The sequence below is a fragment of the Schistocerca americana genome, chromosome X (genome assembly GCF_021461395.2).
Source record: "Schistocerca americana isolate TAMUIC-IGC-003095 chromosome X, iqSchAmer2.1, whole genome shotgun sequence".
Taxonomy (NCBI): domain Eukaryota; kingdom Metazoa; phylum Arthropoda; class Insecta; order Orthoptera; family Acrididae; genus Schistocerca; species Schistocerca americana.
The window spans coordinates 224,803,818-224,947,996 of record NC_060130.1 but is presented as its reverse complement, the minus strand read 5'-3'; positions in this window follow the sequence as shown (position 1 = coordinate 224,947,996).

Here is a 144,179-nt window from a genome sequence, read left to right as displayed (position 1 = left end):
GTACATGAAGCTTTTGGAAGATGATTTCATCCCCATTATACAAAGTGATCCTGACTTCAACAAGATGTGGTTCATTCACGACGAAGCTCGAACCCATCGAAGCAGGAGAGTGTTTGGTGTCCTAGAGGAGCACTTTGGGGACCGCATTCTGGCTACTTGGTACCCAGAGCCCAGTGGCATGGGTCTCGATCGCCGCCATATTCTCCGGATTTAAACATATGCGACTCCTTTTTGTGGGGCTATATTGAAACCAAGGCGTACAACAATAATCCCAAAACCATTGCTGAGCTGAAAACAGCCATTCAGGAGATCATCGATAACATCGATGTTCCGACACTTCAGCGGATCATGCAGAATTTCACTATTCGTCTGCGATACATCATCGCCAATGATGGCACGTATATAGAACATCTCATGACCTAAATCTGAATATCTGTAGTGATGTTTTCATGTTGAGTAACGTGTGTGCACGCTGTAGTTTCGAACTAATTTATGTTTTTTTTTTCATATAGTTTAATAATTGTCACCCTGTATGTAGGATGTGTGGAACACGTATGTCTTGATAACAGACCGGAGGCCATGTGAGTAAGAGACGTTATTTTAAACGTTTCCCTCTTTGGAGCATGCTTCCTGAAATTGTATTCCATTAAAATGATTATTTTCCTAGTGCTTTCTGCTCATTCTGGGCCTTTTAATTCGCAGTTTTAGAGTACTCTACACAGAGCAAACTTTTTAACGAAGTTGTTAACGTTTCATGAAGCTGTGAAGACAACGTGTGCGTTCTTGGCACGTTATACGCAGCGATGACGATTTGTGATAAGATAAAATTGTGTCCCGGTCCGAAACAAAAATTCAACTTGTGATAAATGTTCCCTAATGCGGCGATAAATGTTCCCTAATGCGGCGTCTCCGAGGAGAGTCATTTCACTTTTGTTAACAATTTTTTCAGATTAGTTTATCTCCTCACTGCTTCCAGTGTTTGAAATTCACAGTTACAGATAATATTCCTTTTCTTGTGCATTAAACGCCACTTTGTTTTAATATTCAGCCATAGTGGATACAGATAGATATGTCACGTGTAGACCACATTTCCTTCTCTGTGATCTAATGCTGTCTTTCACATCTATAGCGTTGTTAGACGTGAAAATTAGTGAAAGGTCCCCAATACTTTGCTAGTGTCATGTGAACTGTAGTCATTTTAATGGAGATTCTAACAGTAAAATAGCGCGTTTAGACAAAATACCAGTACTGATAACATCTCGAATCGATACAAAATATACAGCTACAGCGGTTCACTGATGCAGAAACCCGACACATTTGTGTATGGTAATGAAAAAAACATCATAAGATTGAAAGGGAACCATGTCTTCAAAATTTAATAATTCATCCTAAATAAATACTATTTGCAAGTTTTTTTACTGCCGTTTATTCGGCAAGATCGTCTAAATACACATCTCACTATTATTTGTGTGGCAACAACAGTCAACAACAGCGGAAAACAGACTCTATAGTATCATAAGGAAACGATGGGTAGTGATAATGTTTGCCTAGTCCCATAACAAAATAAGTGAACTGGAAGTGCCAGATTATGAAGTGTTAGTGGAACTGAGATCGCACGTGCCATGAACATCTTCGTGCAGTTTGTATAATCTGTATCAACTCTGAAGAATACTCAAATGATAATCTCTGAACGCAATGTGAACTTTTATATTAGCACTACCCGAGTACCTGGTGTTTCCCGGGTACGGCTTTATTCCAGACTTCTGTTAGTAAATCTCCTCATTCCCTCTCTCTCTCTGCCCTTCTGGTCCTCTCCCCACTGTCCATACTCTCCTCCACCTCCCCTAAGTCTCTTCTTCACATCTTCTAAGTTCATCTCCTCCACCCCCTCTCTTTGTCCATCTCCTCCTGCTCCCACTCTCTGTCGATCTCCTCCTTTCCTCTCTCTCTATCCACATCCTACTCCCCCTCTCTTCCCCCCACTCACTGTCCATCTCCTCCTCCCTCACATCTCTGTCCCCCTCCTACTCTTTTCTATCTCTGTCTACTTCCTCCTCTCCCTTCCCTCTGACAATTGTTCAGTTCTTTCTCCGCCGTGTCTCTGTCTATTACCTCTCTTTCCTTACTCTGTCCATCTGCTCCTTCCCCTCTATCCATCTGCTCTTCCCCCATCTAAATCCATCTCCTCCTCAGTCCTCTCTCTGTCCATCTCCTCCTCCAACCTCTATCTGTCCATCTCCTGTTCCCTCCTTTCTTTGTCTGCACCTCCCCTCCCTCTCCGTCCATCCCCTCCTCCCCAGTCTCTCTCCACGTTATCCTCCACCCCAATAGGAAGTTGCTGGTTCTTTTCCCCACAGTATTTCCTTCAGATAGTAAGTAATTTGTGGACAATGTTTGGATTAAATCTATCCAGGGATTAACTAGAAACTTTTTACTCGTGGCTCTGCCCACGTACGCACATGTCGCATACATTGCGCATATATTTAACGTATTTCACACATATTTATACACTTATTTCACCTGTACTACGGCTAATTTCGTCCTGTAGTATAGTTTACATGCAGCGGAATGTTAATGACTTCGTATCTCCTTAACTTGTGTCGTACAACGATGGAATTTTGTAGTTACAACCAGTGGTATATGCAAATACTGTCTGCAAAAGGTGTTGCGAACAGACTTAGAAGTAAAGAAGTAATAAATAAAAGATCATGAATGATGTGGAAGTTTTGACGCATCTAATTGTTTATGAAGTCATATCTCCTGACATATGTGTCGTACAATGGTTTATTTTTGCAAGAACATTTAGTATTATGTGAGAATTCTCTCTGAAAAATCTGTTGCAAATAAATTTAGTAGTAAAGTAGCAATAAATTAAAAGGTCTGATGCGGGAGTATCGTTGGATGAACAGCGAAAATATAGTAAGCGATACACTTTTTTCCTCTCATTATTTTGTGGGTGGATGTCAGCGAGGAGGAAAAATCTCGCAAAGTTTTGAAATTTTATGCAGATTTAGTTGCGTTCTCGAATACTGGATGAAAATATTCTGGCTATTGGCGTGTCGTGAGATAAGCTTCATTTTAGCCTCCTACCCCTTTGAGAGGTAGTTAGTCCTTACCACCACAATGGTTCTTTCCGGACACTGAGTGATATGTGTACCACGTTTGGTTAATGTCGATCCACATGTTTAGGAGGAGATGTCGAATATACATACATAAATCTACTTTTATAATATGCATGGATCTGATGAGAGCCGATCTGTAGCAAGCGCTTGTTGTGCTGCTGCATTTACCATCAGTCTTCCGTATGACTATTACCGGAAAACGCTGAAGCATATAACGAAACACTTGCAACACTGAAGAATGTGCAAAGGATTTTTGAATGGTGGTACAGTTAAACAGGACGTGGGTAACAGTATGGCCTGTTGCAGATCATAAGCATCGTATAAGCAAATGGTTATGTCGAATACGAAGCAAAATTTGGAAAACAGATATGGATACCAGATCTGTTAATAACTTGTATAAATTAGAAAGCCGCTCTTTTCATAGATTAAGCAAATATACAGTGACGGTCTTTGATCAACACTGAAATCTATGTACAAAAGATGGGTCACTTTACATGATACATAAAATAATGGTGTCATAGTCGGTCTGACTTGTTACCGAACGGGAGGAGGGGTTTAGTATCTAGTATGCTTATGTATGACCACAGAATGCATGGGTATCCCGACACATGTGGACACATTACTCAAACCCTCCCACACCATCCATGTTCCATTTCCAATCGGGATGCCAAAGAATGTGAAATATTTATTATATGTAATCGCGACCTTGGAAAAATAAATTCGTCCAAAGGGAATGCAGCAGACTGTATTTGTAATGAGGCCTTACCAACATTTAGGAGCATTAAGTGAACACAGCAGAGCCACAGACAACTGATAACCCGATGGCCGAACAGAACCAAGACATAAATAACAGAGTTTGAATCACAAAACATCGAAGCTCAGCTGCGGTAAAAACGAACTCTCGTGGCAAAGCATATAACTGGCCGTCACAACCAAGGAGCCTCCCATGAGACATGTTGTATTGGCAGAAGAGCCAACACCGTCTTACGAGTGGAGGCCGAAATGCACGCGTTTTAGCTCACGCAGGCTGGTGTGAGGAGGGAAGGACTATGCTGACGTGAGGACTGGAACATGACAAGGTATTAGAATTCAGAAAGCGGACGTAATTAGTTTGATACTTAACTTTAATTCATTAATGATGAACGTCGCTCTTGACGGTACATGATTCACAATATTATCTGTTCAGAATACCTTCATAGTAACTGAATATGGCGCTTTACTAGGTCGAAGCAAATGACGTAGCTCAAGGCTATGCTAAACTGTCGTCTCTGCAAATGAGAGCGTATGTACACAGTGAACCATCGCTAGCAAAGTCGGCTGTACAACTGGGGCGAGTGCTAGGGAGTCTAGACTAGACCTGCCGTGTGGCGGCGCTCGGTCTGCAATCACTGATAGTGGCGACACGCGGGTCCGACGTATACTATCGGACCGCGGCCGATTTAAAGGCTACCACATAGCAAGTGTGGTGTCTCGCGGTGACACCACAAGACATGCCATGCATCCAGCAGCTTGCTAGTCCCGAGAGCTACACAAAGCACTTCAGCATCATACATAATGGTTTATGGGCGTGCCTGTATCATATATGACATAGTAGCGTTGTTTTAATGTGCCAATGGAACGAGTCGTAAAGCAGACGGCTAGCTTGAAGACAATGTGTAAAGATGCAGTTAAACTTTTTGAGAAAGGTGAGGGAAAAAGTAGCTAAGAGACATTAAGCAGAAGGCTATGTAGTCGAGTCTACAACTAATGAGTCGTATGAAAAGAAAAAAAAAAAGAAATCCTCTGTCAAGGAGGTTGAACATACGAAAAACTTGAACTTTGCAACCAAAACTGTCTCAATAACAACCCAGAGTGTTGGGAACATGTATTTGTAATTGAAAGTAAATGAAATGTTTCTTAACAGATGCTAAAGCTCGTGTATGGTTAAGTGCCAATTAAGGACTACGTAAGAAAATATCTCACATTACAGTAATGCACACCAGAGAAAATGTTAGTCTCCCCCTCGAAAGAACACACTGGTATTTCTGGAGCTCCGCAAATGGTTTAGGAATACCAGTGATGTGTATGTTCCACTCAGTTGTAGTGAATCAAGTCAGTAAGATGGGTTGACGAGGTGTCGTGACGCAATGTCATAAACGAGCTATCTTGAAACTTCCTGGCAGATTGAAACTGTGTGCCGGACCGAGACGCGAACTCGGCTATCTTGTTGGAACATACCTACGACCACATCGTGAATTCAGCTGCCCGATTTGTTAGTGTATCAATCCAGACTGTCCAGCTTCTCTACTACGAGTGGTGTTCCACGTGCAGCGATGTAACGAAAACAGTGATCGTAACAAGATTCTAACTGACAGAGACCGGAGACGTGTGTCACGTCTTGTCAGTGACATTCGGTTTCAAATCCGGCAGAAGCTGCTGGTATCAGTGAATGGAGACTCATCTCAACCAATTTCCAAAAGAGTATTGAGAAAGGATATACATACAATGGACATTTTGCGCTGATCGTCATAAAAAGAACAGCACCCAGAAGGATCTGACCAGTCCACTGCAAACTAGATGCCTATGTTGCATAGCATCTGCCGCTGCCATAACTTAAATCTGCGCGGTCGACCGCGCACGTGGGTAGCGTGGTTTAGGGCAGCATGCGGTAGCAAAAATGGTTCAAATGGCTCTGAGCACTATGGGACTTAACTTTTGAGGTCATCAGTCCCCTAGACCTTACAAGGAAACCTCCCCATCGCACCCCCCTCAGATTTAGTTGTAAGTTGGCACAGATCAATCGAGAAAACAGGAAGAAGTTGTGTGGAACTATGAAAAAAATAAGCAAAATATACAAACTGAGTAGTCCATGCGCAAGATAGGCAACATCAACGATAATGTGAGCCCAGCAGCGTCGTGGTCCCGTGGTTAGCGTGAGCAGCTGCGGAACAAGAGTTCCTTGGTTCAAGTCTTCCCTCGAGTGAAAAGTTAAATTTTTATTTTCAGACAATTTTAGTGTGGGAGCAGACGTGATTACAATTCCTCTCTTGTGCAACCGTTAGATGTGTTTGGTTTTCGGCAAGTGAAATACTTTGTGAAAAGATTCTATGATTTTGCGAAGCTGCACAGGTACACAGAGCAGTATTGTTTACGTGATCGTGTGTCAATTATCAAAGTTCAGACACTCACACATAATCAACTTCACTCTACAAAATTCCAGGACATGTTCAGGTTTGCTTGGATTTGACGGTCTACACACAGAAAATTTGAAAACGTTAAAAACATATGTTTTGACAGAGCACACGGACAACTGTGCGACTGCGAAACTGTTGCATTCATTTGTTGCAGTTTATGTGACAAACTCTTATGTTTTCATCACTTTTTTGAGAGTGATTATCACATCCACAAGAAAACCTAAATCAGGCTAGGTAGAAGAATCTTTTTACCCATTCGCCAAGTGCACAAGTTAGGTGGGTCGACAACATATTCCTGTCATGTGTCGCACATGCCGTCACCAGTGTCGTATAGAATATATCAGACGTGTTTTTCTGTGGAGGAATCGGTTGACCTATGACCTTGCGATCAAATGTTTTCGGTTCCCATTGGAGAGGCACGTCCTTTCGTCTACTAATCGCACGGCTTTGCGGTGCGGTCGCAAAACAGACACTAAACTTATTACAGTGAACAGAGACGTCAGTGAACGAACGGACAGATCATAACTTTGAGAAAACAAAGAATGTAAACTTCTCACGCGAGGGAAGACTTGAACCAAGGAACTCTCGTTCCGCAGCTGCTCACGCTAACCACGGGACCACGGCGCTCCTGCGCTCACATTATCCTTGATGTTGCATATCTTGCACATGGACTACTCAGTTTGTATATTTTGCTTATTTTTTTCATAGTTCCACACTGTTATATTGCTAGAGAATGCCGAAATGCACGCTATAAGCTCACGCAGGATGGCGTGAGGTCTGAAACAGGATACGTAATGAATGCTATAAAGAAAAGTACGTAGCTTCTGGAATACTTAACTTTAATCCATCATTTGTATACATCGTTCTTGATGAGACATGCTTCATACGATAACTATAAATTGCTATGGCGCCTTGCTAGGTCGTAGCCATTGACTTAGCTGAAGGCTTTTCTAACTATCTTCTCTGCAAATAAACGAGGCTTCGTCGGTGTTGCATCGCTAGCTAAGTCGTCCGTACAACTGGGGCGAGTGCTAGTAAGTCTCTCGAGACCTGCCGTGTGGTGGCGCTCGGTCTGCAATCACTGACAGTGGCGACTCGCGGGTCCGACATGTACTAAGGACCGCGACCGATTTAAAGCTACCACCTAGCAAGTGTGGTGTCTGGCGGTGACACCACACACACAACTTCTTCCTGTTTTCTCGACTGATCTGTGTTCAGTTTTTCAAAGCCTATCCACTGTGCCAACTTATAACTAAATCTGAGGGGGGTGCAACGGGGAGGTTCCTTTGTTAGAACTACTTAAACCTAACTATCCTGAGGACACCACACACATCCATGCCCGAGGCAGGATTCGAACCTGCGACCGTAGCGGTCGCGCGGTTCCAGACTGTAGCGCCTAGAACCGCTCGGCCACTCCGGCCGGCCGTGCGGTACCCATCGGTTGATGTAAGAGGACCACAAACGGCCGTCCCGATCAGCACCACGGCCGGTAGACTCACTAGAGCATCACCTGAATATTCGCTATGCATCGATTAGACATTCGACAACAGGCTGCCCAGCTAGAAGTGTTCGTGAAGGACTGCATCGCGTGACTGCGGTAGGCTGGCTGGTCCTATCGTCGTATTAGTTGCCACAAGGGTCGTATGGACACCAACATTGCACATTCAAGTCAGAAGTGGTTACGTGAAGTTTTATTGGTGTGTTTCGTACCGTTACTTGGAGTCACTAACTCAGGTTATCTTGAACATAAGTCAGTATGGTTATTACAACATTATTGGTGATCAAAATTGCCTTTTATTCTACATCTTCATACTGATTTTGTTGTGGACGCACTCATCTTCTTAGATGACAGGAGCCGCGTTCATAGGGTTACACGCTAACGTTCCTGGTTCGACGAACTCTCAGGCACACTGTTGTAATCCGACTATCCTGTTAAGTCGCGCCGGCCGCGGTGGCCGTGCGGTTCTAGGCGCTCCAGTCCGGAGCCGCGCTGCTGCTACGGTCGCAGGTTCGAATCCTGCCTCGGGCATGGGTGTGTGTGATGTCCTTAGGTTAGTTAGGTTTAAGTAGTTCTACGTTCTAGGGGACTGATGACCACAGCAGTTGAGTCCCATAGTGCTCAGAGCCATTTTGTTAAGTCGCCCGGTTTTAATCTCACAGAAAATATCTTGTAATGTTTGGAGCAGCGGGTTAAACGTAGCAGTCAACGTGGCCGTAAATTGGTAACTCTACGATATTTAATTATCAATGAATGGAGCCAGCTGGATATCGCACACCTAAAGAAATTTGTGGACTCTCTTCCTCGCCGAAAGAAGGATATTATCCAGGCCTAATAGTAAAATTATTAGTGGAAATATGCAGGAACCTTTGAAACAAGCAATATATTTAATACTAAATGGTGATGGAAAAGTTCGTTAATATTTCAAAATTCACGGTGTAATGTAGGTAGAGAGGTAAAATTTGACACACGTGCCTGAATTGAAATGAGGCATTACTGAAACGTGAAACGAGTGTACAAGCCTGCCAGCAGATGGCGCTGGACAGCAATACGTCTGTGACGCCACATGAGAATAGTGGGAGGGAGGCAGATAAACAAGCAACCGCGACATGTTGACTTTCCCAGGAATGGCACTGTTATTGAAGCTTTTCTATCGGAATGATACTGCAGATTTCAGATCCTATCACCATAAGAAAGGTATTTGATGTGTTGGCAAATGTGCCAACACCTTGTAGATAGAGGAGGGCGAAATGCACGCTATCTAACGCAGACGGGCGTGAATTCTGGAATAGGATAAATAGTGAATGGTAGCAAGAAAAGTACGTTGCTTTGGGAATACTTAACTTTTATATAGTCCTTTGGTTTGCAACGTTCTTGATGAGACATTTCATACGATAACTATCAAACTATGTAAGGCTAATGGCGCCTTGCTAGGTCGTAGCCATGGACTTAGCTGAAGGCTATTCTAACTGTTTCTCGGCAAATGAGAGAAAGCTTCGTCAGTGTAGTCGCTAGCAAAGTCGTCGTACAACTGGGGCGAGTGCTATATCGTATCTCGAGACCTGCCTTGTGGTGGCGCTCGGTCTGCGATCACACAGTGGCGACACGCGGGTCCGACATGTACTAAATGGACCGCGGCCGATTTAAGCTACCACCTAGCAAGTGTGGTGTCTGGCGGTGACACCACAGTATTCGAGTGAGTAAAGGTTTCGCGATAAGTGGGGGACCAGATACCAGTGATACTACTGCCCGGACTGTTCAGCAAGAAATGGAGGATTTAGCGGAGTCATCTCCGCATGGTGAAGTTTACGTTCGTGAAGTTGCTCATTACATCGACTTTCCACGCACTGCTGCTTGGAGAGCACTAAGACGTACCCTCCAATGCTATTGGTACAAAATCCAATGTCGTCACGAACTGTTAGCCATCGATTTTGTGACTTGGAGACTATTTGCGACATGGGCGCTTCAAAAAATGAGGAAAGATGACAATTCGTTGTCTAACGTGCAGTGGACCGACGAAGCCCATTTTACACTCCGAGAGCCCATCAACACACACAGCTGCAGAATTTGGATCACCTAAAATCATCTAACTGTCGTGGAAACACCGCTGTATGACGAGAAAGTCTTATGGTGTGGATTTACCACATCAATCGTGGTCGGAGCCTCAATATGTTACAGAATGCATCATCCCTAGCCTGGCTGATAAACACTTGCTGGAAGGCACGAGTTTTATGCAGGATGGCGCTTCATCCTCTTTTGCAACATGTCTGAAAAATCTCTAGAGCGTATCATTTGGTGAGGATCGCGTTCTGAGATGCCACTTCCGTCAAACTTCGCCTCCCCAGTCGCCAGACGTCAATGCGTACGATTATTGGTTGTCGGGTTACCTAAGTCGCAAGTCTACTGCGATAGTGCGACCTAAGTAGGGATGCTAAAAGACAATATCGTACGGTAATTTCTCACCAAAACTGATGATATGCTGTACAACGCTATTCACAACATTGTCCCTCGACTATAGGTATTTTCGATCAGTGGCGTCCGACATACTGCGTATTTGTTACAGAGAACGTCGTCTTTGCTTAAAAATCAGTTGTTACGCTAATTGTTGCTTTTGTATCATATGAAGCGCGATCTGTTGGTCATTTTGAGCACCTTTTTCGGTTTCAATAAATCCCCACGCCATTTCAAGCACGTGTGTCAATTTTTGTTTGTCTACCTACACTTTTCCGTGATGTACTGAATTTTCAAATGTTAAAGGACTCTGTGTCGTCCTATATAATATACAATGCTTGAAGAATAATTTTTATTGATATAAGTCTACATCTTGATTTTGACACAGAAAAGTTATTTATCGTGAGAGAGGGCGAAGTACGTTTTCTTTATTTAGATTTTTTAAAAATGTCTTTACTATATAATTATTGTTAGTGGTTGATATAAGTAGAGGAATAGCACAAGTAAACTCGTATAAATGTGATGGTTTTCTTATAAGTATGCAGGTAACATTACAAACATATTGTCATACCAGTGGATAAATATTAAACTGTGACAGTGTACTTATTTTACATCCGATGACGAACTTGATTAGAAAGAGCGTTTCGTAGAAGTCACGCTTCTACTTCGTGGGGGAAGGTGGAACATCCAATCAGGCGTTGTACTATGGCTAGACGTCTTCAGCACGGTAGGAAATTTTATTGCGGCAGGCGTCGTTTAGCTGGTGAGCGTCAGAAGGAGGCACATTCTTTGTGGCTGTAAGTGCACATTGAGAGTGATTTCCTTATTACGGCGGGAAGGCTGGAGGGAGCGCTGAATGGGCCCCGCAGATAAGCAGCGCATTAACTCGCGCGCTGCGGCCTGTCGTAAATCATAGGCCGTGCCCACGCGCATCGACAGCTCACTCATGACGGCAAACAAACACTTTGTGACTGTGCTACTATTTGAGCGGCGCTTGACTGAACAACTATTTATGTCGAACATAGCATGCTGTTTTCCCAGTGACGTGTACAAAACTAATTTTTTAGTGTCAGTCATAAATGCCAAGAAAGGGACCTTGGTCTGTGACGTATTTCATCAAAGAGATACGCTAGTGACCTCAAATTTCGGAGAACAAAAGCATCTAGCTTCTGTGTTACTCTCGGGTTCCCGGATTCGATTCCCGGAGGGGTCAGGGATTTTCTCTGCCTCGTGATGACTGGGTGTTGTGTGATGTCCTTAGGTTAGTTAGGTTTAAGTAGTTCGAAGTTCTAGGGGACTGATGACCATAGATGTTAAGTCCCACAGCGCTCAGAGCCATTTCTTTCTGTGTTACTAGCGTATCAGACTAACCATCTTCTCACCTTATTGTTTATCCCAATCGTCTACGTACATTCATTCTTTATCTTCACTTTTACGAACGTTGGAAGGGCTATAGTGGATCACACATATATGTGTCTTGTTGAGAATCTCTGCCTAGTATTTTACGTCCTCAAAGGGATAATTACGTATTGTCCGACTGATACATGTATCTCTCCACCTTTTATCAGTGCAGCTATGGAACGTGCGAATGTAGAAAAAGCTCTGGAGACTGAAGTTCCCAAGGGATCGGCGTTGCTCTTACAACGGGATTCGTATCTCTTTCCAGACATTTGGGCTTTCTATGGTTTCTCAAAATCGTTTGAGGCAAAATGCAGGAGGGTGATCTCGAAAGGACATTGTACAATATTTGAAGAAAGAACTTCTTTCTTAGATTACCTCTTATATCCAACAGTAGCTTTGTTGCCAAATGCATTTGCCATTTCATTGGTTTTGTAAAAGTTCTTTAATTATTCCACATTCTTTTCTTCATTATATACATATTTTAGATTCTATATTAATATATTGTGCCCTCATTGCAATGGTGCATTCAGCATAACGTAACTTTTAGAATAATTACCTCACATACTCCTCACTTATCTTCATATAATTTGGTATTATGCGTTAACTAGCGTCTTTCACTTTGTGATTACATCATAAAAAAAATTCTGGTTGTATCAATGCGTGACGTTCCGGAAGTAGTTCTCGTAAAGAAGGATAATTATGATCCCAGATAACATCTAATCTTGACGTCACTACTCTCGCCTCACGGGCAATTGTGTTTTATATATCCAAGGTCAGGATGTAGCTTGTCACGTGTCAAGATGAGGACCCATTCGATCGCCAACGCCTGTCGGGCACGAGTGTGACTAGAAAACGGCTGGAAAATGAAGGTCTCCTATCCACTGTGCCAGTTCCGGCCCCAAAGTCAAGGTCATATTCCCCCATTAATCAAGGGCAATAGCATGATCTGAAATTACGGGAAGACAAGGCACCCCCTCGCCCCTCCTATTTACCCCCCCCCCTTCTCACTTTAGACTAATTTTACATCATAGTGTAGGTATTAGTCCACCCATCTCTCTTAATATTATTCATTTATTAATGTCTTCTATGTGATTTCACTTATGATTTTCTTTTTTCTCATCAGCGCTACGCTCCCTGATGATTTGGATCGGAAATCAGCACTAGCAGATAGGTTTGACAAGGACGCAACCGGCATATGCAGCCAAGCAGCAGCTGGAGCTCAGAGATTGGAGGTCGAAAGAGCCATCGAAGATTCCTCAGTCCAACAAGCTGCTGTAAAGTGGTTCCAGAATACTGCTCTTGATGAACACTTAACAGTGTAACCGCTAGTAGATCGGACCGAGTGATGGCCATGGGAGATTGGAAGAAATCTCCATGTGCAGATAACACAGCTGTTCTGAGATGGTTCCAGTTCTCTTGGGAATGGGTCAACAACATCTCGGCTAAGTCTGATTTTGCCCATAAGGAGTCTACTTCAAAACATTCTTCAACGGTTACCTGCCTGTCGGCAACTTTACCACTAGAACGTGCTTTTCGACGCACCGTGGTCAATTTAGACGGATACGTTTTGGACAACGTGACACTGTCAGTGTTTGGGAAAGGCTTGAACTTCGCGCCTACGCTTACAACTTTGTCTTTAACTGATTTTATTAGTGTTGCTGAAGAAGCTGCTAGACATCTTTCCAGGGACGCTGCAGAAGAAACCAGACGTGAAATCTAGCACGCACTTACGAGAGCTCCACATCAGAAGAGTAACATTTCTTCGATGGAAAGGGCCGCTCTATGCAATCTACGAGATAATCCTCACACAGTGGACCTTCTAGAGGATAAGGGAATTGCACTTCCCCGGATGTTAGTGCTGTTGACATGGAACAAAGCAGAAAACCTGTCTAGCATGTGGCCATAAGGGATTTAATCTGCTGGACCAAGACTGCAAAGAACACAGTTTAGTATACATGGCAAATAACAGTTTGACAGATTGTCATATTGCCTATCAAGATTTAGCTGATGAAACCAAGCAAATACGTCGAAAAAGTTACATAGGCATAGCTCAATATATCACAATTGATAAAGGAATTTTTGCCAAACTTAAATTTGGTGCTGAGCTATATTTATGAGAAGTTATGAATGCAGCTCGTCATATACTAAAGAAGCAGAAAAAACTCTGGAATGAGTAGAAGTTCCATCTGATCAGCGGTGTCAGCAGTAAAAAGTGTTCTGAAGAGGAAACGAGTAAGAGGTAGATGGGTTAAAATGCCTAGGTTTCTACCAATACCTAAGACGTCCGGCACAGTTATCCCATCCCCAATTCCTGCACTAGCGGGACTGTCAGCTACCGTATCGTTAGCTAGAGGGGCAGCAGCGATAGCCTGAACAATGAAGAATGACGAAGTGCAGAAGAGCTGCTTCATTGGACAAAGGTATAATAGGATGAACGAAGCAGTTACTATTAGGAAAACCACACATGAAAGAACTTGGACAGTTCATTAAAAACTGCTAGTTATACCAATGGACAGACTGCTTACGAAAACAGATCTGCTTAAATAATCATCATCATCATCATCATCATTTAAGACTGATTATGCCTTTCAGCGTTCAGTCTGGAGCATAGCCCCCCTTATACAGTTCCTCCATGATCCCTTATTCAGTGCTAACATTGGTGCCTCTTCTGATGTTAAACCTATAATTTCAAAATCATTCTTAACCGAATCCAGGTACCTTCTCCTCGGTCTGCCCCGACTCCTCCTACCCTCTACTGCTGAATCCATGAGTCTCTTGGGTAACCTTGCTTCTCCCATGCGTGTAACATGACCCCACCATCTAAGCCTGTTCGCCCTGACTGCTACGTCTATAGTGTTCATTCCCAGTTTTTCTTTGATTTCCTCATTGTGGACACCCTCCTGCCATTGTTCCCATCTACTAGTACCTGCAATCATCCTAGCTACTTTCATATCCGTAACCTCAACCTTGTTGATAAGGTAACCTGAATCAACCCAGCTTTCGCTCCCGTACAACAAAGTTGGTCGAAAAATTGAACGGTGCACAGATAACTTAGTCTTGGTACTGGCTTCCTTCTTGCAGAAGAGAGTAGATCGTAGCTGAGCGCTCACTGCATTAGCTTTGCTACACCTCGCTTCCAGTTCTTTCACTATGTTGCCATCCTGTGAGAATATGCATCCTAAGTACTTGAAACCGTCCACCTATTCTAATTTTGTTCCTCCTATTTGGCACTCAATCCGTTTATATTTCTTTCCCACTGACATTACTTTCGTTTTGGAGATGCTAATCTTCATACCATAGTCCTTACATTTCTGATCTAGCTCTGAAATATTACTTTGCAAACTTTCAATCGAATCTGCCATCACAACTAAGTCATCCGCATATGCAAGACTGCTTATTTTGTGTTCACATATCTTAATCTCACCCAGCCAGTCTATTGTTTTCAACATATGATCCATAAATAATATGAACAACAGTGGAGACAGGTTGCAGCCTTGTCTTACCCCTGAAACTACTCTGAACAATGAACTCAATTTACCGTCAACTCTAACTGCTGACTGACTATCCATGTAAAGACCTTTAATTGCTTGCAAAAGTTTGCCTCCTATTCCATAATCTTGTAGAACAGACAATAACTTCCTCCTAGGAACCCGGTCATATGCCTTTTCTAGATCTATAAAGCATAGATACAATTCCCTGTTCCACTCATAACACTTCTCCATTATTTGCTGTAAGCTAAAGATCTGGTCCTGACAACCTCTAAGAGGCCTAAACCCACACTGATTTTCATCCAATTGGTCCTCAACTAATACTCGCACTTTCCTTTCAACAATACCTGAGAAGATTTTACCCACAACGCTGATTAAAGAGATACCTCTGTAGTTGTTACAATCTTTTCTGTTTCCATGTTTAAAGATTGGTGTGATTACTGCTTTTGTCCAGTCTGATGGAACCTGTCCCGACTCCCAGGCCATTTCAATTATCCTGTGTAGCCATTTAAGACCTGACATTCCACTGTATTTGATGAGTTCCGACTTAATTTCATCCACCCCAGCCGCTTTATTGTACTGCAATCTACTGACCATTTTTTCCACTTCCTCAAATGTGATCCTATTTCCATCATCATTCCTATCCCATTCTACCTCGAAATCTGAAACATTACTGATCGCATTTTCACCTACATTGAGCAACTCTTCAAAATATTCCCTCCATCTGCCAAAGGCATCCACAGGATTCACCAGCAGTTTTCCTGACCTGTCCAAAATACTTGTCATTTCCTTCTTACCTCCCTTTCGAAGACTGCTAATTACACTTCAGAATGGTTTTACAGCAGCTTGACCCATAGTTTCCAACCTGTTTCCAAAGTCTTCCCACGATTTCTTCTTGGATGCTGTTTGGCTTTGTTTCTTTCTTCAACGTAACTTTCTCTGTCTACCTGGGTTCTGGTATGTAGCCATTTTTGATACGCCTTCTTTTTCCTTTTACAGGCTGCCTTGACTGTATCATTCCACCAAGCTGTTTGCTTCATCCTACTTTTACACACAACTGTTCCAAGACATTCTTTAGCCACTTCTAGTACTGTGTCCCTGTACCTTGTCCATTCCTTTTCCAATGACTGTAATTGACTACATTCAACTAACTGGTACCTTTCTGAGATCGCTGTTATGTACTTGTGCCTGATTTCCTTATCCTGAAGTTTCTCCACTCTTATCCTCCTACATATGGCCCTGACCTCCTGCACTTTCGGCCTCACAATCCCAATTTCACTGCAGATTAAATAATGATCAGTGTCATCAAAGAATCCCCTGAATACACGTGTGTCCCTCACAGCCTTCCTGAATTCCTGATCTGTTATTATATAGTCAATGACAGATCTGGTTCCCCTGCCTTTCCAAGTATACCGGTGAATGTTCTTATGTTTAAAAAAGGAGTTTGTGATTACTAAGCCCATACTGGCACAGAAATCCAAGAGTTGTTTCCCGTTCCTGTTGGCCTCCATATCCTCTCCAAATTTACCCATAACCTTTTCATACCCTTCTGTTCGATTTCCAATCCTGGCGTTAAAATCACCCATGAGCAGAACACTGTCCTTGTCCTTTACTCTAACAACTACATCACTGAGTGCCTCATAAAAACTATCCATCTTATCTTGATCTGCCCCTTCACAATGCGAATATACTGACACATTCCTAATTTTCTTGCTAGACACTGTCAAATCTATCCACATCAGTCGTTCGTTTACATACCTTATTGCAACTACGCTGGGTTCCATTTCTTTCCTGATGTAAAGCCCTACACCCCATTGTGCTATTCCTGCTTTGACTCCTGACAGGTAGACCCTGTATTCTCCCACTTCCTCTTCTTTCTCACCCCTTAACCGAATGTCACTAACAGCTAAAACGTCCAGCCCCATCTTACTTGCAGCCTCTGCCAGCTCTACCTTCTTCCCAGAGTAGTCCCCATTGATATTAATAGCTCCCCATCTCATTACCATTTGTTTGCCAAGTCGTATCTTAGGAGTCCCTGGTTTGTCAGTTAGAGGTGGGACTCCGTCACCTCCAAAGGTCCGAGGTATTTTGCTCTGATTGTTGCCAGCATCATATTTAAAGTACCAGGGAAGCAGGTTGCTAGCCTTACTTGCCCCGAGTCCCATTGGGTTTTACCCCTAACGGCTGAGGGACTAACCGGTGGATTTGGTAGTCTTTGCCGTATGAGCACAAAGGTGACCACGACTCAGAATATGTCCGAGATGCCCAGCCTTATTCCAAAGTAACTGGTATCCCGACTGTCGGGACCACTTACTTGGCCACTCATACGTTGCCCGTGGTTCATGAACTAGGACATGACTACAGGAACCCACACCATCTGCTTCAATCAGTCAAAAAATTTAACAGCCCAAGATTTCATGGAGTTATTATGAGGAATACGATGCCGCAGACGATGTGGCACCCTAAATAATGTGGGATTGTAAATTCAGATCTTGCACGAGGATTTGGGAGCAAATGTTATAAAAAGTGGAGTCAGGTATATTGCTGTGACCCATACATGATTTGAAAATCTGAAGAATGTGTGATTGTAAATTTAGATTTTGCGGGAGGATGTGGAATTCAAATGTTAAAATAAATAGAATTACGTACTTATATTACTTTGACTTTTTCATGAATTTATGTCTGCCTGTACAACTGTTCTGCTACTTCACCAACAACCATGTTTTCTATGATTTTTGGCGCTGCCAAGACTGCCATACAAACCTTTGCAGCCATTTTTGCTCCTAAAGACTACATAAAAATGAGCAGCATGCACACCACTGCATCAGTTGAGCTTTATATGTGATAACATACATTCTAACTTTAAAAGAATGATCATCTGTTCTAGGTGTGAGCTATTTTCAACCAGTAGATCTAAGCAAGCGGGAACGGAGTATTTCAACGACTGGATTGGAGACATTCAACAGCATTATTTCTATCACTGAGGAAAGCAAATGAATACATCTAGGAAGTGATACAGTAGTGGGAATACCTCCTGGCTCATATAAAACGGACGATTTACATGAATTTATAAAATGACCCCTAAAAGGGTTTGCGTTACAAGCAAATGTTAGTACTTTTAGAATGGAAATAAAAAACGACAAAGCAGACAACAGACTTTCCCAGGAAGGTGCAATAGGACCACTATTAGGTTTCTGAAGGAGTCAATATCTGGAGATGAATTATGACATAATCTACAAATTCGCTGATTCAGTGGATGTACTATCGCTTAGCATGATTGATGTCGAGTGTAATATTGAAACAAATTTGTATCTCGCCAACAGAATAATTCGCACAATCAATAGGCTGCTGACGATAATGGAACCAAGATATAGACTCCTTGTGGTGCCGTCAAACCCATACACCTTGCATTGACTGTTCAGACATTACACCGCCTCGAGCCGAATATTGTGGACCAGTACAGGAATCTAGTCAATTTTCCATGTGAGGAGGTCGTGGTACATCTACACATGAAGCAGCATAAGACCAATGCACACAGGCATCAGTACACCTTATTGCAGCGGAAGCACGACTTGATAACATGGGAGAATTACAAGTTACTTAAATTGACTGGATGGTGAGCGAAACATTAGCCAGAAACAGTTTTCCCACAGACCTTTCGCTTCAGCGACATTTAATAATAATGATGAGATAATGATTCTCACACAACACCAACATGAGTTAACAATCAATTCTGAGTGACTCTTTCCAGTAATTGGAAGGAGAAATTATGAAGTATGGTGGAAGCCCTAAACCATCATCATGTCTTACACGTAATGTTTTTGCCTTTCTGTTTCAAGAAATAAGATGTGAAATGAATGGTGTTGAGATCGACCATATCAGAAATATTGGAATCACATCACCTCTCAAAACATACACATCCACATTAACATTTCACTTGAATGGTCTACAGAATGCTGGATGGTTCATAATGTTTTAATAAGTGATCACTTTAATGTGTGTATGCCACTCAAAATGTCTATAGGCTACTTTGTGAACATGAAACATGCCACAATTAATGTTAAGCAGTATCTGATTATGGTACAAAATCCTACTAATAAGAACTCGTACATTGGAGGACAGCCAAAAGGTGATTCTGAGGTGAGTAAAATTTTGTTGGAGAAATTAGTATGGAAAGTGCCTCATATTTCCTTAACAGATGAAGAGTGTTTGAAATATTTGTGTGTATCGCATTCACATATGCAGTCGCCATTAACCTTCCATTCATAGTAAACGACCCATTAAAACATTATAATGGTGCTGCAGACTGACAGGAAAGGAAGCCTGAAAAAAAGATTCCAGCATATTCAACAATTGCAAATTAAGTGTACATAAATTTTACGAATATAATTTACAGCTTTATTGGGGTAACAACACTTTCGGACTACTATATGACATGTGTGCAAGGTATTGTTTTTCTTACTATGAGGGTGAAGGATTTCGATGCATGCTCAGGCCATGGCAGTTTAAAGATTTAGTATACATCATCATGACAGACTGTTACGTGGGCTGTAAGACTTCCCAAGACTATGGGAAATCTTACAGTCCCTATATATATATATATATATATATATATATATATATATATATATATATATATATATATATATATAGGGACTGTAAGATTTCCCATAGCATACGAATCAACAGATAATTTCCCCCTCCCTCCAGGCACCACAACATACACATTATTGCAATATGACTCAGTGATCATTATTGTTCCCTACTCAATGGGATTGTGCACGGACTTGTATAAATGTACTGTAGAATGTTGCTTTACATGCAAGGCTTTTCACGATGACATCTCAGAGTGCTAACATCATTGTAGGTACGTAGGACTGCAAGACAAATGTGGGCAGTTTTTATTTAAGGATATTGTTTGCATCACATTAACAAATGTTGGATGTGTCCTAAGGACATTCTTCAAAAATGCTGAAACGCCCAAATCGGTCAGAAAAGTCAGTTATGTCACGACTCAAACAGCATCATGTTTAACGTATTTTTACCATGGTAAACGCTGGGCTGACCCTGGAAGCGCTTATGCAGATAAGTATTCAAAGAAATTGTGCACCCAGTGCTGAGAGGTTCTCACCATTTATGTCAGGAATTAAAAGGCACCATAATTAAAAAGCTGAAACTTCACACATAATCTTATAGGCTGGGTGAAGTACGAAGTGATTAGAACACTACCTCTTCTCTGGAGAGTAATTTCTGATTATCTGTAAAGGAAAGACTTGGTCATGTAGCTTTGAGTGCATATGCTATAGTTACGATGGTGTTAATAACCTACAATACTGGACACTGAGTGATAGAAATAGGAGACAGTCATAGCATATCTATTAGAGGTGTATAGAGATATTCTTCCTCGTGTTAGGGCAGCATATATAGTTCATGGGGAAACTTCATGTGCTACATGCAACGAAACCTGGGGGACACGATCTGCAAAAAAGCAAATGACACTATTTGGAGCACTTCGTTACAATTTTTCTGTAACATGACAGTGTAGGGGTAATTTGTTACAATTTTATCCTAACCAGGGTTAGTTTGTTTCAATTTTGCTGTAAAACTGGGTAAGTTGTTACAAATTTACAGTACCAAAGGCAGTTTCTTACAAATTTCTTTTATGTTGTAGTATTTTATTATAATTTCACTTCAACATGGTGTTACGCCCTGGAATGATATACTCGGCAAATGTAACACTTTTGTTAATTTCTTCTTCTAGTGCCAAGCTAAACCAAGACAGGCTTGTGCATAGTGTTGTAATTGGAATGTCTGACAGGCAGCACAGTCAATACCGCAAATATCGTTGCACATACCTGAGGCCATTGTCACACGTCACTCAAGTGAAGTGTGTGAGTCACTGATCAGCAATATGAGCTTATTGTGAAGGGAACATAATGTCATTCTGACAGTGCTGCAAGATGCCATAGCAAAACTTAAATTTTACAGATCACCTTTCTACCGAATGACAATGTAGAAAGTGCAAAGCTGAAGAGCTGAAAGCCACAGCTGAGGCATTGAGGAGTGGAGAAGAATGCTGATGAGCCCAGAAAACCAGGCCACATTTGGACATCCCTGCCTACAACACACAGCTGCAAATATTCTGGCTCCCAAGCCCTTCTCTCTTCCAGTTTCAGTGTACCCTCTTCGAGGCAAGGCCTGTGATACACTGTCTAATATTCGCCTTCTGACTGTTACCTTCGGGACTGCAGCCGACCTTGTCCGCAGGACTTAGACACTGTGAGCTGCTGAGCTCACAGGAGGCCACACAGATGGCGTCTGGTGCATTGTCAAACTGTTGGAGTTCCCCTAACACTGGCGTCCATGGCATTCCTCTAGTAGATACGTCATGACAACTCTGCATCACCATCGCATTCCTGTGCAGAGCAGCTGTACAGAGCAGTTGGGGTGTTTCTTAGATGTCCAAGAGTGCACCCTATTAAAAAATGTCGTCAAGCTACGGGGTGTCACCACCAGACAAGGAACGCCTGCTGCCAGCTGCCTTGCACGGAGCCGTTTCTTCTGCGTTAGTGGAAGTGACCTCACCAAGGGCCTGGAGACTGCAGAGATGGAGTCATCAGTGTGTTCCAATACTGCATGCTACCTCCACTGTCCTCACTGCTGCCATAAAGAAGATGAATCAGTTGTAAAACCGGAACTAATAAATATCTTAACCACTAATGCTGTTTCATTAGCACCCAAGCTGCATGACAGGCACTCACCACCGTGCTCCACACTTCACCATGTTGCATCTGTGATGGTCAAAGTTTACCGATCTTCACATATTTGTCTTAGAATTGTCTCTCATCTCAGTACCTTGGGGAGAGTGGAACCACATCTGCAGCATAAACCATCATTGCATGTCTGGACTTGCAGTGGGACACAATACAGTGTGGTGAGTCAACATTTTTGTTTTATTTCATTCATTTTTGTGTGCAGAGTCATAGAGACATCAATAAATAGTACTTCGAAAGTGTCATTTGTTATCCTGCAGGAGTCTGCAGACTTGTTGCAATGTAGAGCAAATTGCAAAGAAAAATGTTTAACGTCAGTTAGAAGTGCTCTAGAAAATAATGGACTGCGCTAGTTGACATCCACTAAGTCAGTACCAGATACATGTGACATTTGTAGATATCTGGTCATTAGGTACGTGGCTATTGGGCTATGATTCGGCGTAGAAACTGGTCTAGTTAAGTTTTCATGTGCATTGTAAGTGCAGTTTTTCCCATTTTTCTGATATGGTAACGGCAAATATAGAACACATAAATTGCCAGATAATGTGCAGCTACTGCGGGTGGGTCTGTTGCCACATTGTTGGAAAAAATAACTAGGGTATTGGTAGTTAATGCTCAGCAGAAGGAATACAGTGAGGAAGTACGTAGGCAGGTAGAACTATTGTAAGCCATTCTACAGCAGACACAACCGGGATCTGGGGAAATAAAAGCAGTGTTGAGGTTACATCCTCCTCTCGCGGATCTGTTAGCAGCCAACTTGATGACGCCTTCTCCGGGGGAAACGACGTTGGGTATTAATGTGTGTATTAATGACGCTTGAGCTACCACCAAATCAAGTAATTGGACAGATGAGACGTGTCTATTTATGCCTAATTTAATGGGTGAGGTTGAAACATGGGTGACGTATCGTGGTACCCTTACTGAGGCAGAAACGTCCCAAAAGTTAACTAATGGCCTGTGTCAGTACTGTCGGTACAGTACAGCATGAGAGTCTTCAGAGAAAGTCTTAGAAGTCTGGCAAAGAAGCATAATGAATGAGTGGAGTCCTTATCCAGCAAAACTCGGAAGTTCAGTGTGCTAGTATATGAGACGGTGCAGAGCGTGGAGACTGACAGTCGCCCTGCCTGCAGATTGGAACAGGGCTCTCGTTCTCTTTTTATGGGATATTCCGGCTGACGTCGAAGCGTCATCCGAAGAACGATGTTCCACGTCAACGTTGGTACCTCACGGTGGAACCACAAGTAAGAACAATCACTGCCTGACGCAGCAATGGAAGAGAGACTTAGGCATGGATGTGCTCTCAAATGATTCCATACGCCACCGTTGCTGCAAGGGTTCTTTACTTCAGGAGCACAGCCACTCAGCGATTAGTCTGCCAACATCATTTACAACGACAGCATAGTCTTACTTCGGATATAGCAGCGCGATTGTATTAGATGCCACAACTGTATCGAAGTTTATATTTGGTTGAACACTGAGAGACGAGACTACTACTCTCTATAGTACCACGTGATAAAAGTTATAGTGTTGAATGACAGCAACCAATACTTAGACATTCCTGTGAACACTGATTTTTTTCCAAGTTAAATATTTCAGATTGTTAGAGTTTTGATGAACTGATCCACTGTTGTGTGTATTGTAATATCTGCTCGTCCTCCACCAGAAATAACTCTATGCTTGCTAGGACCCACTACAATGCCGTCGAAAATTCTCAAGTGTTATGTCGTCTGGCGCTACAATGGCGTTATTGGTGCAATTCAGTTCATTGCGTTGCACCCTGGTCTCATAACTGATCCACTAGTCTCAGCAGCCTAAATACCCTCTATGAAAAACGAACTAAATAAATAAAAAATAAAAAAAACGACGCATGACGAAGCAGTTGTCTAAATGGGATGGAAATCTGTAGAGGTGATGTATAAGTACAGGCAAACAAGTGGTTACAATTTCAAAAAAAAATTTATGATTTATTCAAGAGAAAGAGCTTCACAAATTGAGCAAGTCAGTAAAGCGTTGGTCCACCTCTCGCCCCTATGCAAGCAGTTATTCAGCTTGGCATTGACTGACAGAGTTGTTGGATGTCCTCCTGAAGGATATCGTACCAAGTTCAGTCCATCTTGCACTTTAGATCTTCTAAATCCCGAGATGATTAGAGTGCCCATGACGCCCCAAGTGTTCTCAATGGGGGAGATATGCGGCGACCTTGCTGGCCGAGGTACTGTTTGGACGCACAAAGACGAGCTGTTGAAACTCTCACCGCATGCAGGTGGGCATTATCTTGCTGGTATGAAAGCCCAGGATAGCTTGTCTTGAAGGGCAATAAAATGGGGCATAGAATATCGTCGACATACCCCTGCCGTGCCGTCGATGACAACCAAAAGGATCCTGCAATAAAAAGAGATGGTACCACAGACCATCAATCCTGGATGTAGGGCCATAGGGCGGGCGACGGTAAGGTTAGAAGCCCACCACTGACCACGGCGTATCATAACACGTCTTCGGGCTGTAATCTCATTTACTGGAGAAGTGGTGTCTTCAGTGATGAATCACACTTCGAAATGTACGCCGATGACAAGTGAAGACGTGTCTGGAGACGCCCTGGACTGTGGTGGATCACCAACCTGGCTGTTGCCCGCCAGCCGGCCATTGTGGCGGAGCGGTTCTAGGCGCTTCAGTCTGGAACCGCGCTGCTGCTGCGGTCGCAGGTTCGAATCCTGCCTCGGGTATGGATGTGTGTGATGCCCTTAGGTTAGTTAGGTTGAAGTAGTTCTAAGTCTAGGGGACTGATGACCTCAGATGTTAAGTCCCATAGTGCTCAGAGCCATTTGAACCATTTTTTTTTTTTTTTTTTGTTGCCCGCCATACAGCCCGACAACCAGGTGTGGCGGTCAGGGATGAAAATCATTTTCCCTTTTTTTTCATCCGCAGCACCCTTACAGTACCGTGATATGTCGGCGACATTCTACGTCCCTTTTGTTGCCCTTCAAGACAAATAATTCTCGGCTTACATTTCAGCAAAAGGCGAGAGTTTCTGCTGTATATCATCGTGCTTGCCGAACCCTACCTTGTCACCAAGGTCTCCGAATTCCTCCCGAATTGAAAATGTTTGTAGCGTTATGGGCAGGGCCCTCCACTCAGCTCGGGATTTTGACGATCTGACGTGGACACATATCCCACAGCAGGACATCCATCATCTCTATCAATCAGTGCTAACCCGAAAAACTGCTTGCAGAAGGACCAGTAGTGAACCAACGCGGCATTGACTTAATCAGTTTGTCAAGCTTTTTCACAATGTCAATTTTTCTGAAACTGTAATCATTTGTTTGCCTGTACATGTACATCATCTCTATCGATTTCCGTCCCGTTCGGGTAAGTCCTTCGTGGTGTGTCTTTTTTTTTTATCCTACAGTGTATTATTTCACTTCTCTACACAAAGTGTTCAAAATGGTTCAAATGGCTCTGAGCACTATGCGACTTAACATCTATGGTCATCAGTCCCCTAGAACTTAGAACTACTTAAACCTAACTAACCTAAGGACATCACACAACACCCAGTCATCACATAAAGTGTTTAACCATGTCTGAGCCCCCACGAGAAATGTCTCTAAACGAAATCGTTCAGGTTCCGGTGCAGCAGATTGAACGACTGCTGACCACCGTTCAACAGTTGACAATCTTACTGTCGCAACAAGCAGCTTCACAATCGGTTGCTCCTCTCAGATTTCACCATTTTAACAGTAAAGAAGAAGACTGGTCGGAATATTATTCGCAACTAAGAGTTATCTTCACAACAAACATCAGTAAAGGCATGGCGCACAGCCGGCCGGAGAGACCGAGCGGTTCCTGGTGCTACAGTCTGGAACCGCGTGACCGCTACGGTCACAGGTTCGAATCCTGCCTCGGGAATGGATGTGTGTGATGTGCTTGGGTTAGTCAGGTTTAAGTAGTTCTAAGTTCTAGGGGACTGATGACCTCAGATGTTAAGTCCCATAGTGCTCAGAGCCATTTTAGCCATGGCGCACATTGCTTACTTTTTGTCACCTGTCGGAGCCGACGAGTACAGACTGTACCTTAAATTGTGCCCTAACTCTAGTACAGAAGATACTGTGAATGTGGAAATCGTTCACAAACTCAACGATCATTAAGAATCACAGATTCATGTCGGAGAGGAGAAATTTAATTTTTCCTTTACAGAAGCATCCTGAACAGTCACGGAGACAGTGGACTGCTGACCCTAGAGGGCTCGCAAGACGTTACAGGTGCAAGTGTTTTTGTGGACTGAGTTACAGTGATGTTACGTTACGTCCTGCAATCACGCAAAACGTGTCAGATGCACGCATTCGCGCTGCTTTTCTAAAATTTTCAGAGCCATATCTGAAAGCAGTTTTGTCAACTGTAGAGTCACCAAGCTCTGTGGACCCTAGTGAAGTTGATCTAAAGGCTCTGTCTATGTTTTTTTCTGTGCACAAGGCACTCAGTCTACAGTTCACGCAAATGTTGCAGTAGACAGAAAAATGACCCAGGTAAACCATAAACGCAACGGAAACACTTTCCAGTGACATTGTACACAAGGTGTGCTTCAGCATAAGATGAGGTAGTCTTATCCTAAGCGTTTTTCAGACCACCGTAGAAAAGGCTGTCGTGATGTAAAGTGTTTCGAGTGTGATAAGCAAGGTCGTGTCCAAACAGTAGACAGCCAGTGCAAGCACCACGCTTGAGTGAGGCTACAGTGCACCTTTCATGAAATGTGTGTCGTATCAGCACTGCGATTAGAGCCAGCACGAATGAAGGCTCACATTTCCGTGTTGCGGAATCCTTTTGCAGTAGTCCACAGCAGAAGAACAAACTTTTTTCCAATTAAAAGTGACTCAAAAGACTACTACATTTCATTTACACACAAGTGCCGCTGTTTCCCTAATCAATAAAGACACCTATGGCGTAATAGGTAGCCCACCGCTGCAGAAGCCTACTTCTGTTTTATCAGCATACAACGGACACAAAATAGCAATACGTGGTGTGTACAGTTTGCCATTAAATTTTCGTGACATTGCAAAGACTGTTCAATTTCATGTACTATGTTCTAGGGACAGTGCAAACAGTTTTGATTTAGACTTATTTGATTTGCTAAACCTTTGCGTACCAATCAGTGTTTCACTGCCTCAAACTATGGTTTCTGACTTGTATATTACGTACTGTGAATTTTTCAACTAGGATTAGGAATGGTCAAAGATTTTGAGGCGCACATTACTGTTTAATAAAAAAGTGTTGATATCAACTCCAGTATTGATGTTTCTTGATTTCGAGAAAGAGTTCATTCTCTCATGTGATGCTAGCAGTAGAATGGCTGGCTGCATTTTGAAAATGTAGATGTTAAAGAACACCCAGCAGCTTGTGTGTCTAGACAGCTAAACAGGTCACAAAAGAACTACTCCACTACAGATGAGAAGATGTTAGCAGTTATTTATGGAATCACCCATTTTTTCTGCTATTTGTATGGTCTGACATTTTAGGTGGTACAGATTACATATTGATAAAATGGTTCTTGGTACTAGAACATCCCTGTCGTAGACTGGTGTAATGGGCACTAAAAGTGAATGAATTTAACTGTGAAGTTGTTCATAAACTGGATAAGAAGCATACAAATGGCGATGCTTTCAGTAGAAAAATCGTAGTGGGGTAAATGACAGACAAAATCATAACTGAATGGCAGAAGACGGAAATATCTGATGTAGACTTGTAAGTAGGCTGTTTAGGTTTTATTATTGGTAACGCCACGTAGCGCTCTGTATGAAAAATCACTGGCTGTGCTGTGTGCAGTCTGTGGCTAGTTTGCATTGTTGTCTGCCATTGTAGTGTTGAGCAGATGGATGTGAACAGCGCGTAGCGTTGAGTAGTTGGAGGTGAGCCGCCAGCAGTGGTGGATGTGGGGAGAGAGATGGCGGAGTTTTGAAATTTGTAAGACTGGATGTCATGAACTGCTATATATATTATGACTTTTGAACACTAGTAAGGTAAATACATTGTTTGTTCTCTATCAAAATCTTTCATTTGCTAACTATGCCTATTAGTAGTTAGCGCCTTCAGTAGTTTGAATCTTTTATTTAGCTGGCAGTAGTGGCGTAAGATGGGGTAGGCCATATAAGAGAACAAGTTGTGATGAATTGGAAGAAATGCATTGAGAAGCTATAAGAAAATGGTTTGGCCAAAAAAGTATTTTGAAAGAAGATATGAACCAAAAAAGTAGGGTTTAGCGACAACAGGTTTAGGTAGGATTTTCTTGGAAATAAATGATGAGGTAAGATAATGGAAAATAAATAATGAAGTAAGAAATGTGTGAACATATAAATACAGAAAGCATGCGTGGATAGAATTTTTTGGGTGGAAACAAATGTTGAAATAAGAGGAAAGATATATGGAATGAAGTTTTGGGGTGGACTGCAGTACCAAATGTCACACTGAAAACAAACCCTGTCCTGTACTTCTGTGTTATAATGCTATGTGAATTTGTGTTTTACATTTACTGCTGCTAGCTTTGCCAATTTGCATTTTTTTCATTGCTGTTTGTATTAATTGTTGTGTGCTGCTGCATTGCCTCGTCCCTAAGTTTATCATCTGAACTCAGTACATTTAAGTTAGCTTAATAGGGGGTAGAGTATATAAGAGAATGAGTTGCGATGAATTGGAAGAAACGCACTGAGAAGTTATACGAAAAAAGTACGGAAAGCAGGTATACATAGGACTTTTTGGAAATAATGAAGAACGAAGGGAGATCTCCGAGAAGTAAAGAAAGTTTTTTTTGCAAAATATTGTAGTAAAACAAACCCTGTCCTTTCCTTGTGTTATCCCACTATGTGTTTGCGTACCCTTGGGTATTTTTGTTCTTCCTGTCTTTATGTGTTTATCTGATGAGAGTTACATTGTAGAATTTTTCTGATAATATGTTATTTACTCTGTAAAGATGTTTAGACATTATTTATTCTGTTTTGTTTTAATGCTCATGTGTGAAGGTGATGTTTCAAAAGTTATTCTGATCTTTTATGTATTTACTTATGTCATAATTCCTGTAACACTGATGTATATGCCCATTTCTATTCTTTTGTAAAGCCTGTATTACTACAAATGTTATCTGTACTATTATGTTCTTTAATGATGTTTTTTGTACATTTGTAATTTTATTCTTACGTTGTAAATTTATAATAATATAGACACCAGTTCTTCAAATTAAGTTACATTTCACTGCACACGTTTCTGTTGGTCATAGTATATGGACAATATGTGAGAAGTTGGGACTGTTAGTGTTTGCACATGTGTTAATAATTCAGCAAGGGACTGGATAACAGCATTGCTGGTTCTAAGGACATTTCAAAAAAAAATTTTATGAATGCACAAGTGGTGGTTTATGGACTTGCTATATTCTCCGCAAGACTCTTCGATGGTGATTGTGCACCTGCACAGTCGCAACAGATGGCTGCTAGCCATCTTTACAAGGACTACAGTGGGTCTACACCTTTGATGACTCACCAATACCATTATTTCTACAAGGACTTCAGTCGGTCTGCACCTCTGGTGGCCCACGAATACCGTAATCTCTAACAAGACTACAGTGGTCTGTTCTGTGATGGCCTACCTATCAATATTCTTCAAAAGTTCGACTGACTCTGCGGCGGGTTTGCTCTGTTGTGGCCCATTACCTGTCAGCATGTCAAGAGTCAGCACTGTCTTTCCGTTGGAAGGACAACACTACTTCTTAAAGACTGCATGGAAATCCACTACTTTTGTGTGCATTGTCTTTTACTGCTCAGAATTTGAGAAAAGAAACGGTGCTTTTACTGTGATGAATGGTCAGGACTGTCTTTATGGACTGTGAGAAAATTTTAGCTTTTGACCAACATTGTGTTAATAAGTGTGTGCATTTGATATCTTTCTTACTGTAATTATGAAAATTTTTTTCAAATGTGTATTGACCAGTGCCCAAAACAATTCGTAAAATTTTTTGTGGGGAGCATGGGTGCTATGTAAGTAGGCTGTTTAGGTTTTCTTATTGGTAACGCCACGTAGCGCTCTGTGTGAAAAATCACTGGCTGTGCTGTGTGCAGTCTGTGGTTAGTTTGCATTGTTGTCTGCCATTGTAGTGTTGAGCGGATGGATGTGAACAGCGCGTAGCATTGAGCAGTTGGAGGTGAGCCGCCAGCAGTGGTGGATGTGGGGAGAGAGATGGTGGATTTCTGAAATTTGTAAGACTGGATGTCATGAACTGCTATATATATTATGACTTTTGAGCACTAGTAAGGTAAATACATTGTTTGTTCTCTATCAAAATCTCTCATTTGCTGACTATGCCTATTAGTAGTTAGCGCCTTCAGTAGTTTGAATCTTTTATTTAGCTGGCAGTAGTGGCGCTCGCTGTATTGCAGTAGTTCGAGTAACGAAGATTTTTGGTGAGGTAAGTGATTTGTGAAAGGTATAGGTTAATGTTAGTCAGGGCCAATCTTTTGTAGGGATTTTTGAAAGTCAGATTGCGTTGCACTAAAAATATTGTGTGTCAGTTTAAGCACAGTCATGTATAAATTTTTCTAAGGGGACGTTTCAGACTGTCAGGCATTCAGGTCACAGTTCGTGACACATGATGGCTTACTCTGCAGATCGACTAAGTGTAGACAATGTGCTTCAGGCAGTGTTCGTGGATGAAGCTTTGCAACGAGCGCGTAGTCACATGTTAGCAGGTCATGTTGGTCGAAGAACAAATGATACATGAGTCACAGAGAAACTCTGGTGGAAAACTAGCACATGTAACGGGGAATTGTATATGGAAGACAAGGTACATTTGTGCAGAGAGAGCTGTCCTCAGTCATCAAAAAATTCCTTTACAAAAATTATTAAAGGCACTTAAACCTTTTGAAATGGTCGTACTAGATTTTTTTGGATTGCTTAATAGAACGCCAGCAGCGAATAAGTATATACTAACCATAGTAGACCATTTATCGTGATACATAGCAATGATAGCAATTCGACATCAACAAGCTAACAAAATAACACAAGCAATGGTAAACAGTTAGACACTTAATTCTGGTGGACCAGATATCATAGTTACTAATCAGGTCAAATTTTCATATCGGATTTAATAAAACAGTTGTGGCGTTTGCTTGGCATTCGTAAATTCTGAAAAAGTTCTTTCTACCCACAAAAGTGGACAAACAGAGAGTGTGCATAAAACCTTTTCTAAAATATTATGACGCGCATTAATAGGCAACGCAACGATTAAGATAAATAGCTTAAGTTCATAGTCTTGGTGCACCACTCCAAAGTCCATACAAGTACCAACATTTTTGCTGTATGAAGTGGTTTATGATGTAAACATGCCATCTCCCTTCGACATGATAAAACCAAAATTTGAAGCTGGTAGTGAGTCAGTAAAGGAATTAGCAAAACATATACATGAAGTATGAATCGAGCCACCACAAATGTCTTACAACATTAGAAACAGACGCGGCAACATGTAAAAAAGCTATTACAGTATAGAATTGGTCAGTGGGTACTGCTAACAAACCCGTATACTTCTAAAGGTAAAACAAAGAAGCTGCTGACCAAGTACCGTCGTCCATACGAAGCCACTGAAATGACTTTGCTGGTAAATATTAAGTTAAAACTGCCGGAAAAACCATCTGTTTTTGAGATGAGTAGGGTCAAGCAATCGAAGCGAGCTGTGGATGCTTTGCCGAAAGTCCCATCAACTGCGCCAATAACAAAGAAAACGTCTACGAAAGTTAAGAAATGATTATCTAATGCAGTAAGTTTGCACACACCGTTCATTACACTCAGGTTACAGGGTAAGCAGGTTTTGATCTGATTTTTATGTTGTTTCTAGATTTATTATGTGTTTTCGAAGCCTTTATTTGGTTACGTGTTGCTATAATTTACTGCTGTATTATGTATCACATCTAACATCCTTGCCATAGTGGTAACTCCGGTTCCCATCAGATCGTCGATGTTAAGCACTGTCAGGATTAGCTAGGAGTTGGATGCCTGACCGCCTGGGTCTGCCGAGTGCTGTTGGCAAGTGGGGTGCGGTCAGCTCTTGTGAAGTCAGTCGAGGAGCTACTTGATTCAGAAGTAGTAGCTCCACTCATGGAAGCTGACAACGGCTGCCAGAATGGTGTGCTGACCACGCGACCCTCCATATCCGCATCAAGAGACGCGTTTTGGCTGAGAATGACACGACGGTCTGACGGTACCGTTGGGACTCCCGAGCTCTGTTCAGAGGAAGTTTGGTTTTATTATTTTATCACAGGGTTGGGAAGTTCATTCTGTCCATTTTCTATAATTAGGATAAAAGTTTTCTTTCCCGTGTGTATTCGTTTTTAGAAACATGGGAATTGATAGAGGTTCCTTTCTCTTCGGTGGCGTGCTAAAATGGAGACCAGGAGGATTATCGTACTCCTAATATCACCGCCCTTCGCAGGGGAGGAGTACTGAATACTGTTCAGAACCAGCCTCTAAATTCTGGAATATTGTACTGCAGACAGCCAAATGTGCTACTAACAAGCCATCAGTGGACATTGAAATTAACTTTCGATACGTGAAAAGTAAGAAATGTGGTTCGCAGGCTACAGGCTGTATTCTCAGAATTACATGAGGACGCGCAGAAAGAGGAAGTTCTAGAGGAAATGCAGGACGACTATCAAATGGTTCAAATGGCTCTGAGTACTATGGGACTTGACATCTGAGGTCATCAGTCCCCTAAAACTTAGAACTACTTAACCCTAACTAACCTAAGGACATCACATACATCCATGCCCGAGGCAGGATTCGAACCTGCGACCGTAGCGGTCGCGCCGTTCCAGACTAAAGCGCCTAGAACCGCTCGGTCAAGAGTTGAACTGTCATATGGGAAACTGGGAGGACAGATGAATTAATAAACAGAGGTCGGCTACAGACACTAGTGAGAAGACAAAGAGGATGGCTGAATGCAGGAGAAAAGTTACTGAAAACAGTATTGGCACAGTGGACAGCAAAGACGTTACAAAATTTGAATAAAGCGGTCGGAAGAACGTAGGTAATAGCAGGCATCACTGAACTGTCAAACCTAAAACAGAAACTGTTTTGACTCTCGTTCACCAATCTGCTTGTGCAAGCTAGCTTTCTCCAACGTCTCAACTGTGAGGAACTCGCCAGCTCGTGGCGAGTAATGGTGAGGGGAAGAGGAAGCGAGCGGACGAGGAACCGGGATAAGGCAGCTCGACACGAGAAACTATTGTCAACGAGCGTATTCTTCGACAGTTTATGTTAATTCCCCGAACATGTATCACTTTGTGGTGGCCAAGTAGTGACTTTATTTATTTCTTAGACTGTTGCACTGATGAGAAACGATAATGAAATGAAATTTACATTTCTTTTAATAGATGCGGCGAAGAAAGTGGGGCAGGTAAGTACGAAAAACAGTATTTCTTACGAAAGATTAAGCCTAATGATGGGTGAGGTTTTAATCTTACGCCAACATGTATTTCGTGATTTGTTATTCACAAGTCAACATAGAAACGCTGTCGATGAATTCTACTTATATTGCTTTTCATAAAAGCATCAACGTCTTGGTACTACGTTCTGAGTACTGCTAATTCGAAGATAAGCTTTTAAGTTGAAAACTTTGAGTGGGCACCTATGGGTAGATTTCATTCTCTTTGCATTGTAAAAGAGTTGCTCGCGCTAGTATGTAGTTCCAAACATCGACACAATCGTAGCTGCAAACTTCTGGAATCGTGGAAATTTATGCTGACGAAAATTTTTACACGAGGCTAAACGACTTGTTTCATTACGAAACTTGTCAATAACTGTCCTCTGTAGGCCTCTAAGTTCTAACTATAGGTAGCCATCCTAAATTGATATCTTGCAAATTGATGTTGCTGTTTCTGAAGTGCGCTTTGAAATTCATAACCCAGCCATAATGTTGCTTTCGTATCAGGTTTAAAAGAAATAATCTCTACTTTGAGCACTGTGTTATTATGTACGTAAGCTTGCGTCTAAGGGTGCCGGCCGCGGTGGTCTCGCGGTTCTAGGCGCGCAGTCCGGAACCGTGCGACTGCTACGGTCGCAGGTTCGAATCCTGCCTCGGGCATGGATGTGTGTGATTTCCTTAGGTTAGTTAGGTTTAAGTAGTTCTAAGTTCTAGGGGACTTATGACCACAGCTGTTAAGTCCCATAGTGCTCAGAGCCATTTGAACCATTTTGTCTAAGGGTGCTGTGAACTGAACACATCGTCTTTCCTCCGAAGACAACGTACGGTTTGCACTTCCCCTGTACTTCCCCGGCCCATTTTACAGTGAGCGCTCATATTCAGGCAGCGAACGAGCATGAGTACCTGTACTCGTCTAGCTGCCTCCTGAACAAGCCTGCGTTAAATAATACCAAGATGGTACGAGAGCTGTCTACGGAATTAGCGCAATACTAAATAAATACTGTACAGACATTAAATAACAAACTGGCGAGAGTACGGACTCGTTTAAGTTCACTGGACGGAAAAGTACCGTAGCTAGGCTGTTACGAGCTGTAGCACAAATGTGTGAGTGACGCAAGAATAGAGGTAGCAACGCTGCACGAAGTGGTTTACCACGCAAGAAATGGCCAACTTAGCTCTGCACAGTTGCCTATGCAACAATACTTGGCAGACTTACACTAGGTGCAAAAGAAATTAACTTAGGATAACGTAGGTAGCGCTGTTCTATCATATAGCGACTGTCGAGGTCAGTATCGACAGACTAAAACTAGATGCATGAATCTTATTTCAGCAACAGGCATGAACAATTCGCCCATATCCAGTAATATGGGAACTATGGGAAAGTGGACACAAGAGAAAACTCAGAAAGTGTTCAATAATCTCGGAACATACGGAATCTTGCGTTCTCATGTCACTGGAAGACTTGCGAGAAAGTTTGAAACCATTATGATTTGTGCAGTCAGAGGAATACAGACTAATGCACAGGCATGTGAATTACAGTCGTTCTGAGGGAAACACAAGCGACTAACTTCAACAGAGACGTGCTGGCCCCACAACTTCGTTTATAGAGAGAGGGAGTTTACTGGTTTTGCTAGTTTTCTCACCGGAAGTCGTAATCTTGAACTGTTATGTGAACGGAAATCCCAAGGGCTTGACAAAAGTAGAAATACGGAACAGCAGGTTGTGGATAAATGGTACAGCATGAGATATGGCAGGAACACAATATCGCCTTCCAGCTACAGTCACTCTACCACTGATCGGAAAAACCATTGTAAGTTTACCAGCTCCAAACCTGACTTTCCTATACGGCATCTTGAACCCCGACCTACTAAACTCACTGGAAAAAGCTTACAACATCGCTGAGAGACGAATTTCTATGGTAAATATGTCGCAGCATATCCAGCAATATTCAGAAAACGATTATATGACATGACGTCTGTAAGTATTACAACCACTAGTGCCGCCATGATACCAATAGCAATTTGCAAACTCTACTTTTGATTTCAAAGTATAACTGCTCATCCCTCTGAGTTAACAGAATATCAGATACCTATCGAGTGGCTTACTGTTATAAATAAAGAACAAAATAAGTAAACTTATAAAATTACGGATTTGTAACAGTACATAAGGAATCAATAGAGACACTATGGAATTAAGAAACAAAACTAGGACTTTGTGAATGAGCTATCATGAACATCTAAATAATCAAATTTGTATAGTGTGTAATTCTAGATGTAACATGTGTTTAATTGGATTGTTTCAGAATCCAATAGGGAAATAAATTGTGGCGAATTTTGTAAATGGAAGGTGAGTGTTGCATCACAGAAATACATACAGGCTGAATGAAAACATTTTAATGTTTTCCCAGCCAGTGCCGAGCCAAGCGAGTACAGGCTCGAGCGAACTGTTGCGAACACAATGTCAAAGGGACAGGAGAGCTAATATTATATCGTGGCACTCAGCCGAGGCGATTGCCACATATCAGTCGAGCAAAATGGCCAAACTGACTGTTCAACAATATCACCTCACAGTGAAGGAAACATAACGTCATTCTGACAGAACTGAAAATGTTATAATAACACAAAAATCTTACACAAGAATGCGTTTCTTCCTACCGACATTGCAGAAAGTGTCAACCTGAAGAGTTGAAAGCTACAGCTGAGACACTAAGGAGCAGTGGAGAATGCGGAGAAGAACAGAAAACCAGGCCACATTCGGTGGTCCTCACCAAGCCATAATATAATTGCTTCTGATGACAGATCCAACCCCTTCTCTATTGGAATTTTAATGAACTGGCTTTGATGTATCTCCTACTACTTTCTCTCTGTGAGAGAAACACTGATGGTGCTTGATGCATTGTCAAACTGTTGCTATACTGTGGTGGCATGCTAGCTGTTGGCCCCTAACTTACATCTGTGAGTGGATACTGTCATCTGTGACATTCCTCTGGTAGGTAGGCTATGAAATAAGTTTGCACAGCCACCACTGTCCTGCACAGAGCTGCTGAAATATTACTGGGGTGCTCCTTAGATGTCCAAGAGTGCATCCCAGTGAAACGTGTCGTCGAGCTGTTGGGCATCACCGCCAGACAAGCAATGCATTCCACCATTTGGGCTAGCTGTCTTCCATGGCACTGCTTCTGCTAAGTTAGTGGATGTGATCTCACTGATGGACTCGAGACTGCTGAGATGGATGCATCAGCATGTTTCAGTCTTGTGTGCCACCTCCGCTTCCCTCACTCCTGCTATGGAGGAGATGGTTGAGTTACAAAATCAAAACTAATAAATGTCTAAACCGCTAATGCTGTCTTACTAGCTCAGAACGCTTGACAGCCCCTTAGCACCATGTTCCACATTTCATAATCGTGCATCTGTAGGTGTCACAGTACACACACCCCATTCTAGAGGGTAATTTGTTACAATTTCACTGTAACGTGGTAAATGTATTACAGTTTTGATGTAACATAGGTATTTTGCTACATTTTTTCTCTAACATATAGATTCATGGGGCCAAGTGTCCTGTAGTCGCCACTGTGCTTTCATTAAGTTAGCACAATCAGCACATGATAATAACTCATATTTACTGCAAGAGAAGAGGTTAATCTACCTTGTAAAGATATACGGCTCACATACACAAATATCAATTTCTGAGTAGTCGTGTTCTTGCAGTTGAGTGCAGGCAGATTCTGCTTGCAGGGCTCAGGGGCAGCTTTAACTCTGAAGTAGTTCAAAGTGTCAACATGTCCTGTCATACAGTGTTTGACAGCCTCAAGATCTTGGGATGAATTTGAGTCTTAATGATGAGTTCTTTGGTTTGTGGTTATTATTGGAAAACGTGGCTAAACTTTTTACTGATAAATCACACAAAAAATGAAACCTTCCTTAGCAAGTAGAAACATTTCAATGTGCATACATCCATTACAGAACCATTTTGTGGCAATATTATGATAGTTAAAAAGTCTCATCAAATGGACTGTCATGAGAAATTAGTGAAGGGATAATCTTTCATTTTAAAAAGGAAATGTGTATGGAGCATTTAACAGGTTTCTGTGTGGTAAATTCTCCAAATTCATCTCTTTGATAGATGGTGTGGAGACAGAAATACAGATTCTAGTAAATGGGAATGACAATGTGATAGCAAGAGGAACACTGGGTAATACTCACAGGATAGTATCTAAAAACTATGTTGCTATAGCATGTGAAGTAGAATGGTTTGATCCTAAACTTGGTATTCTGCTGGAACAACTGCTTGTAATACCACGGTAGTTCTTGGTTCTCTGATGCTCAGGTTTAACTGTGGAGGAGTACGACTGCATTCTTGTCCTATCCATTTTTAATATGAGCACTTCTTTTCATAGGACTTACATTCTGATGACTCTCTGTACATTCTCTTACATGTTGCTTATTACCAATCTTTCTCTTCAGCCAGTGCTCGTTTTTCTAAGAATTCCCTCGGAAATCCTAGCCTTCTGACAGCCAAATGTATCACAGATTCCTATTAGACCTTTCGTTTCATGCTCATATAATACTGCAATGGTATTGGGTATTAACTGTCATAATAGTTAAAGATTTGTTATATAACACTATAAGACACACATGGCACTAGTACTGTTCTAACATAAAAGTTAAAGTGTACTTGTTGATGACTGACTTAGGCTGTCATACAGAGGAAACTATGTAACACTTCAATTAAATGCCATGCTGTACACTAGTAGTACACATTTGTGTATGTAGAAAATGAGGGCTGTCATGCTCTCAACTTCTCAGATTCAACTGCCTTTTAAGGACACCTAAACATTGCAGTGTCTCCATATTAAGTTATTAACTTTGTCTTGCAGTACAAAACGTTTCTCATCTTCTGCTGGTAATACTGCCTTACATAACCACACTGTGACGACTACATGACACGTGGTCCCATACATAGACATGCTAGCAACAGAATTGTAACAAAATTATATTACAGAAAAATTTTAAACAAACTGTGAAACTGTGAAAAATTACCCCTATATTACAATGCAATTGTAACAAAATACCTCATTCTGCAGCAAAATCAAACAAACTGTCTCAGATACAGTGAGTTTGTAAAAAATAGCACCAGGCTACAGCAAAAATTATAACAAAAATTTTAATAAAAAGCACTAATATCTACATGTATGTGACATGTAATCAGAAATTACGCTCCAGAGAAGAGATATTGTACATATCAACTCTTATTTTACCCAGACTATAAAATTATGTGTGGAACTTTCAGTTTCCAAGTCGTGGCGATTTTGAGTCCTTGACATAAATAGTGAGATTCAGTCAGCATTATGTGCACACTTCTGTAGCCATATGCTTGACATTTTCTTCGATAAATCACGATGAAAAAGTTCTTATTTGTGATATTAGTACAATATCTGCAGCATACGATGAAGCTCAGATCTCACACGTCACTGCCTGCCTACATCCATTGCTGCCAATGAGCTCACTTTCATCACGTCGTTAAGTGAAATATTCACTTCTGTGGGTGATATCTTTCGTCTGTCTGATGTTCATAATCCTTTGCTCACAATGGTTGCATGAGCACTACGTTGCCATTCTTCCCAATTAACTACCTCAACATTTTTGTTTCTCTTTCATAAGCAGGCTGTATAGACCTATTAAAATCCTAGCAGTGCATCTCTGAATTCGATGACTTTACGCTTGAAAAGTACTCCAGAATTGGCTCTCCCATCACCTTGCATGTGATTTCCTTAACAGATGCATTGAATTCTCCCAGAACACTTCCGAACATCGTCTCAAGGGCTCGAAACATTAGGAGAATACTCGAGAATTGTTGTCACTGGCGTCTTGTATGGAATTTCGTTTACTAATGAATTGCATTTTCCTGGAATTGTTCCATTCTCATTTCCTAATATTGATTTTATGTGATCCTCCCATTTCATAAATCATCTCTAAGTACTTTTACAAAGTTCACTGCTAATCTTTTAATTAGATACTGTCAGGACCTTTCATTATGTTACAGCAGTTATACGAGGGCCGTTCAGAAAGTAACCTCCGGTTGATTTAAAAAAATACACCAAGTTAAATAAAAATATTTTAATATATACATCTTACAACTACATACTATTTTTCTACACAGTCTCCATAGCGATTGAGGCACTTATCGTATCTCTTCACAAGCTTTGAAATTCCTTCTGCATAAAAATCACCCGCTTGTGTCTGGAGCCAGCCTGTGACCGCATCTTTGAGCTCTTCGTCGTCATCAAACCGCTGTGACCCGAGCCATTTCTTCAAATGCACGAAGAGGTGATAATCACTTGGCGCCAGGTCTGGGCTGTAAGGTGGATGGTTGATAACGTCCCACTTGAAGGACTCAAGAAGGGCCGTTGTTCTGCAAGCAGAGTGAGGATAGGCGTTATCGTGCAAAAAAACAATACCGGAAGTCAGCATACCACGGCGTTTGTTCTGTATAGCCCGTCGTAACTTTTTTATTGTTTCACAGTACACGTCTTGATTAATGGTCGTACCACGTTCCATGAATTCAACCAACAACACCCCTTTGGCATCCCAAAACACTGTTGCCATCAGTTTTCTGGCAGAAAAATCTTGCGAGGCTTTTCTTGGTTTGGTAGGCGAATTTGAATGTGGCCACATCTTTGATTGTTCTTTTGTCTCAGGGTTCACGTATTTAATCCAGGTTTCGTCACCGGTCACGATTCTGTTTAACAATGGTTCTCCTTCGTCCTCATAACGTGACAGAAAGTCTAATGCAGAGGCCATTCTTTGAGTTTTGTGGTGGTCGGTAAGAATTTTGGGCACCCATCGTGCACAGAACTTACGGTAACCCAATCTTGCTGTCACTATCTCGTACAAGAGAGTCTTAGAAATCTGTGGAAAACCAGTAGACAACTCCGACATTGAGAAACGTCGATTTTCACGAACTTTTGCATCAACTGTCTGAACGAGTTCGTCAGTCACCAATGATGGTCTACCACTCCTCTCTTCATCATGAACGTTTTCTCGTCCACTTTTAAATAAACGTACCCATTCACGGACAACTCCTTCACTCATAACTCTTGGTCCGTACACGGCACAAAGCTCACGATGAATAGTTGCTGCAGAATATCCTTTGGCTGTAAAAAACCTTATGACAGCACGCACTTCACATTTGGCGGGGTTTTCTATTGCAGCACACATTTCAAACTGCCACAAAAACTAAACTAGCGCAGGTACGACGTTCACTCGACCACGGCTTGATGCCGACTGACCTGTTGAGTGCGTGAACGCACAGATGGCGTCGCTACTCCCCCCACAACCCGCACTGTGACCAATCTTCAGTCCTGAGACTGGTTTGCTGTAGCTCTCCATGTTACCCTATCCTGTGCAAGCTTCTTCATCTCCCAGTACCTACTGCAACCTACATCCTTCTGAATCTGCTTAGTGTATTCATCTCTTGGTCTCCCTCTACGATTTTTACCCTCCACGCTGCCCTCCAATGCTAAACTGGTAATCCCTTGATGCCTCCGAACATGTCCTAGCAGCCGATCCCTTCTTCTAGTTAAGTTGTGCCACAAACTTCTCTTCTCCCCAATCCTGTTTAATACTTCCTCATTAGTTATGTGATCTACCCGTCTAATCTTCAGCATTCTTCTGTAGCACCACATTTCGAAAGCTTCTATTCTCTTCTTGTCCAAGCTATTTATCGTCCATGTTTCACTTCCACACATGGCTACACTCCATACAAATACTTTCAGAAACGACTTACTGACACTTAAATCTATACTCGATGTTAACAAATTTCTCTTCTTCAGAAATGCTTTCCTAGCCATTGCCAGTCTACATTTTATATGCTCTCTACTTCGACCATCATCAGTTATTTTGATCCCCAAATAGCAGAACTCCTTTACTACTTTAAGTGTTTCATTTCCTAATCTAATTGCCTCAGCATCACCCGACTTAATTCGACTACATTCCATTATCCTTGTTTTGCTTTTGTTGATGTTCATCTTACATCCTCCTTTCAAGACACTATCCATTCCGTTCAAGTGCTCTTCCAAGTCCTTTGCTGTCTCTGACAGAATTACAATGTCATTGGCGAACCTTAAAGTTTTTAGTTCTTCTCCATGGATTTTAATACCTACTCCGAATTTTTCTTTTGTTTCCTTTACTGCTTGCTCAATATACAGATTGAATAACATTGGGAACAGGCTACAACCCTGTCTCACTCCCTTCCCAACCGCTGCTTCCCCTTCATGCCCCTCGACTCTTATAACTGCCATCTGGTTTCTGAACAAATTGCAAATAGCTTTTCGCTCCCTGTATTTTACCCCTACCACCTTCAGAATTTGAAAGAGAGTATTCCAGTCAACATTGTCAAAAGCTTTCTCTAAGTCTACAAATGCTAGGAACGTAGGTTTGCCTTTCCTTAATCTAGCTTCTAAGATAAGTCGTAGGGTCAGTATTGCCTCACGTGTTCCCATATTTCTACGGAATCGAAACTGATCTTCCCCGAGGTCGGCTTCTACTAGTTTTTCCATTCGTCTGTAATGAATTCGTGTTAGTATTTTGCAGCCGTGACTTATTAAACTGATAGTTCGGTAATTTTCACATCTGTCAACACCTGCTTTCTTTGGGATTGGAATTATTATATTCTTCTTGAAGTCTGAGGGAATTTCGCCTGTCTCATACATCTTGCTCACCAGATTGTAGAGTTTTGTCAGGACTGGCTCTCCACAGGCTGTCAGTAGTTCTAATGGAATGTTGTCTACTCCCGGAGCTTTGTTGCAACTAAGGTCTTTCAGTGCTCTGTCAAACTCTTCAAGCAGTATCGTATCTCCCATTTCATCTTCATCTACATCCTCTTCCACTTCCATAATATTGTCCTCAAGAACATCGCCCTTGTATAGACCCTCTATATACTCCTTCCATCTTTCTGCTTTCCCTTCTTTGGTTAGAACTGGGTTTCCATCTGAGCTCTTGATATTCATACAAGTGGCTCTCTATTCTCCAAAGGTCTCTTTAATTTTCCTGTAGGCAGTATCTATCTTACCCCTAGTGAGATAAGCCTCTACATCCTTACATTTGTCCTCTAGCCATCCCTGCTTAGCCATCTTGCACTTCCTGTCGATCTCATTTTTGAGACGTTTGTATTCCTTTTTGCCAGCTTCATTTACTGTATTTTTATATTTTCTCCTTTCATCAATTAAATTCAATATTTCTTCCGTTACCCAAGGATTTCTATTAGCCCTCGTCTTTTTACCTACTTGATCCTCTGCTGCCTTCACCACTTCATCCCTCAAAGCTACCCATTCTTCTTCTACTGTATTCCTTTCCCCCCATTCTTGTCGATTATTCCCTTATGCTCTCCCCGAAACTCTGTACAACCTCTGGTTTAGTCAGTTTATCCAGGTCCCATCTCCTTAAATTCCCACCTTTTTGCAGTTTCTTCAGTTTTAATCTACAGTTCATAACCAATAGATGGTGGTCAGAGTCCACATATGCCCCTGGAAATATCTTACAATTTAAAACCTGGTTCCTAAATCTCTGTCTTACCATTATATAATCTATCTGAAATCTGTCAGTATCTCCAGGCTTCTTCCATGTATACAATCTTCTTTTATGATTCTTGAACCAAGTGTTAGCTATGATTAGGTTGTGCTCTGTGCAAAATTCTACCAGGCGGCTTCCTCTTTCGTTTCTTACCCCCAATCCATATTCACCTACTACGTTTCCTTCTCTCCCTTTTCCTACTGACGAATTCCAGTCGACCATGACTATTAAATTTTCATCTCCCTTCACTATCTGAATAATTTCTTTTATTTCATCATACACTTCTTCAATTTCTCCGTGATCTGCAGAGCTAGTTGGCATATAAACTTGTACTACTGTGGTAGGCGTTGGATTCGTATGCATCTTGGTCACAATAATGCGTTCACTATGTTGTTTGTAGTAGCTTACCCGCATCCCTATTTTCCTATTCATTATTAAACCTACTCCTGCATTACCTCTATTTGATTTTGTGTTTATAACCCTGTAGTCACCTGACCAGAAGTCTTGTTCCTCCTGCCACCGAACTTCACTAATTCCCACTATATCTAACTTTAACCTATCCATTTCCCTTTTTAAATTTTCTAACCTACCTGGCCGATTAAGGGATCTGACATTCCACTCTCCGGTCCGTAGAACGCCAGTTTTCTTTCTGCTGATAACGACATCCTCTCGAGTAGTCCCCGGCCGGAAATCCGAATGGGGGACTATTTTACCTCCGGAATGTTTTACCCAAGAGGACACCATCATCATTTAACCATACAGTAAAGCTGCATACCCTCGAGAAAAATTACGGCCGTAGTTTCCCCTTGCTTTCAGCCGTTCGCAGTACCAGCACAGCAAGGCCGTTTCAGTTAGTGTTACAAGGCCAGATGAGTCAATCATCCAGACTGTTGCCCCTGCAACTACTGAAAAGGCTGCTGCCCCTCTTCAGGAACCACACGTTTGTCTGGCCTCTCAACAGATACCCCTCCATTGTGGATGCACCTACGGTACGGCTATCTGTATCGCTGAGGCACGCAAGCCTCCCCACCAACGGCAAGGTCCATGGTTCATGGGGGTAGGGACCTCATCTTATGTCGTCTAATGATGGTACTTTCCTCTACACAACAGCATTGTCACTGAACAGTCTTATAGTACTGCGGACCCTATCTGGTAAATCACTTTTGTGTACTGAGATGTTGGACATTTGACATTGAGTACTACGCATTCAGTTCTGTTAGCTAAATATAACCAGACTAAAGACTTTACGTGTTTCAATTAGGATGGCTTTTAAAGGCCTCCAGTTCATTCTGCTCGCTGCACTCAAGAGGACGACACGATTTTGATATTTCATACCACAAAATAAAATTTTTTCATCCTCGTGTTAGGTTTACCCACTCATTTTGCCTTTCGCACCTCGTGGTCTAGTGGCTAGCTTTGCTGCCTCTGGATCACGAGGTTCGATTCCCAGCCGGGTTGGTGATTTTCTCTGTCTGGGGTCTGGGTGTTTGTGTTGTCCTCATCATTTCATCACCATCATTCGTGACAGTGGCTCTATCGGACTGTGTAAAAATTAGTCTGCGAAAAAACTGATGACCGCGCATTTGAGCGCCCCACAAACCAAACATCACCACCACTCAAGTTGCCATTCTACTGACGTGTATGACAACTGCTGTCATGTCTATAAGGGTAACATATAACGACAGATGGTTTCTAACGAGTGGCCATGTCTTTCCAGACACAGATGACGCCTACATCAACAGTTTTTGCCCTAGCGGAATGAGACTGCGTTTATACATCACTCAGAGCCAGTTCCTGTGGTGTTCTGAGCCTGTATGCCACACGACCTAGAATAACTCTAAGTTCAACGGTTGTGGGAATCCCTGCTCGTGGACAGCCTCAACCACAGGTATTTGCTAGCCACTGTTTCTGACAATAGCAGTTTTGCGCCCCAAAACCAAAACAAAAAATAATACTGACGACAACGCCTCAGGTCCACCCAGGATTCTGCCCAGAAGTAGCAGCCCAGTCTTAGGATCTCACGTGGTAAGACAGCTGTGCGCATAGGCGGTGAGCCTGCTGAGTCAGATGCGGCAGGTCGAAATGGGTGCGGGGTGTGTGCCCACGTAAAATTTACATGGGTCGAGTTATAGGTGGAGAGGAAGGTAGTGAGTACTTCCCCAGAGTCAGCTGTGGTCATTATTTTGAACGTCTGTGTTTTAGAAGTCCTGACGATCTGTTCGGCATTCGATTTGCATGTAGAATGGAAATGGATAGATTCATGTGCTCAGTGTCACTGCGGTGACAAATATCCTGAAATTCGGATGATGTGAGTTGAGGACCAGGTTGAAAGGTGCCTCTCTACAGAATATATGATGGACAGAGCATAGATTGTAGCTGTTGTGGTAGTGACACACAGGGAAGAGTAGAAAGGGTTTTGAAAACTAGCAACCGTATTGTTCTTTGGAATAGTCCAATAACAAATCGACATACACACTTTGCCATGGGTGGTCATGGAGCGACCAAGGCTTGAAATGCTGTGGTGGGGCTGATTGAGTGTGGGGGCAGGTCTGGTGATTGTGGACAGTGTAATTTTATTTTCTTTTTTTTAATCTTATGGGACTTAACTGCTAAGGTCATCAGTCCCTAAGCTTACACACTACTTAACCTAAATCATCCTAAGGACAAATACACACCCATGCCCGAGGGAGGACTCGAACCTCCGCCGGGACAGGCCGCACAGTCCATGACTGCAGCGCCCAGGCCGCTCGGCTAATCCCGCACGGCACAGTGTACTCTATTGCGCTGTCAACATCCGGCCAGTAATGATGCCACACTCTTGCCTTCGTTCTGCACATTCCTTAATGTGCAGCATGGAGGAGCTTCAGTATCAGCAGGCAGAGCATTGGGAAAACTAACACCTAGCATTCAGAATCGCCCATAGCCAACAACGTGACACCGTCAGCGACATTAAGCTTGCCCCATGCCAGGTCTATGGCCTTAGATAGGTGCTCTGACGAAGCCCATCATATGGCTGACAACATCCTGCAGAGTAGAAGATCAAACGTGTTTCTCTACAACTTCCCTCACTGTAATCGGGAATTCGTTGATGGAGTGTCACTGATTGTTCGCTATGGCTGAACACAGCACTTCGTGTCTGCAAACTCTGCATCTGGGCCTCACAGCAAGTGAGAAAGTATGGCGACATTTCAGTGCTGCCTAGTGGACTAACAGTGGCTCTTCTACAGGTACTTAAGAGAAACTGCCACCATTGCAGTCTCTGCGCTGACTTACCCGGAAGTTTCAAATGGGGGCTGAATAGAGCAATAAGTTCTTTTTTTTTTTACCAGTGATCAAGTGAAATGTAGTACCATGTGAAACTTCCTGATACCGTATAAGATAGCCAGCGCCTTTTACTCAATTTTCGAATAATTCCTCTCTGCCGAATTTAATGTTTTGGATGCAAATGCAATGGGCAGTTCCATGACGTCGACATATTTGTGGGGCAGCATTGCACCACTACCACAACTCGATTCATCGGTTCAAAGTATGAAATTGTAGTCGGGATGGAATGTTACTAAACAACTCGCTGACATAAGGCACTTTTAAGTTGCAGAAAAGCTTTGTGCCACGCCTCTGACAACACCAATTTGCCGGCCGGAGTGGCCGTGCGGTTCTGGGCGCTACAGTCTGGAACCGAGCGACCGCTACGGTCGCAGGTTCGAATCCTGCCTCGGGCATGGATGTGTGTGATGTCCTTAGGTTAGTTAGGTTTAATTAGTTCTAAGTTCTAGGCGACTGATGACCTCAGAAGTTAAGTCGCATAGTGCTCGGAGCCATTTGAACCATTTGTTGAACACCAATTTAACACCTATTTTCTGCAAATGATGACGCGTTTGGGTAATCAGAGCAGGATTGGCAATAAATGTCACATAATAACTGACTTTGCGCAGAAACTACAGTATTTCTTCGAGGTTCTTCAGAGCCGGCAAGTTAGTGGTAAGTGCGTGGGCATGAGACCTTAGTTACTTTAAGACACGTCACAAGGACTTAACTCTTGGCTCAAAGAAACAATGGAGACCATGGGCTTGGAACCACTCAAACAAAATATTTAGGGTGCACAGGTGCTGTTCCCAAGTGCCTCCGGTAATGAGCAATTCATATAGATGTAAGTCAGTAGTGGATACTTTAGATGAGCTTCTCAAGATGTCACTGAAATATCGCGAGAGTGCTTCTATTTCAGATGGCAAACTGTTATAACGGTACTTGCCGAATGCCGTATTAATCACTGAAAACTCTTTCGTCTGATGATCTACAGGCAACTGAAAGTAGCTGTCACCAAAATTTATGTTTGAAAAATAATGGTCCCAGGCAGTTTTGCCAACAGTTAACTACACCCACGGGTATAACCCACTGACTGGAAAACGCTGGTAATATGACTCCCATACTTAACAAACTGTCTACCTCAGTTTTAGATCTCTCGTGCATGGGGAAACCAGGTGGATGAGGTCTACAAAACTTAGGCAGTACCGACTGCTGTAAGGGAACATGGACCTCGAATCCTGTTGCGCAACCGAATGTGGTTTCAAACAGTCATTTGTACAGTCGTGCTCAAAAGTATCCGCACGACCTGAATTGCATTTCGCCTGATTCGCATGCAACCGGCATAACGCAACTGTCTAGCAGATCCTCTAATCGCTCCTTGGTACAGTCGTTTGACTTTTGAAAATGGTTCCAACAAGCCACCACTAGAAAACTCTGCTCTGTATCGCAATAACTCAAGATGTAAAGTAATACCACGATACTACAAATATCAGGGAACACCTTATCACAGATAAGACTGTCCTTAAGGCTTGTAATCTCACATTTATTACAATAAATGACATACCTGAAATGTTACCACTCTCATTATTACGTCAGATAGGTAATGCACGTGGTAAGTTCGTCGTATTCGTGATTTACTCTTGGAAGTAACATACCGTTCTTATTATTTAACACAAAGTGACATTAAAATTTTAAGTTATTCACGAGCAGCTAGTTGAGATTATGTATGAACTTGAAATGACACCACGAACCGTCTCGTTCTGCATATGGATTCAAACCCAGGTCATGCAAACTAAGCAAAGATTTCGTGACTGACGGAAACTGTCATTCCTGATTAGGCATACAGAGAGTGATATATCTCGATTTTAGACAGTATCAGTTAACAAATATCAACTTCAAATTACATAACGCAGACATTTTTAACGGACGCGAATTCCTACCCAGCATCTACTGTCCCTGTTAACGAACTACGAGAGATGTTAAATATTGCTTCTTCACATCTAACTTACTTGAAATGCCGTGAGGTAAAGCTTTGTGTTGGACAGGGATTCGAACCCAGAACCTAATCGGATTGATATCGAAGCACAATCAACTGTGACATATCGGATTATCTCGGCAGTAGCTAGATGTTTTACCTGAAATGACGAGAGGAAACATTAATTTTTTCCTTCCCAGGACTCCAACCCAGCACCTATCGCTGTTATATTCTAGAGAAAAAGAACGTTAAATATGGGTTTGTTGCAACAGCAGCGACATGTGAGCATGTTTGAACTAGAAGTAATATGACGAAGAGTTCAGTGCTGACTGGGAATAGAGCCCCACACATATCGTTGTTGACTACACACAAAGAGACGTCAGCTACCAAATTTTTCTCCACCAGCAGCTGACAGTGATCTCGTAAATAGTTCTGTGTCTCACTGGGAGTAAAAAACATCAGATATCGTTAGTGTTGACAACGAATGAAAATACATTAAAATTCAAAATTATTATCCACCAGCAGATAGGTGTTCTCATGCTAGAGCTTGATAATACATAATGAAAACTTTAGTGCCGGGCCAGGATTCGAACCCATTCACGCGCAATATGTGGAGATGTTGAGGAATCTGCAGTTTTCAACAAACAACAAATTGTAGCTGAGTTGTATTGTCACGAAGGGATCGAATTCCGCGTCAAGGGCGGTCTGAGTTGCATTCCCAGTTCAGAACCAATTATATCGACATACAGAAGCTCAAATAAAAGATGGAATAAGTGTCCTGTGACCCTACATAACGTTTCTTTCGTCATTAGAAAGAAATAACTAGTATAAGGAAGGTTACTGGTGATAGAGTTTCTACATCTCGCCACTCCAGTCTTTATTGTGGTTCAAACTAACGTCTACTTGGTAGAGAAGGAATATCATTTTTAATGTGAATTTCAGAGCACAGTGCCATTATATCTTCTTCACTTGGTGTAGCCAGAAGAGAATATTGCTTGACGAAAATATTTTCCACTGTACCGAGGCAGAGATTGGAAGAGGAAGAAGCATTTCGAACAGCAGAAATTTGGCGGACCTGTAAGGGACGCTTCAGCAAAACTGATGTGAAATACAGAGATCACAGCCATTTTACAGGTATGTTTCGTGGAGCTGTACATTACAGCTGTATTTTAAATTACAGACTTAATTTTTACCGTAACCTAGCGAATTATGATGCAAATTTCATAACCTCCAACCACTGTGAAGAAATGGAATAAACAGATAAAACATAGCTAGGCCATGGTCTCTTACTGCGACACATTACCGGCATAGAACAATTGCAATTTGTTGAGCATTGTGTCAGTGATGGTATTGTTCACTGCGGCTATATACATACAGTTGCAAACAATAAGTTCAATGCTGATTGTGATGAAAATAGGGACACACCTCGACGTTAGCGGTCTTTGCAACTGGGCCATGTTGCAATATGTTACCACTCCCGGAATCTGCACGGATGTTTGTCTAAGGTATTGAAGAAATAAACATACCAGGTGATTCAGAGATCATACTTTATCGAGGTGACATTCTACATTCGTCAAATATTTAAAGAACCGCATTGTTAATCATCAGTCGTACAAATAAATCTTGAATAAGAGTACATTTGTATAGCTGACGGTAAAAAATAAAATTCCTTAAGTACCTGATGGCTGTAGGAAGTCATCTCACTAAAGTGTTAACTACTATGCCTAACCCATCACATAAGGTTATTTTCCAAAGCCAGCCCTGTAAGCTCAGATTAAAGTTATTTGCTCAAAAAAAAAAAAAAAAAAGTTCAAATGTGCGTGAATTCCTAAGGGACCAAACAGCTGAGGTCATCGGTACCTAGACTTTTACACTACTTAAACTAACTTATGCTGAGAATAACAGACACACCTGTGCCCGAGAGAGGACCCAAACCTCCGGCGGGAGGGGACATGCAGTCTGTGACATAGCGCCTCTAACCGCGCGGCTACTCCGCGCGGCTACTCCGCGCGGCTACTCCGCGTGGCGTTATTTGTTGCACATAATATTAACACCACATTTTTTCAACCGAAGGTTGATAGTCTTAGAGAATAAAGGTTTATTTGCACACCAGATGGTTAGAAATGTACTTCCTTAAGGATTCAGAGTAAATTTTGAGTACCTGGAAAATTTTGTGAACTTCACTCTGATCTGCCATTACACTCAGAGAAAACTGTACTGTCGCCTGGTACCAACAAGCTGGGAGTTCCAAAGAAGCACAGTAATACATTATAGAGCAAGAAAAGTATGTGATACACTACTGAATTTTAAAGTAGTGTCTAAATAGTAGGTGTGGCCGAGCGGTTCTAGGCGCTTCGGTCTGGAACCGCGTGACTGCTACGGTCTCAAGTTCGAATCCTGCCTCGGACATGGATGTGTGTGATGTTCTTAGGTTAGTTAGGTTCAAGTAGTTCTTAGTTCTAGGGGACTGATGACCTCAGATGTTAAGTCCCATAGTGTTCAGAGCCATTTGAACCATTTTGAACCATTGAATGACCGGCCACAGTTTAGCACTCCGTCTTCAGGCCACGAGTGGCCTACCGGGACCATCCAACCGCCGTGTCATCCTCAGTGGAGGATGCGGATAGGAGGGGCGTGGGGTCAGCACACCGCTCTCCCGGTCGTTATGATGGTATTCTTGACCGAAGCCGCTACTATTCAGCCGAGTAGCTCCTCAATTGGCTTCACGAGGCTCAGTGCACCCCGAAAAATTGCAACAGCGCATGGCGGGCTGGATGGTCACCCATCCAAGTGCCGACCACGCCCGACAGCGATTAACTTCGGTGATCTCACGGGAACCGGTGTATCCACTGCGGCAAGGCCGTTGCGGCCACAGTTCAGTGCCCAATGTTTACCATGACACATTGCTTTTCGTTAATCTGGAAGATTCCTTAACTTCTGGTTACGATTATACTCGTTCACGTAAATGCCAACATAGTCTCAGGGAAAGAAAACTGGACGAAAAATTGTTCAACCCTAGTAGACATAGCGCCACTGCTGTATAACATATAACTTTATAATGGTCACAATCCGGCAAGGGAAAGAGTCCACGAGTGTCTTCAGGTATTTGACATCCAGATCAGCCATTCAACGATGATTAAATCCTGTAGACCAATCATATTGTGGGAACGATGATCACTACTATTTCGTATAGTAATAGACATTTTCTGTGGGATTAAGATCGAATGATTTGGCGGGCCAGTCGAGGTGAAATAGGATGCTACTGCATTCCTCAAACCAGAAACGTAAGGGTGCAGCCTTGTGAAGGTTCAAAATGGTTCAAATGGCTCTGATCACTATGGGACTTAACATCTATGGTCATCAGTCTCCTAGAACTTAGAACCATTTAAACCTAACTAACCTATGGACATCACACACATCCATGCCCGAGGCAGGATTCGAACCTGCGACCGTAGCAGTCGCGCGGCTCCGGACTGAGCGCCTAGAACCGCTAGACCACCGCGGCCGGCCCTTGTGAAGGGGGATGTTGTCATCTTAGAATACGGGAGTGCCTACAGCATACTCACATTTAGAAGAAAGGAAAACATATACTCCCAAAGAACGTTGAAATAAACATTCTGGTTCACGTAAACTATGACCTAAGTGAGTAGGCCCCAGTTGTGGTACGAAAAACAGCCCTTAAAAAAAAAAAATCTGCAGTTACACTCGCCGGCCACACTGCGGTCTCGCCTCACCTGGTCTTCCTGTCGGTAGACTCGATGACTTGTGTTATTTGAGAAGAAGAAAATCACGACACGTCAGAGCACTCCATACGGCTCCAGTTGCTGTACCCAACTTCAAATATCCACTGCATGCAGGTCTTTTTCCTATATTCACTCGCTTGGAAACTACTTGAAGTGGATCTGCATTCATTGAAAGCAGCAATTTCTTCAAGTTTGGAACCGATTGTCTATACCTACATACATGCGCCGCAAGCCACCGTACGGTGCGTGGTGTAGCCTGCTGCCACGTCCACGAAAGCTGTAGCCGATCTGAAAACTCTCTGAAATTCAGATTCAGCTAATGCTGTAAGCGTCAGCACTGGATTCCGGAAACTCTGTTTTCTTCCAAAGTGACCTCGCTCGACTAACGTTATTTCATCAGTAACATCCCGTATGCGGTTGAGGATATGCGCTCCATAAATTATAAGTCATGCTGAGTGAGGAGATAGGTTCACCGTTAGCCACATCAGTCCTTTCTTTGCCTGATTTTAAAACTTCGATTACGTTAGTTTCATTAGATCTTTTAGCTCTTTTATCAGTTCGAAATATTTCATCATTAAAGCATTCTGGAAGCCATTAATTGGTCAGAAGTCTTATAGCTGTAAGGGACTCTGAATATATTCACATCTAGTAGCTTCATTAGTCTTCAGAAAGTTTAGGGCTAGTTGAAGGGACTGATGACCTCAAATGTTAAGTCCCATAGAGCTTAGAGCCATTTGAACCCTAAAAGTCTCTCAACAAATCGAAGTCGACCATTCGCCTCGCCTACCACAATCCTCACATTCTCGTATCATTTCACGTAGCCTCGCAAAGTAAAGCCCAGACTGGGTCAAGTAGAACACTACTACTACTGTATCCGAACATAACGAAATTGTTTTTCCTACTCATCCGCTTTAACTTCTATATTTCTTCATCAAGTGCGAGCTGACAGTCATAACACCAACTAGAAATTATATCTAGGTCATCTTGTATCAAACTATAGTCATTTATCTTCGAAGTCTTCTTGTATACCTGAGTATCATAAGCTAACATGGCAGATTGCGCTCTACCCCTTCTGCCAGATCATCTGTGTACACAGCAAATAGCAACAGTCCTATCGCACTTCCCCAGTGCACTTCCGATGTTACTCCTGCCTCCGATGAATAGGCCGCGCGGAGTTGCCGTGCGGTTACAGGCACCGTGTCACTGATGGCCCCCCCCCCTCCCCCCGCCAGAGGTTCAAAGCCTCCCTCAGGCATAGGTATGTTTGTTGTTGTTAGCATAAGTTAGTTTACGTAGTGTGTAAGTCTAGGGACCGATGACCTCAGCAGTTTGGTCCCGTAGGAATTCACACACATTTGAACATCCGATGAACACTCGCCGTCAATGACAACATATTGGGTTCTATTACTTAAGCAGTTTTCGAGCCAGTCACATATCTAGAACGATATTCCTTAAGCACCTATCACCGTTAACAGTCTGCAGCGGAGTACCGTGCGAATGCTTTTGGGAAATACAGAAATATGAAATCTGCCTGTTGCCCTTCATCCATAGTTCACAGTATATCGTGTGAGAAAAGAGCAAGCTGGGTTTCACACGAGCTATGCTTTCTAATGCAGTGCTGATTCATGGATATGAGCTTATGAGCTCTTCAGTCTCTATTACATTTATTATATTCGAACTCAGACAAGGCGTGACAAGCAGTGACAATTGTCTCCAGTCTCTGTCGTTGCTCTGACGCCGTGTTACACTACTGCTAGTGGTATACCACTCCAAACAGACAAGTTTGACAGTCTGCTTTGATACACCAAAAATCTCATATTCATGGCATTGTCATTGACAAGTCGTGAAAATCGTCTCCAGTCTCTGTCGGTTAGGATATTTTTACAACCACTGTGCTGATGCCGTGTTACGTGGCTGCTAATGGTTTACCACTCCAAACAGACACGGTGGACAGTCTGCTTTGACACACCAAAAATCTCGCATTCATGGTGTTGTCACAGGCAATTCCTAGCACGACAGTATCTGGTCACGACTCCCCGCCGACCACTGTCACTGCACTGATTCCACACAACCAAGAGGCACATTGAAACCACTTCAGTGACATGACTGACGTCATCGGAGGTGGTCACTCCAAAGTGGACTGCTATTTCTTCTATGGGAGTAAGTAATATTTTGTCTGTTGAGCTTCTATGAATGATCACTAACCACGGTGATATGCTGGTCTTTTGCTTACAGAGATAGCACTGCCTGTGGCACAACAATCTCAAATTAAATTATTTGAAATATGAACGTTCGTAAGTCTTTCTTTTCGCTGAGATTGTAAAAGTACACTAACATTGTGCGCGTCCTCATACAAAATTATATGACGCAGAAAGAAAACTAGGTTGGTATTTGCCCTTTTGAACATGAAAACTGCGAGCCTCTCTATGGAAGAGCAAGTAAGGCGCGTGTGGATGCACGCACCGACACTCGCCTGTAGACGCCGATAATGCTTCGTGGTTCCGTGTCGGGAATGCGAATGATGCAACGTGTGCAGAAGACGGCCAACACTCGCAGTTAATCGGCTAGTCTCTGCACAGAAGCAGTGGGCGCTTCGGCATCGTTATTAACTATCCCATCGGCGCATTTAGGATGCCTAAGAGCATGAGCTAAGCCGGCCGGTGTGGCCGTGCGGTTCTAGGCGCTTCAGTCTGGAACCGCGTGACCGCTACGGTCGCAGGTTCGAATCCTGCCTCGGGCTTGGATGTGTGTGATGTCCTTGGGTTAGTTAGGTTTAAGTAGTTCTAAGTTCTAGGGGACTGATGACCACAGATGTTAAGTCCCATAGCGCTCAGAGCCATTTTGAGCATGAGCTAAACGTCATTTCAATGGTGTATATCGTTCATAATTTGTATATTTTCCCATGTGACCGAAAATCATTCTACACCAGTCTCAAAACTGCCTTGATTAGAAGGCACAAATGAAACAGCTTAGACTGCTTGGAGTGAGATGACGTTGTCAAAATATTTTCTAATATTTTTTTAATTGAAAATAGATAGCTTCAGATGAGCAAAATAGTGTTCTAGGGGACTGATGACCTCAGATGTTAAGTCCCATAGTGCTCAGAGCAATTTGAATTTTTTTTACTACCCCACCCCCGCTCCAAGTGTCACTATGTGAAGCAATACCTCCAATCCACCATCTTATATCCGCCCTCCCCTTCATTAAATCTCATTCCCGTATGCAACCACTTCCTCCGACTTGGCCAATCCCTCACTTTTGACTCATCCCACACTAACCACTTTCCCTTCTTCACCACCAGCAAAGACAACATCTTGCTGTGCTCCCACGGAAACGCCAGATGTTCCCATACCATCAGCCAATCAACAACCTGCTGCTCCAACTCGAGCCAAATGGAAGGACCAGCACCACGACGTATGCCACCATTTCCAAGTCCCCAACCTCAGCCCCGTACTACACTCATGCTCATAAATTATGGATAATTGCAGAATGTGGTGCCACACAACGTGGCACTACAAAAAACCGGCGATAATAGCAGAGGCACATAGGGAACACATACGACACAGATCTATAAGTCCACGGTATTGGTGATAAGTTGAGAAAACCGTCCCGAAACACATGTGCTACAAAATGCCGCTGTTTCCTGGGCATGTACCCCGATGTCAATACGGGATATGATCACCATGCACACGTACAATGGCCGCACAACGGGTTGGCATACTCTGGATCAGTTGGTCGAGCAGCTGCTGGGGTATATCCTCCCATTCTTGCACCAGTGCCTGTCGGAGCACCTGAAGTGTCCTAGGGGTTTGAAGACGTGCAGCGATACGTCGACCGAGAGCATCCCAGACGTGCTCGATGGCATTCAGGTCTGGAGTACAGGCAGGCCACTCCATTCGCCTAATATCTTCTGTTTCAAGGTACTCCTCCACGATGGCAGCTCGGTGGGGCCGTGTGTTACCATCCATTAGGAGAAGGTGGGACCCACTGCACCACTGAAAAGGCGGACGTACTGGTGCAAAATGACGTCCCGATACACTCGACCTTTTACAGTTCCTCTGTCAAAGACATGCCGGGGTGTACGTGCACCAAACATAATCCCACCCCACACCATCAAACCATGACCTCCATACAGGTCGATTTAAAGGACATTAAGGGGTTGATGTCTGGTTCCTGGTTCACGCCAGATGAAAACCCGACGAGAATCACTGTCCAGACTATACCTCGACTCGTCCGTGAACCTAACCTGGGACCACTGCTCCAATGACCATGTACCGTGTTCTTGACACCAGGATTTACGGGCTCTCCTGTGACCAGGGGTCAGTGGAATGCAGCTTGCAGGTCTCCGGGCGAATAAACCACGTCTGTGCAGTCGTCTGTAGACTGTGTGTCAGCAGACAACTGTTCCAGTGGCTGAGATAAGGTCCCGAGCAAGGCTACCTGCAGTACTCCGTGGCCGTCTGCGGGCCTGATGGAGAAATATCGGTCTTCTTGCGGTGTTATACCCTGTGGACGTCCCGTACTGTAGCGGCTGGACACATTTTCTGTCTGCTGGAATCGCTGCCATAATCTTGAGATCACACTTTGTGGTTCAGGGAGGGCCCGTGCTACGACCTGCTGTGTTTGACCAGCCTTCAGTCGCCCTAGTATTCTACCCCTCATAACGTAATCAATATGTGTTCTTTGAGCCATTTTCAACACACAGTCACCATTAGCAAGTCTGAAAACGTCTGCACACCTACTCGCTGCACCGTACTCTGTCATGCACCAGCACACCTCTGCGTATGTGGACTGCTGCCAGCGCCACCGTGCGACGACCGCAGGTCAAAAGCACCGCATGGTCATACCCGGAGGTGATTTAAACCCGCAGACCGCCCAACAGAGCGTTCTTTCATAGTACCTCAAAGCAACCTCAGAAGCGCCGTAATATAGACGTAATTACCTGAACTATTCCAAAAAAAAAAAAAAAATACCAAACCAGACCTGGTCCCACTGAACACATGCACACAGAATAATTTATAAATCATAATAATTTTTATATAATATATTTCATTAACTAATTAATCTTACTCAATGGTACGGGGTTTATCATTCCTTTCTTGGAACTGCGTGCTGTAGGATACGAGGGGCCCTTTATTGGTCACGTTCCTCCAACCATTTCTCGCCTAAGCGCCGTTGTGGCGTTAGAGCCAAGAAAGGGCGCTGATTATGTGCGACAGTCTGTTTTCATTCATTGAGCGTTTTTAGCAATTTTTTTGTAATTTTTGTATTATTCTGTCTATTCAGTAAGGTGTTTATTATTTATGTAATTATCTATAACATCGCCACTTGAGCGTATGTCAATTGCTATCTCTTAACTGTTTCCTTTTTAACAACCTAACTTTTGTCGTGTTTTATTTCATTGCTGTTTGTTACTGAAATGCTTTTTATTATTGTGATGCCACCGTATAAACCCATTACCGACGTTACTGATTGTATCCACATTTATTTCAAAACGTACAATTATCATTGAAGAATATATGTACGCCTACAGTAGCGACATCTGACGAACTTGCAACACAAACATTGTGTGGCTACTGTACGGCAGTATGGTTCGAACAGTAGTTCGCTGACAAGATGACTCTTGTATATACTATTATTTAATTAAGTTTGACGATGCTGGCGCTGATTTGTGTTTAGCATTTGACGCTGCAACTATAGCTCTAATACATTAGGATATGTTTTTATAAATCGGGTATAACTCATCGTACGTAAAGCGCATAAATGCACATGTATGTCAATAACACTTTTCATCATGGTCTGTTTTATTGTTTTAAGCTGTAGACAGTCTACTACTTGTACTTGTGTTTTTTCCCATATTTTGCTGGAGATATGAAGATGGTCATTATAGACTGAAACCGGTAGTCTTATGACATAAAAAATTTGTGACCGCAGGCGAGAAGTAAAGGAAATTTATTCTACTTTCGGGTCACTGTTCGATTCACGACCATGTCGCAGCTCATGAGAATAGACACGTGTTCAGGAAGTGGACTCGGTCACTGTAGTCTGAGGAAGGGCTATCAAAGTGGAGCTAAAATGCTCGTCTAATTACCAACTAATTTAACACGGGCAAGAAAACTGATAATACTCGGTGGATCATTACCAGTAGTAGCCAATGATATGGCTCAAGCCAAACGTGATGAGGGCTGGTCCCTGGTGAATGTGACGACGGGGGCATCTGAGACGACGTCGATGGTCCAAGTACAGTGTTGTTGTTGTTGTTCTTGACACTGCAAGACTGAATCCAGACTTACAACAGTTCCGTGCGAAAAAGCAATGAGACAGATAAATATCTTGTGTGACGATTCCAAAGCAAAAATCATACGCATATGTAAATAATCCATGTTGGTATCAGTCCATTAGGAGTTCATCTCATCATCACTAGGTTCAATGTTTCCCAATGTACTGGCCAGCTCAGGATGGGAACCAGTGACTACCATCACCATATCATTATCAAGCATGCCTAGAAACAAGAACATATCTTGTAAGCATTGTATGTACGTATAAATTATTATTGTAAAAATATGAGTAACTAAGTATATATATCAAATCCCGAAACAATAACATCTGATAAGCATTGTATGCAAGCATAAATTATAATTGAAGAAATATGAATTATCACATATGTATCCAGTCATCTATAATCAGAGCGCAGCTCAGCAAGCTTAACGAGAATAGGGTCATAACTTGCAGTGGCAAATAATCGTCATATACATGAGGGCTGGGCACTTAATCAACAGGGACCTGGCTCTCTCTGATATAACGCTTCATGAACGATTCCCAACGGTGTGTTCTGGGCGATGTCGATATTTCTAATAAATACATTAGACAATTTCATAGAAATGTCAGGCTCAAATATTTACACACACATATAGCTGAAAAGAGAGAATAGCGTTACATATGTAGATCTGTAGCTGACGAACTGGCCTCAGTTGGATTAGCGCACTCAGAGCCAATGGAATGGGATCATCCATGCCCATGTAGGTGGCATCGTTAAAAATTCCTCCAGAGAAAAAAGCCACCTGTCTCAGGGCCACTAATAATTTCCTTTAGAAGGTCTACTATAGATGTAGCAGTCAGGGCGAACAGGCTTAGATGGTGGGGTCATGTGACACGCGTGGGAGAAGCAAGGTTACCCAAGAGACTCATGGGTTCAGCAGTATGGGGTAGGAGGAGTCGGGGCAGACCAAGGAGAAGGTACCTGGATTCGGTTAAGAATGATTTTGAAGTGATAGGTTTAACATCAGAAGACGCACCAACGTTAGCACTGAATAGGGGATCATGGAGGAATTTTATAAGGGGGCTATGCTCCAGACTGAATGCTGAAAGGCATAATCAATCTTAAATGATGATGATGATGATGATGGTCTAATATTTCATTGCCTATCAATAGCAACAGAATGCTGCCACCTGTAACATTAAAAAATCGTTAGCTCATGGATATACACAAATAAGCACAAACTCATAGCCACATACCTGCATTGTCACCGCAATCCGAACTTTGGGGAGGTGGAAGAAATAAATTATAGCCATTAAAATAATGCTAAGTCAGCTATGTTCTGTTTGCATTTCATACGATAAGTGTAAAATAAATATGGCATAAGATGACAAGTGGCCAGTTTTTTTACATAAGGGCTATAAATTAGGTACGTCAAGGGCCAACTCACCCAGTACCTGCTCAGTCCCATTATTGGTGATTCTGGAAGGTAGTTCTTGGGAATGAACAAGGAAATTAATGGTTTATGGTTCGTTACAAGATGAAATGCTGTTCTGTAAAGATAGAGATGGAAATATGATTTGGATACCAGATACGACAGGCTGTGCTCCTATTTCCACATGTAATTGATTTGGGATGAAGAGAGCGCTTTAGAAGCATATACGATGGGCTGTTCATGATAAAAGTCGCTTATGTGAGAAAGAATGGCCCAGCCGCTACGGAGATGCGTAACCGGCCAGGCTAAGGAATTTTGATGGGTCATAGGTCACCAACTTCAGAAATGATATAACTTCTGAAAGACCCCACGACACTACTGTGACCATTTACCTTTTATACCATTTTTATAGATTATTAAGGGGTTCGGCGACCTGGGAGGTATATGGCATAAAATCTGCATAATAGTTAATTTTGTCGGGGTATACGAGTTTGCAAGATGTTGTTGTCTTCTAGCTTCACTTAGTGACATATAGTCGATATAACTGACTGTGTTCAAAATGTTTTGAATCAGCTGCTCCAAAATCTTTGCAAAACTGCTGACGCGCTAGCAATTGCGAAATGCAACTTCCTGTATATGTAACTTTCAAATGAAATGCTACTGATCACGACTTGGTGATACTGTTCGTATAGTGGGAATTCTAAAGAAGCTTCGGCTATCTCAGTTTTAGGGAACTACGGCACCGTTTACCTGGCAATCTGAAATGAGACCTTCTGGATTGGAAATACACTCCTGGAAATTGAAATAAGAACACCGTGAATTCATTGTCCCAGGAAGGGGAAACTTTATTGACACATTCCTGGGGTCAGATACATCACATGATCACACTGACAGAACCACAGGCACATAGACGCAGGCAACAGAGCATGCACAATGTCGGCACTAGTACAGTGTATATCCACCTTTCGCAGCAATGCAGGCTGCTATTCTCCCATGGAGACGATCGTAGAGATGCTGGATGTAGTCCTGTGGAACGGCTTGCCATGCCATTTCCACCTGGCGCCTCAGTTGGACCAGCGTTCGTGCTGGACGTGCAGACCGCGTGAGACGACGCTTCATCCAGTCCCAAACATGCTCAATGGGGGACAGATCCGGAGATCTTGCTGGCCAGGGTAGTTGACTTACACCTTCTAGAGCACGTTGGGTGGCACGGGATACATGCGGACGTGCATTGTCCTGTTGGAACAGCAAGTTCCCTTGCCGGTCTAGGAATGGTAGAACGATGGGTTCGATGACGGTTTGGATGTACCGTGCACTATTCAGTGTCCCCTCGACGATCACCAGTGGTGTACGGCCAGTGTAGGAGATCGCTCCCCACACCATGATGCCGGGTGTTGGCCCTGTGTGCCTCGGTCGTATGCAGTCCTGATTGTGGCGCTCACCTGCACGGCGCCAAACACGCATACGACCATCATTGGCACCAAGGCAGAAGCGACTCTCATCGCTGAAGACGACACGTCTCCATTCGTCCCTCCATTCACGCCTGTCGCGACACCACTGGAGGCGGGCTGCACGATGTTGGGGCGTGAGCGGAAGACGGCCTAACGGTGTGCGGGACCGTAGCCCAGCTTCATGGAGACGGTTGCGAATGGTCCTCGCCGATACCCCAGGAGCAACAGTGTCCCTAATTTGCTGGGAAGTGGCGTTGCGGTCCCCTACGGCACTGCGTAGGATCCTACGGTCTTGGCGTGCATCCGTGCGTCGCTGCGGTCCGGTCCCAGGTCGACGGGCACGTGCACCTTCCGCCGACCACTGGCGACAACATCGATGTACTGTGGAGACCTCACGCCCCATGTGTTGAGCAATTCGGCGGTACGTCCACCCGGCCTCCCGCATGCCCACTATACGCCCTCGCTCAAAGTCCGTCAACTGCACATACGGTTCACGTCCACGCTGTCGCAGCATGCTACCAGTGTTAAAGACTGCGATGGAGCTCCGTATGCCACGGCAAACTGGCTGACACTGACGGCGGCGGTGCATAAATGCTGCGCAGCTAGCGTCATTCGACGGCCAACACCGCGGTTCCTGGTGTGTCCGCTGTGCCGTGCGTGTGATCATTGCTTGTACAGCCGTCTCGCAGTGTCCGGAGCAAGTATGGTGGGTCTGACACACCGGTGTCAATGTGTTCTTTTTTCCATTTCCAGGAGTGTATAATATATGTTAAACTTCAGATTCTATGTGTATAGCTGGTTTAAGGTCACTACAAACATGTAGGCAGCCATTTGATTTTCATAACACTACCAATGGTACAGTCTATTGACTGTGTGTGACGGGAGTGGTGATGTCTGATTGCAGCAGACGATTTAATTCGGACTTCACGTCATTTCACAATGCTGCTGTCACTGGTCTAGCCCTAAAGTAGCAAGATGCTGCAGACAGATTTAACTGAAGGTGGGCTACAGAATTATTTGCATCCCGCAGGTCTGGGGAAAATAAATTTGCAGACGCAGTTCATAATGTGTCAAGGTCATCGAATTGTGCAACTGCTGATACAATAATGATGTTGTCTACTACTTTAAAACCAAGTGATAAAAACATCACAAAAATCTCTTGCGCCTGACGTGATGGTACAATGAAGAAAGTAATCGGAAGCTGACTTTCTTCTTGTACAACGCTGTTACTCTACATGTAGTGCGCAAAAGTAAGCGGTGCTTGCTGTAGGAATATAATCTTTCTGATGTTGATTGAAGAGATGGAGAACTAATCTCGACAGAGGTTCTCTTATTTATAACATAGTCTGGTGTACTGGTATCAATAAGGAATTTTTTAATTGGTTGTTGATTGTTAATGGAAGAAAACGTTTCGAGGCTGCTCCGTGAAAAGGCTCAAATGTGTCTGTAGGTTTTGTACACTTCTGCGTCATTGTCGATGGGACGTGGTGCTACTTTTGCAAACTTATGCCACATGTCATTGTTTACAGTACTGCACACAGAGTGTTTCACTATATGGGATATGAGAGCCCGTATGTTTACCAAAATATTCCAGGCATCTTGAATATCGCTTTCTGCTGTTGTTATAGCGAGACTGGGTGGAAGAGGAATTATGTGAAGACTGTGAGTCAAATACGTGCTGCTGGTGATTTGTTGTCTGGGTTTTGTTCCTAAATGGACGTAAGGGACTGAAACTCGTATCGTATTACGAACCTAAACTTGATGAGTTCCGATTACACTAACTGTGGTGTTAATGAGAACGCCATTTTTATGGAATCTACCTCCCTTTCACCAATATTTTCTTGAGTTGCATTCAGTATTCTAAACGGTTTTACAGAAGATGCAGTGCTATTCTCAAAACAGTGCTGTACTTCATCGGACATTTTAAAAGGTTTTGCCACTGCTAACATTTTTTCGAAGTACATCAACATCAAAATACATAATTTGCAAGCCACCGCGTGTGGCAAAAGGTAGCATGTACCACTAGTAGTCACTTTCCTTCATGTTCCACTCGCAAACAGAGCGAGAAGAAAACGACTGTCTATATACCTCCGCATACCCTTAGTTTCTCGTAACTTATCTTCGTTGCTAATAACCTGGGCTCTGAGCGCATGTAAGCTCCTTCCTACTAATCTCCGTGGTCTTTACGCGACGTTTATGATGGCGGCGTTAGAATCATTGTGCAGTAAGCTTGAAATGACTGTTTTATAAATTTTCTCAATAGTGTTGCCTTCCCTCCAGTGATCTCCATTTGAGTTCCCAAAGCGCCATCGTAACACATGTGTGTTGTTAAAACCTAGCAGTAACAAATCTAGCAACCCGCTTTTGAATCACTACGATATTCTCCTTTCATCCGACCTGGTACGGATCCCAAACACACGAACAGTACTCAAGAACAGGTCGTAGTAGCATCTTGTATGCGGTTGCCGTTACAGGTGAACCAATCTTTCCCAGAATTCTCTCAGTCAACGGAAATCGACATGTCGCCTTCCCTACCGCAACCCTCACTTGCTCGTCTCGTTACATATCGCTTTGCAACGTTACGTCCAGATATTTGAACGATGTTACTGTTCCTAGAAGAACAATACTAATACTGCATCCAAATATTACGAGTTTGTATTTCATAATCATCCATATTTACTTACATTTTTCTACATTTAGAATCACCTGCCATTCATCACACCAACTATAAATTTTGTCTGAATCACCTTAAACCTCCTACAGTCGAGCAATTGCGATGCCTTACCGCACACCACAGCGTCAACAGCAAACAACCGCAGATTTGGTGCCTACTTTGTCTACCAAATCATTTACGTATACAGTAACTAATAACGGTCCTGTCACATCTGAGGGGCGCTCCTGACGACATCCTTGACTGTCATGAACACTCGCTGTAGAGGCCAATGTACTGAATTCTATTACTTAAGAAGTTGCTACGGTATCTAACGGTTACTGTTGCTGAGTTGTTGTTCTACACAGCATCCAATACGAGCATACCAGTTGGGTCTTTCTCTGCGGTTACTCGTATTGTAAGTACTTGGGATATGCACGGCTCGGTTTGAAATGAATAGCTCTGTGCAGTCATAGCGTCTAGCCATTCAAGCTTGATTTCACGCTCCGCAGCTAATTTGCTGCAAATAATAACCTCTAGCTGTGATCCTGCTGTCAAATAGTCTATGAAAATCCTAGAATTACGAGTTGATAAAATACACAGAAACATAAAATCAAAGTTAAATGAATAATTTAGTAAAACCGATTCTCTGCTAACATCTGTGATTGTTTTAGGTGACAGAGAACTACGTTGCATAATGTTTATTCAAGAAATGGTTAAAAAATGTTTCAAATGGCTCTGAGCACTATGCGACTTAACTTCTGAGGTCACCAGTCCCGTAGAACTTAGAACTACTTAAACCTAACTAACCTAAGGACATCACACACATCCATGCCCGAGGCAGGATTCGAACCTGCGACCGTAGCGGTCGCGCGGTTCCAGACTGAAGCGCCACTTGCTTATGGCTATTCGCACAAAAAATATGTTGTTCTCAAGTTCAACAGACTTAACTTGGTCAGTTCCAGGACTAGACAAATATGTTAGAACAATATTTAAGTAAAGAATGTTATAAACATTGTCACACTCTGATCAAACACAATAAATATAAATATAGGTTTTTCCATAAATAAATACGCCAATATTCTTGTGCAAGTGTGCTTATGATAAAATACAACAGATTGTCGTTAAACAGTGTTTGAAAAGTTGTTTAGAACTGCTTGTCAGAAACGTCAGTTGATACTCTTAGTGGTGTCAGCTAACAAATGTGTCTGACCACTTCTCAAATTACTATGATTTCGTACCATCAATTGTAATTAACATTTAAAAAAAGTTACTGGCGAAATTGTAAAATGCTCATTACATAAATACAGAAGTATGTCAAAATGTGAGATATTCCTGTTGCATTCATTTATTGTGTAATTGTGGAGGATACAATTTTGTGATCAACATTTGCATAATGAAAAGATGTAAAAAACGTAATAAATAACGAAATAAAACAGATATAAATATGTGGCTTACATAGACAATAGCTATAGTGTAATTCTACCATCTGTGATACCGTTTGTTGAAATCGCATGAGGTGTTTAAATGTTGTTGATTTAGAGGTTCATTGTGAAAACGTTTATCAGTTTGATGTGTTAATTTCTGTAGTTTTAATAATATTGGAAGTATTGTTGTGTCACTGGATGCGCCTTATTTTTATGAGATTGCAAATGTATTCAGATTTGCTTTAATTCTGTGAATTTTATACACACATCAAAAAAAATTTTGCATCACCTCGGTTCCGAGAGTTCCGGAACCTGTACAGAAAATTGGAATAGAGATCATCATAAACATCATTTCCACACCTTTTATTGCTCATGAAAACCACACTATGCATGTTGTACCACCATACAGCATGACCTTCAGAAGTGGTGGTCCAAATTGCCGTACACACAGGTACCTCTGATACCCAGTAGCACGTCCTCTTGCATTGATGCATGCCTATATTCGTCGTGGCTTACTACCCACAAGTTTATCAAAGCACTGTTGGTCCAGATTTTCCCACCCCTCAACGGCGATTCGGCGTAGATCACTCAGAGTGGTCGGTGGGTCACGTCGTCGATAACCAGCCCTTTTCAATCTATCTCAGGCATGTTAGATAGCGTTCATGTCTGGAGAACATACTGGCCACTCTAGTCGAGCGACGTCGTTATCCTGAAGGAAGTCATTCACAAGATGTGCACGATGGGGGCGTGAATTGTCGTGCATGAAGACGAATGCCACGCCAATATGCTGCCAATATGGTTGCACTAACGGTCACAGGATGGTATTCATGTATCGTACAGCCGTTACGGCACCTTCCATGACTACCAGCGGCATACGTCGGCCGCACATGCCACCCGAAAATAGCAGGGAACCTCCACCTTGCTGCACTCGCTTGACAGTGTGTCTACGGCGTTCATCCTTACCGGGTTGCCTCCAAATACGTCTCCGACGACTGTCTGGTTGAAAGCATATGCGACACTCATCGGTGAAGAGAACGTGATGTCAGTTCTGAGCAGTCCATTCGGCGTCTTATTGGACCCATCTGTACCGTGCTGCATGGTGTCGTGGTTGCAAATATGGACCTCGCCATGGACGCAGGGACTGAAGTTGCGCATCATGCAGCCTATTGTGCACAGTTTGAGTCCTGTAACTACACGAAAAGAATTATTCATCACGGTGACGTTGCAGTCAAGGTTCATCCGAGCCATAATCCGTAGGTAGCGGTCATCCACTGCAGTAGTAGTCCTTGGGCGGCCTGACCGAGGCAAATCATCGACAGTTCCTGTCTCCCTATATCTCTTCAATGTCCGAACAACATTGCTTTGGTTCACTCTGAGATGCCTGGACACCTCCTTTGTTGGGAGTCCTTCCTGGCACAAAGTAACAATGCGGACGCGATCGAACCGCGGTATTGGCCGTCTAGGTATGATTGAACCACAGACAACATGAGCCTTGTACGTCCTTCCTGGTGTGGAACTGATCGGCTGTCGGACCCCCTCCGTCTAATAGGCGCTGTTCATGTATCGTTGTTTACATCTTTGGGTGGGTTTAGTGACATCTCTGAACAGTCAAAGGGACTATGTCTGTGATACAATGTCCACATTCAACGTCTATCTTAAGGAGTTCTGGGAAGCGGGCTGATGCAAAACTTGTTTGAACGGTGTAGATTCTCAAAGAGCTGTAATAAACTATCCTTTAGCTTGACTGACACTCCACCAGTTTTGGTGCATCTCTCGCGCAAAGGCCACGCAAGCAGCTGCCGTCAGAATTCCCAGTTTTGGGATTTAAGCTGTCCGGTCTCTTAGCCGGATGTGCCACGGGGCGCATTTTTACTTCCAGACGCCAAATCGGTCGCCTATATGTGGATGACGTTACAAAGCCTTCGAGCACTTCACATATCTGGGAACCTACTACACATTCTCGTACCTACGTTAACAGTCTGCAGTGGGGCACCGTGTACGATTTGTTCATGTCAGTAGCTGTGCACAAACTTTTTTTTATAAGAAGCATTCATAATTATTACATCACCCACCAATGATTCAGCATAGGACTGTTACCAGTTTTGATTTTGAGACAAAAATTGACATTAACGATACTGTAACTTCTTGTAACAACATCGTACAACATGTTTTTGCTGCTCGTAATACTTCGAGAGCTAACTATTGGTTTCAGACAAATCCAAACACTCAGCTTTATCGACAGGTCGTAATTTTTCCACAAGACGCTGTGTTTGAAGTTTGGTGAACAGCAGAAAATCAATCTGTTTAACAATGTCCATTGTGCTATTCGATGTATAGCTGCAGACGTCTGTGGTATGAGTCGGAATCCTCGTCTTCTGGATGAAATGACGCGATTGGTGATGGTGGCGGTGGTGGTGGTGGTGGTGGTGAGCTTGGATGCTGTTCTGGCTTGATGAGCTGCTGTGGTATAAGTTGTCGCTGTTGTTGCTGTTCCAGAATTTGTATTTGAAGTTGCAGCTTTGCTTTTATCGGCATTAAGGTTGTTGATAGCTTGCAGCATGAAGAAAGAAGAGTTACAAGCTATCAAGAGTCTTAACGCAGCCAAGAGCGTATTAGTACTGTCTGCCAATAAGGGAAATGCGACCGTCGTAATGAAGATCGAAGGTTATGAAGCGCAGATCAGACGCAGCAGATCACACGGACACGAATCGGTTAATCAAGGCATTTTCTCTTTCGGCCGACGTACATCGGAACCCGCGCTTCACGGAAGCCCTACCACTTCGACTCAGTGGATTATCAAAGACCCATAAGAATAATGTTCCATTAAGACGATTGTCAGCACTCATCGCTCACCGACGTATACACTGGCAAAACACTTGGCGTCTCTCGTCCATCCGCACGTAGAAAGTACTGAAACATACCATAAAGGACTCAGGACATTTCATTGAGAAATTGAAGAAACTAAAACTTGGACCAAACGAAATCCTGGTCATGGTCAGCTTTGATGTAGTTTCTTTGTTTACTCCAGTACCACTCAGTGACTCTCTGGGATACATCGGTCCCATTTCCCGGCAAGACGTCACCATGCTCTTTCAAGAATGTCTCATCCTGAGCAATTTCATGTGGAATGCCAACTTCTACGAACAGCTGCAAGGCGTCACCCTGGTTAGTCCTCTTAGTCCAGTGCTGGCCATCTTCTTCATGGAACATTTCCAGGGGCAGGCACTGGCATCGGCACCTTGCAAACCTAAGGTGTGGTACACATACGTCGACGACACCTTTATTGAGAGGAGCAATGGTGAGGAAAACCTTGGTGACTTCATAAGACACCTGAATAGCTTCCACGCCATAGTAGAATTTACCATGGAGGTTGAAAAGAACCAAGAGCTACCCTTTCTAGATGTGCTGGTCACGATGGTTAGTGAAAACCTGGGACACAGCGTGTATCTAAAGACGACACTCATGGACCGACACCTACACAGTCTGCCAAATCACCACCCAAGCCAGAAAAGAGACATAATTAATGCTCTCGTAAAGCGAGCAAAACAAATATGTGAGTCTCAGCACCTCAGACGCAAGATGCAATACATGGAAAGTGTTCCGAGGATCAATGGGTACTCCACTAGTTACATAAGAAGTGTCACAGAATCAAATACTCGGCGAGGTGGCAAATCGAAAAAGAAATGTCGATTACGGTTTTTCTGTCACACATTCCTCCAATGACCGACAGAATCGGCCATATACTGTGCAGACACGGCGTAAAAACTACATATAAACCGACAAAGACGATCAGAGAGTGTCTCAGAACAGCCAAGGAGAAAAGGGATCTATCTGCAATGTCGGGATTATACCGCACACCATCTACATGCGGAAAAAAACGATGTTGGAATTACTGGACGATCAATCAACACCTTGATCACGGATCACAGAACATGAGCGGCATTGCAGTTAGGAGCAGGAGTAGAAATTGGCGTGGCGGAGCACGCGCTGTGCGAGACTGACCGCAAAGTAAAATTCGTCAACCGGGAACGTCTTGCTGTAAAGAAGAGCTATCGCACCCACTTGTTCAGATAAGCTATACATAATCATGGGAATAACTTCAACAGCAAAAGAGAAAGCCTCAAGATGAACGGGTCCTAGGTTTCCGTACTGCAGCGAACGACTATAGCAGGTAGCAAAGAGAGAACCGCACCGGAAACACCCACGAAAAGCCCTTGGACGTAGACGCGCAAGGTATATATAATCTGCGACCACGAAATCGACTCCAGTCCACCACCTGCACTGGAGGGTGAAGCTCAGACAATGCCAGACATTCGTGACGGTGAAACGTCAGAAAAATCATCAAACAAACGTCGGTCGAAGAACCCGAGACAGAAGCCAATTAATCAATATAACAGAGCAAAGTAGCACACGTGTTCAAAACTACATGCAGACTGCGCTGAAGAACGTACTGCAGAAAAAGACAAATGCAGTCTGAATGCTCATGCAGATTTGGAAAATACAATACATGAGAGTGGAAATAAAGCAATTCGCAAAAACCTTACAATGGCGTAATAACTTCCTTTTCTTGATTCTTTCATTCGGATGCTGACACTTATCAGAACATCACACATGTTTTAAACTATTGGTAAATTATAATAAGACTTGCACTAGCTCAGAAACTGAGCGTGCACTGTCATAATAGTTTCCAGTGCGAAACGTTTTACCTAAAAGCTAAATGATGTTCGTTTTACTGAACGTGCTGACTTTCGGAACTTTCTCGGCTTGAGAAGCACTTTTAGTAGCAGACATACGACAGATGTTATTTGCTAGCATTTCCGATCGGAATGGAGACTGTCACTTGAGCGTTGCTACATGTCCGGTGTGGATGCAGTTTAGGGGATGCGACTAAGCACATTTCGGCTACAACTGCAGTAGAGAAGCCATCATTAATTTCACACTTGTGTAGCTTTGCACTTTGGCTTTGTCAGTCGAAGAATGGCTAAAGCAGAATGAGTTACGGAAGTGCGTAAGTTATTCGTGTGTCGAAAATTTAGCCTCCATTCCTACGAAGATCCTTGAGTAAGATTTATGACAAGTTTCAAAAACCTGTACAAGGTTTTATTGAGGATACCGCTGTGACTTGGCTATGAGCACTATGGGACTTAACATCTGTGGTCATCAGTCCCCTAGAACTTAGAACTACTTAAACCTAACTAACCTAAGGACATCACACACATCCATGCCCGAGGCAGGATTCGAACCTGCGACCGTAGCAGTCGCGCGGTTCCGGACTGAGCGCCTAGAACCGCTAGACCACATCGGCCAGCTACCGCTGTGACTGTTTATGTACAAGACGGCTTCATTTTCCATGAAATTAAAGTTGAATTTCTCCATTTTGGAGTTTACCTTCAAGGGCTAAACATTGTTGTAGGACATTTAGTACTTTCAAAACACGTTGCTAATTTTGTTTCTTACAGGACATTGGAAGAATCTGATATTTGCACGACCATTGCAGTACACTTCATTTTCATCTTTCACTACCATTATCTGTGTCTTTATTTTATTAGAGGCGACACAGTCATACCTTCCTAAAATGAAGCCAGCACCATAATAGACTCCTGTTCTTGACCAAGTACTCTGGCGTCGGAACTTTCAAGGAAGAGTTATCTTTTGTGTCCATGTACCTTATCACTACAGTTTCATCTTTGAACAGACGTTGAAAAACGATTTTAACCCTCATTACTGTAGGTTGTAAAAGTTAAATCCTCAGACTGCTACGGCATGAGATAAATAACAGAGTCCAGTAAATAAAGTTATAGGAAACTCTGTTATGAACCCGAAAGTTGGTTTGAGCATCAAAGTGCTTTGCTACTCTTGATTCTAGTGGAACTGGTACGCCGTTGCCTTCCTCTGACTTTTGAACTGACGTACCCAGTTACTTATGGGGGCACCAAAAGTTTAATGCCGACTCTCAGTCACGGTGCAGCCCGGGATTAACAAATAATGACAAAGGCGAAAAAGTGATAAGATACAGATAAGAATCTTTGGATTGACCGGGGATTGAACCAGAGGCATATGCATCCGTAGCGCGCTATCTTACCACTTTGACTTTCGATTTTAGATAGCTTTTCTCTTTTTCTTACCTGCTTCTAACCCTTCAGTTTCTCTTTTCGTTCGATAATTCATTGGTTCAAGAATCATGGAAGAAAGTTGTATACATGGAAGAACCCTGGAGATACTAGAAGGTTTTCAGATAGATTATATAATGGTAAGACAGAGATTTAGGAACCAGATTTTAAATTGTAAGACATATCCAGGGGCAGATGTGGACTAATCCCAAAATCTATTGGTTATGAAATGTAGATTAAAACTGAAGAAACTGCAAAAAGGTGGGAATTTAGGGATATGGGACCTGGATAAAGTGAAAGAACCAGAGGTTGTACAGAGTTTCAGGGAGTGCATAAGGGAGCAATTGACAGGAATGGGGGAAAGAATACAGTAGAAGAAGAATGGGTAGCTTTGAGGGATGAAATAGTGAAGGTAGCAGAGGATCAAATAGGTAAAAAGACGAGGGCTAGTAGAAATCCTTGAGTGAAAGAAGAGATACTCAATTTAATTGATGAAAGGAGAAAATACAAAAATGCAGTAAGTAAAGCAGGCAAAAAGGAATACAAACGTCTCAAAAATGAGATCGACAGGAAGTGCAAAATGACTAAGCACGGATGGCGAGAGCACAAACGTAAGCATGTAGAGGCTTATCTCACTAGGGGTAAGATAGATACTGCCTACAGGAAAATTAAAGAGGCCTTTGGAGAAAAGAGAGCCACTTGTATGAATATCAAGAGCTCAGATGGAAACCCAGTTCTAACCAAAGAAGGGAAAGCAGAAAGATGGAAGGAGTATATAGAGGGTCTATACAAGGGCGATGTTCTTGAGGACAATATTATGGAAGTGGAAGAGGATGTAGATGAAGATGAAATGGGAGATACGATACTGCTTGAAGAGTTTGACAGAGCACTGAAAGACCTGAGTTGCAACAAAACTCCGGGAGTAGACAACATTCCATTAGAACTACTGACAGCCTGGGGAGAGCCAGTCCTGACAAAACTCTACCATCTGGTGAGAAAGATGTATGAGACAGGCGAAATACCCTCAGACTTCAAGAAGAATATAATAATTCCAATCCCAAAGAAAGCAGGTGTTGACAGAAGTGAAAATTACCGAATTATCGGTTAGTAAGTCACAGCTGCAAAATACTAACGCGAATTCTTTACAGACGAATGGAAAAACTGGTAGAAGCCGACCTCGGGGGAGATCAGTTTGGATTCTGTAGAAATGTTGGAACACGTGAGGCAATACTGACCCTACGACTTATCTTAGAAGAATGATCAAGGAAAGGCAAACCTACGTTTCTAGCATTTGTAGACTTAGAGAAAGCTTTTGACAATGTTGACTGGAATACTCTCTTTCAAATTCTGAAGGTGGTAGGGGTAAAATACAGGGAGCGAAAAGCTATTTACAGTTTGTACAGAAAGCAGATGGAATTTATAAGGATCGAGAGCCATGAAAAGGAAGCAGCGGTTGGGAAGGGAGTGAGACAGGGTTGCAGCCTCTCCCCGATGCTATTCAGTCTGTATATTGAGCAAGCAGTAAAGGAAACAAAAGAAAAGTTCAGAGTAGGTATTAAAATCCATGGAGAAGAAATAAAAACTTTGAGGCTCACTGATGACATTGTAATTCTGTCAGAGACAGCAAAGGACTTGTAAGAGCAGTTGAACGGAATGGACAGTGTCTTGAAAGGAGGGTATAAGATGAACATCAACAAAAGCAAAACGAAGATAATGGAATGTAGTCGAATTAAATCGGGTGATGCTGAGGGAATTAGATTAGGAAATGGGACACTTAAAGTAGTAAAGGAGTTTTGCTATTTGGGGAACAAAATAACTGATGATGGTCGAAGCACAGAGGATATAAAATGTAGACTGCCAATGGCAAGGAAAGCGTTTCTGAAGATGAGAAATTTGTTAACATTGAGTATTGATTTAAGTGTCAGGAAGTCGTTTCTGAAAGTATTTGTATGGAGTGTAGCCATTTATGAAAGTGAAACATGGACGATAAATAGTTTAGACAAGAAGGGAATAGAACCTTCGAAATGTGGTGCTACAGAAAAATGCTGAAGATTAGATGGGTGGATCACATAACTAATGAGGAAGTATTGAATAGAATTTGGGAGAAGAGGAGTTTGTGGCACAACTTGACTAGAAGAAGGGATCGGTTGGTAGGACATGTTCTGAGGCATCAAGGGATCACCAATTTACTACTGGAGGGCAGCGTGGAGGGTAAAAATCGTAGAGGGAGACCAAGAGATGAATACACTAAGCAGATTCAGAAGGATGTAGGCTGCAGTAGGTACTGGGAGATGAAGAAGCTTGCACAAGATAGAGTAGCATGGAGGGCTGCATCAAACCAGTCTCAGGACTGAAGACCACAACAACAACAACAAATCGTATGCCTTCTCGACATAGCTTCATTGTCACTATCGCATTGCAAAATTCGAAGTAATACAAAATTCATCATTTTAAACTGAAGTGAAAGGTATCTTATTTTCTTGATTGGATTTTTCCTTGTGGATTTGAAAAACGGACAAAACGAATAAAGACGATAATTTAAATGGAACTCTACTCATTATTTTCTTCTATCTCATTATACTTGAAAGGATAAAGAGGCACTGAAATGTAAGAAACTGAATTCTTCTTTCAAGAGTGAAAAATCATAGATATTTATTTGAATGACAGTCAACTGATAATTCTTTTCCTTCTTCTTCCTTTTCATTAGTCTTGTAAGTAATGTTTCCGTAAACTCTCACATCTATGGGTAGGATAAAGCACTTCGCAGATATTTCTGGCAGGTGTTGGGTTGGGGTTGGGTTGTTTGGGAAGGAGACCAGACAGCGAGGTCATCGGTCTCATCGGATTAGGGAAGGACTGGGAAGGAAGTCGGCCGTGCCCTTTCAAAGGAACCATCCCGGCATTTGCCTGGAGCGATTTAGGGAAATCACGGAAAACCTAAATCAGGATGGCCGGACGCGGGATTGAACCGTCGTCCTCCCGAATGCGAGTCCAGTGTCTAACCACTACGCCACCTCGCTCGGTCTGGCAGGTATATTGACACTTCCGTTGGAGTCGATACATGACTTCAAAATGTTTTGTTGATAGATGTATGAAATAAACTTGTATGTTTGAATTTATACAAAGCTTCAGGCCAACCGTGTGCAACTGTGAAGCAACAATGTATTCAATCGATCATTAAAACGTAGATTAATCAATCATATGTGACGCCGTGCCGTTCATGAGGATCAGTTTCTTCCTCCACTAGTATAGTGTGATGATTTGTCGTTTACACAGACCAATGTGTGATGTTGACTCAATAACGTGACAGTCATCGCAAGGCGCCTTGGTGCGACTCTGATCCTGAGTCGTTCCTCCTTTGTGGAGGTGGTTTTTGTTGTGTCTAGACAAGACAGCCTAGACACAAAGAGAGGAAGCCGAAAGGCACGCGCTAAGCTAAAGCAGGATGGCGTGAGGTCTGAAACAGGATACGTAATGAATGCTATAAAGAAAAGTACGTAGCTGCTGGAATACTTAACTTTAATCCATCCTTTTGGTACATCTGGAGATTGTGGCGATACAAGTGAGACTCCATAGATACATGCAATGTTACTAATGGCGCCTTGCTAGGTCGTAGCCATTGACTTAGCTGAAGGCTATTCTAACTATCGGCTCGGCAAAGGAGCGAGGATTCGTCAGTATAGTCGCTAGCTACGTCGTCCGTACAACTGGGGCGAGTGCTAGTCCGTATCTCGAGACCTGCCTTGTGGTGGCGCTCGGTCTGCGATCACACAGTGGCGACACGCGGGTCCGACATGTACTAATGGACCGCGGCCGATTTAAAACTACCACCTAGCAAGTGTGGTGTCTGGCGGTGACACCACAGTTTTCACAGCTGGATCGTACCAGAGCGAGTGCAGAGAAGGTCTAAGCGTCCTGTTACGCACGTTGCCCCAAATCGTCCACTAGTCTTGAGACGGAGGCTTGTTGACTAATGGGTGGTGCGGATGTTGCAGCAGTGCTTTGTAAACGTGCATCATTGATTCTATTAAGAACATCCTCAATATAGCTTTTCTCGAATTAATACAAATCAATATAAGTGAAGTGTGGAGCATTGGAGCCAAGATTAAGCGGTGGCTCCATATTCTGCGGCTGTAAAAGACGGTGAAAACGTTGAGCTCTACTGTCGCTATTTGCAGTCAGAATCTCATACGCCCGTCTTACCACTGAGCCATGGAACCGAAATGTTGAATACTTTCTTCTATACCTATAAATTTCCAGCGTTCCATCTGTATCAAAGTCTACATCCTTTTGTCTGTCAAACATGAGAATATACTGAAATTTCTCTGTCTGTGGCCAGTGCAAGAAAATATGAAAAAAAACCGTCACTTAATCGACTACCTGACGAGAGGAGCTAGTTCTCGATCTATATTTTATTTCAGTCTGCATTATTTTATTCTAATGGTGAGATTAAATCCAGTTCTCATTCGGGCCCGTCCCACCGCCGTGTCATCCTCTGCACGAAGCGTCTTTGGATGCAGTAGGGAGTGGCACGCCGTCAGCATACTGTTCTCCACGTCGTTGTCGTGTTTCTTTACCTTGGAACCGCTACTAATCGTCGATTAGCTCATCAGTTGGCCTCACGAGGCTGAGTGCACCCCGTACCAGTTCTCCCACCGAAACAATAATCGATATTAGCACCGAGAAACGAACCCAGGTCCTCCGCATGGTAATTATTTGTGCTGCCCACTTAGATACTGACGCGAACGTACACAGAGTACAATAATTACAGCGCAGTATAAACTACGAAAAGACCAGTAGCGACAATTGTGAAAATACAGGTAGTAATAATAAAATAAAATGGTTCAAATGGCTCTGAGCACTATGGGACTTAGCACCTGAGGTCATCAGTCCCCTAGAACTTAGAACTACTTAAACCTAACTAACCTAAGGACATCACACACATCCATGCCCGAGGCAAGATTTGAACCTGCGACCGTAGCAGTCGCGCGGTTCCGGATTGAAGCGCCTAGAACCGCTCGATCGCACCGCCCGGCAATAATAACATAGAGAATGGTAGTAACAACAATGTTAATGCACAAAAAATGTTATGTGCGCAGTATATTAAAATATATTTTATTTCATTTTAGCGCTAGATGATCAGTTAAGGTTACCAGGTAGGTGCAAAACGCTTAACTAATTTGCACACTTTGCAATCTAAATTATCATTAATTCGTTTAGAGGAATTCGATTGACAGTGTTATTTTGTTTAGGAATGTCTACAATAATAAAAACAAAATATTGACGAAAATCTGTATGAGGAATTCTACAGCGCGATAGCCAGTCGCATGTTAATATGGAACTGTGAAATAATCGAAAACTTTCACACTGATGATTCTGAGTGGGATCCTCTCAATATGAGACCTCGGCCGAGCGGTTCTAAGCGCTTCAGTCTGGAACCGCGCGACCGCTCCGGTCGCAGGTTCGAATCCTGCCTCGGGCATGGATGTGTGTAATGTCCTTAGGTTACTTAGTTTTAAGTAGTTGTAAGTTCTAGGGGCCTGATGACCTCAGATGTTAAGTCCCATAGTGCTCAGAGCCATTTGAACCTCTCCTGACCTCAAAGGGACAAATGTAAAAGACTCAGTGTTGCACTAGAAATAATTGACCAGGTTATTTCCGTCTCCAAGTTTCTCACCCTAGCTGAATACCTCATCAGCTATACACAAATCGTCAACGTAACATATCAACAACTTCCAAACTAAAAATTGTCAGGTATCTCCCAATCTCATGCTGTAGTCCAGACGAACAAAGAAATGCAAATTTGAGGATTCAAATAAAGCAACGATGAGAGGTACGTAGTGTTGAATTCAGGCCAGTCATCTCAAGCAGGAACATCACCAACAAAACGTTTTCAGAAATGCACCCTACAACGCCGCTCAAGGAAACTCGCACAAGGATTACCCCGAAGCTCATGACACCTAGAATTTGTCGAACTAGATATGATTTTTTACAGTGCAACAGTACGAAAAATTTGTAAGGGCAAATAGTATTGTGTTTAAATAGCCAATTCCTTTTGATGTTTTTTACTGCTTTCGTAATAACTCTGTGTAACTGACAGAGCATTTAGAGTTATCAACCAACTTATGTAAATAATGTAATTATGTAGTTTTACGTTATTGTACAGGATGTTAAAAAAGTGTCGTATACTTTGAGAGGTGGTAGTACTCACCGAAAAAGAAAATAGCTCCAATACACATGGCTCTGGAAACGCGTACTTTCCGACATAAGCACGCGTTTATAGGGTGGGCTGCCCCATGCTTGGTTGAGGATATTAGCACAGTCGTTGCATTCGCACTCCGTCAAATGTGTCGGTATGGTATTATGTTGTCATACTCACAGTACTCTACCTACCATTAGGTGGTCTGTAATCATTTCGAGTCGTGTTGTAGGCTATATTGGTTTTCGTCGTGTTTGTGTGCCTTATTGTACAATACTGTCAGCCCATGGAACGTATCATGGTGTTTTATCTTCTTCCAAACACGGTTTCACTTATGTGTTTCCTGTTATTCTGCTGTTTGTACGTACAAATGGCGTAGTACATTTACGTTTTTTCTCTTCCACGACTTGTTAGGAATAGAAGCCTACTACTCGACAAGTGAAATGGCTGATACGATATTCTGCTATGGTTTAGAAAATGGATGTAGCCTGCGAGCCCATGCCCCCTACGGTGATAAATATCCGCAGCGCAGTGTCCTCTGATAAGTTGTTCGACAGACTTTTCCAGCGTCTGAGGGACACAGGTACCCTTGCACCTCAGAAGACCGACAGTGGAAGGTCCCGCACAGTCCGGAGGAGCGTGCTCAACATTTCGTGGAAGAAACCCCTGGGCCAGAGTGCGACGATTAGCAGCAACAAGAGGCGTGTCTCACTCTCTTATCTGGCGGTTACTTCACGAACAGTTGCTGTACCCATATCATCAACTGCGCGTTCACGCCCTGAGATCACAGCATCATCTTGGCAGAAAGCGTTTGTGTTAATAGCTGTTGCAGAAGTGTGCCGCAGATCCACTGTTCACATCCAAAATCTTAGTTACCGGTGAGGTATGGTTCGCAAGAGATGGTATTGTGAATTTTCATAACCAGCAGTTCGGGAAAGAGGGCATCAACACCGATTCTCAATTAATGCATAGCTAGACGTACGTGGTACTAGATTAATAGGGCCATACGTGCTACCACAAAGATTAACACGGGCGCATTATCTGGACTTCCTCATTACCTACCTCACTGGAGATTGTGGCATTGGAGCAACGAATACAAATGTGGTTCATGCGTGATGGCGCACCAGAAAACTTTCGTCACAATGTGCGTGAACATCTGACGCAGACATTTCAGGATCGCTGGATTGGTCGGGCGGCCCCACACTTGGGGCCTGTCTGTTTCCCAGACCTCATCCCCTACACTTTTGGCTAAGGGGTCAAGTAAAGGAATTGGTCTACGCCACGCCAATCAATGATGTGCGGACACTACAGGGTAGCGTCTTCAATGCGTCCCAGCAGGTTCAACAACAATAGGGTATACATCAAAGGGTGCGTCATTCCTTACGGCGGTGGAAAGAGGAGTAGCTTGTCATGAATGGACGCTCCGCTGAACACGTCCTGCAAACTCGTGTTTATAGCAGAAAGTATAGATTTCCGGATCCATGTTTATTGGACTCGTCTCAGAAAGTGTTTATTTCCGGATGCATGTTTACTGGAATTATTTTTCTTGTTTCCATGAGTACTAGCACCTCTCAAAGTAATAGAAAAAAAGGTCAAACGTGCGTGAAATCTTATAGGACTTAACTGCTAAGGTCATCAGTCCCTAAGCTTACACACTACTTAACCTAAATTATCCTAAGGACAAACACACACACCCATGCCTGAGGGAGGACTCAAACCTCCGCCGGAATCAAAGTAATCGACACTTCTTTTTGAACACCCCGTATGTGTGACTGGAAAATTTAACTTACACTACAGCGATTAGGTGAAAATAATTTCCTTAAAGACTAATTATAACGAAGCAATAAGTGTAGATTTTACCTATGGTTGCAACTGGTATAACTGAAGGCGTAAGAAACAGGCCAGCCATGAGGTTACATGAATACGATAATGGAGCACTGGTTACATTTATTCTTCAGTAAGAGATTGTTGCTCATCCAGACATTCCTTCTGATTTTATGAATGCATTTAGATTGTATATTAAAATACACTTTGAACCAGTCGCTCAAATGCAAAGTCTATGACGACCGCGCAGTGTCCAGCATCAAATCGTTTTGTGTCTCTTGGTCAATAAACTGGAGAGTGATCAACGTCTTACAATGCTGAATGCAGTATACGCGAACATAAATCTACCATCACTGTGTTGTAATGGAAAACAGTTATCCATGAATCACATCGACTGATTTTCTTAAATAAGGGAAAGAGAAAAATTTAAAACTGACGTATCCAAAGTCAAATTAGTTAGCGTTACAGCGCATTTATGGTCAAACCTAGAGTATGTTAGAACATAAATGTACGTAATGTCAAAATGGCATAAGATAAGTAACATCAGAACGAGTGTTATCACCGCTAATAGCGATACTGCGCGTACTATGATTAGCAGCCTGTGATGGTTCAAATGGCTCTGAGCACCATGGGACTTAACATCTGTGGTCATCAGTCCCCTAGAACTTAGAACTACTTAAACCTAACTAACCTAAGGACATCACACACATCCATGCCCGAGGCATGATTCGAACCTGCGACCGTAGCGGTCACGCGGTTCCAGACTGAAGCGCCTAGAACCGCATGACCACACCGGCCGGCTAGCAGCCTGTGATATTTACAGTATATATTATATGAGAGTGTAGGAAGTATACTATACAGCCCACTCCATATACTGTGTAGTCGTTTCCATAGTAAAAAGCACGACTCAACCAAAAGCCGAAGCTGAGCCACAAAATATTTCCTGTGGTAAGGTTTTCTAATTTAATGGTTGTAATATATGATCTTCGCTTTCGAAATCCAAATTTGTTGTCGCTGAAAATATTACCTGCATTGTGTGTTTTCGGATTCTGTTGTTCATGACCTTCTCAAAACTTCCAAGACGTATACAGAGTTTTAATATAACGTATGGTGTATTCGTGCATTTCAAATCGGTATTCCTTTTGGTATCGCGAGAGCCTGTTTACAAAGGTGTTGGTCGTTTGAGGCTGCTGCTTCACGTGAAAGTTGCGTAGGTGAAAGGCGGCCATTGCAGCGCAGACGTAACGTTGTGGCGAGCCATCACCTGCCTGCGACTCCTCCCGTCTGCGGCAATAAAGCGGCTGCCGTTATGGCAACAATTTGAGTCCATCGCCAACGATCAACGTCTTCATAAAGCCGCCCGCCGACACAAATTGTCGCTGCCGAAGCCGGGGAAGCGACGCCGTCGACGCTTTTATCACTCGCGGCCGGGAATCATCTCTCGTATTGCTGCGGCTCCCGCACCGCTGCCGTTCCTACGCGCCTCTCCCTTCTCTCCCTCTCCGTATCTTCTCATTTCTTTGTTTTGCCAACACGTAGCCCTGAAATTGTCGTCCAGATGTGTGGAACTCACTTAACACTCGCAATATGATAGTTTACTGGCGTGCTACTATACTAAATAAAATTAGGACCAGTACCCAGTTTGGGCACCTGCTGTATTTTTGCTATCATTAATAAACTTCTGCCCATGAAAACTGCGATGCCATGAACACGTCACACAGGAAACGCCAAACTGGCATGAAATGAGCTACATGCACTGATGAGCCAAAGTATTATGACCACCTACTTAAAAGCGTATTGGTCCACTTCTGGAACGCAATTCGCAGGTGATTCTGCGTGCCATGGATTCATCAAGTATTTTATAGGTTTCTAGACGTTTGTAGCTTCTGATGCCTACGCGCCGGTCACACACTTCGCATAATTTTTCGGCGGTTGGTTTGTGGGCGCAGAGCTGGCTCCCTATAGCATCCCTGTTGGGTTTCATCGGATTCATACAAGCGAATTTGATGCCCAAGACATCAAGGCGGCCGGCCGCTGTGGCCTAGTGTTTCTAGGCGCTTCAGTCCGGAACCGCGCTGATGCTACGCTCGCAGGTTCGAATCCTGCCTCGGGCATGGATGTGTGTGATATCCTTAGGTTAGTTAGGTTTAAGTAGTTCTAAGTCTAGGGGAATGATGACCCCAGATGTTAAGTCTCATAGTACTTAGAGGCATTTGAACCATTTGAACATCAAGTGACTTCACAATCACACTCCTCAAACCATTGCAGCACGATTCTGTCCTAGTGACACACAGTGACACACAGTGACACACAGTGACACACAGTTATCCTGCTAGAAGAAGCCATCGCTGTTGAGGAAGACAAGCATAATGGGTCATAGGTGGTGCCTAATAATATTCACGTGGTACACAGCTGTCATAGCAACTTCGATTACTACCGTAGGCCCATGGAAGACGAGCAGCTGTCCGCCTGGATGACGGCGTATCTGGAAAAGACCATCGACCTAGTTTAACAATGAACGGGATTCATCCGACCAGGCAACACGATTACATTGATCCGGGGTCCAATCTCGATGATTTCGTGCCCACTGTAATCATAACTGACGATATAGTTGGGTCAAGATGGGAACACGTAGGAGACCTCTGCTACGTAACAAAACGTTCAACACTCTTCGCTTAACACTGCGCTCCAAAACACTTGTGCCTGCGGCAGCACTGTACCTTGTCGTCAGATCTGCCACAGATAAACGACTATCTGGCTTTAGAGGGCGGGCAAGCTTCTGATCCCTATGTTCTGTGATGAGGACGCAAAACTTCCTGTTGCCTACTCGTGGTATCAGCATTCTTCAACCACTTCCCATGTATGCTCGCGACAGTAGCGAGCGAACAGGCTATCAGCTTCGCCGCTCTCGATATTTTCGCTCCCAAACACTTCGGCACAACAATCTGGCTTTGGTCAAAGTTCCTTAAGTGGCCGTAATTCCACATTTCCGCCACTTATCGTAGCTAGGATGATTCCCCATTCGTCTCTGCTCCGCTCATGTACTTTTCTCACCTCGCCACGTTCCCTCAGCGCCACCAGGCAGCATACAACCTCGCAGTGGTCAGTGGTCATAATGTAATGCCTCATCAGTGTAAACATTATTAGCTTTTCAGACCAACCTCACAAAGTAAGTGGAAGTAACGCCACCTACACACCGACTGTAAAGAAACATCACACAGTAGGTCTCCCATTAAGAAACAGCATTTGAGATTTGAGTGCTGAGTGTTTGTGAGAAGATATAAGGAGGAGAAACGTCCAGTAACACATGTCGGAATCCGACAGCAGCAGGACTGTGGCCTATTGAGACTGTGGTTTACCGTTTTGCAGTATTGTTGTTCGCATTGATTGGGACCCTACGTCTTTCATGCAGAACTGGAGTAGATGGGTTCAGGACGACCAAACTCAACGCCATTCAGGATCTCAACGGTCCCACGTGGCTAGCGTGCGAGAGGGTAGACATTTTTCGCTCGGCTGTGCAGTATCGTAGAACTGTAGCACATGCCTTGAATCAGGAAATGGGCTCGTTTGCAGCAGGACAAGTACCTACGCGGACAATGCAACGACATCAGGAACACCAAAAACTTCCAGCATGGCTAGTCGTTTTGCAGCTTCCCTCAACACGACAACAGAAAGAGCCACACTGAAATTAATGCACCTGAAGATATCATGGACACAAGAGTGGCATCACTTCGACTTTTCAGGCGAACCCCAGTCCCGTATATGACATCACGATGGACCAATTTACATATGGGGGCCCTAAGTGAACGAACGTTTTCAGACACCATTTATCAGCTTCGTACATCTCTGCCCCAGGAGTGATGGTATGCAGTGGCGTTGGATACAAAACACCTATTACTCACATAGCTAATAATTTAGACAGTAAGTGCTACGTTTGTGAAGTGTTACGTCAGTGGCTGTACCCTACTAAAATGGTTCAAATGGCTCTGAGCAATATGGGACTTAACATCTGAGGTCATCAATCCCCTAGAACTCAGAACTACTTAAACCTAACTAACCTAAGGACAGCACAAACATCCATGCCCGAGGTCGGATTCGAACCTGCGACCGGAGCGGTCACGCAGTTCCAGACTGTAGCGCCTAGAACCGCACGGCCACTCCGGCCGGCTGGCTGTACCCTACCTTCAAGGTCTCCATGGCGTTATCTTCCGACATATAACGCAAAATCACATCTTGCATGTGATGTCCTGACCTATCTTGATACGGAAAATGCTCACTTGTTGAGCTATCCAGCAGATTCACCCGATATCTCAGTCATTAAATACATCTGGTCATGAGTTGCCAAGAGACTCGTCCTCATCTTTCACTGGCTACTATGACTAATGAACTGTGGTATAAAATTAAGGCAACGTATTATGATGTGCCCGAATCTCGTGGTCGTGCGGTAGCGTTCTCGCTTCCCACGCCCGGGTTCCCGGGTTCGATTCCCGGCGGGGTCAGGGATTTTCTCTGCCTCGTGATGGCTGGGTGTTGTGTGCTGTCCTTAGGTTAGTTAGGTTTAAGTAGTTCTAAGTTCTAGGGGACTGATGACCATAGATGTTAAGGCCCATAGTGCTCAGAGCCATTTTTGTTATGATGTACATGTTTCTGTCGCCCAGGCTGAGGTCGACTCTATACCCAGTGGTGTTGGGTCATCGTTGGTGTCAGAGATGAAAATCCTTTGCGCTAAACTTCGCACGCTTTACCTCTCCAAATCACTTACAAATTTAATCATGTGTTCTTACTCCTGCACTGCAAATGTAAAAATGATATCAACCTACAGAGCTATACTAGGGATGTTTCTATTGGAGATGGTAAACCGTTGCCTTCATCTGATATTGCTAACTGACTCATCCAGCTATTGGGATCGATACTTTAACGTGGACTCCAAGCCACGCAGAATGTCAGCACATTTCACGTTAATAAGCTATACCATGGGAGAAAGAAACATTAACTGACAGATAAAGATCCGGGAACCGACGTAAGATCGAGCTCAAGTCCTGGCACTCTGTATCTGAACCACCGAGCACAGTTAGAAAAACTTCGTTATTTGGTATCCCTCCACTTTTTATAATTTTAATGCCCAGCATTGCACTTGTAGAAAAAGCAGGTGCCACGCGATGATGCATTGGAAAGATTCTAACAAGATGTAACTGAAATACAAAATATTCATTTGACTGGTATGGTACTTCAGTATTGCAGTATCTAGTTCAGTTGTCCTTCCTACACCGTTCCTCTCCAGCCAGTTGCATCAAAGTACTGAAATCCCCCTTCCCCCTCTTAGTCGCCTCACACACCACTCAGAGATTAGTATTAAAATGATGCATAAAAATGGCGTCAAATATGCAGTTAAGATTATGTAACCTCCACTTGAAACTCAGTATATGTATTATTTCCGTGAAAGTCAAAGATATTTACACGACTCTGGTGTAACATTAAAATGATATGTAAAAATGACGTCACTTTCATTATTTCCGAAATATATTTATGTACCTATGGTGCAAGATTAAAATGATGCATAAAAATTGTCCCAAGCTACGCTATTTGCATGGACATATAAACCTCCGACGTAAAAACTAAGTGATGTCAAGTTCAACGACGTGGTTTCTTTATGTAAAAACCGTGTACAAATACGCACCTCTGGAGAAATATTAAAATTACTTAAAAGTTAAGTATATCCATTATACAGGGTGTTAGGGGTGTAAGCTCAGATATTGTTATCATTGGCACCTTGCTATGTACCCACTTCAGTCTCTTGCTTGTTTTTATCTGCACCTAACAGTCATCCGGCAAACACGCTACATAATTTACTACCTGGTGCTTTTTGCACAGTCGTAACTGCACCACTGTGTGTGCTATGCATGTCAATATGGACTAACCATTCAGCGTCCACACTTCAACACCTTACCTACTACTCAGAGGAAAGTAATCATTGATGGCCTACTCTTGCCACATTTACTGGGAGGTATTACCAAACTGAGAGACATACAACTCACAACAGCAATAATTATTAGCCTAGAAATGAAGTAAATACTGATGTAATGCTGATCAGTACACTGTTCTCTGTCACCATAAAAATATATGCACATATATCCCTAACACATGTAACTTGTACATGTACATTAAAAGGCATAAAAATTACGCGCGCGTGTCCACACATACACACACACACACACACACACACACACATATATATATATATATATATATATATATATATATATATATATATATATATATATATATATATATATATATATTCTCTCAAAACTAGCATTTTACGAAATCTTGGTTTTCTTTCCCGACAGGATTTGGTCTATTAGATATGTGAATTGATAAATCTTGCAGCAGATACGTTGGTGTCCTCAATTGCTCGAATTTTGAACATCTCGATAGACCAGTTCTCGGTGTAGACTTTCTCAAAACCTGGCCTGTGTTTACTAATTCAAATTAATTCATTGACTCAGAATTTAGCTTCTCGCCGATCTATCAACTTACTATTGTTACACACAGTATTAACTATTCTAACAAGGAGAGTTCCCCAGCGGTACGATCGACCTTTTGAAACCAAATATACGATGATGTAGGTTAAGATCCGAGGTATCACTTCCTGCAGCCATTCACCCTGGTGTGCCTCCGTTTGCGAGTAATTGATGAGAAAAGAATTTCGGAATTTTGCGTAATCGGGAACACCATTAAAAAAGTCGGAACACGTAGACTGGTTGCGTGGTGAAGTGTGTAGGATAACAGCATCATACGCTAGAAGATGTGGGTTCGATTCTATTCAGATGCAGTAGTTTGTTTTGTTTTTAAATCATTGTAGAAATGACTTTGTTCATTAATTTCATTCAACTGATTGGGTGAAACACATACTACAGGCCATTAAAATGGCTACACCAAGAAGAAATGTAGGTGATAAACGGGTATTCATTGGACAAATATATTATACTAGAACTGACATGTAATAACATTTTCACGCAATTTGGGTGCATAGATCCTGAGAAATCAGTACACAGAAGAACCACCTCTGGCCGTAATAACGGCCACGATACTCCTGGGCATTGAGTCAAACAGATCTCGGATGGCGTGTACAGGTACAGCTGCCCATGCAGCTTCAACACGATACCACAGTTCATCAAGAGTAGTGACTGGCGTATTGTGACGAGCCAGTTGCTCGGCCACCATTGACCATACGTTTTCAATTGGTGGGAGATCTGGAGAATGTGCTGGCCAGGGCAGCACTCGAACATTTCCTGTATCCAGAAAGGCCCGCACAGGACCTGCAACTTCCGGTCGTGCATTATCCTGCTGAAATGTAGGGTTTCGCAGTGATCGAATGAAGGGTAGAGCCACGGGTCGTAACACATCTGAAATGTAACGTCCACTGTTCAAAGTGCCGTCAATGCGAACAAGAGGTGACCGAGACGTGTAACCAATGGCACCCCATACCATCACGCCGGGTGATACGCCAGTATGGCGATGACGAATACACGCTTCCGATATGCTTTCACCGCGACGTCGCCAAACACGGATGCGACCATCATGATGCTGTAAACAGAACCTAAATTCATCCGAAAAAATGACGTTTTGTCATTCGTGCACCCAGGTTCGTTGTTGAGTACACCATCGCAGGCGCTCCTGTCTGTGATCCAGCGTGAAGAGTAACCGCGGCCATGGTCTCCGTGATAGTCCATGCTGCTGCAAACGTCGTCGAACTGTTCGGGCAGATGGTTGTTGTCTTGCAAGCGTCCCCATCTGTTGACTCAGGGATCGAGACGTGGCTGCACGATCCGTTACAGCCATGCGGATAAGATGCCTATCATCTCGACCGCTAGTGATACGAGGCCGTTGGGATCCAGCACGGCGTTCCGTATTACGCTCCTGAAACCACCGATTCCATATTCTGCTAACAGTCATTGGATCTCGACCAACGCGAGCAGCAATGTCGCTATAAGATAAACCGCAATCGCGATAGGCTACAATCCGACCTTTATCAAAGTCGGAAACGTGATGGTACGCATCTCTCCTCCTTACACGAGGCATCACTACAACGTTCCACCAGGTAACGCCGGTCAACTGCTGTTTGTGTGTGAGAAATCGGTTGTAAACTTTCTTCATGTAACCACGTTGTTGGTGTCACCACTGGCGCCAAACTTGTGTGAATGCTCTGAAAAGCTAATCATTTGCATAATACAGCATCTTCTTCCTGTCGGTTAAATTTCGCATTTGTAGCACGTCATCTTCGTGGTGTAGCAATTTTAATGGGCAGTAGTGTATTTTTTAAATATCTGTTCCTTTGTCATATCAGTTTGTTCACTGTATGAACTTTTTCATTTCTTTCATGTTTTCCTTGCATCGTTCTTTTTCCAGTCGGAATTTTTGTGAATATGAATTAAATTATAATTATCTATTATAGTATTCAATCATTTGAAAACTTCCAATCTGTCAGTTAAAAAACAAAATACGAAGTAATCTATTTATATTGATTGTGCAATGGTGTAAAAAATATATTTCTCATTACCAGATGTGCAGTGTTTTTCTTGGTAATCGTTTTACAAACATTTAAAACAGAACCTAGATACCTGCTGCACTATGGACTAAATAACACAGATTAAGATTTGAATGAAAGAAATGTTTACAAGTAAAACGAAATTCATGCAAAAAAGCAGCGAAACATTTAAAAACTTTTCCTTTAAGAATTCTGTTCAGCCGTTTCACAATGGCAGATTTCAATTTGGAAAACGATGAGTGGTGATTAATCTCATGTTTTTCCACTTGCTTCTATAAATGTGTATTGAAAAAGTTCTTCCTAAGTCTAATTGTAAATGATTTGGAATCCTATTACTCCCCCTGTAAACTTTTACTAAGTACATCCGCAATCTCAGCATCAGTTTTAGTCTTTAGAACACCGATCCATGCACATTTTGGAGTAGAAATCAATTACTATTAACAAACATTTATAAACTGAATTGTATTTGGAATATGCAGTCAGATCAACCAAATCGATTTGATAAAAAACGTTAATTCCTTCCGTTATCACCACTCTCCTCGAATATACTCTGCGTGCTGAGCGATGCAATTCCTCAGCTACTCCGGCTTTCATGCTAATTACAATTAATTCTGTAACCAGTTCAAGATCTCGTCAAAATAAGATATGAACAACGAAGTATTTTTTAATATTTTCTGTCACAGGAGGAGAATGGGACAAATAAAAAATATTCTAGATATAAACTGTATTATAAAAAACATACCTTTCATTGTTCATATAACATTATATGTTCAATAACAAGACATAAATTGTACTATAAAATGTTTCATTGTTCAACAACCACGCCCATTCCGCTCATTGGCGTCACTTGGAAAATCTCACTAGTGACAGTCATACCAAGACTGTTCCAACAATTTCACATTTCATTCACCGGTTCGTGTTTGTCGACACTCATTTGTGGTTGCAGCGTATGATGCAAGGGGCAACCAGCATTATTCACATCATTTTCCAACAATAAATCTTTAATACACTTCAATTTCCATATCATCATCTACATCTACATCCACATACATACCCCACAAACCACCATACGGTTCAGGCGCAGGGCACCACGTACCGCCAGTCATTTCCTTTCCTGTTCCACTCGCAAACTGAGTGAGGGAAAAACGATTGTGTACAAGCCTCCGTATTAGCCCTGATTTCTCTCATCTTGTCTTCGTAGTCCTTATACGAAATTTATGTTGGTGACAGTAGAATCGATCTGCAATCAGCTGGAAATGTCGGTTCTCTAGATTTCCAAAATAATCACTCGTGAAAAAAGGGTCGTCTTCCTTCCAGGGATTCCCGTTTGAGGTCGCGAAGTAACTCTGTAATACTTGCGTGCTATTCCAACCTACTGGTAACAAATATAGCAGAACGTCTCTGACTTACTGCGATGTCTTACTTTAATCCGACTATGTGTGGATCCCAAACATTCAAGAAGAACCGTTTTGTAGAAGCTACATCTGACTCTTAAGAGGGCGGTGTCCACTCTGGCATAAAATAGCCAGAAGCAACTACGTGCAAGCATCGCCCAGCACCTGAAATGCAAGTTCCATCGAAGGAAATTATTTGAGTGTAGTGCGAATTCTTTGGCGATCAAAGACGACTTCGTACAGGCTTCTGGAAAGAAAGAAATCAGAGCAAATAGCAACCTCACACAAAACCCTTCTCTCTTCCTAAACATGAGACAATTGGTTTAGCCCTTACCTTCAGTTAGATGTCTGCCTCCAGCACACGCAACCGCCGACTAATTCGCAGCTTATACGCAGCTTCCAAATGAGTCCACAACCGATAAGTGTGTTATCCGCATACTCCTCGACCATAAAAGAGGTTTCTGGAAAAAAAACCTAACAGTGAGTAACATCACGCAAAATCAAAATCTGTTCCTAAACATGAGAGTAGTGCTTTTCCTCTTACCTTGAGTAAGATAACTGCGCACTAAGATGAGTAACATAGTGTTGTGCCTAGGCAAGACAGCCTAGACACAATGCGAGGAAGCCGAAAGGCACGCGCTACGCTCACGCAGATGGGCGTGAGGTCTGAAACAGGATACGTATGCTATAAAGAAAAGTACGTAGCTTCTGGAATACTTAACTTTAATCCATCCATTTGGTACATCTGGAGATTGTGACGATACAAGTGAGACTCTTTAGATACATGCAATGTTACTAATGGCGCCTTGCTAGGTCTTAGCCATTGACTTAGCTGAAGGCTATTCTAACTATCTGCTCGGAAAAGGAGCGAGGCTTCGTCAGTGTAGTCGCTAGCTACGTCGTCCGTACAACTGGGGCGAGTGCCAGTCCGTATCTCGAGACCTGCCTTGTGGTGGCGCTTGGTCTGCGATCACATAGTGGCGACACGCGGGTCCGACATGTACTAATGGGCCGATTTAAGCTACCACCTAGCAAGTGTGGTGTCTGGCGGTAACACCACACATAGTACCGAACTGATGTAACTGTCAACACTTCTTATATATTCTAAAGATCCAAGATGGTGGCATTTGCGATCTCGTGATCATGACGTCCTCTCCGTCGAGAAAACTGAGAGACTCATTTCATACGTACAGCATTAAATCTCCCATATATGGGTAGGCCTTCTTAGCCAATTGGTTGAAGGCACCATATCTATACAGATCTGTGAAAAACCTGGCTATACGCTATCGTATTTTCTTGAGAACGGTATTTTTCATTGCATTTCAGTTGTCATATAAATGACAGTAAATTTCACTGTTTCACTGTTTCCTCATCTTAATGCGATCAATCTATGAAAGGTATAGGGCACTTCTGGAAATTTGTACGACACATGAGCGTATATCTTCTTAACCTTCAAAAAAATGTTCAATTATGTGTGAAATCTTATGGGACTTAACTGCTAAGGTCATCAGTCCCTAAACTTTAACACTACTTAACCTAAATTATCCTAAGGACACACACACGCCCATGCCCGAGGGAGGACTCGAACGTCCGCCGGGACCAGCCTTAGCCTTCTCTCTATATAACACATAGACTGAAAATTACAATACATTTCATAAGCGTGTGCAGTATTCTATCCGCCACAAATCGAATGAATAGTATTCTTAGAGATATTTATATGAATTGAGATACACTTTCAACTCTGTTGTATTTGTTTCGTCGAATATGCTAAATCGCTGGAAATCGAATCCCTTTTTGTCTGACAAGCTAAAATCAACGTATCTGTTTGGAGCGCAATAGTGAATTTAACTTGCAACGTCCATGCGATAATTTCTGGTTCAACACATTCACTTACATACCGATGGCACTTTGCTAGTGTCAGGCTAAGGTCATTTTTAGGAAGTTCCATAATGGTATTGCCATTTCTCAGGCACTCACCTTTCTGGCATTTTACTGTAAATTTTTTTGGCGCGATGTTCGACTTGGTGACTGCTTCATATGAGATAATAGATTTAGTGCCTTCTCTGCGGCGTATCAGTGCACGTTCGTGGCTTGCGTTTCCAAATACTTAATCCTCTGCTAACCCAAGTACCGTACTGAGCGGGATTCAGACACCGAAACGTTAATCACCAGCAACAAATTCCTTTAGCTCATTTCTCGTTCCCCAACGAGCATTTTAAATGCGATTTCGTCATTTGGCGTAAAAGATGCCCAGTCTTTCATTTGTGTCGTAATTCCCGGAATCCGCATATAACCAGTAATTTGGCTATTCAAAAGATACTGATTTTCTTAAAAAAAAAAGAGAGAGAAGCGTGCCATTTTTATTTTAGTCGATGTCACCAAGTTTCTGCAGTCTTGTTTCATTGACAAATCTTCCTGCCGTATATAGACGACTCTAAAACCTCATAGAGTTTATAAGTTCCATGCTTTAATGTAATTCTCTCCAGAATCTCCACAGCTTTCTGATTATGAAAGTAGAAGTTATTGTTTTTCGATGTATAAGGGAAGATGAAACGTTTCCTTTTGAGGGAATTGGTTGTGCGTATATGCATCATTATTAAATTCCAATGCCGATATATAAGCATCGACACGTAGACAAGAGATTAGTGTGGTGTTCGTGTCTTTGTGGCGCGTGTGCAGTAAATGCAGAAACGTGAACTACGACGACTTCTATTATTAAATGCTGCCAAAGGGGATCAGCGAGCTGTTATTCTTTTCTTGCCTGCCGAAGGACATACACCGGTAGATATCCATCGGAGAATGAAGAATGCGTAAGGGTCAGCTCTCTTGTCCAACACCGTTGTCTTAGAATGGTGCGCACCGTTTTAAAGCTGGTAGCGATTCGACACATGACGCCAGTCGATCTGCGAGGCCAGCCTCCTCCAGATGCTAGCACAAGTGGGAGACGGTCGAGCACCAGCCCTACAGGCCTTATTTCTCCACATGCCTTCGGTCCCTTAAAAACGGCCTGAATGGTCCACGAAGCCTATGGATAAGGATGTGAAGCAAACAGCTACGGACTTGTTCATGCAAAAGGACACGATGTTTTACCAAATGGATATCTTCAACCTAGTGCGTCGGTGGGACGATGGTCTTAGTGTGCACGGCGGTTTTGGTAAATAAGTTGAGTAAGCCAATTTAGTGCGAGATAAATTTGACGGCGGGTTAATGACGGCAGCTACAGTTGAGTTTTTATCTGGCGTGTTAGAACATGTTCGAAGACACCCATTGTCATATTATCAGTATTTGCTAAGAGACTTGTTAATTTATCAAGAGTTCAGAAACATCAAGCAAAAGTGACCGTATTACTGACTTTTAGGCGATTTAAACGTATTTTAGTTATACTTTATTATATAGTATTTGAAATACCTCACTATTTTTGGAGGAGATAGTAAACTGCCGAAGCTATCAAAGTAGTATATGATATTACCCATCTTCTTGTAAGACACCCAGTGTGAACCAGATTCTCTTTCCGTCTGGAAGTTAACAGTCCCGGTCTCATTTCTTCCAGGCGGTTATGGTAAAGATTCTCTCATAAAAATACATAGAAAACGTGGTTTTTCCAATTTATTAGTGTAATATTAGTAGGTGCTCTTGATGGAAGACTGTTTAAGCAGAATTTTTCTTTTCAGGTGTACATCAAGTCCATTTTCCCTTTATCATGCTAAATAGAAGTCATTCCATCTGTGCAGTGCTACTGCTTCCATTGTACTATTATATCTTCACACCTCAGCCAATTGTTTATTAATGACCTTGGCATCATTAACGAGCTTAGCAATGCCTGCTCCACCAGCTAATCCTCCAAAGGTGACAATGCAGCAAATACTGGAACGAGAGTTAATAATCCAGTTGTTTTGGGAATGAGTATTATACGCTCTCGGCAAAGCGATTGCGGTTTTTGAGCAACTTGTGAAGCAATTTTAAAAGCCAATTTCACATGCGTTATGGGACTGCTACCTGGCTTGAAACACTTTAGACTGTTGTGGACCGTTTTCGTTATTCTGTTCGTCACATTCCCATGCATTCCTATTAATTATCTTCATATTTTTGTTACCCATACCCATTTTAACTTCAGATTTCATTCCACCAGTCACTGCTAAAGCAGATAATTTCTCACTGAGTTTAACGTCCTTGCTACGCTCGTTCTGCCAGAATCTGATCGACACGATGTCTGTCTGGCAAACTGTGTGGTTGCATTACATAAGCAATGTCATCTTTCTTTCACGCCGTATGTAATGCATTCACTACAACATCAGCTCTCTTATCCGTTCCATCAGCCTTGTTTCTTGCTCTCAGCTTGAGTTGCGAGACATTTGAAGATATCAAAAATTCAAATGGCTCCGAGCACTATGGGACTTTACATCTGAGGTCATCAGTCCCCTAGAACTCAGAACTACTTAAGCCTAACTAACCTAAGGACATCACACACATCCATGCCCGAGGCATGATTCGAACCTGCGACCGTAGCCGTCGCGCGCTTCCAGATTGAAGCACCTAGAACCGCTCGTCCACAACGGCCGGCTTTGAAGTTATCCAGGCGAGTTTTTAATAACACGATTGAAGAAAGGTCCACCAAGTTTCTTCTTCTTCTTGTGCGTTTGCTCGAATTCCACCTGATATCTGATGTACTGGAATCTATGATCTATGCAAAAACATGTTGCAAAGCAGAAAAATCCTGTGTTTCCAGATGCGATTCAAGAATCATGCACTACAACTTCCAGTCAGTCCTATTACTGACAAAAGTGGGCTGCAACCACAAAATCGCAAACATGGCGAGCCATTTCCATGTAAAATTAGATGTATTCTATCGGTGCTTGGAACTGTGGAAATAGGAATGTCATTAGCCTTCTCTTTCACCAATACGGGTTATTTCAGGAGGAGTCGTCAATATTCAGGGATATGACAAAGTAGTCTAGTAAACTTGGGCTCTAAAATGCATACCTTAAGAGCTATGGGCAATTCATAATCCTTGATACTGTGAAAGAAAGCTCTTCTACTGCCAGCCCTTTGAGTTTCATATTTTAGGAGTAGACAGTATAGACCAAAATGAGAAAAAATTGGATAGTGAACATGGGGTCTAGAACGCATACCGCAAGAGCTATGACCACTATTCGGTAGAAGAGAGATGTTTCATAGTAGCGAAGATGAACAAATGCTCATATCCCTTATGGTATGCACTTTAGTGACTATGTTTACTAGACATTTTGTGCTTCGAATGATCGATCCTGTCATATCCCTGAATATTGATCATTCCTCCTGAGTCACCTTGCATGAGTAGAATTTGCTAGCAAATGTGTTTGAAAACTTGAATAATTTTGGATGTTTCATGTTTTCTTGATGAAATACTCTCTGATGAAGCGGTGATGTTTTCGATTTTTGTTTTCAACGAAATTGCTTGTAATAGGCTAGACCACATAAAGACACTACCTTCCATAGGTGGTCACTATTAATAAACAACTTTCATCTACGCTAAATATATAGTAAAATTCCGAAACTAATAATTAAGCCAATGCTAATGTAACTACACTTTTCAAACAAGATGAATGTAATTTAAGGCATGTATTCGGAAATCATGTTAGTCCAGATACGACTTTTAATGTGCTCCTCAAAATGTGTAACCTAGCATTGTGTGACAATGTAAATGATTTTCTGGCTACAAGTGAAGATGACGATTTAAATAACGGGTGATATCGAATTAAATTCGTTAACTATATTTGTATTTGAGATCATGTGCTACACTTGAGCAGTGATATGAATTGAGACTTAGCCACAAATTTGCCATTGAGATGTTGGACTCGATAAAGCAAAACCTCAACTATCCAGGAAATGATTTCTCTGAAGCAACAACCTGCCACACATGTGCAATGTTTTAACAAAAATTTTGAGGTACTACGTATCAGTGTTTCAAAACTTTAAAAAAATGAATTTAGAAGTCAGGAAAGTTCATGTGTACACCATTTTTTTCATTATGTTGCTAAATGTTCCACTATAATAAATTTAGTCAAGCGTCACTTTCATCTGCACAACAACAATGACATTTAATGTAGCCATGTTTATTTCAAGTGGATGAATTATAATACAACATCACAAGATTTTTTTGTGACGGGCAGTTTAAACCAGTGGAACATCATAACCCGTTGACGATGGTCTGAAAGCCGTCATTTCCTTAAATTTTAACTAGTTTGAAATGGTTGACTGACTTCAAAAGTGGCTTTACTCTTCTTGAAGATGATATATGTAAAGGACGACTGAAAACTGCAATCGCAGATGAAAAGATGGAGATTTTAAAAATCTGTATGACTCGCACATGTCCTGTAACGTTATCATAGCATTAATAGAGCTTTACAGCCATCAGAGACCATCGGCTAGGTACTGGTTCAGAGCAGAAAAGCTATGGAACGGCCAGGTTTGCAGGAGGAAGGAACTGCGGTCAGCACAACATACATGGAGTAGTTCGCGGCTTCCCAGAAGTATTGCGTGTTGAGTAGCAGATCCCAATGGTAGCCCCGAGAAAAGAACGTGGAGCTCGCGGATCTCACACACTTTGTCGACTATAAAGAACGAAGTACACATTCTGAGTGTTGGAACATACCGTCGCCACTGAGAATCAAGAATGGAGACCGTGTGACAGTTTCAGATACGCATTACATTCTTTAGCCTGCATTTTGTACTAGGACAGTAAGTTGCACGCACTGGCTTGTGCACAGATATAGACATTGGATTATCGTCGCCAGCCTGGATCCGACGTTAATTGTTTATTCGCTGACAAATGTCAAGCAGAAGCAGTAGCTACAGAAGAAACAAGAGGCGCTGATGACCTGTATGTTAAGGGCTCTAAATCCACGCCATAACGAGAAAATATTAAAAGTATCATTCAACCACTTCGCGCCAGAAACGAAACAACAATCAAAGCAACGGGTAGAAGCCGGTGGATTTGCTCCCTAACAGATGAATTTGATTTCATCCACCAGGTATTTTGTGGCTAGATTTTACTGGGATGCAAAAGGAAATCTTCTGATTGACTATGGTATAGGAAGCAAAACATTAACTGTCGAGTAGGACGCATATCTTGTGGATTTCATGTCTGAGATGGTGCATAGATGGGAAAAGAATGATATCATACTGCACCAGGATAAGGCATTTGCTCGTGAGAGTGTTTCGATAACGGGAAAAAGTGAGTTGTTTGAGGTAGGAGTTGTCGGAATAGCCACCCTGTTCACAAGGTTTGGGACCGTGTGACATTCACTTACAATCATGCCAAAAGAAATCAGTGGCTTGAAAATGTCTCGAGTTTAATAAAGAGTCTATGACAGTATGAGTATTTTGAACACTTTTCTGCGGAGATGTATTCTAACGTAAGACTGTCACAACCCGAAGGTTGATTTGGACACGAAAATACTTTACTAGGTGTGGTCCTATTGGAGGTAATCTTCCTCCGACCTTGGAACTGACTTACCTATCCACTTAGGGGGGGACTTGCAGTTTGACGTGGACTCCGAACCACTCGCGTTTTTCACATTAACAAACATTACAAAAAATTAACGAAGTGATAATTTACATAAAAATCCTAGGACTAACCAGGGATCCAACACGAGACATTTGGATTTTTAGCCTAGAACTCAGTCACTGATAAACTTTGTAAGCAGGACATTGTCCTGTTGTCCTATAAGCAGAATACATTGAAACTGAAGTGTGCTTCATTGTCAGGCAGAGAAGTTTACCCACTGCTTTTGTAGATTTGACACAGAAATATCTGTGATTAAAGGGAAGTAGGAGAGAGATACTGGCAGGAGTAAGACTGTGAGGGTGGTCAGTCGTACCTGAGTAAGTGAATTGGTAAACGAACTGCTCGGGAAAGGCGAAGGTTTCGTGTTCGAGCACCCCTTCAGTACACAGTTTTAATCTGTCAGAAAGTTCAAACCAGCGTACATTTCACTCCAGAACGAAAATTCATTCTGATAAGTGTCTTAAAAATGCTTAATTATTCCTCATAATAAGCTCTAGCCCTCCTTCGCCACTTATATTCATGGAAGCTACACGTCGAGCTCATCAGGAAGCTCCCGGTGGCCGTGGGAACGAATGCCAGAGGGACAGCAGTTTTGAGCTGCGGATAAACTCATAAATTTCTCGCCCTCTCCCAGCGCAGATGAAAACACGCGTCAGAGGCAACAGTTGCGGCGCGGGAGAACCTGATTTGCATTGAACATACGGGACCTGCGTGATTCACGAGTTTAATGCATTCGACAGCAATTGGAACCGGAAGTGGAGCGCTCTCAGAGCGAGCGCAGAACAGCTGCAGTCGACGAAGCGTGAAGATGCCGCCATTAGGCGCCTTATCAGTGACGCATTATGTGCCAGATGTTTATTCAGGTCTCATTTACATGGATAATATTGTAACCATTATTAATGCCCGTGTTTAGGCACTGTCAATATGTGCTCACGTTGCGCTATTAGCATAACTCCACGGCATCCAGGGCTTCTCCAGTAGCCGCAGCGCTTTCTTCAGAAGATGCGACCTCTCGTTTCTTCATTGTTACGATACGTTATCGGAAGGACCTCAAAAGTTGGACAAACAGTTCTCGTTTCCTGGTTTATTTTCATTTGCCGTAATTGTTCGAGTAATCAGGAGACTGCTGGGTAAAAAGGTTTGCGATTTGAATATATTTCTCGTTTGTGTTGTAATGTGTAAATCGTGGAGACTTTTAGTCATAGGTACGACACTATACAGGAGCATCATTTACTCTGGACACTTTGTAGGGTTCAACCGAATACTGCAGTCAGGAGTTAATTTTTATTTGTATATACCTTATTATTTATTGAAAATGTTCGATAAACAAGCCTTGTTCTTCGCTGTTTAAATTTTTTTTTGAAAATACAAAGATGAAATTAAATTTAATTAAAAATCAGACAACATATTCACAACCCGACAATTTCAGAGAGGTTCCTTCTCGGAGTCCTCTCTCGCAAACCATTTCCACTAAGTTTTTCTCTGACTGTTTTTTCAGATACTTCAACCCATGAAGTTTTCAGCATAGCATTTACATCTTTTACCGTAAGCCGACGTTCTTACAGAGAAAGACGTCAGATTTTGCGAAAGTTTTGATCGGTCAGTATTGATTTTCTGTCAGCTTTTGGAGCAGCTTTGGTTGACCCAGTTTCTTCATACCACCAGCAGGCTTTCCTCATAGTCGAATCTGTTGCACCTCCGCCTAACATTTTTTACTATTTCTACATATGTATGACCTCCTTCACAGAGTGTTATTGCCGTACTCCTTTTACTCAGCAAACAAGCAGCACACTTCGTTACTAGAGACATTGTTTTCAATGTTGTTTTCTGTCTCAACTACGCAGAAATTAAATAAATCTTACTCTTAACAACAATGTATTGCTACTGAAGTTACAAAAATGATCTGAATGCTTTTTCTCACTGGATAAAGCAATAAAAATACCCATTAATGTTTTGATTTGTTGGAACATAGCAAATGTTAAACTTGCTTTGCCGTTTCACAAGCATGTAAAATAGTGAAACTTAAATATCGCTGTCAGTTGAGTGTAGTCATTTATTTTTAGTGAAAATATGTAACATGTCATACTTTGAAAATGCTAAATATTTAGTATACATACTTTAAAATAGACGCACAATTCATTGGTTTATTTGCAACTACATACGAACATCTCGTGGTGTTAAAGCAAATAACATTTCAATAATCGGCCCAGAATTAATGTTACTATTGTACGTTACTGTTTCGATGAAAAATTTTAGCAGTTCTTTTCGATACACAGTTTCATTAATGCTGTTGCTTCTACTTAAATTTAACGCTATGAACGTTAACTAACTTAAGAAAACTGCGACATTTTTCACGTAGAATTGATCTCTCTAATGCCACCTATGACCCGAAAGGTATGCATAATAATAATGTATTCACTGGGACTGGAAATACTGACCAAACATGACCGTAGCTCATCAAAGGATCTTTGAATCGCTGTGCATCTGAAACGGCCGAAACTGTCGTGATTAACGTAGTGCCCTTACGTAAGATGAGTGGGTATAGAGGGTGTCTCATTTATCTTGACCACCTCAAATAACTGTTTGTCCAGATCCAAATTACAAAATGTTTTAAGCAAATGTTCTTTAACCACCAGGGGGACATCAACCAGTATCATTGTCTTGGTTGTAGCTTTGTTGTTTACAAAGATATGAACAGTGGTATGACGTTTTTAAATGGCACCCTGTATTTTTTATTCGGTAATTCATTTCCTCTCCTAAAGATTTATTCAAAAATGTATCACAGTGTACCATTCATTGAAACACAACGTTATTAATTACATAGCACAACATTGACGTTGCCGCTCCCAGCGCTTAGTGCAGGTACTCGGGGTAATGGAACATATCGACGGGTTGACGTTGACAGAGGACAAACATAACCATAAGTAGAATGCACACCCGTCATTCAATCAGCCACCCTCAGTTGAAGAGTTGTATGACTAGAGTGTACACCAACGAAGAGTAGGTAGAAATGCTACTCATCTATGGGGAATGTAAGTTAGCAGAGCAGTAATGGCAAATACTGTTTTCTTCTGTACGGGTATATTTAGTGCAGTAATTTAGTCCTTTTAAATACTGTTGTGTAGAGCAGGTATACAGTGAAGGCTGTCCTTCCTGTAAACTGCATCGACATAACGTTTCTTTTATTGTTGTTGTTGTTGTTGTTGTTGTTATTGAAGGTAGGCGAAATGCTACGCAGGCAGCGGAACAGTACAGAGAGCGATATCCTGACGAGAACCCACCTTCCTGACAGATGTTTTCTCGTCTTGTTGCGACGCTTCAGGAAACGCAATCGTCGTAGCACTCGCACAGACGAAACTGCCGTAGTTACTGTTCTCGCTTCCGTTGCTATGAATCCACATGTGAGCACACGACAGCTTTAACGCGAGACTGGCATTCCTAAAACCAGTGTACGTCACATTCTTACACATAATCGGTTCCATCCTTACCATGTATACCTACATCAAAAACTGCATGGGAATAATTTCCAGAATCGTGTACAGTTCACGCAGTGGGCACAGCAGCAAATCCTCGGCAGCCCGAACTTCTTCTCCAATGTTCTATTTACCGATGAATGTTGCTTCTCAAACTAAGGACAGGTAAACACAAGGAACATGCATTGTTGGTCCAGCGACAACCCACGATGGCTTAGACAGGTGGAACATCAGCGTCAGTGGAGAGTTAACGTCTGGTGTGGGATGCTTGGTACTAAAATTATTGGCCCTTGTTTCATCGATGGAAGTCTGAACGACACAGCGTATGCAGTCTTCCTCAGACGAATTCTTCCTCCTCTTCTGGATGAAGTGACGCTAACAACCAGACTGCTTATGTTGTATCAACACGATGGATGTCTAGCACATGCCTTGCATGAACATCGTGTTCTGGACCGAAGGTATCCTGCCAGATGGAATGGTGGAAGCGGAACAGTTACTTGGCCTGCTACGTTTCCTGATTTAAATCTTCTCCACTTTTTTCTTTGGAGATTCATTAAAGACATGGTCTATCGCGGTATTCCAACAATTCCAGAGGACATGCAGGAACGTATCGTACTTGCTTGTAATTCTCTTCAGCAGGCAACGCTGGAAGCAGTAAATAATGTGGTGTCACCGCCAGACACCACACTTGCTAGGTGGTAGCCTTTAAATCGGCCGCGGTCCGCTAGTATACGTCGGACCCGCGTGTCGCCACTATCAGTGATTGCAGACCGAGCGCCGCCACACGGCAGGTCTAGAGAGACGTCCTAGCACTCGCCCCAGTTGTACAGCCGACTTTGCTAGCGATGGTTCACTGACAAATTACGCTCTCATTTGCCGAGACGATAGTTAGCAAAGCCTTCAGCTACGTCATTTGCTACGACCTAGCAAGGCGCCATTATCATTTGCTATTTATCTTGTGATGCATGTACCGTCAGACCGATGTTCACCAATTATGGATTAAAGTTAAGTATTTCAGAAGCTACGTACCTTCTTTTACTAGTGTAATTACTTTACCTGTTCCAGACCTCACGCCAGCCTACGTGAGCTCAAACGCGTGCCTTTCGGCATCCTCTCCTAGTGGCTTGGCTATCTTGCCAAGTCACAACAAACAATTCTTTCATTCAACGAGTGCACAGTGTATCGGTGTACAGGGTCACCACTTGAGCATCTTTGAATGCTCTACTCCTGGGCAATGGTACATGAGAGTCACAGTCAATTGTGTGTTATGTGTTTACTTACTTTCATTTGTTTTCTGACAACTCCAGCAAGTGCACGAGTTTGTGATACCGGGCTCAAAGTCAGTGTTATGTAATTAATAACGTTGTGTTTCGGTAAATTGTGCGCTGTGATACATTTTTGAATAGGTCTTTAGGAGAGGAAATGAATTACCGAATAAAAAATATAGGGCGCCATTTTAAAAAGTCATACCGCTGTTCATATCTTTGTAAAAAAACAAAGCTACAACGAAGGCAATGATGCTGATTGATGTCCTCCTGACGGCTAAAAACCGTTTTGTAATTTTTCATCTGGACAAACAGTTATTTAGGGTGGTCAAGAAAATTTGGACACCCTGTATATACGATTTGTGGTGTGTCACATGATACGATTAGGTGATCGTAAGTACCAAACCCGAACATAGTTCACCATACAACACACACAACAGAAATGTTCGAATAATTTAGAATGGTGGTGTGACACAAAATCTGCAGATTAGATTTTGAACAATAATATAAAGGAGGTAACTAGAAGACCGTTGTGAATTTCCACACTCTATAAATAATAACGTCGACAAATGCACACAATAGTTAATCATTACATACGCTTCTGGAAAAAATAGTACACTTCGAGAGACGGTGCCGATTTTCATCCGATCAAGGCATATATCACCTCGGAGACAGCAGATGTACTGATAATGGTTTCAGCATCGTCTATCAACAGACAGGGTGGGTTGCGGCATAGCTACCAGAGCGCATTCTGTGAGTATCCTTCAATAGGGAATGCTCACAGCCAGAACTCTCAGTGTGTTGCAGACGTGTGAAGCAACCATGCCACGGACACGTACTCGTTCTTCCTACAAGCAACTGAGCGAGTTTGAAAGGGGTCATACTATGGCTTTCCGAGTGGCGAGATGGTCCTTTCGGAGGACTCCCACACAAGTTGAACGTGTTGTGTCAGTTGTGCAACGGTGATCGTATGAATGGCCACGTGAACATTCTCACGCCCATAGACGAGGTTTTGGACGTCCCCGCAGCACAGACGCCCGCCAGGATCGTCGTATTGCAAAGGCAGATCGCACAGCTACCACAGCACAGATAAGGCGGCTTGTAAGGCCAGACTTGTTAAAACGAACTGTTGCGAAAAGGGTTATTACCTCTGGGACTACGGACAAGCATATCTCTAGCCCGTCTTTCACTCACGCCACAGCGCCGACGGACATGCATCGATTGATGTCGTCAGAGGATCACTTGGAAGACAGAATGATGCAGCGTGAACTTTTAGCGTTGAAAGCAGATTCTGCCTACGCACAAGTGATGGTCGTTTGCACGTGCGACGGAGACCTCGTGAGCACCGAATCTTTGAATGCATTCGTCAAAGACAGACCGGCCCTATCCCAGGCCTTATGGTCTGGGTTGCGATAAGCTAGAGCTCTCGATCATCTATGATGTTTCTGAGAGGAACGTTACCCAGCCCTCGGTACTTGAGGAACGTTGTTAGACCCATTCTTTTGCCGTTCTTGCAACAGGAAGGTGACGTGTTGTTCCAACAGAATAATGCTCGTCCACACACTGCCCGTAAAACACAACGTGCTCTGCGAGATGTGCAGCAACTTCCCTGGCCAGCACCATTTTCTGACTTGTCTCCAGTCGAACACGTGTGGGATATGACGGCACGAGAGGTGAGACAAATGTTCAAATGTGTGTGAATTCCTAAGCGACCAAACTGCTGAGGTCACCGGTCCCTAGACTTTCACACTACTTAAACCAACTTAAACTAATTTACTCTAAGGACAACACACACACTCATGCCCGAGGGAGGACTCGAACCTCCGGTGGGAGGGGCCACGCGATTCGTGACATGGCGCCTCTAACCTCACGGTTGAGAAGTGAGTCATGTGGCTCATCAGCCAACAACTCCAACAGAACTTCGTTAACACATCGAGAAGGTGTAGCATAATGTATTCCAGGACAGTATTCGCCATCTGTGCTATTGACTGTCTGCCAGAGCCAGCGCCTTTATTTCTGCCCGTGGAGACTATTCCACCTACTAGTATGGGTGTTTCAGCTGGATCGGTACATGGTACCTCAGAACCGCTTATGTCGTTGATCTGCAAATGTAATCATTTCATGTATTCCATTTATAGTGTTACAACAATAAATCTTGAGTGAACTGGATATCTCTAAAAGGGGAGTATTATGAAGCTGGATGTATGTACTCTGATCAGCCGTAACCTTATGACCACCACCCTGCTACCGATATAAACGCGTTCAGGCCATAGTGTCACCACCTGGCGAGGAATGACTGCTACTCGGACGCACGCACCACCCATGTAGTATAAGTGAGCGTGCTGTCCGTGCGTCGAATAGGGAAGGCGCGCGATCTATCTAAGTTTGACTGAGAACGGATTGTGATGGCCCGGAGGCTCGGCACGAGCGTTTCGGAAACCGCGCGACTTGTCGGGTTTCGAGGAGTGATGTGGCGAGTGTCTTCAACACGTGGCGAAACTAAGGTGAAACCACGTCCAGACGTAGGAGGGTTGGGTGGCCACCCGTCATTACAGATGCAGGTGGGGCAGACTAGTAAAACAAGACAGGCAACAAATTGTGGAGGAATTAACGTCAGACTTCAGTGCTGAGCAGAGTACAAGTGCGTCTGAACACACAATACACCGAACATAGTTAACGATGGGCCTCTGCTGCCGACAAGCCATGCATGTGTCAGTGTTAACACCACAAAATCGCCAACTATAACTGAAATGAGCATGTGACCATCGTCACTGGACGTTGGTCCAGAGACAGAGCGTTGCATGTTCCAATAAATCCCGATACCTTTATCATCATGCCGCTGGGAGGGCACGAATCCGTCGTCTTCGAGGGGGAACAGCTCCTTGACACTGGTACTGCGGGACGGAGATAAGCTGGCGGCGGCTTCGATGCTCTGGAGAACATTCACGTGAGCAACCATGGGTCCAGTGGAGCCCGAGCAAGGCACGATAACGGCCAAGGAGTATCGTATATTGGTTACAGACCACGTACACCCCTTCATGACTGTTGTGTTTCCCGACGGCAGCGGCATTTTTCAACAAGATAATGAGCCATGTCACAAGGCCAGGAATGTGATGGAGTGGTCCGAGGAACACAGTAGCACGTTCCAACTGAGGCGGTGTCCCCCCAACTTGCCAGACCTGAACCTGATCGAACACGCTTGGGATGTAATTGAATGTGGTGTCAGAGCTCATCGCCCCCTCACCGGAATTTCCGGGTATTAGGTGACTTGAGTGTGCAGATGTGGTGCCAACTCCCTCCAGCAACTAACCAAGGTCTCATTGCTTCTACGCCACGAGGCCTCACCGCTGTTGTTCGTGTCAGAGGGGGACATACTGTCCGGCCGAAGTGGCCGTGCGGTTAAAGGCACTGCGGTCTGGAACCGCAAGACCGCTACGGTCGCAGGTTCGAATCCTACCTCGGGCATAGATGTTTGTGATGTCCTTAGGTTAGTTAGGATTAACTAGTTCTAAGTTCTAGGGGACTAATGACCTCAGCAGTTGAGTCCCATAGTGCTCAGAGCCATTCATTCGGGACATACTGGCTATTAGGTAGGCGGTCGTAATGTTCTGGCTGACCAGTGTATATATGCAAGTATGTACGTATATTCCACATATCCTCATAAGCCACTGGACCGATTTCAATCAGATTTGGTACACAATGGGGGTAAACAGTCACATACCTACCAAAGGGAGGGGGTGCGGGTGTGAGTAAAAGCAGCTTAGCCCGCGAACAGTTAGTACCCTTACTTTGGTCATCCAGTATTTGAGAACGAGGGCTCTTAGTGAGTCGCAACAAAGATTATGCATAGTTTCAAAACGTTTATGAAACTTTTCCTGCTGACAACCTCCGCAAAATGGTGAAAGGAGAAAAATTTACCGTTTACTATATTTTCTCTGTTCATGCAGTAAAACTACGGTGTGAAGGATGACGTTTAAATTTATTGTTTCTTTACTACTGACTGTGTTCGCGACAAAGTTTTCAGACAGTATTCAGAAACGGAACTAGATGATAAAGCTATTTGAGACATCAGTGGGTGAACCGTTTGATTAACGGTGGAAAAAATTACATAAACGTTTTCACTACAAATGAACAAAGTTGTGCCTAATCAAGCACGGAAAATACTACAGTGCTAGAAAGTTATAGCATCTCTATATTACTGTGCACTCACAAGATATACACTGAAGGTTATTCATTGAATAATTTGGGATAAATCTCAGACGAAAATCGTTTACGCTTAATGACAACAAGCTCTCTTGTTACTAACAATATCTCTGAAGAAATCTGCGTACAGAACACTTTTCTACGCTCATGTGAAATTGTGCGTACCTGTCGTCACGACGAATGGACTAGTGTGTTCTATAAGATGACGGAGAAGACGTGATACATCGTACTGGCTGTTGATGTGACAGTCGAGTGCATGATGGACGAGAAACGGTTTATCAGGGAATTTGATCGCGCCCATATTGCTAGTACATTACCAGATCTGTAGGTTCTGGGCTTTTCACGTGGCACATTGTGAAGGACTTACAGCGAGTGCTCGATTCGCTGAAAATCTTAGCCGTTAGAGTCATCTACTACGCGAGAACGTATTTATGGCAGGTATCCACGTCGAATATGGCGAGTTGCAACAGCGGATGGACTAACCACAGGGTAACAAACCAATCACTTAAGGCAGTGTTGCACAAGAACAGCCGGTTAACAGTTCAGTCATGTAGCACCGACTCTGTCCCATGGCGCACAGAAGCCACCTCCGACATGGCTTAGACTCCGCACCGCACGTCACAGGGAACAAAGATTAGCATGCGTGCGTAGCATGGAGCTTGGTACAATAAACGTTAGTACAGGCCAGTGGCAAGGTAGCTGAACACAATGCTCAGCGCCCCGTTGAGGCTGGTGCTGGAGATATTATCTTGCAGGGGATGTTTAGGCGGGATAGTATGAAATACTTGCGTCGTTTCTTCTTGGCGAGCGACATGGGAAGCTGACGTGGATCCGTTTGTTCGCCTATAGAGCCCCCGGACGATACATACCTCCACAAAACAGCATCGCTCTTGAATTATGTCACGGTGATTTCAGGTACAGTTGACTTACACGAAGGTGAATGTGTGGTTCCTCATAACATCTGAACTTAGTGTAATGCACTGAGCACGTCTGGGAGCGTGGTGTGCGCCATTTAGAAAGAGCTCCCAACAATGTAGTGTACAACAGCTGCCCAAATATCGATAGGAAGTAATGTTGTGGACACGATTCTCTAACAGGTAAATGTGTTTCAGTATCAAATTAATACTTAAGCCACAATAGAGTTTTCTTTCGTACAAAAGCTCACTGTTGCGAACAAGAATAACTGCAATTCTCTACATGTTGATGTACTAAAGAGAGATAACTGAAAAATTCGTTGAATATTTGTTAACCCAAAGTAATTTCCGAGGTCAAATGGTTCAAATGGCTCTCAGCACTATGCGACTTAACTTCTGAGGTCATCAGTCGCCTAGAACTCAGAACTAATTAAACCTAACTAACCTAAGGACATCACACACATCCATGCCCGAGGCAGGATTCTAACCTGCGACCGTAGCGGTCGCTCGGTTCCAGACTGTAGCGTCTAGAACCGCACAGCCACTCCGGCCGGTCTTTCCGAGGTCATTAAGAGATTAAATGTCATTGCATGACAAATGGTCTGACGTTATCTGAAACAATAGCTCACACGACTTCGACAGTTGCAAAGGATGATCATGGAAGATTTCTCCTGCAGCAAAAAAAATCTAAAAGCCTCGCCGTTCAACAGAATTTCAAACTGTTTGCGGTTCGGATGACATACTTTCATACAATTTTCATTTTTAGTGCGGGTCTTGGTTTGTCAGGAATTGTACCTAAAACTTAGCAAACTATAGTGAAAAATACCCTTGTTCGTGGTGGCTAGCCAGTCTGTCGATTACTAGGACTAGAAAAACATGCTATCAGTTGCACACACTGTCATGGAAACCAGGGTTGGAAAATGACCCCTGTAAAGAACCGGACTCTCTGATAAGGGCCACTTTAGCCGTCGGCAAGTGGTAATAAAAACGCCGAGTGGTTATCGATTGCGCGTGAAAAGTTTTACTATTTGTCTAACTGCATAAGAGTTGGTTCAGCATTATCTCAACGAAAAAGTCGACTGTATGTGAGTGTTTTATTTGCCGCTTTGTAATGTCTGCTCTGAACGGTTTGTAGCGCTGTTACCATTAGTTAATTTCTCGAGTGCTGTGTTGTGTATGCCAGTTCCAACTCATCGTATGTGACTAGTAAGTTAGAAAGCGGTTGTAACGTTACTGTGGAGCATTTGAAAAGTGAAAGAGACCATAAGCTGATCGTTGTTGGAAGAAATAAATTTCTGAAAGACATTGCGTAGAGGCGCACAGTAACAACTTGTAGGTGACATATTTACTTAAAAGATTCTTCAGCCCATATTCTGTTTACTAATGAAGCCAGACTTAACCATTATGCCACTGATAAGTTAAAGAGGCACATAACTTCCAATCGTGTAAAACGGAAGGCTGTTACTGAGTAATGTTAGGGGCCTTTAAAATTAATTCGCAAAGTCGTTGCCTACAATCGAGTCGATATTTCCAGTCAAGATGTTACTGACTTTCAGAAATACATTTATGCGGGTAGTAGGACTATTTTGTCGCCCTTACCGAAAATTTGAATTGAAGTTCAGTGTTCCGCCCGAAATTTGGTCTGCCAATTCTATAAATTCTGTTAGAACGAGCAGTATTCATCAGGCATTTGGCAGGGCTTTTGGCCTTAATTGTGAAAGCTCACATCAACATATATATCATTTAATTGACGCTATAGTTCCAAATCAGACAACCACATACATTAAAGTGAATGATACAGACAGGCTTCACTGATCTAACAATAAACGTGATAAACATGTGTAGTATGTACGGGAACTGATTTTAAAGGACAGATATGGAACTATGACACGTTTGAATTTTTTAAAAAGAATTTCTTATTATTATCATAAGCAACGAAAATAATATTCATGTCCTTTTAAATACTTTGACGAGTGCCCTATTATGGATATGAGTATTTTGTAAAGCATTTTAACGATACATATGACACCACGCACAGCTGACCTGCTTCGAAAAGTGACCACGCACGCAGTTGACCACTTCAGGAGAAGGTAAAATTTTGGCTCCACTGCCAATCGGGATCACCCGAAAACGCCGGGCCGTGGGGATTCAAAATTAAATTATTTACTGCTAATATACATCTTTTCTAGAAAGTGAACTAAACCGTAGTTTTTATTTATTTACAATAAATAATATTCTATAAATTTATTTAGTAAATCTTATCAGAAAAAGTTTGTTTTTCTGGCTGAATCCGTAAGTACTAACGTAAATAAACTTATAAACTAAATTTATCTCCTCATTTTCTTAACTACATAATACTGATTATGGTGTCAGCACTTTCTTTAGTTACTTCTATTGCTTGCATTTAGTATTACAAACGAGCGCATGTATTAACAGTAACAAAAATTACCGCCTATTGCGTAAGTTTAACCTTATTATTTACATGGCTACAAAACTTCCAGAAATGATGAAATAACTGTACAGCTATTTAACATGTTTAAAATTTAATGTCCTACCGTTCTTCAGCTCACTGTATAAAACAGATATTCCCTGGATTGCTATATGCGGCAGTAGCTTAGTGTTTCTGGATTCCAGAAGACCTCGACCGTAAAAGAGTCAAAATCTCATAGTTTTTATATTTCGTTAAGTTATTACACTATTGTGCAATGTTTCAATAATTATTTTACGGTGTCGTTCTCCCAGTTTCAGTCACATTTTCAGCACTGATGTTGCCTCCACGACTGTAGAAAGACCTTATGCCGCGCCTCGGCAAGAATCACAGTATTCCTCTCGTGTTCCCTGATTGCTGTTCTCAAACATATCGCGCAAAACGCCGGTATCTACAGAAGTTGTAGCTCTTTGTTTCCACCTACGCCTATCACCCCATCACATGCAACTCAACATACGCTTACGCCACTATCGTCACTGACAAAGTGATACGAAAACAGAATACGTCTTCAGGTGAATAAACCTTATCACTGATCTCTGTGGGCGGATGCCCTTCCTGTGGCCACAGTCACCAGTTAAACTGAGGGTGGGATGTCCTGAGTACTATCTGTATGTGAGTCGTGTAAAATGTTAGTTTTATGTCGTATGTTACCTGTTCGGGTACCGTATTTTCTGAGGTGGAGATTGGGGAACAATCCAGAATTTGCCTATATGACCGTGCAAAACAACCTAAAAACCACAGCCAGACTGTCAGTTGTAACAGGTTAAGGTTGTCAATTCACCGTACGGATTCAGTTTGGGTCAGGCTCGCCTAGGTGTCTCGCTAGTTCGCGCGCTACGCATGTCGCTAACGCACTACAAGGCGATCGCTTGAAAATGGCATAAAATCGATATCGATCGACAGCGCATAAGAATAATGAATCTACAGGCAGAAGCTGATAATGAATTCCTTTAGGTGGGGTAGGACGTCAAACGGGACGACTTGGAGCAGGAGAGACACCATAGGAATTTTTAATTTCCACTGTCTATAATTTTAAAAATAAATTCATAAAACTTTGTCAGAATGACCAGAAAGGATTCAGAATTTACACTTATAGTGGTGGAAGTTCAAAAATATAAGAAAATAATTTATTTTTTTACATTTGTATTTCACCTTTTTTTCACTTACAATTGGCTGTATTTGTTGCTATAGGTACACTTTTCTTCATAAGTAAGGGAGATTATTCGATGAATTTTGCACAGCATACAAACCATACTTACAGGTGTATGAAACTCTAGAATTTTCCAAATATATTATAAACTGTGGTAAAAATTTAGATAATTATCTATAAAATTTGAGTTTTTTCTAAACATGAAGTTTAAAATGTAACAGCACATTCATTTTTTCATAAATTAAATAATTTCTAGAGTTTCTTACACCTGCAAGTATGGTTTGTATGCTGTGCAAAACTCATTGAAGAATCTCTCTTACTTATGAAGAAACGTGTACCTATAGCAACAAACGCAGCCAATAGAAGTTAAAAAATGATGATCTTTCACATGTAAAAGAAGAATTATTTTGTTATGTTTTTGAACTCCCACTGCTATGATTGTGAATCCTGAATCCTCCCTGGTAAAAGTATAGACAGTGGAAATTAAAATGTCCTGTGGTGTCTCTCCTGCTCCAAGACGGCCCGTTTGACGTCCTACCCACCTTAAACAATTTCTTATTTTCTGCTAACCGAACGGCTTTCAACATGCAGAGAGACTACTGCAAGCCGGAAAGTGTTTTAAAAATTACCGTTTAGTGTGTATTTGAAAGTATTTTCATATGCAATACCAGTCACTTGTGCAGAGAAACCCAAACTGCCGGACTAAGCGTCACGGCTTCCTGTAACTTAACAAGGATCCGTGCACGACACCGTAAATTAGCATATCAAAACAGATAACAGTAGCACGCAGGTGTGTTGCGTTGAGGGATTCTTAATCAGTGGTGCACATATGCCACGTGTGTCGACGCGATTTGCATACTGTTTTCCCGCGTATTCAAATATGACACTCGAATGCACCATTTGCATTTTGCGTGCTCGTCCGCACACAAGTGCACCAAATCGAGCACTTACATATGTGCAATTAGCGCACAGATCCTTTGGCTAATGGCATACGGTTCTCTTCAGAGATCTGGTTTAAAAATCTGTTATAGGCAAATGAGCCATGTGGAGCAGATGAAGAGTAGCGGGCAGGTGCTGAATCCGCCGAGGGGAGAACCCGACTGCCGCGGTGCATCGTTGCCACACACCAGTGCACCGAACATATGGCAGTGTCTTTACGTACTCGTTTCCACATTTCGAAACCTGATTTTCAAATGATAAATCTATGGCCATCGTTTACTAGTCCAAGACAGAAAAGTTCTGGTTCCGTATTAGAATTAAAACGGAGCACAGGCGAACTGTCATTCGGTTTTTCCTCCCATTTGAATTTTCTGCTCTCGAACTTAAAATGTAAAGCAGTTATCAATCCTGGAACACCACAGTGCTTTAGTAGTCATGGTCTTGTTTGAGGTGGCATACCGTTACCCTCCAATTCCCCCCACCGGCCTTTTGAAGTGACTTACATAGCCAGGTATAAGGACACGTACAGTTTAACGTAGATTCCGATCATTGTAGCGCTCATGAACTGCCCAGTAGGCAGAACTGTAGTAGAGCAACAATGTACACATGGCTGTACACTTTCGTTATTTTGGGTTACGTTGAGATTCGTTGACGCACAGAAGGATAAGTCCCTTGGAATCGAAACAGAATCATAAGTGTTATGCACTGGAGACGACTGACATAGACACAAAGCATCAAGTGATTTCATTTGCTTTCTTTCATTTTTGATAATATTGACTCATGTAATGTCCGTTCAGTAGCATCTATTCTCAAGAGGTATCCAGTCTTTCGACTTTTGTCATTGTCTTTGCCACATATAATCATATTTGCGGTCATAGTTTCAGTTAATTTCTTTCAGGATTTATCGATCATCAATACGGTGATCGTAATCACTTCCGCGTTCCTCTGAACCTCTACACATTTTGTTGTCACTTTTATCGCTCAAATGTACTCAAACATCATTTCGTCTAACTTTTCTTCACACATTGTCAGGACGTTGCCACATAATTTCAAGCTCATTGCTACCTGCAGTTTTTTCATTGTCCTTGAAAAATTCTTATGTTCCCTCAGTTTCCTATGGTATTACCATTTTCTGCAACATTATTCTTTTCTTTCCTAGAGAGACTGCCACTCTCCTGTCTTGAAAGCATCTCTCCTTACCTGCTCTATGAGATATCTTATCTTTATTCTCACTGAAAATATGTCACTAGTATCAGCATTACACAACTTACGTCTATTTTTGGGAAACTGCAGGTCCGCTTTCGCTTGCAGTTTCATCTACGAGGTGTGTCAGGGAAGTAAGCATCGTTTCCGAAAGGAAATTGGTTAAAACATTTTTCAAACCACAATTTGTTTTTACACGAAAGAGTATTCCTTAAACTATTTTTCTACTTGGTTGTCACCATTGTTCAGACATATGTCACAGCAGGAAACCTGCTTTTCTATGTCCTCTTCTCAGAGAGATTCCGCCAGTGAAGGCAGCTCTGCTATGATTTTGGACGAAGGTGCTTTAACAGCGATAACGATGCAAAATGCAATGTTTAACTGTGGCTGTCTTCACTGGCGGCATCTTCCTATGACAAGGATATAGAAAAGTTAGTTTGCCTCTATGACAAATGTCTGAACTATGGTGGCAACTACGTAGAAAAAAAATTTAAGCAATCTTCTTTCTTATAATAATAAATTTTGGTTTGAAAAAGTGGTTCAAATGGCTCTAAGCACTATGGGACTTAACATCTTAGGTCATCAGTCCCCTAGACTTAAATCTAACTAACCTCAGGACATCAAACAAATCCATGCCCGAAGCAGGATTCAAACCTGCAACCGTAGTAGCTGCGCGGTTCCGGACTGAAGCGCCTAGAACCGCTCGGCCACAGCGGCTGGCCTTGGTTTGAAAAAAAAAATGATTTGGTGAGAGTTTTTTTTTTTTTCAATGGGTACTTGCTTTCCGAACATGCCTCATTCAATCATTTCCATGATTTGGGAAACCGCATGATTTTCAGCTGATAGGATAAGATCACCAGTAGAAGAGAAATAAATATTTCTAGGCCCTCATACTCTTCCCTCCCAGCGGATAACCCTTCTACTATCTCTGCTTAAAGAAATTTTCGCAGATACTAAGATTCTAATAATTTTCTGCCCTACAGTAGTAAAGATGACTGATTACATTCTACTTCCTTGTTAAGCTTCCATTTTACTTCAACAGTACCTGAAAAATTTCGGAAAAACTTCGCTTTCAAGATGATAATCGCAAGTGTACGTCCAACTCCTGCAATATGACGTATATGATTTTTACGTTTATTGAGTTTTCGAGCTATTTTTAAAATCGAAATAAGTAGTACGATATCCTGAAATATACAGAGTAAAAAGTGCTGCTCACTGTTAACGACAGAAGAAATAAAGTGATTATAATTAGGACTAATGAAACCACATTAGCCGGCCACTGTGGCCGAACGGTTCTAGGCGTTTCAGTCCGGAACTGCGCTGCTGCTACGGTCGCAGGTTCGAATCCTGCCTTGCGCATGGATGTGTGTGATGTCCTTAGGTTAGTTAGGTTTAAGTAGTTCTAAGTCTAGGGGACTGATGACCTCAGGTGTTAAGTCCCATAGTGCTTAGAGCCATTTGAACCATTTGAAATCACATTACTGAAAAGAAATGCGCAGCTTATGGTGCTACTTCGAACTGTAATAAGACTGTCTTTACATCAGTACATCATACCAGAGAAGGGTTGAATTTTACACGATACTTGTCATGTCTTTCATAGTGATTCTGCAATTTATTAATTGAGACCTCTGGTGGACACTGTCCAGTTGTGATATGTTAGGTAATTAGTAGATTAATAAAGGCTTCTTATTTGCAGTGCAGAGAAAAAGTTTTGTACTTTACATGCAACATGTGACGGAGCAGTAACGTGGTACAGGATAAGACTGGAAGTATAGTGTGGGAAGAGACTGAGTTTCCTATCTACTTGCCGGACTTAACAGTTACTGCTGAAAACGTCCTCTTTGAATTTGTACGGAACTACAGCTAGAAAGACTATTCAAATGTATCCAAATTCTCAAGTTGTGCGTAATAGTGCACCAACGACAATTGTTTTTGATAGTATAGAGTTGCTGTACGAGTGTGCCACTCTATGTGCTCTCTTGAATGACAGAAAATGTCTGTTTTTCCCACAAGGTCAACATGTGGGAACAAGTTAAGTATTGGAATTTGCGCAGCTGAATAAGTATTAAGGAGAAAAAAAGGACATTTTACAAATAACTATATTTGCACATTCAAGAACAAAAAAATTTACAGCGAACGCAACAGAATAATTTGCGCGCACAAAGAGTTGTTAGACAATGTCAAAGAGGTCTATTTTACACAGTGCACTTTGCGCCGTCACACACGAAATATATTGTTCACACAATTCCAAAGGAAATTGTCTGTATGCCTCGTAGAGGTAAAAGGGCGCAAAATCAACGTGAGGGACCTGCAACACGGCAGTAATCGTTCATTAGGAACGCCTGCTGGGAATGTGGCTCACTTCCAGTCTAGCTAGCAGATTGCCTATTGGACGTTAAGACAAGCGCAAAATTCTTGTTCGAATCATATTAGCGGTGGCTCAAAATCCTGAAAGAGGCAGTAAGAAATTAAGAACAAGTTATTACATGAATTAGGGCCCTTCCACTTAATCTAGGCACTGAAATAAAATAGAATTAACTTTACCTCCTGGAAACAGAATTTTCTCTAAGAAATTTTCAGGCAACAGAGAAGACAAGACGCTTAGGCAACCTGTTTTAGACGTATGAAACAGGAATGTTTATTATACAACTCCTTACGAAGGGGAGAGGGTCGTGTCTTCTATAATGAGGTGCTCATGGTATTTAATCTTTCACCAAAGACAAATGTCACCGGCCACTGTGGCCGAACGGTTCTGGGCGCTTCAGTCCAGAACCGCGCGACCGCTGCGGTCGCAGGTTCGAATCCTGCCTCGGGCATGGATGTGTGTGATGTCCTTTTAGTTAGGTTTAAGTAGTTCTAAGTTCTAGGGGACTGATGATCTCAGATGTTAAGTCCCATAGTGCTCAGAGCCATTTGAACCATTTTTGAAAGACAAATATCATAGAAAGAAAATCGAAGGAGACAATGGATGCAACCAGATAAGATATTTTTGGAGACAAGCGGATTAGAGCTCGACAGAGACACATTAACTATCGCAACCATAAAGAATACTTTAATAATCGATGTGATGATGCTATTTCTTACGTACCGTCATAAAATTTTTCTGTCTTGCAGATTTGGTAAAAATCATAGGCCGACGTGGATCAGTGACAATACACACACCACTTAGATAACGCTTCTGTTAACACGTCGATGTTTATATATACTTACTACGTAGCTCGTCTATTCCTTTGTCAGAATATCGACCTAAATTGTATGCTCAGTCAAGAAATACAGAGAAACTATGGAACACCACTACACATACAATCTTACGCAAATCACACACTTCTATGTACTGTTCTCAATCAGATGATGATATTTTCTTTCCGCACACAAGAATCATCACAGACTGTTGCACATCACTGTCATTGTACGAATAAACAGACTGACACACAGTTCTCTCTCTTTCAAGATCAACTGAAGAAGCTCCGTAGTCTGAACACGGTGGCTTACTTTACTATAACCGTCCAAAATTATAACAGGTTCTTCTATAGTATATTTTGATGACAACAGATAATTTAGGAAATAGTGGATCCCTGTCTTCTGTTCGTTTGTTGCCCATCGATACTGCGTTTAGTTGCCAAGATGTATATCGTATCGATAACCGCTTAATCTGTAAACAGATATAAATATTTGTTCTGACTCGAAGCTATAACAATATGCATAACAGAAAATTTCAAAAATCACGATGGTAATTTTTTAGCACCATTAACTCGTTTGAATAACAAGTATAATTATTACACTGAGTGAGACATGCCTTGTAGCATCTTCATTTTATCAAAGGTAAGAAATTAGGAGCCCATACACGTGGTACACGCATAGAGTAATTTACATGAAGAGTGTTCAAGGAATTTTAATTCCGTATGCCATTTTCTGCTACTGCCGTAATTGAATGCTCTAAATAAAAGAAAAAGGACGAAAATAGGAAGTAGTGTCCATGACGTGCAGTATAGAGTCACGCAACAGAACAGAAAACTCCTAACTGCCAGCATGGCGAAGGTAGACAGTGGAAAACTCTTGCATTTCAAGGAGCAAACGAAAGTAAGGAAATTTCAAAATCCATCCTTCGGTCTGAATACCTTTCATCAGAAAACGTCTTCATATCATTTATCCATAAGTCAACTATAAGTCTCTCGGAAGATGCAAAGACACTCAGTGCACGGATTTCGTCTGTTAGGAATGCCACAGACTGTGCTGCATAGCGCAAGCACACCAGCGACTGCTGGCTGACCAGTCCTGTGTAAGGTCGGTTGAGCCCCATGTGGACTGAGAGACGAAGACACGTGTCTTTCTGGGATTGCAGGTGTTAGATTTATCGCGTGGGTGCTGCCTGCAATTACATGGTTCAGGAAGCTTGACGACTTTGTCTAACGTTTCATTCCGATGGCCGTTTCTGTGCCGCAAACTACAAGAATCTGCGGTGAGAATGTCGCATCTCGCGCTCTAGGGCGTCATATCCTATTTAATTTTCAGCTTTATAGATGTGCTTTCTTTGTGGCTATTGCTAAATCGGTTGTCCCGAACTAGAGCTTTGTTCCTTGTTTAAGGATCAATATCGGTCTTTCATTAACTCATCCGTAAATATAAATCGTGGTTCACGTTCCTAGCCCACTTATGTAGTACTACAGTGAGGTGACAAGAACAATGGGATACCTCCTAACATCGTATTGGAGCTCATTTTGCCCTGCGTAGTGCAGCCAAGGCGCACTGACATTCATAAAAATACACTACTGGCCATTAAAATTGCTACACCACGAAGATGGCGTGCTACAGACGCGAAATTTAACCGACAGGAAGAAGATGCTGTGATATGCAAATGATTAGCTTTTCAGAGCATTCACACAAGGTTGGCACCGGTGGCGACGCCTACAACGTGCTGACATGAGAGAAGTTTCCAACCGATTTCTCATACACAAACAGCAGTTGACCGTCGTTGCCTGGTGAAACGTTGTTGTGATGCCTCGTGTAAGGAGGAGAAATGCGTACCATCACGTTTCCGACTTTGATAAAGGTCGGATTGTAGCCTATCGCGATTGCGGTTTATCGTATCACGACATTGCTGCTCGTGTTCATCGAGATCCAATGACTGTTACCAGAATATAGAATCGGTGGGTTCAGGAGGGTAATACGGAACGCAATGCTGGATCCCAACGGCCTCGTATCACTAGCAGTCGAGATGACAGGCATCTTATCCGCATGGCTGTAACGGATCGTGCAGCCACGTCTCGATCCCTGAGTCAACAGATGGGGACGTTTGAAAGACAACAACCAACTGCAAGAACAGTTCGACGACGTTTACAGCAGCATGGACTATCAGCTCGGAGAACATGGCTGCGGTTACCCTTGACGCTGCATCACAGACAGGAGTGCCTGCGATGGTGTACTCGACGACGAACCTGGGAGCACGAATGGCGAAACATAATTTTTTCGGATAAATCCAGGTTCTGTTTACAGCATCATGACGGTCGCATCCGTGTTTGGCGACATCGCGGTGAACGCACATTGGAAGCGTGTATTCGTCATCACCATGCAGGCGTATCACTCGGCGTGATGGTATGGGGTGCCATTGGTTACACGTCTCGGTCTCCTCTTGTTCGCATTGACGGCACTTTGAACAGTGGACGTTATATTTCAGATGTGTTACAACCCGTGGCTCTACCCTTCATTCGATCCCTGCGAAACCCTACATTTCAGCAGGATAATGCACGACCGTATGTTGCAGGTCGTGTACGGGCCTTTCTGGATACTGAAAATGTTCGACTACTGCCCTGGCCAGCACATTCTCCAGATCTCTCACCAATTGAAAAAGTCTGGTCAATGGTGACCGAGCAACTGGCTCGTCACAATACGCCAGTCACTACTCGTGATGAACTGTCGTATCGTGTTGAAGCTGCAAGGGCAGCTGTACCTGTACATGGCATCCAAGCTCGTTTTGACTCAATGCCCAGTCGTATCAAGGCCGTTATTACGGTCAGAGGTGGTTGTTCTAGGTCATGATTGCTCAGGATCTATGCATCCAAATTGCGTGAAAATGTAATCACATGTCCGTTCTAGTATAATATATTTTTCCAATGAATACCCGTTTATAATCTGCATTTCTTCTTGGTGTAGCAATTTTAGTGGCCAGTAGTGTATTAGATTTGTTTGGGAAGATGAAGTCCATGAATTTCTGCAGATGGTCTCCAACTAGCCGAACACACAATTTTCAGTGAATGATCGGTTTTCTTGGACCAGAGCACCCAGTCCATTCCATGGAAACACAGCCCACATCATTATGGAGCCACTACCAGCTTGCAAAGTGCCTTGTTGACATGTGTCGTCATGGCTTCGTGGGGTCTGCGCCGCACTCGAACCCTACCATCAGCTTTTACAAACAGAAATCGCAATTCATCAGTGCAGGCCACGATTTTCCAGCGGTCTAGGGTCCAACCGATATAGTTACGAGTCCAGGAGAAGCGCTGCAGGCGATTTCGTGTTGTTAGCAAAGACATGCGCGTCGGTCGTCTGCTGCCATAGCCCATTAACGGATACGCTCGTCGTCCGTCTCACTTCGATTTCTGCAATTACTTCACGCAGTGTTGCTTGTCTGTTCGCACTAACAACAATAGGAAAACGCTGCAGCTCTCAGTCATTAAGTAAAGGCCGTCTGCCGCTGCATTGTCCGTGGTGAGAGTTGATGGCTGAAATCTGGTATTATCGGTACACTCTTCACGTTGTGGATCTGTGAACACTGAATTCTCTACAGATTTCTGACATGGAATGCCCCATGCGTCTAGCTCAAGCTACCATTCCGGATTCAAAGTCTGTTACTTCCCGTCGTGCGGTACTAACCACGCCGGAAACCTTCGCACATGATTAACTTAAGTATAAATGACAGCTCCGCCAATGCAGTGCCTTTTTATGCGATACTACCGGCATCTGTATGTGTGCGTACCGCTATCCTATGACTTTTGTCACCTTAGTGAACTATAGGAAAAACAAATTATACAGGGTTCTCTTTGTTCTGATTTTGGTGATTGGTACTCATTTTATTTCACGTCTGTAATTTCATTGCTGAGCCATAGTGCTGTTTTCCTTGAATTATTATCAACCATTATTCCAGTTTGTCTTTAATTATTTGTCATCCCGAAACAATTCGTAATTTATCATCCTTTCTTGGTCAGTTCCCATATGCTTGTATACTGTTTGTCTAAAGTCATATTCGACATGAGCACACTAACTGAATACACTGGGCCTTCAGCGGAGTCATTGTTTACACACGCGGCTATCCGAAGATTACACAATAATTTCTTTGCATGCATGTTACAGCAAGATTGAGATAGACGTGAGCTGCAGAGAACTTCGAGACCAGTACTGGTCCTCAGTATGCTGAGAATGACTGGTGTGTTTAAATCTTGATGAGAACAGATGTTAGGTTAAACAACTTGGAATCTACATTTCTACTGCACACATGATTCGTATAAGGTAGGATAATATACACTTTAACATCGTGTTAGCAAGCTTTGAATATATTGAAGCTGTTTAAGTACACGTTGAAGACCCTCTATATTTGCCATTCCGGAATTAAAACCTTTCCTACCTCCGAATATCTCATAGAAATGTCAGATCGCGTGAATATTCATTTATTGCTCAAAAATCTCTACACGAGGGGAATATATTCAGGGCACTGATACTGATTTTACACCAGTTATGTACTCAGATTTAAAAGGAGTAGGACGCATTCAGAATGTTGATTTCTATGTTTTCCACGTAGGTAAAAATCTCTCGTGCTGCAGAGTATTTCGCATCAGCTGCCAATACCACGTCTGAGAGAAAGCGTGAATATCGGAATACGAGGTATTTCACGTACGATAAAAGGCTATCTCCCGCCTTGCAGCGCAACCGACACAACCACAGGCAGTCGGCCAGCCCGCATCATCGGACGACGGTGCAGCCAGTCACTGACACCCAAACTTCCAGCTGTCAGTCAGATCGTTGCGGAGCCCTGTATGCCGTCAGAGTATCAACCAGAACTTCGATATAGTTTGTGCTACGTGTTGTCGTCTAGGAGAACGTGCGTAAACAGTAAGCAGTAAGTAACACTTGACTTACGGAACACAGCAAAAAAAAAAAAAAAAAAAAAAAAGTTCAAATGTGTGTGAAATCTTATAGGACTTAACTGCTAAGGTCATCAGTCCCTAAGCTTACACACTACTTAACCTAAATTATCCTAAGGACAAACACACACACCCATGCCCGAGGGAGGACTCCAACCTCCGCCGGGATCAGCCGCACAGTCCACGACTACAGCGCGTCAGACAGCTCGGCTAATCCCGCGCGGCAGGAAGAGCATAACTGTGATTGGTTGTCATGTAGAGTTCACGTGCGGAAGACGGTAGGTCGGTAGTCTGCCTTACCAAGGGCCGTGGGTCCGAGCACTGGTCATGCCAGTTTTTGTACCGCAGTACATGTGATATGGTTGTCTAGGACAACATATTTCGGACGTGTAAAAGAACTGTCAGAGGTTTGTAGCGATATTTAATTGGCATTCAGCGTCCTCTTCGTTTTCTTGAAAGTAGCAAAGCTTTAGAGTACATTTGTAGTGTCACAGAATAATCATAAAGAACTGGAACACAAAGTTGGAGTGTACGGGAAGGTTTCGAAGTTGAGGGACTGTAGGAAGATATAAGACGACTTAGACAAAATTTCCAGTTGGTGTAGTGAATGGCAGGTAGCCCTAAATGTGGAAAAATGTAGGTTAATCCGGATCAGTAGGAAGAAAAAGACTGTAATGTTCGGATACAGTATTACTAGTGTCCTGCTTGACACAGTCAAGTCGTTTAAATATCTGGGCGTAACGTTGCAAAGCGATATGAAATGGAACAAGCCTGTGACGACTGTGGTATGGAAGGAGTCTGGTCGATTTCGATTTATTGGGTGACATTAGGGAAAGTGTGATTCATCTATAAAGGATACCGCATATAGGACGGAAGTGCGACCTATTCTTCAGTGGTGCTCAAGTGGTTGGGATCAGTACCAGGTAGGATTAAATCAGGACACCGAAGCAAATCAAAGACGGTCTGCTATATTTGTTACCGGCCGGTTCGAACAATACGCACGCGTTGTGAAATGCTTCTAGAATTCAAATGAGAATCGCTAGAGAGAAGCGGACGCTCTTTTCGAGGAACGCTATTGAGAAAATTTAAAGAATGGGCATTTGAAGCTGACTGCAGAAGATTCTACTGCGGAAAACATACATGTCACGTAAGCACCATAAATTAGGCCTCATACGGACGCATACAGACAGGCGTTTTCCCCTTGCTCTAATTGCAAGTGGAACAGGAATGTAAATTACTAGCTGTGGTACAATGTACCCTCCGATATATACCGTACCGTGGCTTGTGAAGTATGTATGTATATTTAAATGTACATGTCAGGAACATGTTGTTGCGTGTAATAGTTTCACGCGTCCTGCAAAACAAAAATTGTCATCACCTGGACTAGAACCTGGAACAACTGATATGACAAACAAACGCTCTACGGGCTTCCCAACAGGAACTCTGCTCGACGACAGTTATTTTCTTCCTGTGCTCTGTAGATTAGATGTTACTTACCGTTATCGACAGTTATGCTCTTCCTGTGCTCCGTGGATAAGATGTTACTTACCTTTATACGAGTAGACAGTTATGCTCTTCCTGTGCTCTGTAGATCAGACGTTACTTACCTTTATAGAAAGTTATACTCTTCCTGTGCTCTGTAGATCAGACGTTACTTACCGTTATCGACAGTTGTGCTCTTCCTGTGCTCCGTGGATAAGATGTTACTTACCTTTATACGAGTAGACAGTTACGCTCTTCCTGTGCTCTGTAGATCAGACGTTACTTACCTTTATAGAAAGTTATACTCTTCCTGTGCTCTGTAGATCAGACGTTACTTACCGTTATCGACAGTTGTGCTCTTCCTGTGCTCCGTGGATAAGATGTTACTTACCTTTATACGAGTAGACAGTTACGCTCTTCCTGTGCTCTGTAGATCAGACGTTACTTACCTTTATAGACAGTTATACTCTTCCTGTGCTCTGTAGATCAGACGCTACTTACGATTGTCGACAGTTATGCTCTTCCTGTGCTCCGTAGATCAGATGTTACTTACCGTTATACACAGTTATGCTCTTCCTGTGCTCCGTCGATCAGATGTTACTTACCTTTATAGACAGTTATACTCTTCATGTGCTCTGTAGATCAGACGTTACTTACGATTGTCGACAGTTATGCTCTTCCTGTGCTCCGTAGATCAGATGTTACTTACCGTTATAGACAGTTATGCTCTTCCTGTGCACCGTCGATCAGATGTTACTTACCTTTATAGACAGTTATGCTCCTCCTGTGCTCTGTAGATCAGACGTTACTTATGATTGTCGACAGTTATGCTCTTCCTGTGCTCCGTAGATCAGATGTTACTACCGTTATAGACAGTTATGCTCCTCCTGTGCTCTGTAGATCAGACGTTACTTACGATTGTCGACAGTTATGCTCTTCCTGTGCTCCGTAGATCAGATGTTACTTACCTTTATAGACAGTTATACTCTTCCTGTGCTCCGTCGATCAGATGTTACTTACCTTTATAGACAGTTATGCTCTTCCTGTGCTCCGTCGATCAGATGTTACTTACCTTTATAGACAGTTATGCTCTTCCTGTGCTCTGTAGATCAGACGTTACTTGCGACTGTCGACAGTTATGCTCTTCCTGTGCTCCATAGATCAGATGTTACTTACCGTTATAGACAGTTATGCTCTTCCTGTGCTCCGTCGATCAGATGTTACTTACCTTTATAGACAGTTATGCTCCTCCTGTGCTCTGTAGATCAGACGTTACTTACGATTGTCGATAGTTATACTCTTCCTGTGCTCCGTAGATCAGATGTTACTTACCATTATAGACAGTTATGCTCTTCCTATGCTCCGTCGATCAGATGTTACTTACCTTTATAGACAGTTATGCTCTTCCTGTGCTCCGTCGATCAGATGTTACTTACCATTATAGACAGTTATGCTCTTCCTGTGCTCCGTCCATCAGATGTTACTTACCTTTATAGACAGTTATCCTCTTCCTGGCTCTGTCGATCAGATGTTACTTACCTTTATAGACAGTTATGCTCATCTGTGCTCTGTAGATCAGACGTTACTTACCATTATCGACAGTTATGCTCTTCCTGTGCTCCGTAGATCAGATGTTACTTACCGTTATAGACAGTTATGCTCTTCCTGTGCTCCATCGATCAGATGTTACTTACCTTTATAGACAGTTATGCTCTTCCATTGCTCTGTCGATCAGATGTTACTTACCTTTATAGACAGTTATGCTCTTCCTGTGCTCCGTAGATCAGATGTTACTTACCGTTCATACACATTTTCCTCGTTGACGGCACACAGCACAATCTATATGGGAGCTTAGTGTGATACCGTGTCGATATATGACGTTTGGCACCGATCTCACTGACTGAAATCTGAAGGTTTGGTAATGAGGCACTGTGGAAAGTGGCATATCGGTTTTATCCGTTAAACAATTAGGTGAGCTAGGAGTCGTCTTGGATAGCAGTCCTACAAAATCTTTGCGCCACGTAACACTTCAGCCTCGCACGTCAGAAGCACCTGCTCGCAGAGCTGTACACCAACTCACACCTTACAAAGTGACGCTAGTTTATCGACTCATCGATTTAGATGTTGTTGCTCGACTTCAGTATGTCAGTGCCTATTGTGGTCTGTGTTTGATGAAGAGGTTGGCCCTGAAATGCTCTTATTTCTAAGCAGGACTTCATTTGTCGGGATACGTGATCCTGCAGAAAAACCGACTTTGAAGTTCCGAAAATGGTCATCTGTTACATCAAGAGTCTATTTATAATTCTAAATCGGTTCTGTGGTGTATAATAAGTGCACCTAGAATTATTGGCACGATCTTTCCCCACGAAACCATACATCGGCGCCTTTCTTCAGAGAACTATGAGCTACCCAGAAATTTTCAGGTATTTCATGTAGGACAACGCAAGAGCACACACTGCCAATGCGATTATGATAGTATTACGAAATTTTTTTGATGATTTTGTATTTGACTGGGCTCCGGGTTCCCCAGATCTATACACGTATTATTTCTTCCTTTACGGAAAGCTGAAACATAAAGTGTACTCAAACAATCCCCATACGCTAGAACAACTGGAAAACAGTATTCGGTTTTGGATTTCAAGAACTGCCCAGCAGAAATTCGACGGATCTTTGACAGTGAGGTGTCAGGCTGCTCTAACCGCAAAGGGAGACCATTTTGATCTCCTGTTGTAAAGAAAAGTAAGCTTGATTTATTCGCATTGCGTCTTAGTTAATGCTTAACTCAAGGAAGTTGCACAGAGCTATCATGTGGCAACTGCTGAGGGAGCTGACCGGTGCTCATTTACGTCTAAATTTACACCGATATCTACATTGGAAGCAAGAGGATAAGGACTGATTTTCAAAACAGGTTACCACTAAGCTGAATAGGAATGAACCTGTACATTCACCACCACTAGTATATAATTTTATTGCACACTACATAGTCAAATATCGTGTTACGTTTAAACTGATCCAGCTTTACTGTATCTTCAGACGACCGAAGAACTCTGATATTGCAGCTATGACAACCAAACGCAGTTTTTACTGTGGGGAGTAAAATAAAATACCTTCATAACGAAATTACTGCCTTCCTAAACTACACGTATCTAACAACATGAAGCAAGATTCAGTAAATATATTGCGTTTTGCATACTGACATTCTCTGACAAGCACAAGCAATTAAAACATATATATGTACAAATAAGTAGACATGTTTACAATCTTCGGTCAGTACTGATTCATACGTTCATGGATGGCATGTTTGGAGCATGGTGATCGAAGCTTCATCCTAGGATCAGTATAGGGAAAAATATTTCTCTAAATTCAATGCTCCATGCTTATCATCGAGACATTATGTGTGATAGTGACAACAATAGGCAATTTTTATTTTAAGCAAGTCAGCAACAGCATAGTATTTGAGGATTTTCTCTCTAACTTTGACAGTACTTAAACAATTATTAAAGATGAAATTCTATGAAAAGCAAATAAGATACATATTTCATATGTTATATTGTGTATTAAAATGGTATAGATCTGGACGAAATCCAGAACAAATCTAGCGAGATTCTGGCCTTGTGACAAGCTCAGCTATCTTGCTGGCGTTGAAATAGCTGTCGCGGTAGACATCAAGCATGAAGAGATTGAGGGAGTCCACGATAACGTTCACGTAGTCCACAGTTGCAACTGTGACTTCAGTTCCTTAAACTTCATCTGGATGACGACATATGGTTCAAATGGTTCAAATGGCTCTGAGCACTATGGGACTTAACATCGGAGGTCATCAGTCCCCTAGAACTTAGAACTACTTAAACCTAACTAACCTAAGGACATCATACACATCCATGCCCTAGGCAGGATTCGAACCTGCGACCGTAGTGGTCGCGCGGTTCCAGACTGAAGCGCCTAGAACCGCTCGGCCACACCGGCCGGCCGACGACATATGGAAACACGACCATCAACCCGGTGTAAGTAACAAGAAACGTGATTCATCCAATTAGATGACACGTTTATGTTGATCCACCGCCTAATCTCGGTGATCCCGTGCCCACTGCAGTCGTAATTCACAACGTCGTTGGGTGGAAATGGAAACGAACTAGGGTCGTTTACTACAGAGCCCTATATTCAGCAGTAGGATCTAAACGGCGTGCTCCGAAACACTTTTGCCTGCACCAACATTGCATCATTGCATTCTGTGTACTACAGATCTCTGCCTACTCTGATTTAAGGCAACCTACCTACCTTCCCGTTCAGTGATGAGATGTGGACGCCCAACATTTTGTAGCCTACTTGTGGTTTCAACGACGCTCAGGCACTTTCCATAGATTCTCAGGAAAGTATCATGCGAACAGTAGACCAATTTGACCGTTTCCCAGATGCTCTATTCCAGGCACTGTGCCATAGCAATCTGCCCCTCGTCAGAGTCGTTTACGCCAGTGGATTTCGCCATATGAGGTCCGTATCGTCGCTAGACTGATTTTCCATTCGTATTTGCTCCTCTTACAAGAGTATACCAGGACGTGCTAAAAGTAATGCCTCCGAATTCTTCATTCTGTTCTCATATCATGCATATTACTCGGGCGACTTCCCCGCTTCGCTGACGCCAGTTACAACCCTCTGCCGGTAGAAGCGCGTAACATCTCGGTGTGTAAAAAACAAATGTTCAAACGTGTGTGAAATCTTATGGGACTTAACTGCAAAGGTCATCAGTCCCTAAGCTTACACACTACTTAACCTAAATTGTCCTAAGGACAAACACATACACCCATGCCCGAGGGAGGACTCGAACTTCCGCCGGGATAAGCCGCACAGTCCATGACTGCAGCGCCTTAGAACGCTCGGCTAACAGCGCGACTGCTACGGTCGCAGGTTCGAATCCTGCCTCGAGCATGGATGTGAGTGATGTCCTTAGGTTAGTTAGGTTTAAGTAGTTCTAAGTTCTAGGGGACTGATGACCACAGATAGTGCTCAGAGCCAGCCGCTCGGCTAATCCCGCGCGGTTCGGTGTGTAAAGGAAAGTACACACCTGAATACAAAATCGAGCGGCTGTCTATAGATATAGTGGTGGAACTGTTTATAGACACGTAGCCAGACAATGTATGTAGACAGACTAGATACTTTGTCTCGTGTACACGTGGATGCCTAGTTCGTGGATATTTGCTAAATATGGCTGATCTTGTTGGGATCGCGGTTTGCGCAATGATGATAATGGACTGCGAAAGAAATCAAAAACTAGGAAATTTGGAAACGTGACCTATTTGTCGAGGGTCATCGTTTCGACTGTAATTTACTTTCGACTTTTAATATATTTTGGCCAGCCCATGCGATTTTTAAATTCGCAAATACTAACGTCTCACGAGCATTACGCCGCATGAAAATCTTCAGTCAGCTGCAACACTTTCTCCTTTGGCTACGTCTTGATAAGTGATGTTTAACAATAAAAAAATTGAAAAACGACGAAGCGTTTTCCACGGCGCAAAGAAAATATCTGGAGACCATCCCTGCCAACACTTCCACTTCGAAGTGTTGCGCCACATTCACTACGTATACATGCGACATATCTTCCGAAACAAGAAAACCAAATTTAGAAAACCGTTTCCCGCTGTTGTATTTATGTATTAAGGTGTAATCCAGATTTGCTAGCCCAGTAAAATATAGTGTACGGTAAACAGCTGTTCCAGTTTCTGATTTAGTCAGCACAATCGCAATACCTCTTCGCTTAATCATTAAAGGTAGATAACTTCATATTGAGTCTCATGTTCAAATGTGTGTGAATTTCTAAGGGACCAAAATGCTGAGATCATCGGTTCCTAGACTTACACACTACTTAAACTAACTTCTGCTAAGAACAACACACCCAAGCCCGAGGCAGGACTCGAACTTCCGGCAGGAGTAAGTCTAATATTTCTGTTTTACCCTCATTGCACAATAACCCACTCCGTCCATATTAGTCGAATAGTTTGAAAACTAACATGACAACCCAGGCATGTTTAAAAAACGATTGTGGAAGTGGAAAAGCGGCGGCTGGAAACAGATATACAGAATCTACTTTGGAGTGTTTACATGTTCAACCATAATCGGTATTGGTAAATCGGTTTACGAAATCCGGTTTATGAAGTGCATGTAAAAATAGTAACTGTCGAATAACTGTCTCATGTCTTCCATTTCAAACAGGAGTCAAAATTTCTGCGATTTTGTTGCGAAAGCGTGTCTATAGACTAGAAACGTCTCTCAGTTGTCTGTATATATAATCGCTCAATTGTTTACAGACACTATCAAGATGCAAAAATCGCTCGACGTTGTGTACTAGTGTGTACAAGGCCTAACGTAATTATGGTGTTGCGATAGAACCCTCACAAAATTGCTGGTCCCTCTTTTCGAGAAATGTATGCGTCGCGAGTATAACTACATTAACAAATAAATAAGTAGACACAAAGAACGAATATTTATAATTGTAATAAATGAAAAACACTAGTTTGCTTTTGTTCTACAATATTACTTTTATTGTGTTAACCAGTTTTCGGAAGATGGCCTTGTAAGCCGAAAACCGGTTAGCACAATAAAAGTAATATTGTAGAACAGAAGCAAACTAGCGCTTTTCAGTTAATATAATGTTGTTCTTCCAAGAACCGACGGAAGATTCAGTTAACATTTATAAATGTAATAAAATTTGTTTCATTTAAAGTGCTTTATGAGTTTTGACGTAAAAGGAGTCGGAAAGATTACTTTTGAGCACGCCCTCGTACTTTCCTGAGCACGTCACATGGGCGCAGAGCTATCAGACGGCATCCAGTTTTGTAGTGGTCAGCGGCTCTAATGTTTAGGTCCATCGATGTATGTTCACGAATGTAGAGTGGAAACGGAAAGAACAGTCTCTGCATTCAGCATCATAAATTAAACCACTTTCGAATAAAATAAAAACAGACAAAGTTGGTATGTACATTTGCAAAGAATGTCATTCTCGTGGACTAACTATCAAAGACTAGAAAAATAAGAGAGTAAGTGCGAAATAGGTATCAATATTGTTGTTGTTACCATTCCGTGTGTTAATTATTTGTGCGTGGCACACTTACATGTTCTGTCTAAACTAAAGCAACGTTCTTGCATTACAAGAAACGTATCAGTCGTTAGAGACGACATATGTTCTTTCCCTTCGTGTCAACGATTTTATGTTCGATACGTTAACTTTAACGTGTTCACATCCTATACCGAATAAAACACAGCTCCCCGTTGTAGCCCTGATGGGCCAATGGGGCCCTGCCGATCACCGTGTCATCCTTAGCCAATGGCGTTGTTAGATATGGTATGGAGGGGCGTCGGGTTAGCACCCCGCTCTCTCGCCGTTGTTGGCTTTAGGGCTTCAAGCTGCTGATTTTCACTCAAGTAACTCCTCAGTGTCATCAGCAGGCCAAGTAGGTATCTACACTACCGGGAAAAAAGCAATACCCTCAAGCTCTAGGTTCAGTGGCACCGATACATTGTGCCCAACGTGTGAAGCAGTATAATATGTGCATATTTTTGTGAGCGTTCCTATGGGACGAAACTGCTGAGGTCATCGGTCCCTAGGTTTACACACTACTTAATCTAACTTAAACTAACTTACGCTAAGTGCAACACACACACCCATGCCCGAGGGAGGACTCGAACCTCCGACACGGGGCGAGCCGCGCGAACCGTGATAACGCGCGTCTGACCGCGCGGCAATATATGCTTACCGATATTGATTCATTTGTCACGGTCATCAGCCATTAGATCGTGCTCAGGGGGCCTGTCTCTGCACCCTCTGTTTTGACACTGCAGACAGCAACATTAATGAGTTTAAAGGTGAAAAGTGTTTGGGACATTCTTTCTACGGTACAGCCATGCCCCACGAGTGTGTACTCCTATTGAACAGCTTCAAGCATTTGAACAGGGTCGCACTGCGGCGTGCGGGAAGCTGGAGAGACGCATTAACGGACTGCTTCACATTTTGGGCACAATGCATCGGTGCTGTGCCGTTGCTTTTAACTGTGGTCTGTGGAACATTTCCACACCTATCGAACAGGTTCTCGACGTCCGCATAATACAGACGCACGTCAAGACGATACACTGCGTTAGCAGCAGTGGCCAACTGAACGCTGAACTTCATTCATGGACGAAATCTGATCACGTAATGCACCTGCTGCATCATCAGGGACCATTGGGAGTCGTATGTTTGCCGCAGGATTAGGATCACGTATGACCCTAGCCAGACACCCCTGACTCGACGACAACCCCAAATAATGCTACTCTGGCACTGTGAAAGAGTTGGTTGGGGAGTGGAAAGACACTCTGTTGTCTTCAGTGATTGGAATAGGCTCTTTCTGTAGGCGAGTGGTCGATGTGCACTTGCACGGCGTAGACCTGGTGAGCCAACGACACGCGAGTCCCATCCCAGGCTCATGACAGTGTGACGAGGAGGAGGCGGAAGAGGAGAGAGGGCTTCATGTTTGATGTTTCTGCTAGATAGAGTAACCAGTGCCGCTACACGTCTACACGTCACAGGCTGTTGTTCTCATACTACTGCCATTACTGCTTTTCCAGCAGAACAATGCCCGTCCTCACACAGCTGCTGCTCTTCGCGAAGTACAACAACTGCCCTCGCCAGTAAGATCACTAGATCTCTCGCCAGTTGGTATGAGACATGTTGAAGCGGAAGCTTACTCGTTCTTCAGGGTTGGAAAGGTCCATTGCCGAATTGCAAAAGATGCATGGGTCAGTCTATCGTAGGGTTCGCACCTTTATGATCGTTTGCATGCGTGAATAACCTACGTTGTCGCCTGAAAAGGCTACACTGTTTATTGACGCAACTCTTTCCGCATCTTTCACAGTGACATATGTGTTTCAGTCGGTCTGAATTTGTTACCTTTTACTCCTAGAACGATGTACTACATGTCACCTCAGTTGTCACTAAAGCGACCGTGTTCTTGAGGGTGTTATATGTATCTTTTCCAGCTCAGTGTGTGGAGCACTTTACACTGAAGTAGTCTCCGTTAGTTTTAGGACATTTCTGCTAGATTATGAGAACGCGGACAGCCACCCTCGTACTATCTCGCTGCAAACAAAGCAGTGGAACGGCAGCAGAAGCTCCGCTGGAGGGCGTGATGAATACAACGTTGCAGTACCAATACCGCAGTGTGACACTGTAAAGGCGGGGAAGCCAGAGACGGATGCAGTCGCGCGCGGCTGGACGGGCGCCGAAGGTATTCCCGTGTTAAGCCCCCAGCCGCGCGGCTTTGTCCGCTCTTCACCCTTCTAATAGAGTAATAAGGCGCGCGTGTTGACAGAGCAGCCATTGTCCGGCGGCCGAGGTGTCCGCTGGGGTGCGAATTGTGTAGCTGCGCTCTTCTTTATGTTTTTGTCGGCCGATTGTCTGCTGAGTGGTGACGCGCGCCAACTTCCGGCCGACGCAGCTTCCGCCAAGATGGCCGCCGGGGGCAGATCGATGGCGTCAGTAGTGATGTATTGCGTGTCCACGGTCGCACCCTCGCGCTCCTTTATCGTCTGCAAACGAGGACAGATTAAGTCCACAAACACGGCGCTCCGCCTGTCACCGCCCCGACCAAGATTGACCACCGCCGTCCGGATGTGAGCTTAATGTTTCTATTGTGTGTTTAACTTTGTCCGCTATACCGTCGAAACAAGAGACGGCGCATGCTTGGGGAGGCGTGCTTGCATATTTGTGGTGCAATTCACTTACATGTCTCACGATGAGTATCAAATTATTCAACGTCAAACTAGAGCACAGCTCACTCATATAATTTATCGCGAAATAGTCAATATTAGTAAGTAGGTAATCGTGCCGTATGTTTTGCCAGTGACTGTATCGAAACTTTCAGACATACTGCAAGTCAACCATTATCAGTGAACTAGCTTGGGTACTCAGATCCGCTCAGGGAGTTGGTATGAGGTTATGCGGTAGTTAGAATAAAAGGATAAGCTGTAAAGTATAAGAGATATGAAAATAATTGAAAACATATTTACAATAACTAGTGTTTATAAACAACTTTTTTCATTCCGTTATCACAAATCTTTTGAATTTTCTACTCGGGAGCAAGCGACGTATAGTTGACTGTGAGAGAAGCAGGAGTCTTTGAGGTTGATGCCCCAATATTTTAGAGTCTGTCCTTGTACTGTATTAATTGTGAAACTGCAGGCTGATATGATTGGAAATTGCAGCCTTTTAAGCTGGAATGGCAGTTCAGTAGAGATCAGTGGTATTCTGGGGGTAAATTGTGTGTGTCCTTTGTACTTTCTAGTCATCAATTCGGATTCGATGATGTTATTCGATAGCTGTTTGACGATCATCCTTGTTCATTACATAGTTTTGGTGACTTCAGATTATGAGTAGCACGATCGGAGATCCAATTTTAAATCGAAGGCAGTGGAATAACATTCCTTGCACTTGCAAAGAGTTTATAAATTCTGTAGGGAAATTCACACTTTTTCAACGTTCTCCACGTGTCGAACGATTTGTATATTCTCTCTTCACTGGGAATTTTATTTTCAGTATTAAAACTTGATAACGTCGACAATAATGTTTTTAGTTGTCAAAATTGTTCTTTCAAATAGCCAGTCGGGATTAGTATAGTTGTGAAAAATGTATGGATAAATTTCGTCGATGGGTTCGTGTTCAGCAATGGCTATGTTGCAGAAATCACTGTTGACTTTAATGAGGCCGGTCGTAGAGTGGGACATGTGTCTTCACCTACTTGTGAAAGTTGTTGAGCAAAATGTGTTGTTTCGTCTTTCGGTAGTTCAACTCTGATATTTTTTGTTAGTCGCAGTATTTTGTATGTGTGGCCAGAGATGTGATTTTTTAAAGCATGCTTTAATCTCGTCTGCTGGTTTTGACTTGTTGATAACTGGAAGCGTCTGTCGAAAATCTGCTGAGAGTATGAGTAGAGTTCCTCTCATCACTTCAAAATTTCCTCGCAAATCTTGCAATGTTCTATCCATGGCTTCGAGTGATTTTTTATGTGCCACTGAGCATTCGTTCCGGAAGATAATTTTAGTTTAATTTAGAAGTTCACCCCGTCCAAATGCTCCTGAGATCATACATACTGGGGATTATTCTTCGGCTATATCCAACGGTATGTGTAGGGTGGGATGGGCAGTTAGTCCTTTATACATAAGCGTGGCAGCGATGCCGAATGACGCCAGCGCTAGTGCAATGTAGTGTTTAGCACGTATTTACGCCAGAAATAGATTATTAGAAACGTTTTCCCGGTGTCGCCTGGTGCCTCCAAATAAATAATTCCGCTTAGAACTTTCCTTTTTACTGTCACTGAGGAGTGGTTTCTTGTGAGCAATGTATTGAAGCAGATCGTTAATGTTATAGCTTTTTTACTTTGTAATTTCGAAGTTTAGCACACTGATAACACCTTTTCGTGGTGTTTGCAACCCAAGATGGACTAAGGTCTGGTTGTTTCCGCTAAACATTAATCTTCTAGGCAAATGAGTGTTTCATTGAAGATATCGCCGTTGAATTCGATGGTCAGTTCAGGATGAGCCTATTGTATTTGGCACAGTATTTCATCACTCATACTGTCTTTTAAGGCGTCCCATAGCTGTTTTGGTTCAAATGGCTCTGAGCACTATGGGACTTAACAGCTGTGGTCATCAGTCCGCTAGAACTTAGTACTACTAACTAACCTAAGGACATCACACACATCCATGCCCGAGGCAGGATTCGAACCTGCGACCGTAGCAGTCGCGCGGTTCCGGACTGCGCGCCTAGAACCGCGAGACCACCGCGGCCGGCATAGCTGTTTTGGATTCTATGTGTTACATGTTGTTGAAATTATGGCGAATAAGTCTTTCATTTGTTCAGCGGAGGCTGTGAGTGGGACTTCTTGCAGTGATAGTTCCCAGTGGTTGTCGTTTTCCAGTAGTTCTAACCGTTGGCATGCTTCTCTGCACGTGTGGCACAGTCTTGAGATCTGTTAAACTTGATGCTCCCAGTATTTACCATAGCAACGTTCAGAGATGGAAATATTCACCGCTGTTCGGATGTACAGTGTATACTCAGCCTAGTGCGCCAGTTTTCGTGATTCCTGGATGATACTCTACTGGAATTCCTTATTTCCGTCGTTGAGAGATTTTTCTTGTTGTGTTCCAAGTGTTATACAAAGGGACCGAATGGATCCGTTTGGTACAGTTGGTAACAAGCTATTAATGTGGCGTTCTGAGGTGGTTCACGTGCAGTTTTTCTGACGGTGTCATACGCGAAGGACACTCTCTGTCAATTCTCTAACTGTACTGCTAGATGTCGCACAGCTGGTTCGCGTTAGTATGTGGGAAAACCGAAAATCCGCCAAGCTGCTTCGTTAGTGTTGATGTATCTTCCAGTTTGGTACATTGTGATCTCGTCGTTTATGTTCTGTTGTTGGCTTTCTTTGGCTGTTGGAAATACTGCCGTGTCACTGCCTTTGCTCACATACTTACAGACATAGTTGATGGACTTCATGGAATTTCATTATTCTACATTTATCGGTGTGTGGAACATTCTGGAAAGTCGTGTGTTATATGGTACTACCCATTGATTATCTATTTCCAGTTCGTCGCTGTCTCGAATTCGGATTTTTGCGGTGAAGCTACCGTTTTTGAGTGATTTGTCTTCTGTATTTGCAATAGCCATCAAGGTCAATTTGTTTGTCGTCCAAGTATCGTTTTGGGTAACTTTTTTTTGTACTTTTTCCATCGCTCATACATGGCGAATTGGGGCTTAGTGGCCGACATCGTCCGTGAATCATGTTTTTCAGTACTATGTCGTATGGTTCCGGACCTTCTTGTGGACTAGGAAATTCAGCTTGGATGGTTTTGTTCGATATCCGTGTGACGAATTCTGTTGTGTACCCAAATGAGATTGTGTGAGTGAGGCGGTTCTTGTTTTTGTCATTTTCACTGTGTACGTTTACCGAGATGTGGTATTTTGTGATGCCTCCAATAAATCTTATTTGTTTTTTCAGAAAACTCCGGCTGTAATGCCGTGTCCATGTGTGGAGGCTTGTCCGTATTTTAAATTGTTCTTTGATTTCCACCCACGATGAGTTGCATGTTAATGTTATGAAGAGGTCAGGTCGCCCATATTTTCTTATGTAAGTCATGGCATCTTGAGTGAATTCTCGCATGTATCTAAAACTTCCTATGTATGATGAGGTTAAGATTACCATTGTCGTCCATGTTTCTGTCATTTGTGATTGCGTATTGAAGGTGGATGTATTCTTCCGTGCGTAGATTCTTCTGATTCAGTCTTATGCAGAGCATCCATTCCGTTAGTGTTTTTGGATATACATCTACCAGGAATTGTTGAAATAAATGGCGAGTGTTAGAAATATAATTGTAAGTTTCATTGTCTCTGATTACCAAGCGGTAACCATGGAACTCCTTGGAAGTGACTTTTTTCTTTCTTTCTACTCCTTTTTCAGATTGGATTTTTTCACATTAAAATGGTATCTGGCGTCTCCGTGCAGAAATATTAATGGATATTGGACAACATAATAGGAACGGTGTGTCTGTGCAATGCGTTCTAGTTCTTCTCTTATTCCTTGTACTGTTGCGTCACGGCTTGTGTTTTTGTCGTCCACAATTACGATAGCGACTTCGTCTATCTGATGTGCATTAAATCGACATTCGTGTTACCATGTGGTCTTTCGTCGTCTCGAGTTATATCTTTGTAGTGGTCAGAAACCATTTGTCTAGTGCTGTTTTGAATATGTGAATCAGTTGATGGTATTTGTGTAAGATCTTCTGTACATCTTGGAATACTTCTCATCTCAGTCCACTGATATTTGTGCACCTTTGATCAGTTTCTGTTTCTTCATGCCCGATTAAATATACTTGCAGAAATTTATGATCTTCTTTAGGTAGTTGTAGTATTGATCCCACTTTGTGATAGATTTGTCCTTGGATGAACAAAAAGAAAAAAAAACATAATCGATTTCCTCTCTGTTAGTGTTGCTCGAAGTGACACCGAATGAAATCATTTGGAAGCAGGCGTTGTACGCTTTTATATTTTGAAAAAAGTGTCTTAATTCTGTAGTTTCCCTAGTCATGTAATGTAAAAATTCCTGTCGAGGTGCTTCCAATGATGGCTATCGAATATTTCAATTCATTCAGCAGAATTCTGTTGTTTCTGTACTGGATTTTTTCACGTTGCAATATTTTCGGATGTTATCCATTTTCCTGATTACGACGTTTTTTCTGTTTGTTCTGCTCATAATGGAGTGCTTCATTTGTTAGGTTATGCTGTTACTTCTCCTCGTCCGCGTACTTCTCGTAGGGTGATATTTTCATGGCTGGCTTGAGTTCGCAGTCTGTTGTTACTAGTCGCAATTTTTAATTCTCCAATCCGTTCATTTTGTTGTTCTTCTGTTTGTCTGCTCCTCACGTTTCTCATTCTCATTTGTTGGGAACGCGTGTTTCGCTATCTTCCCTGTGTCTTTTTTTCTCTGTTCTTTTTGTTTTCGCCGTTTTGCTTCAGAACTTACAAGATCTCCTTCTCTTTTACGTTTGGTCATGTGTCTAAAATATAAATTATATCAACTTTTTGTTAACAAATACACTAAGTACACTTTACACATTTTTCACACTTTATTTTCGATTTATATTCAATCACTTTGACTACTCACAATTCACCGTTCGTTTTTATTCACTTGCTGCATTGCTTTTTCGGGTCTACAATTCGTCACTAATAAGAAATTGTTGTTCGAACCTACGACGGGTCTTGCTTTATATAACAACGGGTAGCCCACAAGTGGTGAATTCCAGAACATACATATCCTGGAATCTTCCTTAATGTTCCAGACTGTTCCCGAACATTCGAGGACATCCCGGATCATTGTGAAACATTCCAGAATATTCTGTAATGTTTTGGAATGCTCTTGAATGCTCTCGAATGTTCTCGAATAGTCTGGAATACTCTGGAACATTCTCGAATACTCTCGAATGTTCTGAAATATTCTAGAAATTTCTAGAGGGCGAAACTTCCCAGTCTTTACATCTTCAAAAGCACGCCCTTTAGGTAAAAACGGAAACCTTCTTCATGGATGGGGGACAGTGGGCTACCACACCACATAACTCCCTTTATGGTATCGAGACTCGTTTCTGAGTTTGTACACTTACTTTTACAGTATATTTTGATTACTAATACCTCAGTTTATTTACACTCCAGATTTAAACGTGCTCTGATCAGCCAGTCAAATTCTGCAGTATTACTCAATTCTCTGTTGGCAGAATTTGACAATAAGAATACAAAATGAGACAGTTTTCCAATAGATTGCACATGTATAGTTTCAGAAACTAAAAGAAATGTTTTCTTTTCGTTGTTGTATAAAATTATTATATAATTACTACCCAAGACTAATAAAAGGCGCAACGCTTTTAGGAAATAGTTCCAGTGCAAAACTCCAATGAAGTGCAAAACTACATCGCTAAAGAAATTATATATTTTAACTGATAGTTTTCCACACAATATTTCCATTAATTTCGTTATTCATAAATAGTAATATTATGAACCAACTGTTTCTGATGAAACACACAGACGTGAAATTATTTCCAGGGAATTAATTAAGCTTTTCAGCGCTATCGGGTAGCAGGTCATTTGTTATCAGTTCGAATATTTTTACGATTCGCATAACAAAATAAATTAGAGTCTGAAGCTCGATTTGTTGAATTACAGGATATTGTTCCCTTGAAATGCCAGATTAAACGTTAGAAGGTTTTTACATCTTGGTAGGACCTCCTGTGTCTTTCATTTTTCATATGAAGGGGAGCTCAAAACAAATATAGGTTATATTATAATAAAAGTGTACAAACAGAAATAGAGTAAGAAAATGAGAAAAAGGGATCAGGGAACTAAGAGGTGTCTAAGACTTCTTGAAACACTATTGTGATTGCCAGTTACTGTGTATACAGGCTCACTCATTTCACCAATAACAATTCGTACAGTAAAACGTAAATCTGTGATCCTTTTTACCCTCCATCCGTGAAAGGAATGGCGATACACCTTAGTGCAAGGAAAGTTTTTTATCGTTCCTTCTGAATCGATTAGTTGAGTTTTCTTGTAGATATACACACTTAAAAAAAAGTTTTGCATCACCCCTGTTCCCAGAACTCCTGAAGATAGGCGTTGACTGTGGGTACTGTATCACAGACACACTCCCTTTGACTGTTCAGAGATGCCACTAAACCCGCCCAAAGATGTAAACAGCCATGCATGAGCGGTGCCTCTTAGACGGAGGGGGTCGGACAGCCGAATAGTTTCAGGAGGAGGTACACGGTTCGTGTTGTCTGTAGTTCAAACATGCCTAGAAGGTCAATAGTGCGGTTTGATCGCGTCCACACTGTTACTTTGTGCCAGGAAGGGATCTCAACAAGGGAAGTGTCCAGGCGTCTCGGAGTGAACCAAAGCGATGCTGTTCGGACATGGAGGAGATACAGAGAGACTGGAACTGTCAATGACATGCCTCGCACAGGCCGCCCAAAAGCTACTACTGCAGTGGATGACTGCTACCTACGGATTATGACTAGGAGGAACCCTGACAGCCAGGCCACTTTGTTGAATAACGCTTTTCGTGTAGCCACAGGACGTTGTGTTACGACTCAAACTGTGCGTAATAGGCTTCGTGATGCGCAACTTCACTCCCGATGTCCATGGCGAGGTCCATCTTTGCAAACACGGCATCATGCAGCGCGGTACAGGTAGGCCCAACAACATGCTGAATGGACCGCTGAGGATTGGCATCGCGTTCTCTTCGCCGATGAGTGTCGCATATGCCTTCAACCAGACAATCGTCGGAGACGTGTTTGGAGGCAGCCCGTTTAGGCTACACACCTTAGACACACTGTCCAGCGACTGCAGCAAGGTGGAGGTTACCTGCTGTTTTGGGGTGGCATTATGTGGGGCCGACGTTCGCCGCTGGTGGTCATGGAAGGCGCCGTAACGGCTGTACAAACAGAATTTTATGGAAATACGATGTGAAATGTGTTTTCCAACTTCCATCTAAAATTAGAGCGCTTTTAAGTTCTGTTAAGGATGATCTTGGTCTGCGTAAGGCGGGTGTATATCGCATTCCTTGTAGCTGCAGCATGGCATATATTGGTCAAACTATCAGGACGTGGAGGACCGAGGTATTGAGCATAATCGGCGCACACGATTACAGCAGCCAAGTAGATCTGCTATTGCCGGACATTGCTTTGATACTGGTCACCCCATGTTATATAATGACACCGAGATATTAGCATGCACGTCCAGCTATTGAGACAGTGTTATTAAGGAGGCAGTTGAGATTAAATTAGCGAGCAACCTCGTTAACAGGGACGGAGGTTTTTGTTTGAACTCCGTTTGGAATCTGGCTCTCTCCCTTGTCAAAAAACAGAGGGACAGAGTCATTGCTTCCTCACTTGCGAGTTCGTAGTCTCACTATCGATAGCTCTGACTTTGGTCATCTTTGGTGGCACTAGTGTTCAGTGTGTGTTATCTTTCTTGCATCAGTCCGAGAACCGAGGTTTCAAATTTGCATGTACGTCACATGTCCGTTGCAGTTTGCCTTGAAAATGGCGGGGTGTTCTCCCGCCGAAATATCGGTGGTTGCTGAAAGTGTTACCTAGCTGAATTCCCGGAAGTTATTTGAAAACTGTATACGCCAGGAGAAACTCACGTCTCATAGCCATCTCTGCAGAATGAAATTTTCACTCTGCAGCGGAGTGTGCGCTGGTATGAAACTTCCTGGCAGATTAAAACTGTGTGCCGCACCGAGACTCGAACTCGGGACCTTTGCCTTTCGCCGGCAAGTGCTCTCCCAACTGCCGGCCGGGGTGGCCGAGCGGTTCTAGGCGGTACAGTCTGGAACCACGCGACCGCTACGGTCGCAGGTTCGAATCCTGCCTCGGGCGTGATGTCCTTAGGTTAGTTAGGTTTAAGTAGTTCCAAGTTCTAGGGGACTGATGACCTCAGCAGTCCCATAATGCTCAGAGCCATTTGAACCATTTTGCTCTACCAACTGAGCTACCCAAGCACGACTCACGATCCGTCCTCACAGGCGGAATTAAAGCTGAGAGGACGGATCGTGAGTCGTGCTTGGGTAGCTCTGCTGGTAGAGCACTTGCCCGCGAAAGGCATAGGTCCCGAGTTCGAGTCTCGGTCTGGCACACAGTTTTAATCTGCCAGGAAGTTTCATAACCATCTCTGACCTGTACCGCTTCTTTGCGCTGTCTGTTAATTTTTAGGCACCTCATGAGGTCACAGTGGTCGTTTTGGGAACAGTAAATTTACCTGAAAAGTTACGTGATTGTATAGCAGGAAGCAGAGAACATCAAATATTTTGTTATGTCATTTCGTAGTAAAAGGTCTAAATTTTTAACGCAGCAGTTTATGCCCTTCAGGTTCGAGCTAAAATGGTTAATTTTAAATGACATAATTATTTTACGAGCCTATAAAATTACGAAGTACAGTATTAGATGCGTCAGAGATTTATGTCAGATTGTTTTAGGAACTGCTGCTACATTATGAATTCTGTTAATGCTCTTACTGCTCGTTGGCAATGAAATCTGCATTTGTGTGTACTGAAAAACGACTGAACATTTGGAAGACGCTAGATAGAGACCGTTCTTTTGACGCAATTTAGACAGCAGAACAATTGAACTATTCATCTTTGCGCTGTACAGTACACACACGTTTCAGTACCTACTGTTGCCGGGCCAAATGCGTTATCTAGATCTCCTTCGAATAAAATATATTAGAATGTGACTGAGACTAGCACTTTCAGAAATTCTCTTTGTCACTGTGATGGATCCATTTAAGCTCTTGTCTTACTGTATGATCTAATGTAAACGGTTCTACGATCTAAAGGTTTTTACAGACAAATAAATGATACACCGAGATCATTTAACTTTCTCGGAAGTTAAGAGACTTCAACAGAATAATATGTTACTAAAATACTCAAGAATTAAGTTCTAAGACAACCGTTTGGAAAGAAAGTTTTTTAAAAGCTTATAGCCAGAGTAGTTAAATTTGCACAAAACACTGAAAATTATCACCACACTAGTGAAGAACAACAAAAAGATGAACAAATAAGTGGTGACAGTAGCATAACACTTCTTAACATAACACTCCTCGATGAATGTCACCTTGAATTCTTTTTGTTGCAGGAAGTTGAGCTACTATGTAGTAGTCCAGTGGTAAAAGGCGTTTGGTTAAAACATCCCACAAACACAGCAAAAATGCACAATATGACAAAAAGTAGTAAATACAGAGCGCCGATTAATGTTCCTTGCAACAAAATTGTACAAAAATAAATAAATATTGAAGAAAGAAACGTTCTATTCCCTACTGTTCTGCAGATGACACGTTGTAAGTTATGATATTCGTGACATCAGACTTACCTGTAAACCTCTAACTTTAAATGATGCAACCTCTGGTGAAGAATCACAACAGAATTTACGTATACGTTCTATTTTTGTCGTAGAATAAAAACCAGTGTAAAATTTTGTATGATTTTTACAGAAATAAAAAGGAGAGTAAACAATACCCAAAGGTATATATGTACCGATAAACAATGAGGACAAGGGGAAAACTTATTATGCAGAAGGTGAAGATTTGTTTAAAAAATATGTGAATGTAACCGTTTACAATGAAACACGGGATTTTTCTACTAAGTCATATGGATCTTGCGTGAAAGATAACATTGTCATAAATCTCTTTGTATGTGCAAGTCTGGCACTTGTTATGTTTATCCAGCACACGCGTTTTGCTTGATTTATTTCCCCGAGTGCTATTGGATAGAAATTCGAGACATGAATATTTTACAAGTCACAAAGAGAGAGACTGACTACTACATGACAATATTGCATTAAGACTTAAAGGCTTTGCTGGGAATGATCAGCACGAAAACTAGTTGTTTTCAATGGAATTATGTTCAGAAGGTCTAATGTCTGCGCTAGACTGGTAATAACATACGTTGTGTGCTGTGCTGAGACTTAGCACTGCTCACGTGTCTCGCCAAATTCGTCGTGTCTTGACAGGCTAGTGTACCACAGATGATATTGTTGGAGGCACTACAGTCGTGTGCGTTTCGTATAATGCGGTGCGCTCTCGTCTCATCTAGTTGTTTGTACTCTAAGATATAAATTCATGTCATTCAAGGTTTCATTCGTAAGCTCCTTACTTTTCGCCTTTCTAGTCATTTGATGCTGCTTGATGCATCAACTCTCTGAGTGACTCACACTGTCTTTGCCCTCACTTAAGCCTCCTCGGAAAGAAACCGACCACATCGCACGTGTACTGTAACGAGGGGCGTTCCCAAGAAACACCCAGCGAATGGTTTCCTACGCTACTCTAGTGCGGACCGAACGCAACAGCTGGCGCAGCGTCAGACATCTATCCACTCCATGGACACTATACACATAGATTTGGTGTGGGTAAGTACAGCAACATAAACGAACATTAATGATGCCAATAACCATCAAATAGATGACAAAGTTTAGGACAGAAAACAAATATTCCGAAGTGGGAGTAGAATGATAAACGTTCTGATTCTATCAGACAAAAACGGTATGAGACAGGTAAACACTTCTCTCTATAATATTATTACGCATGATCTGCTTCTACCACTATCACGTCACACACACACACACACACACACACACACACACACACACACACACTAGTAATGGAGTGGTGGCTTAGTAATGATAAATGAATCAGGTCCACGTCGGACTGTGATTGGCTGAAAGCATCCTGACGTCGACGAGACGCGATGCTGTGACACGACGTGGGGACGTCACGATGCGATGTTGACGTTGACTTGTAACTCACGTAATTGGGTAAACTGAGGTAAATTGCGGAAAAATATGAAGAAAATGAGGGTAATTGCGTATCTGTCTGGATGTAGTGTGCTGGTGCCTCTAATGATGAAATATCGCCTCTAGCGACGTAATTTGTTAACAAAAAGTAGACATAAACTTATCTCTACGATGCCGACTTATCTCTATGGTGCCGACTCGGTTCTCCTAGTTATTAAGGATGGAGCTGGACTTTTGCGCATCAATAGCAGTAATAATTAATTCAGCACACTCTGTGCTTACATCGCCTAAGAGCATCGTGACGCCGGCGTGACGTCGGTCACAGTGTGATGGATCTTGCATAATCTGGCAAAATACGGAAAATCGTGGAGAAGAACGGTAAAAATAGGTAAAAAAGACGTAAAATTGGGGAAAATACGAAACTTAGAGGAAAATGTGTAAAACTGTGGAAGAATGAAAGTATTTACGTATCTGCCTGGGTGTGGCCTGTGATGGTGCCTTAAATGATGTAATATTAAATTGTTAGTAAGAAACAGAACTCATGTGATGTGAATTAATGTAATTTATAATAAACAAATACACACGTCATACAACCTCACCATATGGTGCCGAGCTCCAGTGTAACCCACCCCATTCAAGTGTCCCAGTTATGAAATGTGATGGCGGGGAGGAAGAGGAGGGGTTGCTTGATTCTCATAGGTCCAGAGCCGAGTGGAGGGAAAGGGGAGAGGGGCTGGTGATTCTTCTGGGTTACCTTGAACAACACGCAGTGGTTGCCTGTGGCAGAGGGCATGCGGAAGCAAGGAGCCCAGGTGTGTAATGTGACACCAGATGTGTAACATGACAATAGATGTGGCAATATCGTTATCATTGCCCGTACCATCCTTGATAACTACTACTTATCTGTTGCAGCATATCATCCGAGAAGCAAATATTGATAACATGCCTGCAGTGTACAGAAATCCTGCAACTTTTCTGGATGTACGTCTTATTTTTCTTTTTAGGGATACCAGATGCAGTGCTTTGCGATGCACTGGAAGTGATGCGTCACTGGATGTTTAGCTGTCCTGGTTCATTCATACACCGCTGTCATACTACTCACTATGCCCTGAAGCGAGCTGTGGTGAGCGGTGGTACACACGTAGGATTGTGGCTTCCGATTCCTCAGTATTCTATGGGCACTGGATAGTGAGGTTACTAACCAGTACCTGTTGTACAGCATTGAGGTGACGATAGATTTGCTGTATCTGCGAAATCTATGTCAGCCTAAATCATTAAACTCATTA